Source organism: Ischnura elegans, chromosome 2 (genome assembly GCF_921293095.1).
Source record: "Ischnura elegans chromosome 2, ioIscEleg1.1, whole genome shotgun sequence".
In the NCBI taxonomy this organism is placed as follows: domain Eukaryota; kingdom Metazoa; phylum Arthropoda; class Insecta; order Odonata; family Coenagrionidae; genus Ischnura; species Ischnura elegans.
In genome coordinates this window covers 27,950,091-28,094,269 of record NC_060247.1, presented here as the reverse complement: position 1 = coordinate 28,094,269, position 144,179 = coordinate 27,950,091, and the positions used below count along the sequence as shown (strand labels likewise).

The 144,179-nt window shown below is 38.3% G+C and overlaps 4 protein-coding genes across 4 annotated transcripts; 3 read left to right on the top strand and 1 right to left on the bottom strand.

Annotated features, from left to right (window-relative positions):
* Positions 1–25,913: 25,913 nt before the first annotated feature.
* LOC124153497 (programmed cell death protein 2) lies at positions 25,914–46,800 on the bottom strand. Its single transcript, XM_046526699.1, has 4 exons — positions 46,166–46,800; positions 45,872–46,042; positions 41,907–42,121; positions 25,914–26,163 (listed from the first exon to the last, which is right to left on the bottom strand). Exons 1-4 carry the CDS (start codon positions 46,707–46,709, stop codon positions 26,002–26,004), a joined length of 1,092 nt encoding a protein of 363 aa, XP_046382655.1. The 5' UTR covers positions 46,710–46,800; the 3' UTR covers positions 25,914–26,001.
* A 584-nt stretch (positions 46,801–47,384) lies between these two features.
* Positions 47,385–56,645, top strand: LOC124153496. Its single transcript, XM_046526698.1, has 5 exons — positions 47,385–47,491; positions 47,699–48,100; positions 54,971–55,128; positions 55,223–55,970; positions 56,064–56,645. Exons 2-5 carry the CDS (start codon positions 47,704–47,706, stop codon positions 56,159–56,161), a joined length of 1,401 nt encoding a protein of 466 aa, XP_046382654.1. The 5' UTR covers positions 47,385–47,491; positions 47,699–47,703; the 3' UTR covers positions 56,162–56,645.
* Positions 56,646–63,566: 6,921 nt separating this feature from the next.
* Positions 63,567–68,584, top strand: LOC124153495 (glycine N-methyltransferase). Its single transcript, XM_046526697.1, has 7 exons — positions 63,567–63,673; positions 63,798–64,009; positions 64,143–64,270; positions 66,237–66,369; positions 66,447–66,567; positions 67,241–67,371; positions 68,125–68,584. Exons 1-7 carry the CDS (start codon positions 63,671–63,673, stop codon positions 68,285–68,287), a joined length of 891 nt encoding a protein of 296 aa, XP_046382653.1. The 5' UTR covers positions 63,567–63,670; the 3' UTR covers positions 68,288–68,584.
* Positions 68,585–80,740: 12,156 nt separating this feature from the next.
* Positions 80,741–84,042, top strand: LOC124153494. The gene has a single exon (XM_046526696.1). It carries the CDS (start codon positions 81,580–81,582, stop codon positions 83,086–83,088), a length of 1,509 nt encoding a protein of 502 aa, XP_046382652.1. The 5' UTR covers positions 80,741–81,579; the 3' UTR covers positions 83,089–84,042.
* The last annotated feature ends 60,137 nt before the right edge of the window (positions 84,043–144,179 follow it).

Below are 144,179 nucleotides of genomic sequence, written 5' to 3'. Positions count from 1 at the left end.
GTAAAAACCGGTGAAAACATTAACGAAAGAAAAAAATAGAAAAATTCATACTTTGAAATGCTGAAAGTAATAAAGGAACCTCGAGAGAAAATTTATATAATTTTTTTGTGCGTAACTAGTCTACAACTGAAATTTTATGAATGATTACTAATATAGACTGCAAAGGCTGAAGTGACTCTGAAAGATAAAGGCAAAATATGAGACATCTGGCACAAAATTTTCAAGGTTTTGACACGGTTCATCCAATAATTTTGGGCCTAAATGCAATATAAAAAGGGGTAAAAATATTCGGAAGACGCACCCGTGGGGTTAGTCACTTACAAGGCAGTGGCGAATCCAGAGAGAGACTGGAGGAGCTATAGCACCCCTTGGGGTATACAATTTACACTATATAAAATGGTGATTTTGCTTGGACCCCCACTACTGTTGGGAGGTTACCCCATACACCCTCCACCAAGCCCCACCATGTCCCTATCCAGGATCCGCCACAGCTATTAGGTATATTCATTCACAAACTACCCCGCAAGGCGGCTCAATAGGTTTGAACACCACTCATTAATAAAGAAAAAAAGTGCGCGTGGTAGTGATTTCACTGTCTAAGATCGACCATGCATTTATAAAATTCCTCAATCGTTCATTCGGAAAACGACATTCCCACACCAATCTGTTCAACAAAATATATCTGAGAGAGGTAAGTAAAGCTTTCGGTAAATTGACCGAAAGGTCACCGGCTCATAAAGCGGAGAAGCCTTTAATTTTTCACTAACATAATCCATCCGGTACCATTTTATGGCTCCCTGAATTTCATAAAACGCCGTTTCCGCCCAGGAAAATAAATCTGGGTTTCATATCCTTTCTGAGTGGAAAATCACACATCAGTGAGAATGAGCACTAGTCACTACTCTCACTAATCAAAACCAACCTTCAAGTGTATAACCTAATTTAGTGACCTGCACCCCAGCATGCTGTAACGTTCATTCATGAGAAAGTCTGCACAGGATGCATTGGTATGCTTTGAGAGGAAATGAAGAGGCCTACTATGCTCCGTATCAACGTGGTATCTGTACTTGCAAACCGTGACTTCCAGTGATATTTTGCAATAGGCAAGGGGAAATAGTGCAATTAGTGCACGGAAGTCACTTAGATTTCTAAGACAGCCTAAGGAACTGGGATCTCCCTTTCTCCACATGAGTGTCTAAAACTTTCGAGATATACTCCGCGAAAGTCCATCTTTAGTGAACGTGGAGCATATCCCTCATTTTGTGCAATTCGCGAAAGAAGAAGAAGAAACTTCTCAATACCTGTTTCTTCTACGTATTTATTTTGCCAACCTTACCTGTAAAGAAATATTTTTTTTTCCATTTTTGCGCTTAAAAAACATAGGAGTTTCAGGTGTACTTTTTTTCAATACTTATATTCGTATTAGACAGAGCGCGATAACGGGTGACAGAAGAGTTCACTCGTGTGACGTAGGGCGTTTACGATGGCCGGCTTACGATTCGTGAGGACACACGAGTTTGACCCGGTCCAGAATCACGGCTTCCCTTACTAGTCGTGAGTCACGGCGAAGAAAAAAAAAAAGATGGTTACATTCAATAATTTCACAACTATCAAACACGCAGTGTTATGAATCCATTCGGAACAAAGGAGCTGACATAATTGCGATTTTCAGGTCCGTTCTTGTCCAACTACGAAACACAAAACACAAAACCATGGGCTCCCCATCACCATAACTAAAAGCATAGCCAATCCATTCAAACCACAACACACAAACACACCCAAAAAACTTTCAGGGGTCGTGCACTCAAACAGTGATAACCTTGAGTGGAAAGGGATATGACACAGTTCCAGTGACCTATGCGTAGAGTATAGAGAAATTTATTCAGTCCAAAATGAGGTAACGAGTCGAAGGGCTGGAATGGTATGTTGAACAAACAGTCCGTCGGCTTCAGCTTCTACGTAGGCAAGAAACCGAAATAATCCCAATGAAATTTTATGGAAACGAAAAGTTCTTCGTGGAAAGTAATTTCTTCGAAAGAAGTTGCCACGAAATTTCTGAACACATTGAAAGGAATAATAAAGTTCCTTATGGCAATGCCAAGACGGATAAAGGAGCACTCAATGTGAGCGCAAATTATCCAATAGCCGAGGCCACTACAGATACACCCAACTTCAACATTATTTTGGACAATAGAAAAGAACACTATCTTATTCTTCGTGAGTGTAAAATTTAACCCATTAGTGCCATTGATGTCCGTCTTCACCGCTGCACTAATATTTTAGCTGCTTCCGTGAATGTATCGCATAAAGAAGAATTTATGTGAGATATGGCATTGAAAGAATTTTCAATCACCCTCACGGGGTAAGTAAATAATTTTTTATTGAAGTATTTTGCTCAATATGTTGATAATTTCTATCACGTTTTTTTTCTAAAGGTTGACCATTTTATTTACTATTTTTTCAATTTTTTCTGTGCCATTTCGCATTTGTTATCATCACTTAAATCTTATACAGAACTCGAAATAATTTTTCTATTGTAATTAAAAGTACAAGATAACCAGCGGAATGAATTCAGAAAAATAGCGACCTTCCCTGACCAAAAAATATCGGAGGGGTAAGGGTTGGGACAATTTTATTTATGATTTTTCCTTCCCTTCTATTCCTATGCAGAGAAGTCGAAAATGACTCGCTTACATTTACTCTTTTGGAAAAACACTAAATACCAAATAAGCAATACTGTTGCTGCCTGGTAAAAGATTCCAAATCATGGAGAGATTTTGGATTGAAGGATTTTAAAGGGACAAGCTTCGGAAATGGCATAATTTTATCACGTACAATTATCATAAGGTAGACAGCTATTACTTAGACGGAAAATAATTAATCTGATCATATTTTCAAGACTTTTTTCACCCCAAACTCACATAAATTACGATAATTTCCGAAATAAACATTTAAGTCCAACATATAATAAGTTACATAAAATAAAATTTGAAATAACTCAGTCACCTATCTACTACCAATTACAACGATTACATATAATAAGAAAATGACATCTGAGGAGGGTGCCAATCACTCGGTTAATAAAAAAAAGTGATGGTTTCAATAACGCATCTCATTCGAGCCGCAATATTACATTATCATATCATTACTTATGCATTATATTGAAATTTGTTTGTGCCAACTTGTAAATGGCCAAATTTCTCCTCCAAAATCGTGCATAATACAGTAGCTGTGGTGATTTTCTACGAGAGTGAACTAGTCAAGGTATTTTATGTGGATGATCTACCCGCAATATATATCATCATCGTATTCTAATACCAAGGTTTCTCTCAATTGACATCGTGTCACGCTCAGTCGGATAGTATTTACGACCCATGATATAATACTATACGACATAATATTATGAACTATTTTCAATATTTCTCATAGGATTTCTCTAATAGCACAAGATGGACTCAGAATACTAGCAAAATCTATTGAAATTGGTAGCGAATTTACCACTATTTCATATGGATCCTGTTAACTATTGGAGAATGAAAAATGAACTGTACACATGCCTCAAATGATTCGCTTCGAGATAGTACGTTATTTCAAGATAGTTAAACCATTAATTTTCAAATGTTCTAAACTCGACCCTCCGAAGTTCTGTGTGGAAATGACAAGAAATTAAACAAATATTTCCGGCATTAAAAAAATGATGGAATAGAAGAAAACACAATAATAGATTGGAGCATCTACCTCTACATAAATAATAATTATTAAAGATGAATTGATATCGAAATCACATATGCAGGGATACCCAAGGTTACAAACCTTTCGAAATCATATTCTTTTACGACACGGTTAAATGCCGATGGAAATTTTAAGACATGCTCTGCTCCCAATTTTCTGGGCCCCCGTATTTTCTCTCAGTGAACAAGTTCACTTCATCAACTCCCTTCGGCTATCGGTCAAGGCACAGGAAAGTTGACTGCAATAGTATAAGAGAGCAATGAACTATCCATAACTGCTTAAGTTTAGTACGCATGCAACCAGAGCAAAGGGAAAAGAAATATTGGACGCTCGCAATGACGAGGAAAAGGCATAATGATACTCGATACACGAAAATATGTGCTCATTAAAAACAATGAAGCGATATGTTTTTAATTTCCCGCGAGGTTTACCAATAAAATCTTCTATGTAAGGGTTGAGACGAGATTTCTGGTGGGTAGGAAAGCACCATAACCTTTATTCATTAAAAAAAAAAACAAAATAAAAGCTAATATAATCTTAGTAAAACTGAGGGAGCCATTGGAAACGAAGTAAATGAAATCGCATTGATTATTTTCGATGACGTATGCAAACAAATACAATCGCAGGATATACTAATGTAAGTAGAAACTGGAATGGAAACGGAAAAGTTTTTTCTCTACATTTAATCAGCATTCTGCAATACAATGACCATTTTTATTCGTCCTTGAATAAAAACTTAGCAAATTTTGAGGGATTCAAAACAATAGCTGGCAAAGAAATTTACATCAAATTTATCAATTATAGGCGTAATGGTTCGTAATAAATTCAATCTGATATTAATCCATATGGCTAAGCATAATATCATAGGAAAACACGGATCTTACTAACCAACATCTTTGCCAGAAATAAATCCGCTATTTTTTCACCGAGAGCGAGCGATAATATTTTTAAAAACCATACCCATCCTAAAATTACCACACCTATGGGTAGCCTCCATCAGTACATCATTTAACCACGTTTCAGCAAGCTTTTTGGGCCTACCTATCAAATTTTCAACTTGACTTGGGTTTATAGGGCGCTAAAAATAGTATCTGCAGAGATAATTTTAACAGCCTTTACATATCTTAATGGTGAGAATGACCGCCCCTTCAGGTAGCCTCCATGAGTGACCCACACTAACAAGGTTCAGAAACCATTTCGTGCCTACGAACCACAAGTTCAAATTCATACGGCTAGGTAGGACGCTAAGTCAAATTTTATCTATTTAATATCAACCAAAATATTTTTATCAATAAATGATTATTTCTGGGAACATTTTGGAAAAATCTTTCTGGTGGGTAGAACTTCAGCGAAGAATACGGACTTGAGCATATTCCCTGTCTGAAATGTTACAGTAATACGTAAATGGGCCCATAATTTCCAATACTGCAGCATTACTCGACAGGGTTTTTGGATATACAGTATGTATATTTCATGTACATTTTGGGACCATAAGTTCTGTTACCTCTTTTCTATGGTTAAAAATCACATAATATATCTATATAATTTATCTATGGGAAAATTTGACGTAATGGTATTGGTAGAGTTGCAGAAGTGTATATAATGTTGCTGGTTTCAACTCTTTGGTGAATGGACCAGACCTGTTTTAGAATTCACCGCTTCGAATCAGTAAAAGTTGCGGTAGCCGTAAACGATGGAGGTTACCCACCCCTTCACCGAACCAAATGACAATAGAGGACAGACTTCCATTTCAAAGACAGAGAGTGGACGGGAGTTGGGTTACGGAGTACAACGAGTGAGAAGTTCACGTGGAGCGGGGAGGGGCACGTATTCTTCGCGGTAAGTCCACGCTCTCTCGCGGGGAAACGAGGGTGAGCCAGCTCGACGCCCACACGTTCGCATGAGTCATCGCCAAACACACTCCCCCCAATCTGCGACCCAGTTTGCGAAAGCGAGAGCGCGAAAGCCAGCCGACGATTAGCGGATACGGAGAACGACAGCGATTGACCTCCCCCTCCTCGCCGCGAAATAGGGTTTCTAATGCTTAAAGCCACACCGTTTTCTGCTACTGTATGACACCTCAGGGTAGATACATACGAGAGAATTCGGAGGCCAACATTGAAACCTCGACTTCGGTATTACTACGGGCAATTAAAAAGTTAGCCAATGAAATATATACTTATGAATATATTTTTTTAAATCCTGATACCTCTCCTTCTTCAATTTTGGCACTACGATTAAAGTAAATAAAATTAAAACAAACGCTATCGTTTACTAAGGATGAAATTCGGTAAGAAAAAAATTGCCTGACTTCGTCAGTATTCGAACCAAGATCTTCCGATTACCCATCAGGTGTACTTCCAATCACATCACCAATATACCTTCTTCAAGGAGAATCTCAGACCAAGAAGACGTGTTGGCAATCGTGAGATCCGGGTTCGCATACCGGCTAAGGCGAATGATATTTTTTTATGACCAATTTCATCCTAGGTATTAGTTTGCTACAGTGCACATGACTGTTACTTGTTATGCACCGTGGATTAATGATTGGTGGACAGTATATACAGTGGAACGCTATCGTCGTAGTCAACCAATCAGACATATCACGCGATTACGGATATTGCTATTTCAATCTTGGCCGCATACGAAGTGGCCGAAAACGTCTTTGTTTATTGATTAACTGTTGAATGGGTGAGGCCTAAAAAAGGCTGGATGGACGAAAATGAAAAGAGTAAGGAATAATCTAACGCGTTGAAAGGATGAGGAAACTTTTACAGGAGATAAAGATGAGACAGAGGGTTTGGGTGGTGCTAGAAAAAGCATGGGGGATGCTGATAACTCTGACAAATGGACGATGACTGGCGAACGGAGAAGAGGAATAAGAAAACAGGGTTCATGGGTAGGCTGAGGAGCTATTGACATTTAAACCTGTAATAACTTGAAGAACATCCACATGATTATATTTTCGACGAAAAATATTTCCTTTTATGTTAAGTTGCCCGGAGTTGTTTCCAGGCAACTCAATTGATTCAAGGAATCTAAGACGATTTTCCAACAAGCTACGACTTCAGTAGAGAAAAGTAATTGTATATCAACAGCAAAAATGTAGGAATTTCTTAGAACATATATCAACTAAAATTGAAATTGGATGTTTCTATCACAAATGAAACGAACTCACCTGTAAGTTGAGATTTCTGGTACATTTTATCACCTTGTATTAAATTAATAGTTTGCAACATAATTTGTATAGGTACTTCACAATTTACTATAAACTAATTTAAAAATCGGATGGGCAAACAAATATTAACCAAAATAAATCCGAGATCGTTTTTCCGTTCTACAATTGGTAAAATTTAAATATTATTCAGAAATTTTCATAATATTTGAAGTAATTGATTAGGAGAATGATTCATATGCGCTTTTCGGATTCACAATGCCACTGCATCTCTAGTCGGTATTAATCATTTGCGCGTCATTATTATGCAAGGATATTGGTGATTCTTAAATCTTTCAATTGAATTCATAATAACTCAATGGCTAAATTTTAGGGGAACAGCTATTTAAATGTGGGCATAGAATCCGTTCTCATCCAGATTAGTCGGCGAGATCTACACGCGTTTGCTACACGGCAGTGGATCGCGATTAGCATACAAATAGGTTGAGGGAACCATCATTTGTCTTCAGCCGGCCGACAATCTCCCATTTACCAGAGAGCTATACCATCTGTCATGATAACAAATGAATCTACTGGAAACATGGCAATCGTAGTGTTGTCGCGAACCGAGTTGCATGGCAGCTTATCCCGAAATTGCATCCTCAGCCGCCAGCCATCCTATCCCAGCCATTCACCACTTTCAGGTAACACTGTGCCCAATATAACCCAAAAATCATTATTTGCACGTATTCCTTTGATTTTTGTCCTTCCTCTTCCTTTTTACACCTATTTTCTCAAAAGCTCTACACTCAACAATATTTGGTATGGTATTTGAAGGAGGCGACCGACAGCTGAGGTCAGTTGCATCGTGTAGGAGGGGTAGGGAAGGAAGAGTAGAGAGAAACTCGGGATCTGCATTAGCCTGCTCTTACCGAAATGCGCTACGAGAACCACCGCTCTATGTCCGATCACACTGACGGTATGCTGAATTTGAAGTGCCCTCCACAGAGCATTTTAAAAGAATCGAACAGTCTGAAAAGTCTCCTCTTTCTGGCATTGGAACCGGACAAACGGGGTGGTTACATGGGCGTGCCCGCAGCTGCCCCCCGAGAAGAAAATATCACAAAAGTCTTTAAGCAAAATCAGTACTGAATTGGAACAAAAGTATTCAATAAATTTCCTTTAAACCCACGAAAAATGATATGTATTAGTATATGATATGAAACTAAAATAAAACTATATTTTCAAGGAAATAATCTCATAAACTAATAAAGCGCTGTAATAATTTTCTTAAATAAAGCTGATATAATTTTCTTAAAGCGCTGCCCCCCCCCTAGTTATGACCCTAGGTACGCCCTTGGGTGGTTAGCAAACAATCTGGTCCCTACACCATCCTGGTCCCCTTTGCAATGTTAATTTGTAAATCGGTATCATAAAGGCATCATTTACACCTTTACCCACAGGCAGATTACCTTCTCACCTTACTTTACTCATATAGAATGAAACAATGAAAATATTTTCCTCGCCCTTTCACTCAAGCAGCCGGCACTGCAATTCCGTTTATTATCTCATGTGCAGCTCCTCTGAGTTTGATTAATACGCAAAGGCACCAATATTAACATATACTGTCCACTTAGTTGTAAAACACCGTTCTCCAAACATAAAAATTAAATATATTCAGTCGAAAAATTGGTGCGGCAACAACAGGATTTTTTACTGAGTCATAGAGAGTATAAGCATTTGTTGATTCTGCCCAAATCTTCATTTTCAGGTTGAAATTTCGCTCTACAAGCCACTTTAATGAAAGGAAAAATGGCACGAAATTCATGGATTTCTTATTTAAACACCTTTAAAAAATTTTGATACACTCATTTGGAGAGTTCCCGAGATTGACAGGGAAAATTAAATTTCAGATTTGTGAAAATTATTGAGTTAAAACGACTACTTTGCTATCACTCTCCGTTTAGTGAATGTGATTATTCATTGAGAGTTTTCTCCCTTTTTCGAGGCAGAGGAGTACCTTGATTTATTGAACTCTGGTTTAATTTCCTTCATACTTAAAACTTCACTCATATTGAATATCAACGATAGATATGTAGAAAAAAATAAAAAAGAGGAGCATACAAAGTGATGGTGGATAAAAATATTTAATAAACGTTTAACATGGCCAAGCTGTGAAAGGAAAGTGAAAACTTAAACGAGAAACCTGTTAATTTAAGCCACAATTTACACTCACGTCAGTTTTTCCCTCTATGAAAATTAATTAGACCAAAGGGTAAGTACCAACAATAATTTTTACTCATAGTAATTGGTGTCACCCAACAATGATGGTCTGAATTGTTCTTTGATTATTTAACGAAATGCTTGTCCCTATTCCAGAATTCGGTAATTCCAAATGATTGATGAAAAAACGTCTGACCCATCCATTACATCCATACAATATACACACTCGTATTGCCACCAGACTCTGAGGAGGTGAAATCCCGACTTTGAGGATTGACACATGATCCTGTCACAACAGGACGTTCCAATTATAACGGCCTTACACGCATCAATGCATGACACATCACCGGAAAAATCGACCAAGATTATATTTGAAAAATGCCACTGCCCACCTCGGTTTTCAACCGCCGCGACGGTCACAATTTCAGCTTCAATTCAGCAAAAATGAATTTCATTTCAGATGACAAATCCAGCAACGAACTTCAGCATGACGATGCGTCAAAAATCTACGAAGTCTCATCGATCACAAAGAATACAGAGCATCTACGTTGGAAACTATTCATGGCAGGATGGAACCCAGGTCGGGGTGTATACGATACCTATGCATGAACATAGTTAACGAGTAAGCAAACATTAGGCTTTAGATAAACAAAGAACAGTTGGACTTAACTTCTGCGATTTATAATGCACGCAAGCACTGAAGTAAAACTTTCCTATTCTTTCCAATTTTCCACAAATAATGAAAACTGAGAATTCCCACAAATTTTCTAAAATAAAACATTATTTATTCATATTGTAAGATCAAATACAAATTCAAGCAGCCTCGTCCAGTGGCGCAGCGAGGGGGGGGGGGGGTTTGGGGGATAAAACCCCTCCCAGAGCTCAGAGAAATTTTTGAATTTTAGTCTATTTTACTTAATTGGATTGGTATTACAAATAGAATAGTGTAAGGATAAGTAAAATATCCCTCAGAAAGCCGTAAAATTCAGCATTTTTACCCATTTATCTTAAAATTCCGCAAATTTATTAATGTCGCACCTACCGCTTATCCTGGTGGATATTCCATACGCCCACACACCCCGGTATTAGTTGCACCCAAACCCCCCAGCCTTAATTCCTAGCTGCGCCCCTGACCTCGTCAAGGAAAGACAGGTGAAACAAATCTCTTCCATTATTTATGCATAAATGAGAACTACCGGAGGTAGGAAGAGTGCAACGCTGTGGGCAAAGCGAAGGATGGATAGGTTTCGGATTCAAATATTTTGTCGCCAAATTATAAAAAACATATCAGTAATTATCTAGAAATTTTCGGGTATTTACCTAGAATCTACTCTAAGTCGAATTCCAATCCACTTTGGGTTATACTAGGCGTACTTCACGACCAAATCAAGAAGTGGTGTTGCTGATGCATCTGAAGTCGTACGACGGAGCTTTTCCAGCCTTACTAGAAAAACATGGCGGTTAAGGGCCAAACGAAAGGCCATATTAATTTTTATTAAAATATCATTTCAACAACTTAAGCTACCCTTTCAGATTACAAATAATTTTAAAACATAATGCACTTACGTTGAAAAGCCTCATATAGAAACTTATCGCTTTATTATTAACTTGTATGTTCAGCTGATATATTCGTGAGCTTACAAAAAATTCTGCTGGATACACGAAGTTTTAGTTGAATTTCTTGCATTTTTTTATGTTCACGCCCAGCGGATAATTTGAAGAAGTATTTCATAATGAAAGTGCGGATAGTCTCTTTTCGTAGGTACATCTGTTTTAAAGAGAATATACTTACTGCATAAAAACTTATTGCAATTAAGATAGAGGCAAATGCTGTCAAGGGTCAGCTGTAGGTACACTCGTGAAATTCAAGATGATAGCCTAAGATATTACGTCACAAAAAATACAAACGTTCGAGAGGTATTGATTCGCAATCTAAAGCTAATGACTTGAAAAGTTCAGGTAGTATGAAGTCGACCCTTTTCGATATTTACCAGTATTATATGGCTTTATATTATATAATTTCCTGGTGGAACGTATTTACGACGTTTTCTCGAGCTTAACAACCATTAATTGGGATCATTAATGCCTTTAATTTTTCAGTGGCTAAATATGCCACCGCCTTCAGGAAAAAAACGAATTATTTTATTAACTCATGAGTATGAAAATGTCGTTTTATGTCCAGAAGACGGCAGCGGCCACTGAAACGCTGAAATTAATAAGCCCAATACTTAGTATTAAGCCCGAAAGAACTTCATAAACTTACCAGTATTTCGGCTACAACTATTTTAGCCAAATATTTTTCCAGAGGTAGATTTTCCATACTTGACTAATTCCGCATACTCTAGCAATTTCAGGGTGACAGCTCGTTTTTAACTAGAAATGCGTAATGACAAAAGGAGAAATAAAATATACGTCCAGCAGGAGTTATGAGTCTTCTAATACATGGAAATTACTTTCGCGGCCATCAAATAAGCTTTTTATTTTCACAGGCGTTTTTCTTTTTATTCCTTTATACCAGCTATGCAAAGTTCATTTTGAAAATGGAGCTGAGCGTGGAGGCATGTCGTAGTCGGTACAATATTGGACTCATCCGAAAAAGGTGGACGGTTTAGAATTAGCTGCTCACGTATAGTACCTACTCTCATACGACAAATGTATAATATTTAAAATCGAGGACGGGGTGTATAAGAGCCCAGCATTCCTAAAGACACGGTGAAATTTGTGTTTGACATGCTCATCGCACCTTCAAAAACAGGAACGGGGAGGAAAGAGGACTCTCAAATGGGTCTTTGTCAGCGGTCGCAGAGCATTGAGATCAAAAATAAAATATCCCTTTCCAACTCTCTCTTCACACTTTCCCTCCAGATAATTGTCCCCCTTAAACTCTCGGCGGTGTATAAACCACAGCTTCGTCCCACCCGGCCCCATTTTCCTCTGTCCTCCTTTAAACCCTTTAGACCCGCGCCCATTTTACTGCTACGCGTCGTCGTTCCCTTACCTGTCCCGTCTCCCCGGAAACGAAGAGGATCCACTTCGCCAAGCAACGACAACAAAGCTCTCGCTTTCTTTCTTCTCGACCGTGTTCTCTCGCGAGGACAAGGACTTTCGATTTTCATTCGCCCTTCCCAGCGTTCTCGTGGGTGTTCCTCTCCGCATAATAACCCACGGGATATTCCACGAATTAGACGACTACAACGCCGCCTTTATAGCATTTTTTTTGCAATATCCGGTAAACCTTGCCAACCCGCGTCGAAATTTCAGGTTGGTTTAACTTTCAAATAAATTTACGCCATCTGTCAGAATTAATACCTCAAAATATAGAAATTTTGACAAGAGCAATAAAATTATCTAAATTCTGTACTTTCGCCCTCGCCTTCGTGGAAATACATTGTTGACTGAGAAAAATCAAGTTCGTGCCGGTTTTTCACTAAAATGTTTTATAAATGTACGACCAGTGTCACCAAATGCCCAATGAGGGATGAAACCAGTCGTCTTTAAAATACAATGTTTTTGACGAAAACCGTGAACAAAATTTATTTCTTTCAATCCACAAGACTTATATTTATTTTCCACTCATTACAGTGAATTCGTTTTTAAGAAACGTCAGTAGCGATAAAAATGACATTTAAACGTCAAAACGAAAGTTTTGTACTCTTTTCAACAGATGAATTGACTTACTATGGTTTCCCCGTCAAGTTATTACAGTGTTCGGTAACTAAACCGACCCACTTGTTCTGCAATGAATTCTTCTCCATTCCAGCTATGAAAGACTCGATTAAATCCTTATCTCCAGAAAATAACGTAGATTGCTAAGCAAAAAAAAGCCGAGTTAAGTCCAAAAGATGGAGAAAATACTTGGTTATGCCATCGCTGGTGTTAAAACCATAGGGAACACGTCAATAACTGGAGACGTTATCATCGAGGTACTCGGAAGAAAAAAAACCATTGCAATATGTGTTGCGGGTTGCTCGCCGCATACTTTGAAGGCTTTAGAGACACCGTATTCAGTCAAATAATCTATTAAAACGGAAAAAACCAAGCTTTCATATCGAAGTTTTAACTTCAGGAGCATAAATTTAATTCCATTATTCCGAATAAATCATGTCTCCGTACCAATTACTTGGCCACTGTGAGTAAAAAAAAATAAATGAAATTTGTATTGGTTTTTCGAAAGTTTCGAAAATTTAAGGCAACATTCTTGGCAGAAGATATATTTATATAAAATATATTTGAAAAAATAATAATTTTAGCATCCTCACTGACAATTTTTCTAAATATTGAAATTCGCTTCGACAAAACTGGCGAAACGAGGTATCCAAGGGGTCAACTATAGTAACGGGTGGTCGGGTTCATAACAGAGGGGAACTGTCCATCAGACTAGAGTGATGAGAATTATTACCGTACATTCGAGTATTTAAATATCCCGAGGGAAAAAATGTGATGAGAGACACGCAAGCAATTATAAATAAGAATAAATACAGATGTTAATTGCTAGAATATACATCAACTATCATCACGATAAATCATTCTAGGGAGGGCATTCATTGTGAACTGCATAAGTAGGGATTTTCAGAGAGGAAATTGGTTACATAAATTATTATTCGTATTGTTTATTATATATATTTTATATTAATAATTAGAAAAGTTATTCCTCCAATTAAGAATTTATTTAAAACTAATGAACCATTATTTTTAAAGAAAAATCAAAGTCTAATGGCATTGCATCTGTGATAAAAGCATCACTTTTACCTTAATAAAATGTAATTACCTTAATGTAAAAGTAATCGGTATTGCAAATTTCAGCAATTGAAGTATCCAGCACCAAACTATAAATATTGAATGTGATTGGGATAAGGATCAAATTTGAAATCTTCGGAAAAACCTCTCTTGCAACGTAATTGAATGATAAATGTGATCCTTTTTGTAGTGTTGGACACAGACAGATGCACCCGTGAGAGGGGCATGGCTTGTTAACTCGCGTGATACACCCACTCGAACACATCCGCTCATTTGACGCATGAGACGGCTTCACAATAGCTACAGTCGCGCTCCGCGTTGCAACACTGCCGAACCGTAGTTATTAGTCCCTTCATTGGGGTTGACATACATCCCTCTCCTTTAGACCATCCTTCCTGTTGTCCATTGAATTGGACAGAAATTTGCGTGTCCAAATACTCAATGGACTAGCCAAGGAGAGAAGGGAAAATGGCAGTGTGGGAATGCGTGGCGTCAAAAATTATATGGGTTAGGGAGGGACGAGAAGCTGTACGAATAAGTTCCCCGAAACAGAAAGGGATCGCGATAACGCGGAGAGAAATTGCGAAATATTTTCCTCGGAAACGAAAGCGCGGTTTGTTGACACGCACATGGTAGGAGGGCTTTTCAGAGAACTTACCGGTTCAGCCCTCGATTTGTTTCGTAAACCCTAACATGAGCGGTGAGAGTAAAGGTAAACAATTGGATGCGATGTATAGGAGCAACGAACTCGTCTCTCCTATTTGTTCATAAGGGAGGAGGCTAGGAATGTGAGTGAAACGATTGTTAGATAGGTTCTTGTTTACGGCCAAATTCCCAGGAAACAACCCATTATTAATTACCAAAGGGTAATAAACATGGGGAAAAACAGATTATGCATAGATAGAATATAAATTCTCATATAGCTTCGCTTACAGGCGCAGGCGGATAAAAATATTTGGCAACTAAAACACCAAATCACGGAAGGAAATTTTCATGCGCGCAGTAGTTTTACACTTCTAGTCCACCAGTAGTTTTCTATGATTTTTCAACAACCAGGCATGTAGTCAGAGAGGGATGCATATATTTTTCAGCACATAACGACATTTCTGTAGGGTTACCAACAATATTTCATTTGACCACGAGATACACTTGAAAATGTATAATTGCATGCCCCCATTAACATTTAGTTACTTTGTTTCAAAATTCAATATTTTGCAAATATTTTGACGCTCGCTTAAACAACTTACATGTTAAAATTTGTTGAGACGAGAAGCACAAGGTGCGGAATGGTGCGACAAAAATGAGGTTAAAATTTGTTATTCATTGAATAAAAATACCACCTCATTCTGCTGTGCTCAAAAGTGATAACTGATTAAAAACTGATAAATTTATAATTGAGCATAACTTAATGGGATTCAATACTATTCAGTTTTTTTAACAGATTAGAAATCACTTCGACCGCGGGGGGTTACGCTTCAGAAGGAAGGTGGGTAAGTACGGAATGTGCGAGTGGAATTTTTAACCGTCAACTTCTGAGGCGGTTGGGACTTTGGGAATAAATTAGGATACGAGGATCTCGATGTGATGAGCGCGGCATAAACCCATAGAAACGGAAGGAGGGACAGGAATCCTCACGTTGTCATTAGAAGGTGACGCGTGCTACAGCCAGCGAGACCTGGATGCTTACATTTCGAGATAAATGTAACCATCTATATACATTAAGAGGATGTCTGTTTGTCTGTCCGCTATGCGTTTCCATACGGCTTCACGGATTGCGACCAATGTAAGTACATAGGTGCATATAATGCTCTCAAAATCCGTACTGATATTTTTGGTTGTGTCCGACGCGTCCTTTGCGGCATTATCTCATCATCGGTTGTTACGTCATGTCATACAACTTCTGTGGTTGGAAATCCTGCCGGGTAGGCACACCTCTTGACCCGCTCAAAGGGAAAACATATCTCAAAGGATTCTAAACTAAACTATTAATTTACTCGGTGCAAACCTTTTTGCAGTGGTATGCGTTCACACGAAGTTTTTGGTCTACTAACGTACGGACACACATAACAATGAATGTAGAGGAGTTGGGATAACGATCAATGGGCATAAGTTGATTCCGTGCGCGGTATACGGAAATTGTTTGCTGTTCCATATGTATACCATCATCATACCTGCTTTGTGCCTTTACCAAAAATTCTGCTTCGTGGCCATGAATTCCAAGTTTCTCTGGCTGCTGTCCTTCCCGAGCAACGCCGGGTGGCGAGCTAGTTTCCGATAAAATAATAAAATTGGATCCCTTTTTTACATAGTTACAATTCGGTTTATGAGAGACTTAATTTGATTAATGGCAATGGTCACAGAGTTTTAATACGAATGATTCGGCAGCCGAGAGAGAATTTAGGTTGCGCCAAGTCATTTGATTGACTGGCTGGGACCCAACTAGAGTCAGCCGTCACCAATGGCAAGTGTTTTATCTCTTTACATTAGATTTGATCTGCCTTCCTGCTCTAAGAAGCTAAAATGATCAGAAAGGAACTAAATAATAAATGACGAAAATCAGGCTCTACTTTATCTTCCATCATCAAAGAACTGATCTCTATCTGATTAAGTTGGAGAGGACAAGCAGGAGTAGCAAAAATGCAGGATATTATAGACACCAAAACTAAAAAGTTATGCTCAGTATAGGATAACAGATTAATTCAGCAACTTCTATCCGCTTTGTTTGAGTACCCCGTCCAACTCACAACGGTATGTAAAGTTATTCCAGCATTAAAATGAGAACCAGTAATAACTGCATAAAATTATAGATTAAGAGGTAAATAACTTCTGGACATTTTTTCTGCATTATTCCTTGTTATTTTTATCTTCCTCCTTTTACTTCTCTCCAACGATATTTCAAGATAATAATCGATGTTCAACTGATTTTCAAATTTTTCACAGTGAATATAAAAACCTTATGAAATTTTCAACCTCGTGTAATTCACACTTAAGCTCGTAAAAGTTGGCCCTCGGTGGAATGCACTAAAAGCCAATGAAATGGAAAGAGAATACTCCACTCCTGCGTGAATCTAAGAAATTGTGCATTCGGCCATTTTGTGAAGGACGCCTTATTATTGCACTCGATTCACATAGGGTGGAATAGGTGTTTGAAATTTTGAATAGATAATATGATGCAGATTGGATAGCTAAATAGATGATTACATCACTCAACTGGGATCCTTTACAACACTCAGTGAACACTTCTATTGTACTACTCTTTAATTTGAATTTTCAAAATATCGCATTTAAATTTAATAGGTCAAGGGCCATTTCAGTGCAGCCGATCTGCCTTCAGCGAATCTTGGCTGCTGTACAGGGCAGGGGCGCAGCTAGGAATTAAGGCTGGGGGAGGGTTTAGATGCAACTAATACCGGGGTGTGTGGGGTATGGAATACCCACCAGGATAAGCGGTAGGTGCGAGATTAATAAATTGCGGAATTTTAAGATAAATGGTTCAAAATGGTGAGTTTTACGGCTTTCTGAGGGATAATTTATTGATCCTTAAACTATTCTATTTAGTAATATCAATCCAAATAAGTAAAATGGAATGTAATAAAAAATTTCTCTGAGCTCTGGGGGGGGGGTTTATCCCCCAAAACCCCCCCCTTTCACTGCGCCACTGGTACAGGGTCAGCCCATTGTATTGAGTCCACTGATGGAACGCTATAAAGGCGTTCTTTAAGTATGGCACACCTGTGAGACCCGAAGACTAGGTATCACGAACCACTTCCAGAAAAGCACTATTACATATTCGTATTCACCGACATGAATGCTACAGTGAAAGATCAGCGCACGGTAGCTGGATAGCACGTTGATTGCGTACCGTTGATGACTGGCGTTATCCCGTAGAAATGAGGTTATTCCCACTCCTCGCCTGCCGCATGATCTCTAGCAGATGATTTGAGGGTTGAGAACAGACCGCAAAGATGTGAGTTTCAGTGAGGTCAGTCATTACTCATTACGCGCCGATTGTCTGAAAACACAAGTTCGACTCTTCGCGGTCGGCGTGCGATTGCCAAATGCTATTCGCTTTTATTTCAGTGGGAGATGAAGTTGCAATCCGCGATGGAAGTGATTATTGACCTTTTTCCTTGGCCGATTTTCGCAATCCGAGACCAGGAATTACTGAATTGTGAGCGGTAATACCACGGTAAGGCACATGACTGAAGCCAAGATGCAAGTAATGAACGTATGATTTCCTTTTTACGACATGAAATTTTCGGATATCTGAAACGATAATTCTACGTAAAGAAAGAATTCTACTTCGCGAAACGAAAGAATTCTAAAGAATACATCAAAATTCAGAGCATTTCAAAATGAATATCAAGACAATACCATTTACATTTGTTATACAGTATCCCACCTCTTACCTAATAATTATCAATGAGTACCACATGAAAGAGCAGATAAAGGTATTGCTGACCACTTTAACGCATTCGAATAGTGTTTTTTTCATTTTTCGTGAAAAAAGCACGTGGAGTAAAAATGACAACTATGACCCTGGGATTCGAACCAGGCTCTAGGTTTAAATATTCCAGGGCCATGTCTTGCGCGAGGATTGGGTTTAATTTACGATGGTGTGAGAGGTTTTTCCTACCTATCCCAGCTTGAACGCTTCATAGAGGGCACTTCATTTCCGCACGTCATAAGTATGGGACGCTAAGCCGAGGTCGCTTTGGCGGCTTTCGTTAAGAGCAGGCCAATGCCGATACCGTGTTTCTCCCTACCCCTCCTTCCGCACGTACCAAATAATACGAACTGTCTTTCGCGTCCTCTGAACACCTGCCTCATCTATAAAGCCCTACCATTCATTTACAAATACCCTGCATCAGTAGCCTAACTAGGAATATGCTTTGGAGGGGATACGGAGATTTGGGGGCGATTTAGGGGCCCTCCAAAACGCTCTTGTCTATCATGAAGGGTAGGTTTAGGCGTAAGGTGAGGTGTAATGCAAAAAATTCAGATGTACTGAACCTGAGATTTTTTGCAATTATAAAATTCTACGTCTTCATTGGTTGTTTTATTTACAACACACTTAGTGTAAAAGGATCATATGAAAAAATAAAGGTGTCCAAAGAATAAAGAGGACCTGATACTCAGGTATAATCCGGGTAAATTTTTGAAAAATGGCATGCCTGGAAGTACATTTTACATCATTTTGGCACAAGGGTTTCACTGGGAATTCCACGGGAAATCATAGCAACAGGGAAAACATTAATGTTTTCGATACAGAGAAAACATTAGTACTTTTTTTTTCTCTTTGAGGCTTTGGGGGGATATATTCCTCTCATCCCCCCATAGTTACGTCACTGCCCTGTATTATGATACAAATTGTAGAGGTGGAAGGAATTGAGGTGATCGGACCCTATTTCTCAGTACCTACGCGGAATGTGAAAATAATTGAAAGTTTAGTTTTTGAAATATTTGCGACTCATAATAGCGCTGATTGAAATGTGATGAAGTTTAAGCTAATTATACGGTCTAGAAAAGGGCCATATCCTTGAGTATTGCGTACTTTTTTCCGATAACTCACTCACACGTTGCGTAGAATTTTTTCCATTAGGGCACCGAGCCCAAATAACTATTTTTTCTTTTTCTTTGAGAGCTAAGGGCAGGGGTGTTCTGGGGTGATTGGGGGCCCATGATGGGGTACTCATGAAAATTTTTGGGAAATCTCGTGCCCGGAAATGGATTTTGACGCTATTATGGTTCTGGAAAACTAGATAAAATTTATTTCAAAATAGCAATTTCGTAATAAAAATATCAGGAAAAGTGAAATTGTCACAGCTAATTTAATTTAGAATTGATTGTGGTTCCTTTATCCATTTAGAGAAATTTTCCTTGAAAATACACTAAAACTAAAAAAAACTCAAAAATAACCGTTTCGGATAACCATTTCTAAAGAGCATCACGTCCTCTTTATTCTTTGGACACCTTTACTTTATTCATATAATCCTTTTACACTGAGTATGTTGTACATAAACTAATGAAAACGTAGAATTCTACAATTGCAAAAATTCTCAGGATAAAGTTATCAGTTTTTTTATTACACCTTACATATACACTTCATGATAGACACGAGCGTTATGGGGGGCCTCTAAGCTCAGGGCCCTCGGCGATCGCCGACCAGCCGACCTGGCCAGACCGCCCCTGGCAATGGGGCATAAGTAACTCTACACCTAATGGCCAGAGGATAATTGTACATATCTTAAACTTAACTTCTTAGAAATTTCTTTACTTATCTACATCAAATAAGCTTACAAAATCCCAGTGGTTTCTCCACATATCGATAAAATAAAAATTGATGATCTTTCGACTTTTACCAGAGAAGTAAATGTCTTATCAAAGCAATGAAAGAAGTTGCCGGGCAAAAAATGAAGCAACCTATTCTTGTCCCCCGTAAGTACGAGAAATGTCTCATTTTCCTTCATATTCTGGAATTATTTTTTTGAGAACGGCTGTTATTTTATTTGGGAGTACTTAGGTATTATTTCAGCTTTTATATGATGCCGCCAACCTTCCCCCAGGTAGGCAGAGAGCAACTTATTGGTATTCACAACGGCAGCCGTTATTAAACGAATGGCAAGAAAATGATCGCCATGAAAGAAACGAAGTCTCCATCCTTGATATTTTTCTCTTTCCGGGTTGGGATGTAATGGGAAAACTCTCGTTAGAAATTGACACTATAATGAATCCCGCGAAAGAAAATACGCCTCGACTCCAAGGTGCTGTGAGAGCATTCTTTCCGACCAACCGTGAGAAAACCGTTTGTCTGCTGTTTTGAATCCTTGACGTTGTTCATATCCGGATATCCCCTCTGTTCCCTAAGGTTGTTAGCCTACGGACTTCTTTCCGTTTTCTCGTGAAATCGACGCACTGAGGAAAAAGGTAGTTATTATATCGCTCGCTAATATTCAATCACGGAAAACTTCCACGTATTCGCGCAAGCTTTGTCGGCCTTTTTTAAAACATTTTTTCTTCTTCTGCTATACTATAATAATAATAATACTAATTTTCACAATATTGAATGATTAAAGGGCAGGGGGAGACTACTGCCTCTCCGACATTCCAGAAAATAATAATGAAGTTATTCCACACACAACACCATGCAGTTCAGAATGTCCTCGGGAATATAGATTCAGGAGAAACACCTCTACCTATACCAAGGATGAAATTCGCCATGAGAAAACTGTTTGACTTTGCTGGGATTCGAACCCGGATCTTCCAATTGCCGAATCTCCCGATTTGGGAGAAGATGGCTTGGTGGTGTAAGTGGTAGCATACCAGGTCGGTAATCGGGGTATCTGGGTTCGAATCCGGATAAACCAAATGATTTTTTCATGGTGTATTTCATCCTTGGTGAATGCAACTTTGCAACTGTGCGCGTGACTGCTTACAAAGTCACTTGTTCTTGGGAGAAAATTGAACAAGGAGGTGGTAATAAAAGAGGAAGAATGTCATTTTGGGATAAGAGAGAGACTAAAGGCCTGGTTACACGATACATTAACACGTACGGGTTAATGTCTAATTGTATGAACGCGAGAATGAACGCCAAAATGCACCGTGTAACCACCCAACGTGTGCGAATGCATGAACGGAAAATAGAACCTGTTCTAATTTGGTTCATGCATTCGTACATGTTCCGTTCCGGTCCACCAAAATCATTCACGCAAACGTACATTAACTTGTACGTGTTAATGTACCGTGTAACCAGGCCTTAAGAAGCTTAAATGTCACATAAGCAGCAATAAGATGAGTTCTGAGCCACCCACCCGTTTGTCATTACTACCTGCTCTCGAAAACTGTATATATGAAAGAGGATGTCTGCTTTTTGCCCGCTATGCGTTTCTATACGGCTGCACGGATTGCGACCGAAGTTAGTACATAGGATATGGGCGTATCCATCGAGGGGCAGGGTTGGTGAGGGGGGGAGGCTGCCTCTCCCAGAAGCAAAAATCGCAAAAGTCTTCGCAATCGCAAAATCAGTACCGAATTGAAATGAAAGTATTCAAAAAAATTTCTTTAAACCCACGAAAAATGATATGTATTAGTATAAGATATGTAACTAAAATGCAACTATTTTTTCAAATGTCACAACTTGGCTTGCCAACACCCTTAGACCATGGCTTGCCCTCCCCCCCACCCCTAGTTATGATCCTGGATACGCCCTTGTACATAGGTGCATCCCATACTTTATAATCGAGTAGTGTTACTTTCGGCTGCGTCCGACGCGTCCTTTGCTTCGTTTTCTTAATACCGTTTGTTACGTCACGTCATACAACTCCTGCGGTTGGACATCCTGCCGGGTAGGCACACCCCTTGACACGCTCAAAGTTAAATCATAAAAATCCGGCAATGTGACAAAGAATTCCAAGTTTCCCACTTCTCTGGGTACTATCCTTCACGAGCAACGCCGCATGGCCTTCTAGTAAGCAAATACAGGTTAAAGACCAACCCAACCCAACAATAATACAAGAAGTAGCCAAATCACACGGAAATTTCATTGTCTCTTTGAGGGATTGTTCCAGTGATGGCTTTTCAGGGCCCATGACAATGATAGCTTTCAGCAGGCAATTTATTAGCAGCATGGTTATTTTACGTGATTATTTTTCCAGTTGTAGAGGCAGAGGAAACTGGTCTGTTCATCAACATTTTCTGTGTTAATCTAGGATACCTGAGTAGCAAAAATGGTGCAAACTATCGATTAACTACTCATTTTACCAATGAAAATTGAGCTGTGGACATACTAAATCAAGAACTAGGACATAAACTGAAAAAAAGTATAACCAACACACCCCTAATAAAAACAAAATAACTATGATTAGGTAAATCTCTATCCAACAGTGAAGATGCAAGAATAAGAAAGGAGGAGATGATTGACAGCTGGAGTAATTTGTGCCTCAGGGAAGGAAAGGGACCCAGTGGAGAGAAACCCAGAATTGGTGTTAGCCTGCTCTTAAGAAAAGGCACCATGGGACCAGCTTAGCACCCAATCTAAGAGATGGAGCCCTCCACAAATCACTCGATATCCACCCGGATATCTAGCTATTTTTATAACACACGGTGGTTCATTTAGTATTAACTCACTACAAAAAAACAAAATATGTACTACTCGCGGAAGTACTTTTAAAAAACAAAGTTGTATTGGCTAAACTCACACCAAAGCTGCACAGACCAAGATCCTTTGATGGGGAACAACGACCTCGGCACCGACTGGATAACTATACTGAATCCTTAGCAAATGTCTAAGAACTATTTATGGAAGATACCTAGGCAATACAGAAAGTATCTATGCATTCAATTCCTTGTTTTTATTCACCCTTCTATGTCGCCATTGCTACCAATTTTTCAAAATGTCAGATGGATAAAATATTCAATAAATACACCTCCATGGCATTTCATCGCATTCAATTTCCAAAATAAAGCTACAAGCAAAGGACTGCAATGGGACCAATAATGTCAAACATTTTTTACCAAAATCATCAAAAAGGACAAAAGCAATACAAGTACCCAGTAAGAAAGCAGAAAGATACCAAATATTTTTCATTAAAATTTCAATATCAAATAAAAATCTCAAAAAAATCATGAAAATCTGAAATAATGACTACTCGGCAATTTCACATGAAATGACCACTGTAATAAAATAATACGTACGGTGCATCTAACTTTATTCATTTCTCCTGAATAAAATAAATACTTCACATGCTCCGCAATATTAGGAATAATAATGATGGATTTTTCAACATGAATCTTTCACAAAGGAGTAGCCTCCACAAGAGACCTAGATATGGCATAGAAATCTCTGGCACCCAAGATAATAACCCTAATAATTTTTTGATATGTAACCTATAACCTCACATGATATACCCTTGCCTAACTAGCCAATAATTTTTCAGAATGTTTTTTACCCATAAAACTGATCAAAAAGTAGCTAGTACTTATGAATGATAATGGCAGTCAAATATTTGAGCATACTAACAATTGAGGGGGCATATAGCCCATACTCATCTCAAAATCACAATTTGTGCATTTAACATGTACAGAATGCAAGATCACAAGATGCAATCATTGGAAAACGGGATCAGATGAGGCCTCATAGACACTTTTGGACAACTGATACATATAAGGTGATCCATCATATATTGAATTGATCAACTGTAAGTAAAAATATTGGTTTTCTAAAGTGCATATAAAGAATTATAATGGCCTTTGAATACCAATCGCATGTAAGCTTTGACAAAAACACAATTATTTGGTCTACCAGCAAAAAAGTGAAATAAATGGAGGAAATGGCCTCCATCCATGAAAGCTATAAAAGCTCATCATAGCCTGCATATAAACTGTAAGAGGAGAAAAATTCACTAAGACCAAGAAAATGGGTATCCTAGAGATACCACAAATTTAATCACCAGAATTGCCTATGATCTATCACACAGGACCAGTAACCCAGACTAGCTTTGAATGCAGAGATATAAACAGAATGCCCTTGAAATCCAACGCCTGTAGGGTATGCATAGTTTTATGACTAATGGATGAGGTAATTTGTGACACTGAAGAAATAGAAGGTTATTTGGTAATTCACATAGACTAACAAGGTGGTGAAACTGGATGTAGCATAACCAAGCAGAAATTAGGGTTTGAATTATTATCAAGCCTAACGTTTTTTTTGCAATGGTTTTCATTACTATTTGGTGTTTATATGTAAGCATTCACTGTACAGGTTAACAACTGTCTTCCCAACAATCCGACTATTCATAAGCAGTTATAAGTATAGTCTTTAATATAATTAGAATGCTGAATGATTAGTTCCCTCCACACATCAGTCATTTAGGGGTTGCGATTTCTGTGAAATCTCTCCTTCACCTCAAGCAGGAGACCACTGGCACTTGGGATTTAAGGGGACAACTACCCACTGCACTGTGATCACTGCCATGAGTCCATTCCCCATCCAGGTGAATTTTTGGCAGAAACAATAAAGGTAAAATTCAATACTATTAAGTCAGCAAAATAAAAGGAATGTTGATTGAAGGATAATAATTCCAGGGGGCAGACATTTCTCAAACAAATCCTCTCTCTTCCAGAAAATTTCAGAATTTTCCTGACTTTAATGTGTAATAGTATACACCCAACCAAGTAGGCACTTTTAAGGAGGTTAAAAAAGTTAATATGTACATGTAGTGACTAATTTCGCATAAATATCCATACAATTTCTTTTCCTTGGAAATAAGGATGATAAAAATACATGCAATGGCTCATTTTGAAGGCATTGATAGGCTAGGAGGGATACTAAAAAGATTTGAAAAATGCATAACTTTGCAGCACTCATTCAAGTTCCCTACTCTGAAGATATGAAGTCTTATTTTAAAACTCTTCCCTGAAATTTTAGTATACAGCAATCCCATTCCTTGAAAACCCTGCATGTAATACAAAGAGACTGGATTTTCGTTATTTTATCAAATGAAGACAATTTGCCAAATTTGGACAAAATCAGTTACATGAAGGGTGATCACCAGGCCAAATTTTGACGGAAATACATATTTTTTTCAATTCAGTCCATAACTATCTACAAAATGAAATTCCATAACTTTTCCTGAATTTCCAGGATTTTTAGTTCAGTTACCACCCTATTATTGGCTTTGGGTGCTTACATGTAAAGTTATCAGGACTTTGATGTAAAGATACATAGGAAAGAGTGCCGGTGATAGGAGGAAGGGAAATGAGGAAAGGAAAAAAAGCATGGATAAATGGAAAATAGGAAGAGAACTAAAATAGAACGTTAGCTATCAGAGAACAGCGAACACATACACTACATCAAAAAAGAGACATCCAAAGCTACTGAATTTCCAAGGAATAAGATCACATGTATTGTATTCTGGATGGCTCTGGTGAAATCTTGCGTAAACCAACTTTTGCCCAAACCCCACAGAATTTAGGACCACCCTTAAAATTCTACAACATTTGACACACATTGTGTGACTACAACATATCACAGAGGGCATGTAATTGCACGATTGTAAAAAATAACACATTTCAAAATAAGAATATTTAATAGAAATTATACAAGCACATCAATTAGAAACAAAATACGCAATAGAATTACCTCAACATTAACTGAATCAAGTGCTTTCATAGGAAAAATCCTGTTTCCAGATACACTCTTTCTTGTAGGCAGGACCTGAATCACAGCTCTCCGAACATGTAAATACGACCAGAGTTCCCCAATCTATACTCTTCCCAATGTCATCCATTTGCAGATAATTTAACATTTGTGGCAAAATCTGAAAATTTATAACAAGAAACAGTCAAAACAAACAGATTAATAGTTAATGTAAACAAATAATATAACTAAGAAAGAGAAAATATATTTTTAGCACAATGTGCTAAGTAAGAACCACATAAATAATAGAAAAATTACTGTAATATTACTGTAAAATTACTGTACTGAAATACAACTGTATACTATTCTCCTCGCCAGATGATGTAAGCATATTCTACCACAGCATATGCTTTTTATGAATACATAATCACAATAATACCTGGACACAATTTTCCACACACACACAAAGTTCCACAGCCCCTACCATTTTCTCACTTGTACAGCAAAATAAATATTAAAACATATCGATTAGCCCATAAATTCTTAACATAAATCATTAGTTCAACCATAATAATGGATTAACTTCCAAAATTAAATCCTCCTAAAAATCAGATCCTCACGATAATAGTACAAAAATAAGGCCATTCCCAACGAGGAAAACCTAAAAAGTCTTAACATTCATAATGGATAAAAAAAATAAACTGGAAAGCTACCTGCCTAAATATAAGGAGTATAAATAACAAAATAAATCAAAAAAACGAGTTGCCAGCTGTAGGAGAGCGCTGTCGACTGCTCAGGGCATGGACTCTTGGGGGAAACCCAAGAGGTGGGGGCGTGAAGCCCTCGACGGGAGAAGGGCTTTTGGGCCCGTTGTAAAAGAGAGAGAATAAATAGTTGTGTTTTGAACCTCGAAGTGAGCGAACGTTATTTTGAATATCCTTCTCCATCGAACCGGCGCTACACCAGCGAAAGTCTGGAAATCAACTGTTAATGTGATTACTTTCCCACATTATAACTACTGTTGCATGGAAGTAACTAATACTAATGTGGAAACAAACACAAAGCTTCAAATGGCTAACAATACCATTGTGAGATTTTACTCACAGAAATGGTATTTTTTTGGAAAAAAATTAAGAATGAGAAATACTCTATAACAGGTGATTTTTTTCAAATAGGTATATGAAAAAACGCAGGAATACACTAAACGAAGTAAAATAAAAATTATCTCTCATGCTTTTGGTCGCATTTAAATTAGTTCCTTTGTTTATACAATAGAGCTCCTCTAACTAAGGTGCCTTGCTCTATACGAATTTTGGACAAATTCGATAAAATTAACTTTCGACTGCAACGATATCTGAGTAACCAACTCACATACATTTTCCTAATAAAAGAATGTGTTCAGGAAATGATCTTGATACCATCTGGAGAGAATCTAAGACTCTACACCATAAATAAATTATTGCTTGATATAATAACTAATCAACATGTTATTGCCATATTATATCTAATTCATTTAAGCGTGACACTTCTGGCTGAATGAAAATGAAGCTCATGAAAAAACAGCAGAATACCTTCACTTTGTAATCTCTACGAGGCTTTTCACTACGGAATATTGCCATCTCCTGGTGATTTCAGAATCCAAGGTAATACCAGCTATTTTGCTAGATGTTTATCACGCTTCAATTCTTGCAAAATGGCTCTCAAGTTAATAAACTTTCCTGATTGCGTTATTTAATGAGGCTCCTTGCAATAATTCACAGCTCTTCTAATTTTTTCTCACCAAAAGCAAATTGTGAAGGGAAAAATCGATAAAATAAGAACATTAAATACTTAACTTCTAATAATCATGCCACAAAATAAGAATAATCAAAAGTGACAACTCGGAAATTTGATGAGGAATTTCGATGCCATTGCTAACAGCAGTTGCGTACAGTATAATTACACTTTCCTCATATGAAGATGTGTTGGTGTAGTGGCTAAAGCACATTACATATTTATAGGTCATAGGCCATGCATTTCAGTCAGCCCATGCAATTTTTATTAACTTGGCTTCAATTTTTTTTTTTTTGCATAGCACAGAAAAGTTTCAAAAATATTATTTCCAATTTTAGAGTTAAATTCTTCTTATTGTGTAGATATAAAATTATGGACAGGAATTTCTACAGAACGTTCAAGAGTTCATGTACCACTCAACAGAAACTGTAATAAATTCTGTAGCAATTTAAAAGTGCCAAAAATACATACGTATGTATTTCAAAGAGAGATTTTTTTTTATATTATCCACGACTGGGATAGGTTGCTTAGTTTACTAAGGGTTAGGAGCCAATAGTCCTAAAATCATCAAAATCGTGGACTAAATAATCCAGGGCACAAATGGGTAAATGGAAATGGATTACTCACACTCATTCATTGATACAAAACCTACGCTCATTCATTAAAAACTCCTACACTTAGAAGAAGAGAGCAGATAACTACAGAAAATACAGTGCAGCCTTGATAAAACGAGACCCCATGGTGCTCAAAAGACTCTTGCTATAGCGAATTGCTGCTTCACCGGAGGTGGAGTAAATAAGAGCCAAAAGAACCCATTGTCAACACATATATAGGAACAGGATTGGTGCTGCGACAGACATTTCTACCCGATAAACATAAGCATAAATCCAGAAAGGCAAAGTTTTTGCTGCAACATTAAATTTCCTTACCTTAATAACAAACTAGCCATTCAATTTATGAGCGCCGTGCTATATAAAAATCATACAAAGCATTGCCTCGTCAACATTATCCCAATGCATAACCAATGAAGCCATTTTTCTATGTACACTGTGCATTTATGTGATCAACCTATCTCACAACTCACGGACGTGTGGGTATACTGTCGACTGCCTTCTACCACCCGAGGAACAAAAGACGATCAAAAATTCGTGAACGTTAATGCCACAAAATTTTCACCGAAATGAAGTACTTATATACTGAACTTTTTTTTACTGCATGAATTTGAGACTGAGTACTCCCTGGGAACTTCATTTCTAACATATCGCCAGCAATTACAGAGATTAGGGACTCTTGGTGAAGGTTTCCGAGTGATGGAAACTCTTGCGATGGCAACTGCTAACACCAAAAGGACCTCATAAAAACGGATTTTTTTACATGATAATCACAGAGTCAATTGGCAGTGCTCCGCTGTCTCTCGTAATCGAAGTGGTCTCTCAATAGCCTGTACTCCCTTTAACCCTGTTCCAGTGTATACGACTGTACATTAGGGCAGATCGCAAAAATCGATTTTTTTCAAATCCATCTGGCCCAATGAAATAACGTTGTGGGACCAATCAAAAACAAGGCCTGAAAAATTTGAGACTTCTACGTGAACCCCTGACCCTTGCTCAAATAAAATTCAGGGGGGGAGGGTCAATATTCGAAAAAAATAATGTTTTATGATCATTTCCTATAGATTTCGCTGAGTTACTGCCCATTCAGAACAAAAATTTCGTGCATTTTGACGTATCTGCCACCGTTTAGCCACAAAATGCCTAATTTGAGTCCGCGCCCACGAAGAAAATATTCCAACGCCCACGCAGCGTCGCAGATACTAGAGCAGCAAGCCGATCCCTTCCCCTCCCCACTCGCTTCTCCCCCTCCCACACCTCGAATGCAGCAAAATTCATCCCGCGTGTGCTGCTAGGAGGGCGTTCATCTTTGATAATATAAATCAGAAGGCGGTAGAAGGTAAAAAATGACACGTAGTGAGACGACTTGTCCCTTATTTGGCGCCTCGTCAGCGTTAAACAAATCGATGTTACCAACTTTTAGAGCCGTGATGAAATATTTTTAGATCCGCGAACGCAGGAAAGGAGCCTACAGTTTATGAAGACGCCTCTCGAGTAACTTTAAAGGTGTGCGAACTATGGTGACGCACGTATCTTCCATTATGAATGTGACTAAATGGCCTTAGCAGTACCACAGGAAGTACTAAAACTTACGGAAAATTAAACTAGGCCAAAAGTAGGGATTTATTAAAGTATAAAACTCAAACAATTTTAAAGGAACATTTTAAATTATGCGATATTTTTGCGTGTAAGTGCAAGGAGGAGCATAAGGTTCCCCCTAATGAAGAAATATTTTGAGAGACAAGCTGACGAAAAGAAAGATGATGGCTGCTGGATTGAATCCTAAAGAAACTCGACAAATGAGGAAAAAAGGGAATCATCGGAGAGCGTTGAGTCAACATCGTCAATTCTTGTATGGGAAAACAGTGTCAAAAATTTTCTTCATCAATTCATCCGTAGAAAATTAAACTGGCGAGAAATTAGCCAATTTGTTTCCCTACTTTCCTCATAAAATAAACATTAAGGACTATAAACTCAAATTGGAACTTCTTCAGGGAAAATGCATCTGCCAACTGTGATAGAGGTAAATGCAAGAACCAAGCAACAACAATGATCGTTCCCCCAACTTTAGCTCACGCAAAAGTCATAACTTCGTAAGATACATCAAAGCTAGTGCACCAGAATTACTTAAGTAAACAGAAAAAGATGCTAATTACTGTGAATAAGAAAAGAGAGGTGTCATCAAAGGGCTCCATTTTATTGGATTGAAAGACTATACTCTTGTCTGATGAAAAAGGGCAAAGGGACTTATCAATACAAGTTTAGAGGGGAATGTGTGGTGTTAGTTGAAGAAGCACGGTCCCACTTTTGGAGGTTTGCCTCCCCTGTCGGAAGATTAGCAAAAGTTATAAAATATATGATTATCGATTGCTTTCCGGGTGAAAAGTAGATACACAAAATTAAAAAGGATTTTATTATGATGGTACCAAGTGAAAACCACCCAAAAAGGAGGCATCATCCCTTTGCTATAAGCATAATTCCAATATCCCTTGCAGTGTGGGTAAACTCTTCTCGGGATTCCCACTGGGTTAATTTTTACATAATGGCCAACGTTTCAAGCTCCGACTCGGGGCTCATCCTAAGGGATAAATTTTGTTGAACCCCGAAATGAGTTTACCCACATCATTCGCCGGGAAAGCATCAAATCGTATTTCATCCCTTGCAGTGGTCTATTTGCTAATTGCACTATGTTGACTTGGATTTGTGACGTAAACATTGGGAGGGTAATCTAGGGACCCAATTTGCGTTGCTACAAGGATGCGTTCGGCGACCAATCCGAGATTTCTTTAATTGCTGGATTTGAATATCGACGTAAAGGACTACCCGCTGATGATATACTGGAGAGAGACTCAGGTTCCTTTGGCTATATCTGAGCGTAGCGCTGTGGAAATTAAAAATCTATTGATGAACGTTCAAATTTGAATTTAAATATTCCTTTTATTATACACATACATGCGGACGAGAGATTCGCGAAAGAATTTACCAAAACTTTGTTGACAGCAGCGAAAGGCGAGGAATGACACTGACATAAGAAATACAGACTGGAAAGTAGATACAGTGGAACCTCGTTAAAGCGAGTACGGGCTATAGCGACACTCCCGCTATTACGAGATATAGCCGATGCACCGTCAATTGACCCTATAATGAGCGTGTTAAAAAATTCGTTTTTACGAGACCCTTTCGGTGTTGGCTCTCGCCATAGCGAGGGTTTCACCGCCGGAAGACTTTCATCAATACTCCTTAACCTCTGTAATTGCTAGCGATCTGTTAGAAATGAAGTTAATGGAGTGCTCAGTATCAAATTTATGTGGTAAACTGTCGTTCGATAAATATAATGATTGGCGAAACAATGCTTTGCATGATTTTTATTCAGTGCGGCGCTTATAAATTGTTTGAATAGTTAGTCGTTATTTGAGTAAGGGAATTTAGTGATGCAAAAAAACATCGCCTTTTGTCTGGATTTATGCTTACGTTTATCGAATAGATGTTTATCTGTCGCCGCACCACTCCTGTTCCTGTATATCTGTTCGCAACAGGTATATTGGCTATTATTTGCTCCACCTCCGGTAAAGCGACAATTCGTTATAGCGAGTGTTTATTAGTGCACCGTGGGGTGTCGTTATATCGAGGTTTCACTGTAATTGAGTAATTCTCTCGTGATTGTTCCTCACCAGACGATGCTGAAACATCAAATATCAGTAAGACTAACGAAGGAAGATGCACTTGGTGTGAATTATGGTGCATCTTTTCGAGGGGGGAGCGGGGAGGTGATGCCAGCGGCCTTCACCCAAAATCCATTTAGTCACAGCTGTCAGACAACACCGGAATAGAAGTGCATACCTTAAGTTCCCACACCTTTATAGCCACTCGAGAGGCATCTTCATAGACCGTAGGCTCCTTTCCTGCGTTCTCGGATCTAAAAATATTTCATCACGTCTCTAACAGTTGGTAACATCGATTTGTTTCATGCTGACGAGGCGCCAAATAAGGGACAAGTCGTCTCACTACGCATAGTTTTTTGCCTTCTACTGTCTTCTGATTTATATTATCAAAGATGAACGTAGCCCTCCTAGCAGCACACACGGGATGATTTTTGCTGCATTCGAGGTGTGGGAGGGGGAGAAGCAAGCGGGGAGGGGACGGGATCGGCTGGCTGCTCTTGTATCCGCGACGCTGCGTGGGCGTTGGAATATTTTCTTCACGGGCGCGGACTCACAATCAATTATTCGTGGTAATTTCAAATCAGTAATGCGGATGTAAGACAGTTATATTAATTGGCATACTAATTTTTAAAATCCCCTAATCCGATATTGATTTTTGTCACTATAAGTTTAAAAGACTTACTTACAAACCAAAATGTATCAAATAAAAAATTAGTTGCTCATTACATTTACCTATCAATGCCAACATTTTATTACACAATAATAGCTGAAATCTGATTCACTGATTGGGTGATTGACCATAATTAGCAGCCCAAACTACCGGGCCTATCGAGCTGAGATTTTTTGTGGAAAAACTAAAAAAATATTCATCGGGAGAAAAAATCTGAAAATGCCAAAAAGTGCGATACTTTTCGAGATATATCGATCTACTTTAACATGGGCTCTTATGGAAAAAAAATAAATTCGCGATATGACCAACTTTAAATCGCCGCACGCGGACGAGATCCAAATGGGAAACATTAGTTTTTTGGCCGATTTTTTTGGCATGGGTTAGAAGCTTCTAAGTCGAGCCGATTTCGAGATATCGATTTACACGCGTTCTTATGTGATTTCGATTTGAGAGCTGGCGAACAAAACTTAAGCTATGTAGCTCGCGAAGATGTTGGCACAAGCCTACCTATTCGGTAGACTTTGGGTTTTCTTTTTTAATTAGGTATTGTAATAGTTAATGAATTATTTCATTTTGAAATTTTCCCAAATTATTTTTTTGGCTTCCCGACGATCGCCGCCATTCCTCCCCGCCAAACGGCTTGAGGTCGGACTCGGTAAGAAAGACACGCATCGCCTTATAGGAGGGAGTATGGCAGTAGACGGGAGAAATACGATAAGTATGGGACGATACCCAATCAACCATCGCGGTCCATTCTTCGAAATGCATTGCTCTTTTGTTTTCAAATTATTATCTTAGGCCTCATGCACCATGGATGGGTATATGAGTGTGATATAAGGGCCGCCATTGCCTGTTCGGCGAACCTTTACTGCCATTGAAAAACGTGAATTTGCACTACTTGGTTGGTATTACAGGTAGACCAATGAAATTTGCAGGAATGGTACATCTTGGTATTCTTCACGGAGCAATGTTAAACATACTACTGCTGGTGGGCTCACCTTCGATATATATCGAATCTACGTTTTATTGTATTTTATCGAATGCTAATAAGTACTTGGAATATTCATAAATGGGGACAGAGGTGCCGGGCTAACATTGAGAAAGACCAAGAAATGGAATACCAACCAATGAAATTGCGTATTTCAGAGTTCCGGGGTCAGCATAATCGAAAGTTCGATACGATTATTATACCAAATACCTAAAGTAGCATAACTTCTTAAATATTTTTGATAGACCGATAAAATTTGGTTATTTGGTACATCATAGTATTCCTCATAATTCACTGTAAAAATATAATTTGTATGTAGTCTCATATTCGATATATATCGATTCTGCGTTTTATTAAAATGTATCGAATTGCTATATCACATAGTATGTAGCATCGAAGGGGTAAGTTGAGGTGGTATTAAATAGTTGATGATCGTAAAAAGAATTCTGAATCATTAGAGTTGCGCATTTCACCATACAGGTGTCAGTGTAATCGAAAGTTCGATTCGATTATTATACCAAATAAGTAAATTGGCATAACTTGATAAGTATTTTCGTTACACCAACGAAATTTGGTAAATGAGTACATCTTGGTATTTCTCATGAAGTACACTGGGAATACGTACTGTATGTAGTCTCACATTCGATATATATCGAATCTGCGTTTTCCAAAAATATATCGAATTGCTATAATACTTAGGATTTAACATCCACGGGCATAGTTGAGAAGGTAATAGATAGTGTACGACCATAGAATGAAATTCTAATCAATAGCTATGAGCATTTTACTGTACAGACGTCAGAATAATCGAATGTTCGATTCGATTATTATAACAAATACGAATGTTGACATAACTTGATAAGTATTTGAGGTAGATGAATGAAATTTGGTAAATGAGTACATATTGGTATTCCTCATAATGCACAGGGGAAATATGTTTTGTATGTAGTCTCACATTCGATATATATCGAATCTGCCTTTCCTTAAAATATATCGAATTGCTATAACACATAGAATTTAGCATCCACGGACATAGTTGAGAAGGTAGTAGATAGTGTACGACCATAGACTGAAATTCTAATCAATAGTTATGGGCATTTTACTGTGCAGATGTCAGTATAATCGAAAGTTCGATTCGATTATTTTACTAAATACGTAAATTGCCATAACTTAATAAGTATTACTGTTAGACCAATGAAATTTGGTGAATTGATGCATCTTGGTATTACACATAATGTGTTGTGTAAATATGTTTACTATGTAGTCTCATATTCGATATATATCGAATCTGCGTTTTCTTAAAATATATCGAATTGCTATAATACATTGTATTTAACATCCACGGGCAAAGTTGAGGGGGAATATTATAGTGTTAGACCACAGAAGGAAATTTGAATCAGTAGCATTGCGCATTTTACTGTACAAGTGTCAGTATAATCGAAAGTTCGATTCGATTATTACAATAAATACGAATATTGACATAACATGATAAGTATTTCAGGTAGATGAATGATATTTGGTAAATGGGTGCATATTGGTATTCCTCATAATGCACAGGGGAAATATGTTTACTATGTAGTCTCACATTCGATATACATATATCGAATCTGCTTTTACCTAAAATATATCGAATTGCTATACCACATAGAATTTAGCATCCACGGGCATAGTTGTGAAGGAAATAGATAGTGGATGACCATAGAATGAAATTATAACCAAAAGCTATGAGCAATTTACTGTACAGATGTCAGCATATAATCGAAAGTTCGATTAAATCATTGGAAGTTATACCAATATTGACATAACATGATAAGTATTTGAGGTAGATGAACGACATTTGGTAAATGGGTACATATTGGTATTCCTCATTATGCACAGTATGTTTTGTATGTAGCGTCAAATTCGATATATATCGAATATGCGTTTCCTTAAAATATAACGAATTGCCATACCACATAGAATTTAGTATCCACGGGCATAGTTGAGAAATTAATTGATAGTCGATGAATAGAATGAAAAGAAATGTATAACCTAATAAAAATATGAATAGATTTTCGTATTTTTCAAAATAGATGTTACTTTTTTTTAAGTTCGATTCGATTACTGTAGAAAATATTCAAAATGACATATCTTCATAACTATTTCAGTTAGAGCAATGAAATTTGAAGTGTGTGTGCATATTAGTATTCCTCTTACTTCCCAATAAAAATTAATGAAGAGAATGGACTACCTTTAGATTTATATCGAATATGCGTTTTCATAAAATATGTCGAAAATCTTTAACATTACGTGGTGAAAATTTCGAACTTTTTACCAACTTATGGACCCAGGACTAGGCTACAATTGACACCACCATATCTTCTACCACTTACACACCCGCTTGAAGAATTCAAGCACCCATCCACTCGTTCTTGTAATTAGGTGAATTACCATTTATTGCGACATCTTCATTTTCTGGCCGAATTTCCAATATTCTTTATTCAATGAAGAGGAGCGATAGCTTTTTTTAACAATCCCATGAATTACAGTGTGTGGTTGAATTTTGCCATTGTTTTAGAAAAAATATTTCCAGAAAGTCACCTAATGCTTACATAAAATTTACCTCATATACCTCAGACATTTCCTTTTCACTTTCTTACGAAGGATTTACTTCCATGATTGTTCCTTAATTGAAATGTGCATTAAAGATGGACTTCTGAAGCAGACTACGTAGCAAAATAAAAGTAAATGAATTTAATTGTGGACATTAAATACTTCGTGGAAAACAATTCGGACACAAAAACGGAGTTGATAGGTAAATGACTGCTCGGTACAGCATGTGTGCTTCAGAGAAGAGGGGAATCATGCAGGAATTGATAAAGAAAGCTAGCATCAAAGATTGAATTTGAGCAAAAAAAAAATATTTGCTAGAATTAGAAGAAATAAATTCAAGAATCAATTGATTGATTTTGCCTGAACGAGAAATTCACAAGGAAAAATACATAGGTGTGTCATGATATTTATCAACTTATAGCTAGGAAAATATTAATAATAATTCAATTAAAATGGAAGAAAATTCTAGAAAAAAGCCATTCCCTCCTATTTACTCAAAAATAGAGTCGAATTCCATTAAGTTCCTTTGCACCCATTCCAATTTTCGTAATCTTTCCAGTTTCCTAAATAACTTTTCAATAAGTGAAAATCATAATACTTTTATGATTCTCATTTTATGTGAGTTTATAGAATTGAAAAGCATTTAACACTGAGTTCAGACACATCTAATTTCATAAAGATCTAATTTTTAATGAATGCTCTTAATAAAAATATGCGTTCGCATGGACCATCTTTGTGCTTAAAAATCAAGTTTTAAAGAAATTATAAGGTTCAAAATACTCTATTTACACATATCATTTTACTATGAAAGAAATTGTTTACTGAGCAAATTAATCAATTACTTCAGATAACTACATGAAAGAAATTATTGAAGCTTATAAAGGCCATCAAATATTCTGTTACCTAAATCAATTTGGCTTCGTATTTCTTTTCAATTGCAGTATGTTACCTAAGTTGTTCCAATGTAATCCTCAGGAAACTATTATTGGGCGAAGAATATTGAGCAAAGCATTGCAATACTGAACTGAAAACAGACAACTGATTTCTCGGAGGCGGCTCAAAAAAGTGCTGTCATTCTGCTGTGAGGTACTCCAAAGGAGTTTTCCATTGAAGGGGAGAGGCTTAGGCCGTGACACATAGCACATGCAGCTAATGGTTAGGGGCCTTGAAGCTGGGCTGGACGACGCGTAAATAGTAGTCAAAATTCACTCCACAGTCAACTGCCCAAATGGTAATGCAATATAGTCATTGAATTTTTACAAATAAATAAGCGCCTAAGAATTCTATAGCCATGAAACATCCTATGCACCTTGTGATAGGTATGGCGAAGTGTTAAGATCAGAAAAATGTTTTCAGTGTGTGTGCAACATCAAGTCATCTGTCACTGGGACTTGAACCGTGAGATCTTTGATTCATAGCACGATACTTTACTACACCACGATACTCCACTACACCACCAGAACAATAATGCTATACGGCAGTCTCAATGCCCAATATGTCGACTGTGTCCACTGATGTCCCAACGAGAGTAAACTCCATTCTAGGTGTGTCGTGGGCGAAGCACACTTCGGAGAATATGGGGAAGAATGCATCGCTGGATCTTTTACACGTTTTCATAATGCGACGGATATGATTATTTACCCAGTATAAGGGGCATACAGTTTTAAAATTCCCGGTTGTATGAGAGCATTACGAGGGCAAAATTTTGGAAGGCAAATGGTTCCTGAAGTGGCCGCTTTCAGATACCAATGAGCTTTGCATTAATTTTTTTCGCCACTGTACATAAAAGATAAGAAAAATATCACACGTACATAGGAGAATCAAAGAACCTGGACAAAGGCCAATTTAGATTTAGGAAAAGCAAGGTCTCAAAGGGTGGATGCTTGTCCTCAGCTCAGAACTTGACGGATAAAAGGGAAAAAAATTTGAACTCTTGCTGATTTCAGAATACTACTGGCCACCAATAACATTTGACCCTAGCCCCCTAAATCTATAGGGTGGTTTCCTATTATTTTTTCTTTGCATAAATCAAAAGATTATTAATCCTGCAGTACATATTTTATGCTCTTAGATTTTTAAATGGCGATATCTATTTTTTGCAATAAAATTCAAAGTGTAATTTTCAAGGGCGCAAAATTGGGACGGCTAACAAGGAGACATCGCCAAAGTGATGCTCAGGATCTGGATGTTATTTTCTGAAACTATATAGGCAAGGTAGAAAAAGTGTAGGTCCTTCCTCATAGGCCTGAGTTCGAGAGATATTCGCTTGTAAAGATTTTGTCTAGAATGACATCGCTTGAGTAACCGACACCTGTTAACAACAGCCGTGGCGGTGCGGTCTAGGGTGCTAGTCCTCTAACCTGTTGTGGGTGTCCCACGTTCGAGTCCCAGTTCGAGTTCGGCCATATTATTTTCTCTTCTAATTTTTGAAATCACCGTTACATTTTATCCCCATTCGTTTTATTTAGTTACTTTGCGATTTTTTTTATTTTCTTATCAATTTACAGACTTTAAATGAAACTCCGAATTGTGACTTACCACGTGAATTAAAGGACGTATTTCATGACTTACAAGCAAATTTCCGGGGAATTTGATCATCCTCGCCCTAGCCATTGCTCCCACAGCGTATATTCGTAATTTCAAGTCTTTCTTCTCAACAAATAAACACCATTGCCTATCCTTACATTCAGTTACTGACCCTAGCCAGTTTCCCCTCCTACCCTTCCAATACAATGACCCTGCTTTCCAGCAGCCCACTCAAGAGGGGTTTTCCAGGTCTTCTTTGTATAGCTTTTGCACCCCTTTTCACACAATGGGGCCTCAGAGCCTCATTCAGGCATAATCCAGGGTCAGCTACAGAGGGAGGGTTGTTGGGATGGAAGTCTTTGAAGGAGGATAGAAGGCAGGCCATAAGGGAGGCATGCTGAGTGGAAGGATATTCTGTTCGAAGGATCAAGATTGGTTGGGAAGACAGTGGGTGGGCTGTAGAGAAAATCTGATGGAGGGAAAGCCTAGTGGAAATGAGATTTTGAATAAAAAACCTTGAAGACGGAAAATACCGGTGCTTCAGAAATGGAAATAAGACATTGAAAATGGAGGCACACGCGTCAAAAACTGGGGAACGATTCATGAATAGATGTACAATCGGTCAACTGATGCGAGGCAGAGGTGTGCATCAGTGCATATGATTAGCACTTTACATGGAAATTCATGTGTAAGTAATTATATGCATCCTCTAATTCGCGTGGTAAGGCACAATTCGGAGCTTGATTTAAAATCCATAAATTGATATTGAATTTAAAAAATTGCTAAGTAAGTAAATAAAACGGATGGGGATATAAAGTAACAATGGAAACGAAACCCTAGGGTGGGCTCGCGAGGATACACCCAGAAGGGGAAGGACGGGAAGGAACAAGGAAGGAGGCGCCGCCGCGATGAGAGCCCGATGACGCCTCCGGGGAGGGGATAGGGAAGGAAGGGAAGGGACGAGGAATCCCGCACCGTCACAAAGGCGGGCGGACCCTACTAACAGCGAAACCAAGCGAAACGCAATTACATAATATGCTACCAATCCCAGTGGATTTTCCTATGAGGAAGAAAAATCCATCAATCGAATCGGTAGATGGATAAAAAGTAACACTGATTTCAAAAATTAGAAGAGAGAAAAATATTGCCGACACAAGGACTCGAACCCAGGATACTCATTACAGGTTAGAGGACTAGCGCCCTAGCCCACGCCGCTACGGCCGTAGATACGATTACTAAAGGGATGTCATGCTGTGCAAAATCTTTACAAGCGAATATATCTCGAACCCGGGCCAATGTGGAAGAAAGCTGTGACACTTTTTCTACCTTACCTATATAGTTTCAGAAAATAACATCAGCATACAGATTCCGAAAATCACTTTGGCGATGTCTCCTTATAAGTAGGAATGCTGGGAAAAGCCCGTGTAACGCCATTCTGGTTCCCACTGCCACGTGTGAGGTGACCATGGGGCGAGGCATTGAGTGCCGGTTTGCTGCAGGCTGATAGCAGGTAGCTAGGTACCTGGCTAGCAGGTAGTGCTTGGCTTAAATAAGGATTATTATTACCCTATCATACGAAGGAAACTTTCCGACCTCAGACAATTTCAATAGGTGATTATTAAGAAATGTTTCCCCGAGCACTGTACCTCATGCATTGGTAATCTCAGACGATGTAAAACTCCTAACTACTCCTATAGAAAATAGGTCCCTGTGATGTCACGTAGAATGGCATCGCATGTACGCCAATCTGGCCTTTTTCAAATGAGGTCAAAATTGACCATTAACATTCTTCTAAATTGGGATTTCTAAAACCAAATAATTTGTATATTTTGAATACACTAATGGAGCATAACTAATAGGGTGGTTTCTGTGGTAAATCAAGTATCTGAGTTATTAATCTGGATACAACTCATTATTTATTGATTCCATCTGTATATGTATATGGATATTTACTATTGCACACACATCAGCCTCCTTGGCATAACAATTAGGTAATTAGCAACACAAACAAAACAGTTGCCAAGAGGCTAGTTACTAGAGATACCTAGCAACATAAATAAAATAGATATACAACAAAAAAGGCTATTCGGGCTTCCAGCCGGGTGGTCTCCCTCCATTCTGCCACAATGAATTGCAGAATGGAGGGAGACCACCCGGCTGGAAGCCCGAATAGCCTTTTTTGAACATATTCGCCGGGAAAGCATCAGATTTTACTTCATAGATATACAACAGTTTCCTACTATTTTTTTGTTACCAAAATCGAAAGATTAGACTCCTGGAGTAAGCATTTCACACTTTTCGATTTTTTAAAAGACGATATCTATTTTTCGCGATTAATTGAAAAGTGAAAATTTTCAAGAACTCGAAAACGTGACGGCAAAGTATGAATGATGGAAAAAAGTCCGTGTGACGTATTTCTGGTTCCCGCTGTCACCATGTGTGGTGACCTTGGATATTGTGTGTCGCTGCGATGGTGGCTGCTAGCAGGTAGCAGATTACCCTGCTAGCGGGTAGCGCTTGGCTTAATTAAGGATTATTAATGCCTTACTAAAGGAAGGAAACTTTCCGACCATAAGCAGTTTTAATAGGTGATTATTAAAAAATGTTTCCCTGTGCTCTGTGCCTCATGCATGCATTGGTAATCTCAGACAATGTATGACTAACTCCTATCTACTCTTATAGAAACTAGGTCCCTGTGACATCACGTGGAGCGGCATCGCATGGGTGCTAACCTGGCCTTTTTAATTGAAGTTAAAATTGATCACTGCCATTCATCTAAACTGGGATTTGTAAAACCAAATAATTTGTATGTTATGAATACACTAATGGTGGGTACTGAATCGCAATCAATACCTTTCGTTTCCTTTGGTGAAGGAAACTACCCTATTGCAATCAATGAATTTCATTTTCCTTGATGAAGGAAACGACCCTATTGAAATAGATGAATGAAAAAGCCAAAACCCTAAAATGAGAAGATAATCCCCGACAGTGTTTCTCAGTTCCTTCCCCAGTGATAAATATAACATATTTCCTTTTAAGGACAGCTTAATCACAGCAGTTGAAAAATTAAACATAATGGTATAAAAATAATAAAAGATGTACCTGAAATTCAAATTGCCTCTTCTCATTACAGTATGGGCAATTTGGAATGTCTGCATCCTTAGGAATGTGATTGGCAGACACCCATAATGGTTTTCCACCCCTTTCATACCTCAGAACCTGATCTGGATTAGAATGAATTTTCTTCCGGAATTTTTCATATGTCTTGTCTTCTTTCAATGCCATAGCAGTCAAATCAGCATCTACAGCTGTTTCACCTAAAATTAAAATTTTTTAAATCCATTATTATTGCATGAAAAAAGTCATTGTGAAGGATAGCAAGTCATCAACCCACTTTTTCCACAACCTAAGTTAATTGAAGGTCGCTAAGAGGCTTTCTGCCGGATATTTATCACAGTGGTCACCATAATTACATGAACAGTTTATGACTACATTCTCAACAGGATAAGAACTGTTTCTTGGGGGTAAAATTAAGTGAAATAGATTTTTTTCTGATCAACGTACCCATTCCATCCATCTTGGAGTTACTTGGACTCATACCTACAAAAGAATTATCATGAAACTAGAAATAATTGACTTCTTTCACCCTTATACGTAGTACCAAGGCTGCCACGGGCTGATCTATCAGCTGTTTTTTTTTTAAAACTCTTGAGCTTTTTATTTTTTGTGCTTCATGTACCTTTTGTAACTGTTTTTAGTATCTGTCATACTTTAACATACCCATAAGTACTGAGAGTACACGAGAAAAAAAACTTAGGCATTCTATTCCTCATGTTTTTGAATCATATTTGAGTCATGAGTGCTAGACATTTTGATTCTGTTGTCTTGTCTGACATTCCATGTTTCGATGCAGCTGTAAAAATTTTACTAAGATACTGCACTAAAAATTATGACAAACACATTTCAGGCCAGAAAAATGGGTGTTGAACTGGAAAAATGTTAGGTGAAATGAATTCAAAATAAAAAATTTTGAAATTCCTCCAGGGAGCAAAAATTCATAAATGATTTATGCACAATCCCAGCGTCTATTAATTCATGCACAATTCCCGCATGCTGGACACCTACCGGATCCTGAAACCTACAAAGTTGCCAAGAAAGCCATTCCTCAATACACCAGGCAAAATAGGCTGGCACTAAAATGATTAAAACAGCTGAGCCTAATCCTAATCCATTCATAAGATAGGTGTAAAGTTTTCAATTGGAGAAAACCAGCTGAGAAAGTGTGTAAATTCAACAAATAATACATAAAAATGTTTCCAATGAACACAGGTGGTCCCAATTATGATCACTGAAATATATTTGGAAAACACATTAAAAACACCCATGCTCAGGTGGGACTTGAACCAGTGACCTTTGGTTTGGCATGCAAGGACTTAACCCTGCCACTATTGACACCAGCTAATACTTAGCTCTATAAAATATTACAAAAAGATTACATGCAATTTCATTAAAAAATAGAACAAGGCTCAATAAAACCATATTTTGGATAACATTCTGCCATCTTAGCTGTCTCAGGTTATCAGAGATATTTTAATAGGAAACCTACCCATCATCATCATCATCATCACTGGTCAACAATCCTAGGATTGGTTTGACGCAGCTCTCCACTCAGTTCTCCTATCAGCTAATCTTTTCACTCCTACGTATTTCTTCTCTTTCACATCTCTCTTTACTTGTTCCATATATTTTGTTCGAGCTCTTCCTTTTCCATTCTTGCCTTCCACCTGTCCTTCGACGATTGTCTTCATCAGGCCATCATGTCTCAAGATGTGGCCTATAAGGTTGTTCCGTCTTCTTATTAAGGTTTTCATGAGGCTTCTCTTCTCTCCTACCCTTCTTAGGACTTCCTCGTTACTAACTCGGTCGATCCATTTGATTTTCATCATTCTTCTGTAGCACCACATCTCAAAGGCCTCTATCCTTGCTTTCTCCGCTGCGGCCATTGTCCATGCCTCACTTCCATATAGGAGCATACTCCAGATGTAGGTTCTTATAAATTGTTTCTTTACATCCATATTTAAGTTTCCTGCTGTAAGCAGGTCTCTCTTTTGGTGGAATGCTCTCTTCGCCTGGGCTATTCTGCTGATAATTTCTTTCTTGCTTCTCCCGTCACTAGTTATCTTGCTTCCCAAATAACAGAATTCATCCACCTCTATCAGTTTTTGCCTCCCTATTTTAACGTTGGTCTTGACTTCTTCTCTTCTGCTGCATACTAAGATCTTGGTTTTCTTCGTGCTTATTTTCAGTTGATATCTACTCATTACCCTACCCATATTAACCAGAATATTTTTCAAATCCTTCTCTGTTTCTGTTATAACGGCTATGTCATCGGCAAATCTTAGCATGCTTATTTTTTCTCCATGGATATTCACTCCCAATGCCTTTTCTTTGATTTCCTTAATGGCTTTTTCAATGTAAACGTTGAAAATTACGGGTGACAATGTACAGCCTTGTCGCACTCCTTTCTTAATTCTTGCTTCTTCACAGCTGGGCCCTGATTTTATCACGGCTACTTGGTTTTTGTATAAACTGTGGATGATTCTTCTGTCATTATAAAGAACCCCAATTTCCTTTAGGATTCCAAGCATTGTGCTCCAATCCACCTTATCAAATGCTTTCTCTAAGTCCACAAACGCAACGAATAAACCTACCCAGCAGACCATTAAAATAACTTCGTGCAAACCATGTGTGTAAAACAAAAACACAACACCAGAATAGGTGCAAACCATTGATTTATATGTATTTGGCATTTTTGGAAAAAATTTAACCTTAAGACTGAGATCATTTTCATATGTTTTGCTTGCTGACTGCAGGGAAAATGTTATTAAATTTTGCCGGCCTCAGTGGAGGCAGGTTAAAGTCCTCACCTGCCAATCAAGAGGTAGTGGGTTCGAGTCTCACCTAGGTGGTAATAAAATAAGTAAAGAAATGTTTGACAATTGCTTGACTACCAGCAGCAGTTGATTAAAATTTTTATTGCTACCTAGATATATCTTGCACATGGGCACTTTACCTCACCCTAGGGATATCACTAAGAGGCTCTCCTGGGCCAGTCCTCACGGCAGGGGGTCCCTCCAGGGATTTCCTATCTTACTGCACAATTCTTATTTTTTTCCTTCCCTCTCCATGCCTTGATTTCTTTCGCGGGTGTGCTAGTGTGCCTAGGACAAGTGCCCAAATATTGGACCATCCTTTGGTAAGAAAGACAAGAGGGTCACCCCAGATTATAAAGGTTCACTCCCTGCCAGACATGTGGCCAGGCTAGAGGGGAAAATTATTTCTTGCTTTTCTCTCCCACAGGCTGGTAGCTCAACTCACGAACGCCCTCAACCCAAGAGTTAAAATACAGAGAAAACAATGGGAGGTCAGACATGAGAATAAAAAATTAATTGTTCACTCATGGAATATTCCCAGTTCTGAATACCCAAGAATAAAACCTAGTGTAAAATTACATGGTACATCACGATTGTAAAACTGTACATATTACAATTGTATTTCAGTAACACATCCACGAATAAAAACCTCAACTGCAAACATCTGCGACACACAGGCACCATTTTATTAGCCATTTAGTAATAAGTGCACCTCGGGTACTCCTAGGTTATGGACATGTTACGTCCAGTACCATGTCTCTTTAAAATACTGCTTGTCACAGATAGGAGTGGAGCAGAATTTTTAAGGTTAGCTTGTAAGGGTGAGAGGTGGACATAGGAAGTTTCAGGTTAACAAGTATTTAACTAAATTACTAGTAATGAATATAAGGTGGATTTTTTTTAACAAAATTTGATAATATCAAAGTTGCTGTCGAAATTAAAGCTAATTCTTACTGGTAGAAAATAAGTCAACTTTAAAATTGCTACAGGCTATGCCTTTCCTAAAGAGCGGCGATACGGCGATTTTTTTGCATATAATTCACAACATTGCTATCACAAAATAAGGTCACTCATCAGGGGCATTGAGGACCATCATACATTTGGACATTCAACTAAAAATACTCTGATACATACCTTGAAGCGTACCTCCCCTGCCTTGAAGAATAAGATCTTCATATTCTTTTATTGCTTCACGTTCATCTTTATGGATATCATCTTCATCCGATTCCTCTGTCTCAATTGACACTTCGAATTCTTTCAAAAGTACGTCGTTCGAGCGGCTCTTCACTTTCTCCATGGACAAGACTGAAAAATGTGAACGCCTTGGAGTAATAAGTACCAAGAGAAAATCATTGACATGGCTTAACTTATGATATGCAGATGAAGTATACAGAAATATTTAATGGAAGTATGAGAATAAAATCACACCTGTTGAACATTCTGCTTTGTGACCAGCCTTCCAATCAATAGCTTGATGATCTTTGCTGCAGTAAAATAATATTTTACATCTGCTGCACTTACTCGACGATTTGTTACCACAAATGTGGCATAACGTGTTAAACTTTTCCGCTTTCACGTCTGGCCTCCAATTTTCTTCTTCTACAGGAGGGTCAAACGGATAATAATCATTTGCACGAGGCAACTGACAGCGAAATACTTTGAAATTCTTGCTGTCATTGTCATCACAGCATTCTGGGTTGCGGCAAAAGAACACAAATAAACTTCTGTGAAAACACGACTGCTTATTGTCAATTGGAGCGTAAATCTGGCATAAATGAATTGTTGGTTTTCCACACTTCTCGCAGCAAAGGTCTTTCCCACAGGGTAAATCAGAGAATGCTAGCCATGCGGGCTTCCCCCCAATTTTACTTGGGAAAAATCTACTTTCTAATTTCCATGCCTGACATTCATTTGCGAACCCAATTTGAAGCAAAGCATCCGATGAATCAACAGAATCGTTGGAATTTGTCATGACTAATCAGTTAAATAACTCAAATAATAACTTAAAACTTTGATACTTCGCCATAGAGCGCAACTACTACTTATTTACGCCTCTCATTTGTTATCATAGTTTCTTTCAATTCCGTTGACTGCTGTGGCGCTTTTTCATTTTTTGCGAATTTCGGTAGTCATTTGTAAAACCAAGGAGGGTTACTTTCAGGAGACTCGAAAACGCGACTTTTTGTCGTCATTTTGTGCGCGTTTTATTTGTTTGCCGTTTGGCCGCAGAGTAGTGCTAATAAGCAACAATTTCCATTTAAGTATGGATATTATGCAGTAATCGAAAGTGCTGTGAGCGTGGAGCTGGTGGAACTAGTACAGATCATGGTAATAATATATTAGTATCATGGTACGGACTAATTTCCAATATGAATTTCGTATGGAGTTTTATGGATGTATAATTAGTGAATCTTCATACTGTTTCTACTTCAGATGGACTCTGTTTCAACTACCTTCGAGATATGCACCGAATTGACTTATATATATATTTGTAAACTTATATGAATTGCGCGTTTTATATAATTCATTGGTTAATTACCTATTCCTGCCGTATATACGCACATTTCTGTGTGAAATGGGATATCGACTTTTTACCAGCGCCGCGAGTGGCGACTTACATAATGTGATTATAACGCGCGCGCGTGACGGCGAACTATCAGCTACAGGGAATTCAGGACCCTCTACTCACTGGTATTCATGGTATCGAATAGTGTGATGTGAGATCTCAATAACATTAAAAATTTCGTTCGTATTGTAAGTATAAGGAATACTTGGCATGAATACCCTCGTACAATGGCGCGTAGAATTTTCTTGGCGTATGGCATTCACTGTCAATACCAAAATCATTATGCTGTAGTTATAAATTTCCGTTTTTATTATGGAGCGTATATCCATGATCGTCGTTTAATTCGGTAGGTTATGTTTTGCTCGTGTTCCTAGCAGATTGTTTTCCTATTGCAGAAAAAATGAGGCCAGACAAAAAGAAAAAAAATCGAGGGAAACTTGCTGAAAAATCAGAAGACGCACAGACTCAAAGCAAAAATGCTGTCTCCTCCAAAGTCCCTGAGAAGGAAGAAGCAGTCTCGAAAACCAGTGCAGGAGATACATCCGAAAAAAGCCAAGTTGAGAACGTGGATAAAGGCAAATCAACTGCCAAAACCCCTGCTGCTAACGAGGCATCGACGGAAAATTTACCCCCTCCCAATCTACGCCGTGAGACAGACGCGCTGAAAGAACCAAAAAAGCCATCTAAGCGACAAATATTTAGTGATTGGAAAGAGTATGACCAGCCGATACACCCGGAAGAGATTGAAGAGGAGCAGCTCCGCGATTTTACTTCTCTAATTCAGCAAAATATTACCGGTAAGCTCTATAAGTGTTCCATTTACAATGTAAAACCGTGTAGCAAAGATCCAAACACGTCTCGATTTAGTTTTACGTGGCCCAGATTTATAATCACCGAGTGATGTAACAGATGATTCGTATTGAGGTTGATTATTGTATTTACTGCGTATTATTATCTGAAGAATATGGTCAGTGAGGTATGCATATTATTTCTCTTTATAGAAATTTAATACTCGTGAAGAGCCATATTATGATATGTTTTCCTGTGCCCTTTGGTTCCTTAAACACAAACCTGTTAACTTATATTTCTTGAACACATATTTAGTTCAGCTGAAAGCTGCTCTCGTGAGTTTACGTAGTGAAAATATTACCCTTATGCAACAGACACATTAGAAATCTACAAATTTTCGGTTATTTTCTCTTATAGTGATTCACCTCGAAGGTTATTTTAATCGTTAAGGGGGGAGCTCAGTCCAGAGTCAGCCACAGGCTTGTGAATTTTGCATGTACTCGGTGTAATCCAGTCCCTCAACCAACCCACAATGTGCAAATTTTTGATGTGGTTGCTGAAGGGTATAGTTTGAATTTGAATCCAGGATTCATTGGCTTCAATCAGTAGCCCGAGTCTCGACTCACTGTTCTGCTATGATCCCCATTCCAAGTCTTGTAAGATCCTATAGCTATCGTTTGCGTGTGGCAACAGTTTTTCAAAAGGTTATGCCAAGCAAAGGCTATATGCACTTAAACTTCTTAAGAATTGTTTCTTCTCCCGTCCAGTGAATTTGAATCCCATGTTTTGCATTACACTGCTTAACATACCAATCTCCTACTCATTTATCTCAGGAAATAGGTAACCATTCACTATTCAGTGGCATACCCACGAATTATACAAAAGAGGATCCTCAAGTCGGTGTAAATGTGTAGTCGCCCACCGTGCATTTAAATGGGCTTACGAAAGTCGTCACGTCGCTGACAGAGAAAGTGATCGGAGTTTCATGAGCAATTAAAGGTATAATTAGAGGTGTTAACCAAAATTTATAAACATGATAATGTGGTCTTTAAGATTCATAGTTTTTCAATGCTATGAAATAAAAATTGCAAAAATGTACTATATGTACTTCAAAATATTGGGAAAAAATTGGATTGCATTGCACTCAAAACCGTGCCACAGACATTTTTGAAAACAGATTAATATGCGACCGAAGTGGCAACAGAAATCAGCCTTCTACGGGATGGAATTGGACCGCCTCCATGCTGTCCCTTTGGCATACCTTTAGAGAGTCAATGGAAAGTGCATGTTATGTGCAAAAATTCTGCTCTTATGTTAGAGAAAAAAAATCATTTTCTTTAGCAGGATTAAAAACCAAGATATCTTAAATTGGTGAGGTGTTCCACCACTTTAAGCACCATTTTCTTCTTCAAATCTTCTGAGAATCATATTCATAGTTATTTTGCAATTAGCAGTCTATTGAGGTTTTCATTGAGATTCAAAAAACCTCTTCAATCACTAATTAGGAACTTTCTGAAACTTTTTGAAATCAGTGTACCTATATCATCAGGGAGGTCAACCATAAATTATTGATGGGTGGAATAGAAAATTATGGAAGAGAACTTGAGGAGGTGGGTACCAAAGAGAAACTTTGAGGACAGAAATTTGGAAGGAAAAGGGTATCATTACTTTGAGGATCAGAGGTAGGCATTTTCTTTTCACCATGGTGACTTGGATTAATGTTTCTCTCTGATGAGCGTTAAAAATAAATTTTAAGTTTGGTGAAATAATAAGTTGGCGCATTGATGAAGTTTACTCAGGCTCCACATGAGGTTAATATGTTACCAGATGCCAATGTTTTTGTGGCTGAGTCCTAAGTTTACCTACCCAAGTGTGTGCTTATATCGTGGAAATGTAAATTGTCTTCAGCAATAGTTTTGGGAAAAAGTTTGTCTCAAAAAGAGGACTACTAGTACTCCTTAGCAAATAATGCTTTGCAAGTACAATGCTCTTGATGGCATGTGGCAGAGTTTGAGGAATATTTCATGTAGTTGCTTGCTACTTGTCAATCAAGAAAAGGAAAGAACTTTTACATATCTGAGAATAGATGGAACTGATGCTCCCCCACCCCCTAAGAAAAAGGAAGTGTTACATTGCCATGATAGTTATGGTCCAGTGATTGAGTTTTCTGAGTTGGTCCAGTGGAGGACCTGGTTGTCCTACCTGCTACTGCAACGGTGCAACATACTCTTTGTTCGTTCTGGGCTGGGGCAGTCTGGGCAGGTAGCATGGTTGGGGATTGCCGAAGGCCCTGAGCTCAGGGGGGCCTCACAACGCTCGCACCTGTCGTGAAGCATAAATGAAAAGCTGTAATAAAAAAGATTCAGATTACATAACCCAAATTTTTTTGCAGTTATAATAATTCTTCATTTTCATTAGTTGCCATTTTTACAACATTCTTAGAGTATTAAGATATTATAAAAAATAAATAAAATAAAGGTGTCAGAAGAATTAAGATAACCCAAATGCTATTTTGAAAGGGTTTTTGAAAAGGTTCTTAGATTTCAGTGCAGTTTTAGGAAAAAATTTCACTAAATAGATAATAGAAACATAATACATACATTAAAAAATTTTATAAGCTGTGCGAAATTCTCACTTTTTTCAATATTTTTCTTACAAAATTACTGTTTATGTTAGCTTTTATCTAGTTTTTAAGAGCCCGAATAGTGCCAAAAATCCATTTCTGAGCATGAAATTTTCTAAAATTTTCTGGATCAGACCCTCAAATACTTTGGTCGGGAGGGCCCCAATAACCCCAGACCACCCCTGGTGCTAGGCTACCATAACCAAGGAGGGTAAAATATGCTAGTTTAATAATAGTTTATTTTTATATTGGTATATTGAGTACTCCTCTTATAGAACCTCTTTTTCCTGCTGATGGTGAAGTTTGGGTGTCAGGCATTACCTGGTATCCCTTTCCACCTCAGTTATCCCCTCTGTCCTCTTCCTCTATTAATGCTTCAGTGAATGCTGTGTCCTGTTAGAGGGAGTGGAAAGAGTTCTGATAGTCTTTTCACCTGCACTGATGCACAGTGATGCTTGTCCTACTCATGAAGCATTTTGTTTAAAAGCTCTTGCAGGGGTTATGCTACAGCAGTACAGCGGTGAAAAATTTTAGGCAAAATGTGATAGGTACGTAATGTGAATCTTCCCAACAGATAGAACGACCATGGGGGATAGCTCATTGCCTTAGGGTAGTAATTATGTTGCAGATTTCACTCCCTCAGCCCTCCATCTACCCTAGGCCCATGCCTCTGATGTTTTTCTCCTTCCCAATACCATACAGGCTATAAATCGTTAGCTTTTAAGGAGAATATCAAGTTACACTAGAACTACAGAAATGTGTTTCATCAGTCCCCATCTCAGCAAGTGACCTTTTTCAGCCCATCTGCCTCAATGCTCCCCATTTATGGACTCCTACTGTTAGGTGAGTCACTTTTGGGTACAAAGGTATCTAACAACAACATTTGGCAATTGGATGACATGCACAAGTTTCAAAAATGAATGAGACCAGACATGACATTTTTGACTCTATTTTAGTTATTTGAGCTCTTATTGATGGTCTCAAAGATTTCTTGTTACATCAAGGCTAGACCCAGTGGCGCAGCGAGGAGGGGGTTTTTGGTGGATAAAACCCCCCCCCCCAGAGCTCAGAAATTTTTTAAAGTTTAATCCATCTTACTTATTTGGATCAGTATTACTTATAGAATAGTGTTAGGATTAATCAAATATCCTCAGAAAGATGTAAAACTCGCCATTTTGAGCCATTATTCATAAAAATTTTCTGGGCGGGCCCCCGCAACTCCTGTTTACCCTGGTGGGTATGCAATACCCCACACCCCTAAGTATTAGTTGCACCTAAAAATCTCCCTAGCCTTAATTCTTAGCTATGCCCCTGGCTAGATCAATATTCTACACTGTCTAAAAAGCCATATTTTCAAGTAAACTAGCGTACACTCTAACTAGACGAGATGGACTGGAGAAGCAAACTGTATAAATCACATATGTATGTATCTTGCTAAGGTTTGGCTTGAAAGCAGTGACATCACAAAATTGCAGGAGCAGACATGCTTGCCCTCTGAGTCTGTCATTGCATTGTCACTTGAAAGATGGAGGTAGCGTCCTCCTTCCCCTCCACCTCTCCTCGACACGCGTCTGCAAAAGCAAATATGTTTCATTTATATTTAATGAATGCTATCATTGCTTCAAGAAGGTGAGTCACTCACAAAAGTGGTATGATTTTTAAATTAAATCATCTTAACTCCCTTTTTTACCTGCCTCCAATTCATGGTGGTAGTGTAAACATCAGCAATAAGCAGGAAGAATTTTTTGGTGAGGTGCACAACCGCTTGAAGGTTGGACTGACAGTAGCGAAAAAGGAGCATTTGTAGGTGTTCGTGAAGAAAAAATGATGAATGCAATTACAAATAGCAAGTGATGAATAACTGCTGATTGGATGTTCTATTGATTCATTGCAATTTTTTGATTGAATGGAATTTTTCTTGTCATCATTTGTTGATGTTGTACAAAATATCTTCAGTAACCTTTGAAGGTTTGGTAAGAGGTACTTGGTGCTTTCAGTGGTTATCCATTCTTTTACAGAGTTAATTTGTGCTACAATTCAGCATAGTATCTTCTTAAATCTGTATTTGAGACTTTCAAGGGTCTCATGGAATTAGTATCATCTCGTCTTGTTGAGTGGTCTTTAGTCTCTCGTCTGGTTAAGTGATCTAATTAGTTGTCTTGTCTTATTAAAAAGTGGTCTCGTCTCGAGTCTCGCAGGAAAACTCTAGTTATTACTGAAGAGTTCATCTTGACAGTATCTTGCTAGTTCTCATTGTCAGCCATTGCTTTAGAGTAGATTTTTTCAAAAAGACAGTTGGCATTACCAAAGCAACTGAACTCTTGAACGTTACTTTCTCAGTCTTCAAAGTTAAACGGGAGAATGCTGATATAGAATTCAGTCAACTATATGATTAAGCCAAAAACTTTTATTTGTATTGATTGATATTTAGTACAGGAGTCATGGTGGTCTGATGAAAAAAATTGTAGGAGGACAGGTGGAAGGGAAGAAGGGCAAGGGACGGCCCCGAATGAGTTACAAAGGACAGGTTATAAAGGATGTAAAAGAGAAGAAATACGTTGCTATGAAAAGGTGAGCGGATAGCAGAGAGGAATGGAGAGCTGCATCAAACCAATTTTAGGATTGTTGACTAATGATGATGATGATGAATGAGGACAATGTTCTCAGAGGATGATCCTCTGGGATAACGATAAATAATCCTTGGAGTTATTGCTTTTCCCTTCTTCCAGTTGCTGATGGCTGTGAGGACAAGGTTCCTGCGAAATGCAGATAATATTCTTCCTGAATTAACTGTTAGTCCCAGTGGATTACCATTGGAAGAAATTCTTTTCCATAATTATAATTATTAATCAATTTAGGCACTCACTGATGTTGTAGATAATAACATGATCGCAACTCAGTTTATCTGGAGATGAGGATGCTACTATGAGCAAAACTCTTTGACATCCTGGCTGTATTTTTACGTTAAATTATTAACAGCCTGTGATATTAGGTTAGAAATCCACAGTTAAAGCTTAGAGCATCCATGGAAAATATATGTACGTCCCTAACTAAGAACCATTACTAAATTTTGGTTGCGGTAGAATGACTTAATTCCGTGTTCATCATCATCACCAGCCATCATTCCTAAGATTGGTTTGACACAGCTTTTCACTCATTTCCATCAGATAATTTTTTAACATCTCTAAATAATTATGATTAGTTTCTGGTTTAGTTCAATGTCGACTCATTTTTGGCAGATTACAATTTCAGGCACGTTCCAGCTCCCGTCTTCAGGTTCAAATGATCTGCAGAGCTGCAATTCTTTGCATAGATTTTACAGAATTCTTTTTCTCTCCAGCTCTAAGGGCTTGTGTATTAATGCTCCCGCCACTGGGTTATTTAGGCCACTTTCAAGGCATTATGTAGGTGTACACCTTGCTACTTTTTTCACTAGACCCTTACATATGACTGCTTTGCCAATGGTATGATTTAAAGCTGGGAATAAAATTTTATAATTTGGACTGGAAATCAGAGAAGTTGAAGAAGGAGGGTTGGATCCTGTACAAGCACTGGTCAAATGGATTGGGAAGTTTTAATCAAATGAAAAAAATGTATTTTTTGCTTCATTTAATTGGAGATGTGAGTATGGAGGAGAATGAGGAAGCTAAAATTGACGAATAGGAAGAGGAACCAATTAGGTAAGAGCTAGCCATGGTGGGTGAGGGAGGTAACTTATAGGTGAAATATGGAGGAGACTGAGGGTTTAAATGGAGCGAATAGTGAGTGGGAATGGAATGTCGAAACCATGGTGGAGGGAAGAATTTTAAGTAATCAAGGGAGGGGAAGGAAGAAAATTGGTTGATTATAGTTAGATTGAAAGGATAACTGTGAATAATAAATACATAGTGAAGACTGGCTTGGGTAATTTGCATTAGGGAGATACTGAGGAAAAGTAAAGTCATGGACTGTGCAGTATGCAGTAAGGAAGATAAAGTTAAAAATTAGTAAATATGCGAATACTCGCATATTTACTAATTTTTACTAATGATAAAGCAGTGCTTCAGGATATGTAAAACGTTTTTACTTGTCTAACCTATGATTTGTTGTAAACACACAGTGAAATTTTGTGGGGTGACTGAGTGCTGTTAAGTGGTTTCTACCCAAAAGCCATCAAGGTGTCCATGTCCTTCATAAGAATTAATTTACTCAAGAATTCAAACTGTTATGTTATCTTTCAAGAAAGTAAAATACTAAACTGTAATATTTCTTGCAGAAGACAATTATTTCAAATTTAAGCATGAGAGGCAGTGGGAAAATGATAGTTGTAACATAAATAAGGATCTCTTCAATCTGAACCTTCAAGAACTATCAGCAGGATTGCAGTGTATTCCATTTTACAAAAGATTAAATATATCAGCTGATTTATTTTCTGTAAGTTCACCTCGAAATGCACATTTTTAATTGCTATTGATCTTGGTGATTTAGTTTGAATTTTGCATCTTATTCAAATATTATTTATTTGCAGGCCAATGAAGTGAAAAGAATGGATAATTATGCCAAGGAGCAAGAAAAAGTTTATGAAACTATTTTGAATGAACAAGATTCAGTTCCAGTGTACCATGTATTAGAAAAATTAATTAAAGAGCCTGATATTCAGCCTGTTGCGAAGCCAAGTAAAGGGGCGGAAAAAGATGAGATATCTGAGATAAGCATGATCAGCACGGAAAATTTGCTGTTAGGAAATGAACTTGTTAAGTGTATTGCAGATGAAAAACAGGATATATCTCATGAAACATCTTTGATGCAGGAGAAAGAAAGTAAATCGGAAAGTATTAATTTAGATTTCTTTAATTGTGACAACAAACCCAAGGTACATGATGAAATTATGAAAAATGTTAATGAAGATAATAAACAGTTAATTAAGAAAGAGGATGATAGAAAGCCTGAAACTGCAATTAGTGGTGTTAGCCCTCCTGAAGATGAGGTAAAACATGAAATCAAAGAAACTGAATCTATGGTGAAGCTTTCTGAGCCAAGTCCCATAGAGGCAGATTCTACAGAATCTAGTGCTATGGACATGGCCGCTGTGTTTGAAAGTGCTCCATTGGGTCAACGTAAGAAGCCTCAGAGATCAAGAGAAGCAAAGGCTAAGAATAAGCCCAAAGTTGAGAGTACACAGGAGGATGAGCAAGTGTTAGATTCCTTGCTATCACTGAAGGAACCTGCTATTGTTGCTGATGACTCAAAGAGTAAGGAAATGGAAGAAGTGGAAAGTAAGTGTTGAGCTATTTTGAGAGCTCTTTTATTGGTATGTACTTGATATACTGAACGCATTCTTTAATTTTGCATTCAATTTTCCTTTTCAGAAGAAGCTGATGACTTAACGAATGACCTGAAGTCAATTGTTATTCATGACAAGAAAGAAAACTTAGAAGCATGGCTGGACTCCATGCTTGATGATTAAGTGGCTTTTTTGTACAAAGCTAGGGCTTTGTTAAATAATGAAATGGTGATTGTAATGAAGCAAACAATTTTAACCAATGATATTTATTTTCCTATTGAATTATTAACTACTCCGAAGATATTGAGTGGCATTAGTTTTGCTTTGTGATGCATTAAAATTTAATTATGGGAATATCAGTTGGAGAAATTTCATTGATATTTTTTGTGTAAGATATAATTCACTGACTGTTTTTAGTAACACTTTTTGTTATCAGAATTCCGGGAATTTAATTAATCTTACTCTTTTGTGTTTCAAAATTTCTATCTTTTCAACATATTGAAATGTTTGCCTGTGTTATCAATTACTATGTATTACCTTTCCTAGGGCTGTTTTAAGCCTTAATTTTGGCTTGTGATAATGAGTGCACACATCTGATGCATGGTACTCAAGATGGACTATTCCTTTGCAAATGCTGAAGTATGTCAATAAATAAACTTGTTCATTATGTGAGCTTCTTTATTTTTTCCTCTTTTCTTGAGTCATAGGATTAAAAAGCATTAGCGTAGTAATTTTTGAAGCACTTATTGTAATTTTCCCTCTGTAAGAAAGAAGAAGATATTCATTTAGATTTCTTTATTATTAAAGGTCTTTAATGGCCTAGTTCTGGGAAAATTAAATGTAGCTTAACCAGAGAAAAAAATAAACCCCTCTAAAGATTTTGCTAAAATTGTTGAAGATTTTGCTTTTGATAAAACCCATTGCTAACTCATCATGATTAAGAAGGACCTCCAGGGCTATTTACAATTGATCTAGAATTTTGTTTCCTTTATTATGCTCCGGATTATCCATGTTGCGGATTATCCGTGTTGCGGATTATCCGTGTTGCGGATTATCCGTGTTGCAGATTATCTGTGCATGATTTCACACAGTGACAGTAAAGTTTCCGACATCGCGCGTTTTGCAACATCCCTGCAAAATGCCTGCATCCCTGCGTGAATCTCTTTTCAGAATCCGTGATCTCAAAACCACGCAGTGGCGCAGCCAGGGGGGTTTTGGGGAATAACCCCCCCAGAGCTCGGAGAAATTGTGAAGTTCAATCCATTTTACGTAATTGGATTAATAAGACGTACCGTATTTCTCCGAATATAGTCCCCCCCCCCCTAATTTTGAGGCTTGAGTTTCAGGAAAAAATTTAAAAAATGGGTTTGAATCTAGTCCCCCCTTTACTTTTACCATGGGCATTTTTGTAAAAAAAGGGGGGACTATATTCAGACAAATACGGTATATAATAGTGTAAGGATTAATAAAATATCCCGCAGAAAGCTGTAAAGCTCACCATTTTGAACCATTTGTCATAAAAAAGTCTGGAGGAGGGCCCCCCACCCCTGCTTACCCTGGCGGCTATTTCATACCCCCCAAAACTCCCAGTATTACCTAGTTAATGGGCCTAAAACCCCCGCTAGCCTTAATTCCTAGCTGTGCCCCTTCAGCCTCGGTTTTCGGAAACCAGGTACATATGTATATGAAGCAGTAGGAATGCGAGTACAATCATATTATCGCCGCTAAAAAAATCATGGTTTGGAAAAGAAAGCTATCTAAAATAATGTACAATGTGCATAAATAATAATACATTATTTGAGTTATGTAAACTGTGAAAATTACATGAAATTAATGTGAAAATTTAGATTAACTGTGTTTTCTGATTATTCGTGCCGCCTCTCTCCATCATTAGCCTGGTTAATCGGGAATTTACTGTATATTAATCTCAGGCACCAACACATTCTCACTGATACCTGCTCTTTCTTGAACCTTAGATTCCCTGACATTTGATAGTCATGTCATCTGATTTAAGCCATTGATATAATTCCACAGATTTTTTTCTGTAATTTCTTCAATGACCCTGAAAACCTCAGATCTGTGTTGGTAAAAAAATTCCCCTTGGAATCATCCACCTTCCATCATTCTACTCATTCTTTCAAAATTTGAATGTAGGATGAATGAAGTGTCCATGTATTTTCAAATTTGTAGATGCAATGTAATTCACTGTTTATTTAAAATGTGATAGCACCATTCAATGAGGCATTAGATTTCAATCACTACCAAGAGGCAATTGACATATGCCTTGGCAAAGAGATAATCTCATGCAGTAAATCCTTTCTTTATGGTATTAATCCATTGTGAATGACTGTATTCTATCACGTGTTAAGTCAGCATAATTTCCAGACTTGGACTTGGTTTAAAGAGCATCAGTGACTGTAAACACTGCTATTTCAAAAATTTGTTTTGTTAACAAATAAGGCATAAAATCACATGGAAACAAAATTAGCAAAATATGCAATTTTAAAAAGTATATGTAAAGTCAGCTTAGATTGTAAGCTAGTCTACTGTAAATCAAACCCATTGTAAAGCTGTAACGCAGTAGATAACAACACTGACACCTGCAAACTGGGTCACCTCCTCTCTGCTACTCCCTTCAAGGCATCGACCTGTGATCTCATGTGAGCAATGCCTTTCCTCAATGAGATGTTCTTCCTGAAGGAGCTGTGTTAGCCAAAGCTGCAATGAGGGTTTCCACTCTCCTACTCAGCTGTATTCTTCTCATTGCTTAGATAGGGTCTAGGGTTCAGCTGCGGAAGTCATCTCTCAAGGAATCAGATGTCTAGCCTCTGGATGTCAGGCGTTTGCTCCTTGAGACTAATGAGTGCACTCGGTACTGGTGAATGTTGCTGGCCTTGTCCCCCCTTAAAAACTGTATGTAAACCCTGGTCCAGGTCAGTGAAAGGGAGTCACCGTAAGTAACTGAGAGTAACTATGGGTACACATTGCAGTGCAGTGGAGTTGCGATAATGTCTAGGTTCAAGGGTCGTCATAGGTCTTGTAGGGTTCCCTGACTGGTGCCAATCTGGATAGCGGTCACGGTTGTGGTCTTTGGCCAGGAAGCAGCACATTGGGCTTTGCCCTCGCAACTGTTGTATTTCTGAGTGTACAGGGATTAGTTGGAATCCGCTTGATCCTCGCAATCAGACTACAGTACCTGAATTGGCTGTGAGCGTGAAAGGTATGTTGCATGTGTACTTCGATGTGCAGTCATACTGTCTCTAGGACCTTGGCCCTGCTTCACCCATCTGTAACTTAGTGCATTGAGTTAAAATAAACGTTTGGAAAAAGAGACGGTTGTTTTCCTGCAGTACTGTAGATCCAAGTGCTCCGCCTATCTCGCAGCCACAAGCGAGAGAGGACTTCCATAGGAAAAACCGTTGTAACAGAGTAAAAAAACTAGAACTCTAATGCTGTCACCAACTCATGAAAGTTGGGCCACTACTTATGCATTTTTTCATTGTTAAAACTTTGAGAGAATGGCTGAATGAGGTAAATATATCATTCTAATTGAAACTTATCTTTCCCTTCAATCAAATGTATTCTTTTAATGAATTACAACTTTTGGTCTTAGAGGGCCAATTCTGATAGTAGAAGCATTAAAAAAAATTCTTCACTGGCAAGAGAGGCTCTGGGAAGAGGAGTGTGCTGGAATAGAAATTTTGAAGGAGAATTAGGAAGATGGTGTACTGTTTGCTAATGCAAATTTGTTTTTATGGCGTGAAAGAGGAAAAGATATGCCATAAATTAAGGGTAGGAATAATAGGATATAAAAAGATAGGGTAGTTTTAAGTAAATGAAAGATTGTAGCACTTTTCCACAAGAATTTTTAATGCGTACATCGCGTTTCGGCTCACTGAGCCATCATCTGGTACAAGTCTAGTCTACCAGATGATGGCTCAGTGAGCCGAAACGGGATGTACGCATTAAAAATTCTTGTGGAAAAGTGCTACGATCTTTTATTTACCTAAATATGTCTAACTTCCACCAATTGAAGCCTGAATCTGTTGAACTTAGATAGGATAGTGGCTAAATCAGATGGAAGGAGTAATGCAAGGATCTTTAAAACAGCTGGTAAAGGTCAGACAGACTTAACAGGAAGAAGTGGTGCAGATGAGGATAACCTTGGATCTAGAATTCTTGATATAAAATTGAGAAAGCTGCTAGGAGTAGACAACTCACCCTGTAAACTTATTTAGAAATTAGAAACGGTTGGTGGGAGATGTTTGGAACTTGTCCAAGGCATATATGAAGAGGGGGTTTCAGTTTTCTTTATCAGGATTGATCATTTGTGATTGGCATTGAAATTGGAATTTGTTGCACTTGAAATTTTTCACTCAGATAAAAAAATTCTGAATCTTAGTGAGTTGTCCGGATGAAAATTTTCAAATGCAAATTCAGACTGTGTTGAAACCACTCAACTGATCATAATGAAAACTTACCTGAATAATTTTGATCAGTGTCAAGCACACTTCCCAAATCCAAAAGAGAAGAGAGCTGTAAATTACAGAGGCCCTTGGACAAATAGGATGGTGCTGCACATAGCACAAATGGGGCAGAGGATTGTAAAATATGTGACGGTGAGAGCTCATGACATTATGAGTGAAAATTAGAGTCCATATATTCTTCAAGGAAAAGTAAGCCTAAAATGCAATAACAGTATGAGGACCCAAGTAGAAAATATTATGGTCTGTAATAAGGTGATGTGTCCTTCCATTTTGGATTTTCAAAGTGTAAGGTAAATTGGGTCAGGTTAGTGAGCAATTAAAAGAAAATGGGCTTAGGTGATGGAACAGATGCATCATTCATAACTAATGCTTGGATCAGAGCTCAGAAGATAACATATCCATTAATGGATTGGGTGGGCAGTCGTTGACTGGGGCTTAAGATAAGGCTGTCCATGTCCAATGGCATTCTTACCCTTCAGTGTGCATGCCAATTTTACTGTAAGGGAGGGTAAGAAAGAATTAAATTTCAATTTTTAAATGGGTGGATGATCAGATTTTTTTAGTCAGCTTGGGGGAAGGCTTGTTAGCAAAGGTTGATACCCAATGTAAGAGTGCAAGCAGTGTGACATGAAGATTAGTCACGAGGAAACCCAAATATTTTGTTTTGGCAGAGCTTTAATTGCAAATATTGCGAGGGTTACTTTAATTGCGGTTGGCTATAAATTTTAGCTGTTGAAACAATTAACCCTTTCGCTACTGCTCACTCTCTGGAAACCTACCCGTGACTAAAACCTAAACCTGCGGCCTAACCTAACCTGCGGCAAAAGTGCTGAGCACACAGCAGGGAGGAAGAAAAGGTATGTTCACAGCAGCCTTCTGTGCAAACTTACTGGGTATATTGATAGTGCAGAAGGGTTAAACTAATTAGACAGCTCATTAGAGGAAATGGACAGTAGTGAGGATACATGGAAGCAACTAGGAACAATCAGGAGGGTGAAGGATGTTATCCTCAGCATGTCTAATTTCGTAAAAGTGATAAATAGTCTCTTCAAAATATTTTCCCTTCCCCTCTATCTTCACATCTACTGTCAAGTAGAGAATAGTTTAACAAAGGAGGGATTAATACATATGATATAGAGTCATTGAGGAAAGAGTAAGGGTAGGAAGACAAGACTTGCAATGAATCTCGTATGTACATGGATCTTGTGCCTCGTGATGCAGAAATTTAGATACTGAAGGGGGAGGATTAGACTGAGCTGGAGGAACTCGACATTTGGATAGTGATGAGTACGTAGACGGTTATATGAATGGAAAAGAAAAGGAACAGAGAATTGCCTAGCATGGTGGGTGAGGAGAAGTATCTTAAGAGGTGATAACAAGGAATCAGACGGTCTAGATGGAGGGCTGCTGAAGATTATGATGGAGGGAGGAAAATCGTTAAGCTGGGAATAGAGAGGGAAAGAGCAGTTTCATGAATAGAATCGAGAGTAATAGGCCTCGTGCCAAATTAAAGAAGGATATTTGATAGGGGAACAGGGAAGAGACGAGCCTTAGTAATCAAAGCAAAACAAATCTCAAAAGATAATGTAATCTATTGATAATTTAAAAATATTCCATATACTTCATAAGGATGGGTGTAAAATAATCACTTATAATTACAATGATATACGTCAACCAGGGGCGCAGCTAGGAATTAAGGCTAGGGGGGGTTTCAGGTGCAACTAATACTTGGGGGTATTGCATACCCGCCAGGGTAAGCGGAAGGTGCGGAGGCCCTCCGCCGGAAAAAACTAAGATAAATGGTTCAAAATGGTTAGTTTTACGGGCTTCTGAGGGATATTTTATTAATCCTCACACTATTATATAAGAAATATTAATCCAATTAAGTAAAATAGATTTAACTTAAAAATTTCCGTGAGCTCTGGGGGGGTTTTATCCCCCAAAACCCCCCCCTCGCTGCACCACTGACATCAACTACTCTTCAATCAGTTAACCATCTATGACGCTTTTTCATTCACTCCAAATCTTATATTAGCCTCTATTTATTTCCCCTTATCATTTCTCCCTCTCTGAGTTGTTTGCGGAGACTCAGAAGTGTTTAAGTAATTATAGTTTCTCGGTGCTCAAGTGTTACACATGAACCTATGTTGAGTCTGATGTAAGCACAGTGGTAGATGGGAGTTTGCATATGCACCATCCAGCCATTTGGGAAACTATAGCAGCAGACAGACACCAAAATATCAAAAATGCTTCAAAGGACTATAGTACTCCATGGACACTCAAGAAAAATGTTGCTTTGCTCTGCCTTTTCAGAAGCATTTAATGCAGTGGTGTAGCAAAGAATTTTGTTCGGGGAAGGAGGGGGGGGGGTCCAAAACCAGAGGGGACATTTTTAAAAAATAGGGTACTAATAAGAGGGTTTTTAATTAATTTTAACACTTTTACTAATCGAAAAAACTTCATTTGTTTAAGAAATATTTTGTAAATTAATGGTTTATCAATATTTTGTTTTCTTTGACGAAGGAAAGAAATTGTGTTTTTATATTTCCAGGGGAAGGGGGTGTCCGGACCCTCCAGATCTCCCCCTGGCTACGCCACTTTATAATTCTATGTAGTAGTATATGAGAAGAAAAATTGAGCAAAAGAGGGATATAGTTATTGTGCATGATGAACTGCACTCAATAAAATCCTATTTGAAATGATATTACATTTCAAACGTACTCACCATTTTTTCATCATAATTACAGTCATCATTTGCTATTAAAATTTGCAAAAGCGCATTATTTATAACCGTGAAGCTTGTTTTATAATTATTTTATATCATTCCACAGAATATATTCATGTGGCTGTGCGGCTTTGACTGATTCGAAATTCCCACTCGCTGATTCGCCTCCAGTGATTGGACGCGACGCTTGTTTGCAATAACTCATCTTGAATGGACAATTTTGAGAAAAACTTATCCTGAATTGCTACTGTAAACTGAGATTATTATTGTAAAAAAGTCGTCTTTTAACTTTTAATCTCGGAAAATAACTTCACAAACAATACTGACGGACATTCGTTATCGCTCGAAAATTTCCTTCCGATGCCGTGACGCAAGGACAAAAGGGGTGTCGAGGAACGTCATCCTCGTAGTATTATAAAGAGCGCACGCGAAAGTGGGTGCTCTTGCGCTTATCTTGGAGACCGAGGACAACGCAACCAAATGGTATGCGCTACGCGTATTTATTCCTGACTCAGAAATTCGAGCTAGAACAATTGTGCCTCGGCGATCGCGCATTTAAAAGGCCAATCATGCTTTGTATTAACGTAAAAACTGTCGCAACTTGCAGGGTGATATGGTGGACAGCGTATTCCGGACTCGTTCCCTTGGGGCGCCGGCCGAAGGTGTGAGGGACCAGTATGCTGATGGGAAAGCCGCCAAGGTGTGGACCGTGTACGTCGGAGACAAGAAGTCCCGTACGAAACATTACAGGGATTTTCTCGTCGGCCTGTTGCGGGAGAAGGGCTGCAAATCAGTCTTGGATGTGGCTTGCGGAACTGGGTAAGTTTCATTTAGTTTTTACGAGTTAATTTAGACATAGGGACGTGCATTAACGCGTAATTGCTTGGCAAACGATGTTCAGCACATGATTTAAAATTTTATTCATATTTTTTTTCTCATTTACAAATGGCAGGGTAGATTCAATGCTGCTCGTAGAAGAAGGATTTCAGGTGACCTCCGTGGATGCCTCGGATAAGATGCTGAAGTACGCTTTAAAATCTCGATGGGATAGGAGAAAAGAAGACGCTTTTGATAAATGGGGTAAGTTAATTTCATGAACTTTCTCGGGATCGAATTTAGTCTGCGCAGTGAAGTTCAGTGGCACCCCGACTCCATGGGGCCTGAGGGGGCCCGAGTCCCCTCGAAAATTCGTTAAGGGCGTGTGAAAAAATGTGTCAGGCTTGTCGATTTTCCCCAGAGTGCTCAGATATCGAGATTTGAGTTATCAGGGTTCTAATGTTGATCATATGACTCTTCTAAAATGCTTAAAAAACTTAAAACTCACCACTTATAAAATTTCCCGGGGCAAGATCCCCGGTTTGGGCCCCCCAATATTTTTTGTAAGTCGGCATCCCTGGTGAAGTTGCAGGGTGCTCTGATTTACTTGCTGCTGGGACATTGAGCCACTGAACAGGGGTTATGTGGTTCAAATCCTTGGACCGAGAGATGCCTTTGTGCGTTCTAATATGGAGTTATCTCAGTAGTTAATGAAAAGGAACTCTCCCTGATTCTCCCTCTTGGACTGAGTGAAATTTACTGACATTCCTGGAGCAGAACATGTACGAATTCATTAACTAAATTAGAACAGTTTCTATTTTCCGTTCATGCTTTCGTGCAAGTTGAGTGGTTACACGGTAAATTTTCATGTTCATTCTCGCATTCATACATTTAGACATCAACTCGTACGGGTTAATGTACTGTGTAAACAGGCCTTTAGTGTAAGTGCATTTGGTGAAAATTAATACATGCTAATAGAGAGTGAGCCTACAAACTTCTGATCCCATTGTTATCATTTCATATTTAAAAAAACATTGAGCTCAAATAAACTTTGACAGTCATTGTCAATCTGCCTCTAACAGAAGATCAAGACCACAGGAATAAATATGCAATCTAAGCTGGCTACAGCTCTATAGACTACAGACTGATGGATGATTTTTCACTTTGTCTGACAAATAGCCAATCAATTGACTTAAGCTGGCTCAAAAATTTCAATGTGAGACAGACTAGATGTAACTCCTTGCAAACAAAATATTGCTCCGTCGTCAACCAAGTACATCAATTTCCAGTTCACGTAAGAGCTGAGTGGAGTAGTAGTGTGCCTAATGTACTAATTTATTTGCACTGCATTGTACTAGTGAACACATGAATACCTTGATTAGAATACTATGGCATTCCAAATGGTAGCATACATTTGCAGATTATAAGAGAGATATTCTTCCACATGCCATTTTATTTCCTCACATGGTTACTGAGATATTCATCATGGTTTTTTATTCAGGAATACTCAACCAGGTACTTTTCAACTACTTGGTGTTGTGCTGCGTTGTTGTTCTCTCAATTCTCTGCCACACATTTAATATGAAAATTACTCAATGGGGTATTCATGCTCTCATTTTAGTGCTTTTGTATACTCACGGGTTCTAAAACATGAACGAGTGTTTACGCCTAGAATATTATCATGGAGGAGGTTTTTTTTTGAGAAAGATGTTGGAAGAAGTAATTGTGGGTTTTATCATGGTTCTTCATTCTTTTGGTCACTACGAGTTGATGAAATGAGCTTGCTAGCTGCAATTATACTTTGACATGTCTTTATAGGATGCATTCCCTGTGATATCCAATATTGAATATGAAACCTTTCTCAACATTATTTATCTATAGATTCGGACTGAAAAAGATTTTTGTTTTATGTTCATGATTTTAACCCCAACATTAGGATTATATATGTACCTATCTATTTCCTCAATCAGGAATATTTATTTTAATGGGATAAGCAAGCATTGTGTAGCTAATTATGGTGCCCTTGAAATCAACTCTTTGTATTCCGTGTGGACCATTTACTTCAAATTTTTATTGGAGAGATTTTTATTTTCACATCATATCATGGCATCTTAAAACATCACCATTCAGGAGTGTAAACTGTGCATACTGATTCAGTGTGCATGCTTTGATGTAAGCACGTGCTATCCACTCTGATAGTGGTTGAGATAATCTTTATTCATTACTTCAGTGATCCAGGAGGCAAACTGGCTGACTCTCACTGATGATATCAAGATACCTGGCCAAGGATTTGATGCTGTTATGTGCTTGGGAAATTCTTTTGCCCATTTGCATGATTCAACTGGTGACATGAGAGACATCAAGTTAGTTGAAGATTTTAGGTTTATTTGGTGCTAATGCTTGGTTCAAAAGTTGAGAAAATTATTATTTCAACTTTCAGGAGAGCCTTGAAAAATTTTGAGCGATGCGTAAAGCCTGGAGGACTACTTCTTATTGATCATCGTAACTATGATTACATCATCAGGACAGGACAAACTCCAACGAAGTGCATCTACTACAATGTAAGACCAATTTCTTACTTACTCTATATTGCATATCAACAAGGATGGATGCATAATTTCCATCATACTAATATATATCATACATCCCATATTTTTTTGAAACTCACCATGATTTAACTCAAAACACTTATTAATTGTTTCTTTCACTCTCTATCCTTTAATATAATTTGTGGTTAATGTGCACCAATGGTAAGGAAAAAATGAGCTTTTTCTTGATGATGTGCTTCGGAAGTAAGGCATAAGATAATAAGTTTTGGCAGTGCCTTGATTTAAATTCATTTTATTTTGATTCCTTTAATCAATATAGATAATCGCACTAAATAAGGGAGTAATATTTAAAAATGTCAACCCATTTGGTTATAGTTGAGTTCGAATTAGACAGAAGAAATATTTTTTCTTAATTATCTGATCTGCAGTAGGGAAACTAGTCTATATTAGAAAAAATATACATATAAGGTTACTTTGGAAGGGAGGTGGACTTAGTTGAGGGTTCACTTATGGCTATACTTTCTCAATATTTCAACTAAATATGCTTAATTCCATTATTTTTACACCTGTTCTATCATTTATTTTTATCATGATCATCATCTTATTCCATGTGTAAAAAAAAATTTGGTATACTTGCAAATGAAAATGGGATATACGCTGAACCTTTTGCATATTTCTTTTATAGAGCAAGCATACCAAAGATATCCACACATCTGTTCTCTATGTCAATGGAAAGCCTCACATGGTCACAATGGACTATGTTATGGATATATCTGAAATTGCAAAGAGTAAAAATCCTCAGGATGACCTAGTAAGGTAGGTACTCTCAGTTTCAGACTGAGCTCTACTCATTTCAATAGCATGAACTTCCAAGAAATAATTCGAGTGACCTGAAGATAAATAGGTATTTTCAATCATCCTAGCCTACTTTTTATGAAAATGGTTGCTCATAAAATTTAGATGAAAATATATAATGAAAGCACTCCATTCCAGCTTTATAATGTGAAATCACATGAAATATTTACTCCACTTTTTAGCATGTTAGGGGAATTAATGCCAACAATGACATTCTTGTGGCCACTATGACATGGGAAGATCCATTTATTTTCGCATTGACTTATTACAGTGATATACTTGAAACCTTGCTTTCAATAGTGCATTGTGGTGGATGAAATGGGGGTGGACGGTGGTCACTCCTCCATTAATTTCTGGATAAATTGTGAAGATAGTAACTTTTAAGTCGCTTCTCTGATCTTAGTTTATATTTTACTGGCTTGACCAAAAATTTTAAAAGTAAGATGAAGATCCAAAAGCCTCCTTTCTATGCTTATCAGATCTCAGATGCATTTTTGCGGCACATGCCACCGAGGCATCGCCGTGAGTGATGAAACCCCCAAAAACAACAACTTAATCCGCCGCTGCTGTGGTGACCTATAATGGGATCAGAATGTTACCTCCAAATACAAAGATCAATTTAGTTAGTATCAATTAGGTTTTGTATGGTCAGGTTTAGTTTTCCCTCCTACATTATGCTGTCCAGAATGTAAATATATTTCCATTTACTTTCAGCTTCCGATTGTCATACTACCCTCATGAACTGGAGACTTTTAGGCAGATGCTGGAAGAAGCGTTTGAAAAGAAGTGCAAGCAGAGAATTTATGGAGACTTCAAGCCCTTGGATGAAATCAAAGATCCTGGTTTCTTTGTACATGTTGTTGAAAAATTGAAGTAATTTTTCAGGCATTAATTCAGGACGTTCCATCACTGCTCAAAAATTTATTTCTTTCTGAACAATGAAAGATCCTTGACTTGCTATGTTTTGCATAAAAAGTATTGTTCTAAGTGAGTTTTGTTTTTCTGAAAAATATGGCTATATTGATTCCTCAAGTCATCACCAATTAATATAATCGGCATCACTTGGCTTTATGAGCTTGATTTTTGCAAATTACTTCTGAAAATTGTTCTTGCTCATTGTTGAAAAAATTGTTTCATAGTTGTATTTTTATAATAAAAATAAATTAGAAAAACATATTGTTTTTTTAATGATCCTTCCAACAAAATCAATTGCTCACCGTTTGTATGCTTAAAAATGAAAAATAATTTGTCTCACAAATTTTTTTTTTCAAATTGAAGGATACTTCTATTCCATTAGTTTTAGAAGCCTATATGCTTAGTCTTTCCACCAGTTAAAAATTAAATTATTGAAATATGTCTTAAAAATTGAAGTCTTTGAAAAAATGATCTTCCATTTATTAAATATAGCTATTGGAATTCTCAAACTGTTTCTGAGCATATAACATTGAAATTAGTGGTCCGTTCAAAGATGGAAGACCTGGGAATGTGGCATGAACTTCTCTTTGGTCTCCATCAGAGAATAATAATCCATTGTTGAGATTAAGTCTTTCAGAAAATTTCAGCAACGTAAAGGTGGTGATAGGCAGTGGCGTAACTATAAGGTATATGCATTGGGGGGGATGGGATGGTCGGGGGTGGCAAGCCCCTCAGGCAAAATCTGGACAAATTTTTGAAAAATGACATGCTAGGAAATACATTTTACATCATTTAAGCACAAAAAAATTCAACTTTAAGCAGATGCAGTTATTTTATGTCAAAACTAGTCAACAGTTTTAAATATTTTTTTATTTCTCTGACGCTTTGGGGGGGTGGGATCTATCCCCCCTATCCCCCCATAGTGACGCCACTGCTGATAGGCACCAATGTTTTGATGGTATGGTCTGCCATAGTACTCTGGATGAATCATCTCAAGGATGTTGGTGCATATTCCTTTGAAATATTGGTGTCAATAAACACCTTCAAAAGATGAAATGCATATGAGGATATCAGCACGAGCATGCAATAATTACACCTTCATTCTAAAGTCATATTTTTCCCTTGGATTTGACCCCCATAATAATCCTCATTGATACCTCCCTGAGGTCAGAGATCATTATGAGACTCAAAACATTGGATGAGAGTGGATTTTATTGCTCAGAATAAGACCAAAGAAACCTTTTTATGTTGATTTCCTACACTGAAATAGTGAATATTTGTGAGGAAGATGGGAAAAATTTCCGTGGGAATAAAAATGCTTACATTACTCAGCGAGGACATTTTTTACCCTCCAACACTTGCAGTAATTAAGCATATTAAATAAATAAATGCCACAGGAAAAATCAAGTCATGAATCTGTCGCTTTCTTCCCACACTACAGAGGGAAAGAACCTTAAAAGTTTTTAATAATTATTTAAAGTTTTATGACTATGACTATAGATGGGAAAAATTTTTAAAATCATTTTCTTATTTTTTTGCCACAGCAGTTTGTTGAAAGGCCTGCTTCCTCTCTTAATTAATTTAATTTGGCAGTCATTTATAAATTCTAAACCACGGAGAGCATTGTTTTCCAGTGATAGGTTATAAAAAGGTCATTTATTCTTCCCGCCAAATTATTTTTTATTTGAAAATAAGACAACATAATGTCATTTTTTTGTCAAAAAGGCAGAATTTTTCAATTTAAATTCAGTGTTATTGAAAAATTCTGTCCATCTAATTTGTCAGTAATTACTAATGAATTTTTCAAATGAAATAATGTAAAGGTGTATGTGCAACCGTGACCTTTAATCAGTGGCGGATACAGATGGGGGGCGTGCGCCCCCCCCTTGCGGGTCCGCCTATATTGCCGAACATTGCAAAACCACAATTGTAACTTTTTTATATCATAAGATGGCATTGTCTTTTACATGTTTATAATCACTTTCAAATAAAATTTTTATATACTTTGCCTGTGACTTGATCATCTCTTAATATTATAAAAGTAAAGACAACTCAAGATATGTTGCGCCCCCCCTTGAGTTTTTTCTGTATCCGCCACTGCCTTTAATCCAGTTTGAACGAGCTAAGGTGGATAAGAACTTCTTACTAAGAAGACAATAGTCATGCACTTTAACTCAAACTTTTATCCTTAAAACGTTGTAAATAATCCTTGGGAAAAATTCCTAGATTCGAAGGGTAGATGCACTGTAATTTGTTCAGGGTTAATGAAAAGATCGCTTATTAAAAAAGCTGATGAGGAGAGGACGAAAAAAATGAAATAATCGGAAGAAAGGTTGAGCAATATTTTCCCCGATGCTATGTTTAAGCCAATTTTCCCAGAGTATTCAAAGCGCCAATAAATAATTTATGCCTCCACCGCTACGCATTTTATCTCTTCGCGGATTTCGTAAGCTCTTTACGCAAAGAAAAATATCGACAAGCCTATTCCAATCCTACTCGATGACTTTAGTTCATATTCTCATGGTGAGTCTATCAGCGTGGACCCAATGTTTAGAAATTCTGACAACGTCATCGAAGTAATGACGCCGAGAGCTATGTCTTCGGGGAGATAGTGAATCCTTATCTCACGGTCCTCTGCGACCCCGGCACTATCGAGATTCCCGGGGCCATAGGTCCTGACTCGGCAGAAGTCGTCTGATCGTCTGTTCACCCAAGTGCACGCACGACAGTGCGAACAAACACACCCACAAAGACCTCTCTTCATTCATCCTCCTCGAAAGCAGCACTCACTCCCAAAACACAAACCGAGTCCACTCAAACAGACATTATTAGGCAACGCGCGCGCGGTCGCATTTCACGCGCAGCATACACAGGATGTATCTTATGGACTCGGATCGGAAAATACTTTTTGTGTAAATATTGCGTGTTTGAAACATTTTGGTAACGCTGTGAAGTACAGAGTGCCTAAGAGAAAAAATGAAGATCTGTAAATAACTACCAAGAAAATCGTGGGTGAAACGAAAAATGAGGCTTGTAAGCGCCGAGAGGCTGAGTTTCATTGATTATATTAACGAATTTCTGAGTTAAAATTATCTGAACAGAATAAAGAAAACGAGCTACTCAGCGATATTTTGACCGCGAAAACGCCAAAAGATAGTGGGAGGAGACAGGCTTGAAAAGTCACACAAAACATTGAAAGACCAATGAATGAATGACCGATGTGAAATGATACTCTTGAGAGAAATTTCCAAAATTATGACACGAAATTTATGCATCAGTAAGAACAGAAAATATACGATTAAGAGGTATGAAACGAAATATTTTTTCCCCCGGTGGACCGAAAAATAAACATGAAGAGTTTTGAAGAAAATGAAGAAACTGTAAAAAACGGGAAGAGGAAGGACTATTAGTCTCGAATTCATGAGGGTAGGTACTTATAATTATTAAATAAAAAATATGTTTCAGAACAGCAAAGAAGTCTCCTCATAAAATTTGTAAACGCGGAATGGAGGTATAAATACATTTGTCGAATCTCAAAAGCCGTTTGAGAGCAGCCTCCGCAAATTTTTGCTGAAAATTATATTAAAATTTAAGGAAATTAATTGGGCTAAGGGGTCGTTATAATGATGGGAGGACAATCTTAGACGTACTATCTCCAAGTGAACTACCCCGTTTTACATTTTCCCCTCCTAAACCCCACGAAATTTTTTTCTGGCTACTGCCTAGCGAGAGAGCGCATTAATTTTCCTCCTCTTAGACATTGCGGTTCTCACTCAGGATATCGAATGAGTTTGACGATAAAAGCTCGTTGATGAAGAATTGTGACTCATTAATGATGAAGACTAAAAAATAACTGCAGCAAATGCTACTTTCTCCACCTTGATCAAGATTGCATACGTTATCTGTCATTAATTAACCTTAAATTTAGTTCGCGGTGCATCTTTACGGACTTGAAGTCCTATTTTCTGTTTATACCTGAGGGAAGCGTGAATCTTGAAGGGATCATCTTCATTCAGAAAATATCCACCGTATGTTCATGCGATAGCTTTGAATTTCCGAAATTCAGAAATGACTTTTGAATGATGTCTTGTAAATTGCAAGTCACCGTGACCATCAACCGACCTTGGGTCATATTTCTTTTGACAGCTCGTGAGTCATTTGGAGGTTAGTACCGCTGAGTAATTACTACGATGGTCTTTCCCCTAACACTATCCTCTAACATTAATTCATTATCAACGATCACCAATATAAAGTTTAGCCAGCGGTATATCTCGATGGTTATAATGCAGGCACTCAACAGACAGTATGTGTGGCACGGGCTGATTCCACACCAGACATGTATGAATGAATTTCCCTATGCATAGATGTGGTGGTATAATTTGTTTGTATGCGTGACGTTTTCTGGACCGTGTGGTGTGCATGTGGAAATCCTATCGCAAGCTGGTGATTGATCACCCCGTGCCAAACACCCAAGAGATGGCTCGCGGTGTATTATGTAGATGTAGATATAGTTGCAGCACTCATCCTGGACTTAATCAGAAACGCGGTCGCTTGCCCGACACATCTACATCTACATAATACCCTGCTAGCCACCTCTAGGGTGTTTGTTAGAGTGTGATCAGTCACCAGAATGCAATTGGATTCCCACATGTACACCACACGGTCTAAAAAACGTTACGCATACTAACAAATTATACTACCACATTCATGCAAAGGCGAAAATTGCGAACTACTCATTAAGGTTATCTGCCAATAAAACTAGAATACACTAAACATGCCGTTAGAAATAAAAAGAAAATTCAGAAATATGCATTAAGATATATAAGTTAGTAGGCTACACTACAAGTCATCTAATTTACTTGTAAGTTCCAACGCTGCCGTTATAATCTCTTATTGATCGTTGAAAAAAAGATATTCTGAATCTATCTGTTCTATGTTGGCGTTCGTAAGATATGGTTAACTTCTTCAGAAAATACACTGCTATTGAATTTATCTGACACATGCCATACTCAAGACAACGACACGCGGTTAGACCAGGAACAAGGAGAGGGCTAAAAACACGTAAATGACGTAACGCACGAGGGCCAGGAACCAAGTACCTTAACTTTTACGCCTAGTCATCCTTGGGAGGGGTGTGGAAAGGAAGGTACAAAAAGTAGGATGCGCCGCCGCGATTAGGAGTCCTCCGACGCCTCCAGGGTAAGGATAGGGTCGGAAGGAGTGGGAAGGGAAGGGAAATTCCGCGCCCGTGAAAAAATAAAATTATGTGGCGCCCAACGGACGCCTCGCGAAAAATTTACATCTATGTATGTAAAGCTCTGCGCGCCGCCTCTGGGGTGTTTGGCATGAAGTGACCAATCACCAGCATGCATCACGCTGGAGGATTCTCTCATGCTCACCCGACGGTCATAAAAATATTACGCATAATAATAAAGATAAGCGCACATTGTGTCGTACTGTAATTTATGCAAAGGCAAAACTTGCCAGCGGTTAGTAAATCCATGCAAGGTTACAATGGAAAGATAAAAATATGCAACGAATCGTCCTAGGTAATGCTGCCATTAATTTTATTAATTGAGACACCATTGCTATCTTCCATAGTACGAGGAAGTAATGAGAGTACGACGATATACGAAGGATATTTTTCGCGTCGTCTGAGGAAAAAAATCTTCTCCTTATTTAAGCAGTAACTTTGGCGCCAATATTTTTCCCTACGCTCCTGTAAAGTCTCTAACTCGCCTAAAATATTGGAAACTGCTTTTTTATCGTAACAACTAACCACGAATCTGAAGATGTACTCTATTGATTTCAGATACTAGCCCGACTTCAGGTGAGTCTCACGCACTAACAGAATACTCCAAGCGAGGCCTTACTACATTCAGGCAGCTTATTTCAATTTTTTTCCTTCCATAGTTCTAACCGTGCATGGATTTGCTATACGAATTACAAACCAATGGCAAGTTTTGTCTTTGCATGAATATGAATTTATATTTTGCTAATAGATATGCATAATATTTCTAAGGCCGTGCGGTGTGCATGTGGAGGTTCTCTTGAATGCTGCATTTTGGTGATTGGTCTCCCCCTACCAAATACCCTAGAAATGGCTCGCAGGGTACAATGCAGTTGTGGTTGTATATCTCTTTCACCTTTCTATGGCATTTACTAAGGATTTTTTTTCAAATGCTAGTTTACGTGTGGCTTTCCCGGATACGTCGCAGTTTGTATAGGTATATGTATGTGAATACCCCACGAGTAATCTCGAGTGATGGAGACCCCAAAGTATTTTACGAATTAGTCGAGGTTTTAGTGCGATAACTTCCCTGAATAAAAAGTTCTCCCAGAACATGTAAATGAGTCCGGACTCCAATGATGTCACCAACCCATGAAAAGTGGGCGGCAATAATTGCGTTTTCTTATTTTAAAATTCATCTACATCTACATAATGCCCTCCGAGCCACCTCTAGGGTGTTTGGCAGGGGGCGATCAATCACTAGCGTGCAATAGGATTCCCACATGCACACCACACGGTCCAAAAAACGTTACAGTGTTCCAAGGCGTCTCAAATACGAGGGACGTTTTTTTTCAAGCTCCGATGGGCCATGAACAGGAAACGAAATCATTGATTAAAAATTATTTCATTTATAAGTATTGAGCATACTTGTGGTGTCCTTTCGACATAAATGTCTCGGCGATTGAGGAATTGGTCGTGCCCGTGGAGTATCTTTACTATACCTTCTTCATAGGATTTTGCCGCCAATGACTTCCAATGACTTCCAATTGCTTTTGACCTGAAGCTCATCGCCCGTTTGAAAACGTTTCCCTCAAAACCAGATCTTCATTTCAGCGTAAAGATGGAAGTCACACGGCACTTGGCCGGCATTGTACGGTGGGTGATCGAAATTATCCCATTGAAATTGCTCAAGGACTAGTTGGGCTACATCAGCGCTGAGGTCTTTGCCATGGATCAGGGCACTTCCAGAAGTCAGTATGTCTCTTCTTTTGTTTTGAATGGTAGTGGACGTAATGTTTCACACTCTAGTCACAGTGCATTTAAAAATTCTCTCTTATCGGCATAAAGGCCAAGACATGTCAATGCTGAAGCCATTCGGCGAGTTCTCTGTCTGCCTCTCCGCGGTGCACACTTGGCGGGAGAATCAATTGAGGCAGTGTTGTTAATGAGATTGCTACTAACTTTAAGCGAACAACTTGCGTGCAGAAATGACTTGAGCGCGTGGTGTGGAGGGTGCGCAGTTGCCCTATCCGCGCAGTACCCGCCTGTCGCTTTTATGGTATTTTGCTGTGCAATCGGTGGTTGAAAAATAAACGGCCATGTTAGAGCACACTACTATTTGACTGATGCGATTGCCATCTTCCTGCTTGCATTATTTGAAGTGATGTAAAAAGTTCAAGTTTTGTAAATGTATTAAAGGTAATAGTACTGACGCAAGGGCGTACCCAGGATCAAAACTAAAGGGGGGGGCAGCCATGGTTTTTCAAGTTGTAGGTAAGATTTAAGCATGGAAAAGGTGAATAAAATCAACATTTTAAGGAAACTGTAACAGCTCATTATTAGTTTTTAAAATTATGTGCTTGAAAAATATTATTTTCCTTAAAGACAGCGATTTTTACTTATGGGGGCGATTTTTGCTTCTGCAGCTGACCCCTCCTGTCCCTCGCTGGGTACCTACGCTCATGTACTGACGTATCCTTCATGGCCGTTAAAATTTTTTATAAACTTGCAGTTCTTTTGGAAAAGTCCCTCCCTCAACTCGGTTGCACCCAAGGCTGCTGAAATTCAGTCCATAGATGTGACGAGGGAATAAGTCTCAGATGCTCAAAGCGGAAAGTACGCGTATCCAGGGAAACCTATGCCACTCCCGATTGGGGTTTCCTCGGTAGTCTACAAGCGTGATTTGTTCCTTCTCCCATTCATCTCCCGGCATACATCTACATCTACATAATACCCAGCGAGCCACCTCTAGGGTGTTTGGCAGGGAGTGATCAATCACCAGCATGCAGCATGCAATTGGACTGCCACATGCACACCGCATAGTCCAAAAAATGTCACGCATACTAACAAAGTTTCTGAAGGGTCTGGTTCACTTGCTAAGACAATGGCGTTTATTTTCATATTGTTTACATCTACATATAAATTTTACCCTACTAGCCACCTACAGAGGTGCTTGGCAGGGAGTGAACCGTCACCAATGGAAATTTTATTTCCATTGAATTTTATACTATCGAGGAAAGAGTTAGGACTTAAAAATATGTCCATTAGTATTTTATGCGAACTATTTATATTTTCTATTAGTAATATTGAAGATGAGGTTTTATTGCTGGCCTCAGCCTCTGGTTACTTTGCAGACACTATGAGTGCTCAGAGTAGATTTACTCTGAGCTTCAACTCTGCGAAATGTTAACTGTTATACTATAAGTGTGGAATGGGCTGTTCGCCACACAAAAATCTGATGCGGTAGTTCGAAAAAGATACCCTTATTTTTCCATATCTCAATTCACCTGATGCTTTTCGAGCTATATACGGCGAAAAAATGACGGCCTAAACAGTTTCGCTTGCAAGTTGACGTCCTCCTTCCGAGTGGTTCACTGCCTGTCCAACCAAGTACGTATCCACCTTCTAGTCTCTTCATTAAATGTCTCTTTTCTCCCAAAAAACTCTTTCTCGATGAGGTAGATTACCTAGGCTGTGAATCACCGCACCAAATAGAATAATAATCACTTCATAAAATCCAATGATCGAATAGCAACGTGAAGTATTTTCTTCGTAGTGAACCTGTGCCATTTCAAGGCTAAAACTCTAAATTAGATATCAATTTTATCCGCAGGCTTGTTTATTTTACTTGAGCTTTGTATTTGGGAAACCGAGACTAATAAAAGGAAGTGGGAAGGGAAAGGGAGAATGACAGAGAACGTATCGTTGGGGACGAATTTAGCTGCCATGATCGGGGATTATCTGTTAAGAGATTCTCTCGCCAATACTGATGAGCCAGGGAGAAAAAAATGATGACAATGTGTAGAACGATCCATTGACTCTAGGCCTCACTTGGAGTATGCTGCTAGCTCATGGGACCCTTATGAAGTAGGGATAATAGCAGAAATCATTAGAGTACAGCAGTAGAGGGCTACCAGCCTTATGATGAGTTCTTATGAGAAAAAGTGTAGCGATTCCAATGTCGATGGCTAAGTTCTAACAACACGTATCTCAAAAATAGCAACTTTTCAGGAGAGCAAAAGAAACGATTTATATATTTAATTTCACGCTGAAATTAAAAACCGAAAATTCACGAAACCGAAGAAAGAGCAAACAAAGAGTTGTTTTTTGCTTGAATTTTATTTTTTAATGTCATTATACTCTGTTTAAGACACGAATTTCAAATCGACCAAATTTTGAGACACGTGCTTGTTTGGTTTTTGGTGTACAATTGGTTTTTATCTCTCACGTTATTTTAATTTCATATTAATTGGTGATAGAATCTCCTTCCAAGTTTATTGGACGGTAAGGGATTCCGTAGTGACTAAAATGCGTCCATTACATTTGTTTCCATTGCATATAATGTGCTGAAAAGGGGCAAGGTAACTCCTAAACAATGCATGTAATTACAGGCCTGATTATCATTTCTTTGTTTACCAACTATTTGACCCAACACCCACTGCCCCATCACCGTTCAACGTTCAATGTCAGTGACTTAAACGCTCAAAAACAGTATTAAATATCGATTTCATCTAGAAACTTACTTCTCTCGCTCATCTTGCCTAACAAACCCTAATTTATCCTCTACTTTATCCACCTTATCTCTAACATTCCTCAATATCAGATCTCAAATATGCGCATGGAAACAATTTTAATTCTCTTCTCTTATCATTATACTTTCCATGACATTTATGCGCACCGCTGTTCTTCCTCATCTAGTCTTTACTCTACGCCTCTAAATGAGGAGCCTGTCCTCAACTATGATCTACTGAAAGATATACTATTAATTTATCAATTCTCCTCTAATCGATATCTTTGCTGCCGCCTTTACCATCGTGCTCATTCAACGTGTTGGCCAACATTTGATGACTGCACTTAAATGAGTGATATAAGTTTTCTTTTCATAAGCCTCGATCTCATGTGTGACTGACTTAAGAAAATATCCTGTTTTCAAAGTTCACTTCGCGTAGATGATGTCAATAGTTCACTCATGCACTCGTCATATACTCTTGTATTACATGCAATATTAGATAACTGTCGCCAAGGAGTTGAAAAAATACAGAAAATATTGCAGCCATTAGATCAATAGTAATTAAGTTTCACAATGAGCGTAGAACTAGAGCTACATCCTGTTGACTAATTCTATGTTTTATAAACTAAGAATGAAACATGATAAATTCACCTCGTGGCTACATCAGTCATTCAACCACAGTTCATCAAACGTTGGTCCATAAGGGTCTCAGATTTAGATGAAAACTTCTGCATGGGCTTATATCAACCTTAAACAAAATACTCGTAGGCCGTTCGCGAAAAATCATTGTTTGCGCGTTTAATGCGCAATTTAATTTTTTAATTTTAATTACAATTTTTAGTTATAAAAACCTGCTTTGTATCATATCATTCTTTCTACTTCATCACCGAATTGTCGTATAACCATGTTTACAGGTTGTTTTAAAGCCAAGACTGCGTAAAACTATGAAATCGTAATGCTCATAAAATGTTTTTTCGAAAAATATTTTCCTCACAAAACAGCCCCGGGAAATTTTGCTGAAGGTGGATGTTTAACCGTACAGAAGTCATCTTCAAAATTTGAAACCCAACTGAACAAAAGCTTGTTGAAATGAGGTTGAATACCAAGGAACAGAACGTAGAGAAGATAAATCTGGAAAATAACTAAACGTATTGGAGTACGTGCTTATTAAATGGCAAAAATAGACCATCATGATAAAAAGGCTACTATAACTCTCATTAATCGACGGTTGTTATTATTAATTCAAAATGTGATTAATAGTTATGATGATGATACTTGCATATTACTAAACTAAGCAATTGAAACGGAAAGATTTCGGATTATAGTTAGAAAATATGTTATGGAATAACTCAATAGTTTTACAAAATATATTGAGTTAATAATACAAAAAATAGACTATTTCAACCCCAAAAAATATTTTATCAAAAGAGCGCGCGTGTCCCAGCTCAAGTCATGATTTGAAGAGCGCGCCTTGCGTCCAAGCGGTTCCCGCTCTAGTTTAACTCTTGGCCGGTAGGTAGCAGAAGGATCGCTCCCGCGAAGAAGCCTGTTTGACTGTGAAGGCGCATAGATGGAGCAGTCGGTAGCAGGACTAGCTCCACGAAGCGGCTATCGAGAGATGGGTTGAATCAAGTTGAACACTGGCAATAATCTTTTGCTGGACTAATCACAGTAACGATCGAGAAAGGAAGTTAAGAAGGAATTCTTAAAGGGTCAAGCGTTAAAAATATAAAATTTTATACCGTATAATACACTGATAGCTAAAAATGGAATAAAATGGTTCGGCGGAACATAAATGCGTGTTTTATGAATGGGATGTCTTTAAAATTGTAGAGAAAGTGGTGGGATATTTCTGAGGCGAAGAGGGTTATAAACTCCCTTAGCAAGAGTTTGTTAGAGCCAACCAGGCAGCAAAATTATTGCACATAGCTTCTAACACATAATTTTTTCATTACAAATGGCTGTTACCCAATCGCAAATAAAATGAAAAGTAAGTGAAAATTGCACTTGAAAACTGAACGCAAGCAATAATACAGCAGCCCAAGAGCTTCCAAACGTATATGATAATATTACTATCCATTACATCGAAGTTTCAGGTTTTATCACAAAATCCACCCTTGAGGTAAATTTTAAAGCATATTTTCTGAATGGTTCACACATAAAATGCTCTCACACATTCAAATGTGTGAGAGCATTTTATGAGGCATTTTATTAAGCGCAACGATATATTTTTTCCAACTGCAAGATAGTTTTCGCGGATTTCTCAGCAACGCGAGAGTGTCTCGCACATATTTTACGAAATCATCACGAACATGTATAAACAGGCATTTTTAAGGCTGAACCTATTAATTGTCAGAAACCATCACTTTCGTGATGGCGCTAAAAGAAACGCATTCCCAAAGCTTTCAAAACACTGTTAACACATGGGATTCTCGAGGGCGGCGGAGTTGAGAGTGTAAAAAGCCCGCTTTTTTCGTCCAAGGGAGAGAGGCGGGCTGAAAGCTGAGAAAGGCAAGAGATCCCAAATGGACTTGAGGGAAGGTCGTCCCTACTACACAGCCTCAGTCATCTACCAGCTTCGTCCATCGGCCGCAGAGGGGTCCATGGCGCTGCGAGCTCGGAGAGGCGGGAGACTTCAACGGCTGCTGGCTTTGAGGAGGCGGAGGAGTCGAGAGCGTAGGTGAGGCAGAGTATCTGCCGAGGCGGACCAGTCTTGAGCCGACGGGCGTTCCGAAAGGATCTCACTCCAACCAGGAGAGGAAAACCCCGCCATAACCTCGCGCCCCACACTCTTGGAGAGCCCTCCGCTACGCCCAACCCAACGGTCGCGGCCCTCGAGTCCCCGAGAGGCGAAAAACCTCTCGCGCTCTAAGATAGTTGGAACAGTGTTTGCGAGCCCATTGCAACCCCGTGACCTATACTCGAGCCAAGTTTTTAAAATCTAAATTTCAACCTATCCCCAATTGAAATGTGATATTTGACTTTAATTTCATCAGGAGACTTCAACGGAGGTGTGAACTCTTTTCGTCCAATCATTACTATTTATCCACCTTGCTCGCAGTCATTCGAAAAGGACATATCTATCCGGGATAAGTTCGGCGTTGTTGAAAACAGTGCTCATTAAAAAAAGGATAAACAGTGATTTTATTTCGATCCGGGGAGAATTTTGTTGGCGAAGACTACTGAGCGGCGAGTGAGGAAAGTGTCGTGTGCTCCCGTTACCAGATGCACTTTTGATTCGTGAGGAATCTAACGCGTGAGTGGACCTATCCGTTTGCCCTTCCATTCCCTTTTCTCCGAATCAGTCGCTCTGTATCCTAGGTGAGTGAACGCTAAGAAGTTTATTCAGCTAAATAGGTGCTTCATTTCTAAATATTTTTTAACAAAATAATACAATTTTTTTGGAGTTTCACTAAACATCGTGTGTTAAAAAGATATCTGGTCTGGGAAAAGAGGGGTGAAAAATCGAATCAATGCGAATCCAGAGAATACACCGAGCTGAGGCCCACGAGGAATGAACTCAATGCTCCAGAAGGTGAGCGCAGTCGTCGGTGTAGGGGGCGTGGGTGATGTGTTTAGCAAAGCGGCCGTCTCTGTGGCAGTGCCCAAGATGACCGCGGTGGCCGGGACCAACCGCATCTACGCGGGCGTGGGCAATGGAGTCTCCCATCAATTCGGCTCGCTGCAGCACTTGCACGGTGGCGAGGCCGCAATGGTGCAGTTCCTCCTCGGCGGCGACCACGACGGCGCCACGGGAGACTCCCTCGTCGGCGTCGACACCAACAACAACGGAAACGAGGTGACCGTGGTGCTGAGTACGGTGCAGGACACGGTTATGCGGGAACCCGTGGCCGCGACCACCCGGGAACTGGCCACCGGTCCCTCCGAACCTGCCAAGGAGGAAGACCCTAAGCCGTTCCCGGTCCCCAGCGATGCACCCGCGGCAGAACCTCAGCCCCCCGTGGAGGAGGGTCGCCGAACCCGCGGGGCAAGTGAGAAATACTCCCTTCGGCCCCGCTCCATACAAAACCGAATGGAGACGGAGCTGCGTCGCCGGGGAGGGCGGACCGCAACCTCAAGCGTCGAGAAATCCGCCCGCTCTGGCGGTTCGGCCGCCGCGGCCGCGTCGGAGGCCCGCGAGGGTGCGACGGTGACGGCGGCAGGGTCCGGCGGTCGGTCAGGCTCGGGCGGCGGTCGTCGGGAGCCCAAACCCAAGCAGAAGCCGCCGCCCCTCAGCAAGTATCGGCGGAAGACGGCCAACGCCCGGGAGCGGAGCCGGATGCGGGAGATCAACCAGGCGTTCGAGACCCTGCGGAAGGCGGTGCCTACGTTCCCTGCACCGCTCTCCTGTTCCTCCTCGTCGTCGTCTTCCTCGTGCTCCAGTTCCTCCGGATCGCCGTCGTACGGCGGGACCAACAAGGCGAGCGAGAAGCTCACCAAAATCACCACCCTCCGGCTGGCGATGAACTATATCGAGGCGTTGGCGCAGATCCTGAGGGAAAAGCCACGGGAGGAGGATGCAAGCCTCCTCTCGCCCTCCTCCACAACCTCCTCCACATCCTCGCTCTCCTCTGCCTCTTCCTCGCCGTACCTCCATCAAAACCTCCACCATCACCACCACCCGTACCGGCAAGACGCGCAGCCACACCCGGGTATCCACCAACAGGCGCCGCTGCCGTCCCTTATACAGCTGCCCTCCCTGCTCCCGCCCATGCCCCCGCTCCCTCTCGGCACCCACCTCGGCGGATTCACCTCGCACCAGCTCGCCGGATCGGCCTTCGGCGACGCCTCGTCCGGGTGCGGCAGCGACGAGCTGGGAGACTACGCGACGACCTGCAGCGACCTTCTCTCGGACGACGGCTCCACGTTCGGCGGCGGAGGGTGCCGGGGCGGAGGCGTGGGGGACCCCTTGAACGTGGACCCCTTCGAGGACATCATCGGGGACGGGCTGGACATCCTCTTGGAGTCAGACGGCGAGTCGCTCCAATTCCATTCGGACCTCAGTGAGCAGTCGACGCCTTGATGGCTCCGGGTGAGGTCGAGAGGTCGTCCCTTCCCACAGCAATCGTTTCGCTTACCACCGCACTGTCTTGCCTAACGGTCCGCGCACGACTTCCGGGGGTCATCCGATGGACGTGTGGCGCCCCGGCGCTGACCGCCTCTTCTGGGCTCCTCGTTAACGACGACAGTGGCTGCATGATGGAAGTTCAAACGCGTGAGTCGCTAAGTTGCTCCTGCTCCTCGGTCGATTCGCGGTGACTTATAAGTGTGAGGCACTTTTTCAAATGACCCGAATAAGTTTAAGTGCGGTAAAAACTGCTGCAGCCTTCCTCGCTAGTGAATGTTTCCTTGTTTAAAATTCCCGCACTGAAGTAATTGCATTGCTTAGAGACAATGACTCCGTCCAGTTTCAAATAGCTTCGAGTGCATTTACTCCCGCGTATAAATATATATTTTATATTAATTGTATTTTAATTTGTTACATATTTTATTTTAAATGAGTTTTTGGGCCTAGTTAAAACAAGGTTCAGTGCTGTGGCAGTGTGCGAAAAAGCCGCAGGTTAATTTCGCGAAAACATATCAGAAGCTTATTATAATTATTATATTATTATGTACAATGCGCATGGAAGATATCTCAAGTACTGAGAATAAATTGTTGGACAATATGTGTGACTGTTCAAAACAGCTCTGAACATAAGAAGACAATAGTTATTTCATTGCAGTTAAACAGAGCAAAAATAACTACTCAGCATCCGCAGATACCTCGGTGAGTTGTGAAATGTGGTCTATTTTATTTCTCCAATTCCTGTTTGTTAAGAGTTTTTTATTGCAAGATGAATACTTAAACATGAGCACCACTATCTCTCATATTCGAAGAGAAAAATATTGGTAAGAAAAACTATTGAAAAAGAAAAAACTGCTTGGAATGCATAAGTCAAAAAGAAAATGTCTCAATAAAATATTTTTCCCCATGAAATGCGTTCTTTATTTTCATGCTTTTCCCAAAGAGATGATTCCCGTTATTCCATAAATTTTGTCTTACACTGCGAAAAGTGCTTCATTTCAAGGTGTATTATAACGTGTGCCTATTAGAAAAGGCCAAATTTTGACTAATAAGTGTCATAAATTTTCATTTTGATGGAAATAGATCGTTCAAAATGCGAACTTAGAATGTAGGTCAATAGGTGGGCAAATAACGGGCATAACGGTACATTTTCAGTATATCACCCATAACGTTGTGATAAACTTTCGATTTTTGCTCGAGTCCTTATTAACATTCTGCTCCCAAGTGATTTTTGTGAATTGAACATATTTTCAGTTTGATGGGACAAAACTTTTTAAAATACAATTACATTTTACGCACGAATGTTACAGTCATTCTGAGCACCCGAGAACTCTGCGGTAAAATGTTAACTTGCGAAATACTCTTCTTCATAATACGGCGTATTCTAATTTAGCTATCAGTCTTTTGCTATTTTTACGGGAATATTTATAGTCGGAATATTTTCTTATCCATCATTTCACGTCACAACGAAATAGCGCGATATGCAGGTATACGCTGGGGTGGAAATTTGTTGAATCACCGTCTTCAGGTTTTTTTAATGCCTCGCAGCAGATTCATTTTGCTGGCTCATGTATAGCTTTCTATTGCAATTTGTTAATTTATTATATTCTTTCCCCACTTAACCTCTTACCCCAAATGTGATGATACAACTCATGCCATTAACATCACCCGCATTACACTCGGGTATGGTGTTACGAAAATATTTTAATGTTTTTAATTACTCTTGTCTCAAAAAGATTATGGATATCTTTTAATTTTTGAATGATTAGTTTTAAGATTTTGTTAATTTCTCACAAATACAGTCTTTCATTATAATGAAGGCTCAATAGTTAAATTCATTAATTCCTAACTCTTAAAACACAAGCTAACAGACGAATGTGCGTATTTGTTCCGTGTTTTATTAATTAAATTTACTATATTATTACTTTTGGTGTTACAGTTTCAATTCATTAGGTATTGAAGTTTTTATGTCACGGGGTCATCATAACTCACCATATGCAGGATTAATTTGAAAATAAGATTATTTATTCCGAGAATTCGGAATGAAATTATTACTGGGAAAGGGAAATTATTACGTAAGGGAAATAAGTGTAATCGGACTTCACGCATTACTTCAATCACGTCATTACTCGCCTATGTCTGAAAGTCCATCTAGGACTATTTTCATTTCTACTACAATAATTAACCTTAGATAGCTGTAACGTTACTGGGATGAAATTCAGCGGCTTCATTAGTTAATATTAAGTATCAACAAAAATTTCCAGAGATTAGGATAAAATTCGTTGGCGAACTGTTCCTCCATATTGTTCCAGGCCACGAGCGAGTTGTCATTGCAAAATATCCGACAGTCCCGGTCCGCCAGTGATTTCGCAATTAAAACTCGATTCTGACCCGCGACCAGAGCCCGTGATGCTCGCTGGCGTCCACCTCATGAGGGATTTTGATTTGACTGGTGACGGCGACGAAAGAATTACCACTCAAAAGGCTAATCAAGAGCGTGCCTCACATCCGAGATTATTTTTTACGCACAAGCATGTCCCGATACGCCAAACCAGCCCTTTAAAATGCGATCAAACGATATCAGGCTTTTAAAAGCAATTTCTCCTGGCATTTTTCGCGAAATACTGTTCTCCAACTATGCTCTAAGTCAGAAAACAGATGGAATGGATTGGGACTTGAAGGCATTGCTACACAAATTACATAAATTTTGCACAAACTTTATTTTCTTAACCTTTGGTTTGACGCATTCATGCCTTGGCTGCACTTTCCAAATACAGATGGCCAACGTATTTCAGTCATGCATTTAGTAAATATTAAATCATAGATGGTACATCCACTCATTTTGCCAAAAATATTATTTGGATTTGCATGAAATTTAATGTTACGACTACTATATTAATTAGTTACACCACTAAAGACAACTAGTTACGACTACTATAGAAAATATAGCAATTAGTTTACATTAATGCAAAGTGAATTTTTCAAAACCTACTGGATGCGATTTATCAAATGGAGCATAACTGTAATAAAATATGAGAACCTCATTTGCCTTAACCTTTGCACAGGTAATGAATGATTTCATGCAGTTAAATGAGTGCTATGCGTTAGATTCTTGTAGTTGGTGTCGTAGTAGGAGCCTTTGGTCAGTTTAAGCCCGCGTTACATGTCACTAAAATTGCGCATTTTTGGTAAAAATTTTACCTTTTCATTGCCTATGACATGCAATGAGCGAAGGAGGCATTGTGTATTAACGATTGAAACCTAATACCCGAAAACTTAACAAAGTTTGAACGAATCCCTCCAAATATCGAGCGAGAGCAATAACAAAACAGTTCACACGAACCATGGAGACTTTTAAAACAACCACTCAAAATTTCACTGAATATAACTTTGACATCCCCCAAAGTTTAATTTGATTGCTTTACCAATAGGAAAATCCTTACGATTATCATTCTTTTGATGAGTTCACTTATCAAAACCTTTGATGGAGTTTAAATAATCATCATTGAATAGTGTGTGGTGTTTATCAGAATAGTCCCCCACTCGCTAAACATATATGTGTCGATAAAAGTACCGATGTAGTGGTCACCTAGTAATTTCAGGTTGAGATACTATATCATTATCTTGCAAGCTCTTTGACAACGAAACCTAGTCCGGTCTTAAATGCTTCACCGGCGTAATATAGCAAAGCTTTCTTCATTACGGTCCCGCTGGCTGACTAATAATGCAAAAATAATCCGAGTTGGGGGTGGCCGATAAAAATCAACTCGCCACCGCGAGCCGCGACAGGTAGATATGGAAGAGGGAAAAAGATAGATGGCGTAACGAGAGAGCAAGGCATATTTTTCAATTGCCACCGACGGTAAGAAATTCTCGCTCCTAGGACTACAGTTTTATTGCTTGTCCGGTCTCGGTCGGTGAACGGTGAAACAGTTTTATTCGGCCATCATGTCGGGTCTCTCTCCGCACACACGCACTGCAATGGAGAGGGAAATTCAAGGAAGGAAGGGGAGGGGCAGGAGGAAGGGAGGGGGGAGAGGGGAGGTAGTGGAGGGGGGGAGTGTGTGTGTGGAAGAAGCAAGAAAAAAACGAGACTAGGCAGGCTGGAAAGGAGTAAGGGGGGCGGTGAGGCAAAAGTCTCCGCTGGGAGGCTATATGTCGAATGCCTACTTTCTACAGTTTATTCCGACGCCATCGCGACCCCTCCCCCATTCTGTACCTCGGGAGACCACCACCACAAGATATGCCTTCGAAACCTCGGAGTACTTACGCATGAGCGCTCAAGATGGCTGCACAGTGACCAAAAGCCGAGGCCAACATTGCAACTCTCGATTTCAGCATTACGGTCGAAATTGGTCCAGTTGGTTCAGTTAATGTAGGTATGGTTATCGGAAAGGGCGGCCGACAGTTGAGATTTACGCCATGAGGATAGGTTAGGGTGGAGTGAAACCTGGCATTGGCATATGCCTGCTCTTAAGAAAAGGCGCTAAGGGAGTTTGGCTCAACGTCCATCACAAGGACGCAGTGCTGTATTTGAAATGCCCTCCACAAAGCATTCGTGTAAGGATTGCGCAGTCTCTGAAAAATTTCCGCCACTACAAGGTTTCTAACTCGGGCCCTCGAGGTGGATAGCAAATACTATAGTCGCCACACCAATCCGATCCCGTCTCATTTAGTGCACTAATTTAAGAATTCAATTATAAGTGCTTGAGGATAACTGCTAAGTGATAGACTTATGCTTTAGATTCATAGCATAAGTCAAATGACTGATTTTTGGTGATAACAGTGGTGATAAATTTAAACGTATTCTAAAACATAGAAGTCTTACAGCTATTGCTTTGAGGAGAGGGGAATGGCCGTATGCGCACGACAATTTCTTCATAGAGTAAGCCCCAGTATCTCCCAGTATACTTCAATAGAAATTTGATTTATGCTGCCACCTTGGGCCAAATATTTAAAGTAGAGTCTTTGCTCTCGCGAGCAATAGCTCTGAAAAGTTACGCTTTCGCTAATTTCTCCTTTTAAATTCGGATCGCGCTGCCATCAGCGTCGCGAACGGTGACTTTCGTAAATCCATTTAAATTAGCGGTGAGCGACAATACTTCTCTTGCCCGCTGGAAAATCCTCTGCTGAAATATTCGTGCGCACGACTGGGGCTTCATTGTCGGTTCAAAATACTCCCTGAACGTTTGCCATACAGATGAAAGGAAGAGAGCAAAGGAGCTACTTATGGAGGCCCCATTAGGTCCCACAAAAGCTTGTTTTATGATGCTATCTGGCTCAAATTTTAATTGGATTTCCGAAATTGCCCGCAGCACGATGGTCAGTTCAGAACGATACAGTATTGGCAATAGAGTACTTAAATCGCAAGAAGTAGCATTGAAGCTTATGAATTTGACATAATATCTTATCATCACAAATATAAACTTATGCTAATAGTTAAAAACAAGTCACATACGGGTGTATGCCGCGTATTGTACTGGAGATTGCCCCGACGTTACGCCACCGACAGCAGTCGGTCGCGAAACGTCGGGGCAATCTCCAGTACGACACGCGGCATACACCCGTATGTGACTTGTTTTTAATCATCATGAGCCGCGAAGGCTTCAATCAAGAAATTATGCTAATAGTCTTCATTATAGCGTTAGGCAGCGATTCTTCTAGGTTTTCTTCCGCGTTTATCCATTTTACTGGATAATATTTCGCCAACGTTTCAGCTTCCATAATAGTCATAATCTACCGTCACAATCTCCGCGGAAGCCTACTTGGAAAATTCATTATAGCGTATTTATCCGTGAAATTCGAATCGCTTTGCAAACCATATAAATGTGCGGGGGTTGATAACACACGTTGAGGCCGACGGTAGAATCCTCTGCTGCGATTTTCGTGGAGGAGAGATAGGGCAGATAGGGAAAGGAGGAGGGAAAAAGGAAGAGGTGAGTACTCCACACGTTTCAAGGTGGCGTGGCGAACGGGGGCCTTATGCGCTCGCCGTAGTGCGCTCCCGGAGCGGTGCGCGGGAGGTGCGCTTAACAGGTCTTGACGAGCGGAGAGGTGGTAGAGGACATGCATAAGCCGCGAGGGGCCGACGACATGGCTATATACCATTGAGGCCCGCCCAGGAAAACCACAACCATAGTGGAAAACTTCCAGTGCTGGCTGCTTCCCTTCATCTCCCCAAATAATTCGCACAACTGATTGTAAGGGCATAAAAATGGTCTCTTTTTTTCGAAAATGAGATTTCTGCGTATCCACGAAGGCACTTCTGCCCTTCGATGGATAATCGCATCGGAATTTTTGAATTACGGTCGAAAATAACAATGTGTAATGGTAGAGAGGGAGAAGGAAAGGGGAGAAGGTAAGAAGGGCATTCAGGGAAGTCGAAAATCTCATTTTCGCAAAAAGCGTTCATTACCTCGTTCTTGTATTCAATTAAAAGGCTTCAATTGCTTGATATTTATTTTCATACTTATTTATTAGATTAGTAAAAACTAGGGAGCCTTGTAGCCATCAGTAGAACACTCTCCTAGGGAAGTAAATTACCACGGTTGCGCCCATTCCTACTCCTATAATAAAGGTGAAAGAACTACACTTTTTGTATTTCAATTCAATGAGGTTTTAGTCAACCGCATTGGGTTACATCATGTTAGCGAAATATTTTGGTACACTGACCTAGTTCCCAAATTTCTAACGTAATACCGGGAAATTTCTTTGAAAATAAAATTATTATTAGATGCTTTGTTATTACTTCATTTTCATACCTCGAATGAATGTCGAATCAATCGCCTCAGTCATCCTCTTTATTATGAGCCTTTTTTTCATTATAAGTCAGTTGCAGACATCTATGCCTTAAATTCACTATGCTGAAATTCATCCCGAATTTAGTACTGTTGAAGTACACGTTTTTTCGTAAGTAAGGAAATCTTCAGTTATTAGCCAATTTTGGAATTGCGACAAAATATGTGCTTAACTCGAGGAATAATGGTTCCCCGCCCATTTATTTGCTAGTTTTTCAAATGATATTCAAACAGAAGAAAAAACATGGTCAATAAACGGATTATTTAGACTCCACCGACCGATGAGAAAAATAAAAAATTACGTCCCCAGGACCTATGCTTCCGGCAGATATAAAAGAGATAGGAATATTGCCGGGAGAAAATCGATCAAAAACTTACTAAGACTGCAGACGCATACCCGTCGCCACAAATTCAAATCAATCAAAGAATAACCGCTAATTCAGAAGATCATTTAAGAAATTGTGCACTGCTGCCATCGAGAATTGTGGGACGGCATAAAATGGCGATGTCACAAATAAAAATTTTTAACAGGTAGTATAACGAGTATAAATGTGCCACAGACTTTTGTAAGATTATTATTCCAACCAAGACCTTCAGAAAGGGAACTAACTGGTAGTTTTTGAATACCTGGAAGGAAAAATAAGAAGGTATAGGGAGGGAAACCACTTCAATTGACGAGAAAATAAAGCAAACTTGAAGACCCTTCATTATGTACGCACTACCAGCCCTTGTAATTGCATTGATCGAAGGTTATATATCAGCTGATTAGAAGTGCCAGAAAAGAATGACAACAGAGGTTTTTGGAACTAAATTACCGTCCAAAAGACAATTGCATATCTCATCATTTGAAAGAATCATCACTATAAGTTCGCTTTCTCAAGATTAAATTGAAAGGCTTGGTGAAAAAAATAAAGTAAATAGCTTACAGTAAAAACGATTCCGTTTCGATCATCGGTTAATTTTCTCTCTTCATTTTCTTCCTACAAGTACTGAAGTTTCTCCAGGACGTGTTTACGTCTCCCGAGCAGGTACACACGCGTCTAGCCCCTTGCCCATTCTCGTGCTAGAGCAGGTACCTTACTTACGATCGAATGCGTGCCATGGACGTGACGTCAAGTAGTAATAAGTCGCACTCCCTCGGTCCGAAACTTTCGCTTTCCGCCGCCGATCTCTTTGACCGTTTTCTCGTGAGCGAGCTCCGTAAAATTCTGCCTCGTTAGAAAAATAGTCTTTTAATGGGGATGGAATAGATTGCTAATGAGAAATTCCTTGAGCTCCGCTGCCAGGGATGTATTTCATAGAATCATGATTGTTTAAATTGCCATAAAAGCTCATTAACGTGATATGACTGTCTACTTTTAATTTTTCAGCCTCCATTCACCAGATAACAGAAAACCAGGGCGGAAAGTGTTCAGTTTTTCGCATGGTAACTGCAACTTGTGTATTGAAAAATCATTTTTTTGTAATCGATGACAGAGTTATCACCACCAGCAGTGTAGTGTATTTATAAAAATATGATCAATTTTTCAGGAAAGAAATATTTGGCTGAATGTAACATTGCAATATTTGTACTGACAATGTAACGAAGGGAATAATTCTTAGGTAAAATAGGTAGGTTTCTCGTAAAAGGCCTCTCTCAATTCCTTGATCGAAGTCGAGGAACAAGGTATTAAACGGCTAAACCGTGTTAAGGGGTGAAAGAAAATGAAATAAATGGAATAAATTGCCAACAAAGGATTTCCATAAATGAATCAGGCGTTAAAGTCTTCGTACTCCATTTGAATTCGAGCGTTCAAATCTCTAAGCTGGAAAATCCTTGATCGTAAACAGGAAAAAACCACACAGTTTTTTGTTTAAAAAGATGCATTGTTTGATTTGGTAAAAGCTCCGATTAATAGTAAGTGCGTTCGTTAATAAATTGTTAATTTCAATTTATCATTCACCACCCTGTTAAACCCATGAATTTATGTGCAATTGGATACTTTATAGCATAGACATTTCTCTATTGATAACGTTTACATCCAAAGATTTTCACATAGGTTCCTTTGAACACACTCAAGCGTTTACTACAAATTTGTGATTGCGAGATAAATTTTAACTGACGACGTCGTTCAATTTGACACATGCAAAAGCTATTCATGCTGCTTCACATATTTAACCAGGAGGAAAAAGGGGTGAAAAGAATGGAAAAATAGCAAAAGAAGGAGGAGATAATATGAAAGCTGAATATAATTTCTGAAAGTAATATGCCGGCAATGCAGACTTTTTCCACCAGAATTGGGGCAGATGAATGCAAACTGAAATGGTGTGTGAGCTTTTAAATTACTGGCTATTTGATCTGAGGTTTCCACGGCGTTTCTCCATATGAGTCTTGGCTTCCGGGCGTTCCTCCGCGTTTAGATGTCCATAAGTGACGACAGTTTCTCCAGCCATCCTGGATGGAGAAACTGTCGTCACTTATGGACACTTATGGTCACTGGCTTATCTCTGATTCACTTAAGTTTTAGACCTATTGCGAGTTAACCAACCTAGTAGTAATGGAGAAATACTATGATAAATGAAATATACCTTTACTGACTTGATTAATAAAAAGTATCTACTAAAATAATAACCTTCCACCTAAGTAAGTTATTGTTTTGATAATTCAACACAGACGAGAGAATAAATGATGAAAGTTTGGGACGCTGTTATTGCAATAAGAGGTTTTTGCATCTTTTATTCCATTCACAGTATTATTCTTACTCCCTCATCACAAATTTAATGTCAGGGCACAGAGCAAAGATTAGTCCAAAAATAGGCTAAAAGACATAAAATTTCAAGTAAAGAACTATAATTTGAGGTGAAAGATGTTAATTAGTGAAATTATGCCAGTTATAATAAATCGAATGCCGCGAAAATAGTCTGAGTAAATAAATAGCTGAAATAAGCTAGATTAAAACGTACAAAGCCACCTATAATCTCTCAAGTAAATTTACACAAATTACAAAATAATAAGCATTTAATTTCCACCTTTGTTTTACTTTTTCTCATGTTAATCTGTGAATAGTATTCACGGTAGACACGGTATACTGAAAAGAAAAAAAATAATGCCTGATGCTTGCTAGTGATCAACAAAATTAGAGAGATAGGAGCACAAACCTTAGTGCTATGCTGAGATATAGAGTGAAGCCAACCAATAGCACGGGAATTCCAGTAGTAAAGGGGCAAAAAATGTTATCGTAAGTCGTGGAATTTGTTTTAATTAATTGACATAAAATGTATTCGAAGGAGGTCGAATTGAGTAATTAAATTCTGAAATAGTGCGAGAAAAGTTAAAGAACACGGTCGTGATAAGATTTATCTTCCATCGGGACACCTCAGATGATAGCTAAAACGTGGGGTATTCCTCTGTTACCGCAGGGCAATCAAGTGCGTTCGACTCCACTCTTCTAACGTATTTTCTCAGGGACTTGAACTCATGCGAGATGGTTTCCGCGACTATCTTGATCCATAGCAATTACTCCGTCGGGTGGGTAATCCTCAACTCGGAACAATAGCGATGTGGCCGAGAGGAGGTTCGAAGGCGTCACAATTAAAACCGAACTGAAGGGTTTAACTCATGGGCAGAGCGAAACAATTTTCCTTGTCCACGAACAAGCATTGTACTATTTAGACGATACTGAGAGGCGATAGCCGATATGTGAACGATAATGCGTGGTTTCACTTCTTTCCAGCATAATCATGGGTAGAAGTGCATTACGGCCGCTGGGAATGGCTTCGTAGCATTACGTAATGAAAAATGTATATTTGAGAATACAAACGACCGGCAAAAACGAGAACAATTTTGTAAAAATTTAGGTCAACTCGAAACCATTAAGAAAAAAATATGATGAAGGATAAACTAGTTTACGACTGAAATTAGTCATTATTACAAAAAAATACTGAATTCACTTTGACCTGCCTAACTCTAAGCGAATCATTGACTGCGAATGGACCAAAAACTTATACAGTACGGACTTTTATAGGCTATCTATCTACTTTTATCACGATAAGGTTCCTTATAGTCACAGCTTGTGCACAATGATTGCAGTTATTGTGCGCATTACTAAAAAAATTAAATACCGATAAGTAATTTCACACAAAAAGTGGTTGAATTCCACTAGAGATTTGACAGTATAGCTATTGAAAACTTAATAATAAAAATATATTCAAGTGGGACCTCGCACATACGTAATAATTTAAGAAAAATTGTTTTTAAGTGATAATTACCCTCTTACGTCCACTTCATTGATCACAAGGGGAGAAAAAATTCCGGATGCACAACGAAATGAAGCGTATCAAACCAAGGTCACTTTGTCAATAAAAAATAAAAACTCTTCAGTAACGAAAACGTGAACACGTGACAAATTGATGTTTCTCGCACTCAGTGTCATGATACTGTTCGCAGCACACAAGACTCGCCGCTACCGTGAACGAACCATCCATCCTTTCGGCGAAAATTCGTTCGGAGGCGTTTGAAACAGAATCTTCCACCCCGTCCACATCTTCACGAGGGCGATTAGATAACTTTTTAAATGGTTTCCCCCCGAGGGATACCTCGGAGTGCCCTTCGCATCCATTTATCCAGCCTTTTAGATTGGATGCTCATCCCCTCCGCTCTTAAGCCTTCGCTGGGATTTCTGCTGTCAACTGTTGGGAAGACGTCGCTACACCCACCACCACCACTGACCAGTCCTCTTAAAGATTGTTGCCTTCTCCCCCGCGGGGACAAGTGTCGTGAAAAGAACTCTTTCCCCCGCAACGGACCAAGTCCCATCCCCGCAGTTCGCCGTCCCCTTCGGGTGTGTGGGAACTGATCTCCCGCTCGCGATAAGGAAGCGGGACCATGCGAGTTGGCGAGAAGAAACTAAAGTGAGAGAGAGATAAGATAAGAGAGAAAGAGAGAGAGAGAGAGAGATGGGAGAGAGACAAGAGACGAACGGAAAGCAACACACGGAAGTCCACGCTCGATCTGAAGTAAAGAGGATAGGAATAAAAAGATCTTGATTGGAACACGAACGATTGGCATTAGAAGTCCGAAACGTTCAGGACCCTTCTCATAAGCGTGACTCAAAGCGTCTGATTATCTGCTTTCCTGTTAATCCGTTCTGATTGGTTGCTGCTCCAATTAATAATATGACTTTCGATACAGGGAATTTTAGAAACAGCAAATAGGGGATGAATGAATTAATAAAATATTTATCGACCTGTTGATTCTATAAATATCGGTCATAATATGCAAGAATTTAGAAGCAATCTTTTATACAAATACCTAAATTATAGAACAAAAAGCATTAAAAACAAATTAAATTAAAAAAAAGGAGCGAGGGGAAGAAAAACTGCTCAGATCAAAGGGGACGAAAAATGGGTTTGTAGGGTGCCAGCAGATTTTTACACGCGTTTTGATTTTCATACCAAATTGTGGGGTGATTACGAATCTTCATTCTATTCAAAAACTGAGAGTGACAGAGTAGGTAGTAGCTATGTGACAACTGAGAGTAATTGCTGCGTATATTTTAAATTTAATCACGAAGAAAACTCAGCAGATTATATACACATGACTTCTTATATTGGTAATGAAGTGAGGTCATAACTTCAAAAACCGTCCGCCTTCACTGGTTTATTCTTATGTGTGGACTATAAAATAATGATAAACATTCAATTTTATGCTTACCGATTTTCAAATCATGAACCGCTGATTTTTTTTAAATTTTAAAGCAAAACTCTTGAATTAAAACATATTAAAGTGAATTATAATAAAAAGTCATTAAATGATGGCGATATGAATAATGTGCTAGAGAAACTCTAGCTCACATTTTAGGTAAATATGAAGAAGTAATGGTCTTAATAGTAAGCAAAATAGTTGGAATCGATGAGACCCTATAATACATCACGTGCCATCTGTATTCATATAGAGGGTCTTTCATGAGGTCTTTTCAATATGAAAAAATGACATATAGGCCTGGTATGGCATACTAATGAGTCAAGACCGATTTACCATATCCTCCCCTTTACTTCTGACATCTATGTATTCCTACATCGGCGTTTAGAAGGAATAATATCCATGTAAATCCAATGCAAAATGTAACTCAATCAGATCAGTGGTCGTGTCTTTTCAACTGGTGAGGGATAAAAAACGTTCTTTATTGCGAATTAAATACCAATTTCTTTCGATAGTTTTGCTGGCGCGCATCCATTATATTCAATTCCACTAGAGACCACTGAAGGGTACTCTTTTCTTGACTCAACCCTTGAATCATTGCAAATGGTGGCTCGGCGGGTAGGTTAGAGTGTAGCACACACCAAACTAATCCTTAGCGTTAGAAATCGAAAAAATCAGTGTAAACGGGCCAAACCTTTCCCAAGGGGTCCTTTTGCTCGTCAACGAAGACATTCGGGGTGTCCGAAGGGTTCTTCCGAGGTTTTCACCCGGTCCCCTTAGATTAGCTGCCAAGTGTTACACCCGCTAGGTAACCGTACTCCCCACTTTGTACTTACATGTACACAAAATTGGATTTTTGCGGCAGGCAGAGATGCAGCAAAAATGTTCTTCGATTCGGTAGTACACGGGTTACCTATAATAGAATTTTTTTTTCAATTATCAAGCATCGGGAAACCATATATTTCATTAAATCAGCTATATATTTCGTCGGCATACTGTAGATGGTAATATTTATTGTTGGTTATTGGTGGCCTTTATGAAATGTGACCGTACTGACATGTAGTGTGCCAGAGGAGAGCTACCCCTGAAATAGTGATTTCCTAAGCAAATGAATTGCGAGTAAGTGAAAAAAATCGGGGGTGGGCTGAGGCCTCCAAAGACCCCCACCCCTTGGTGACAGGCAAGTTCTTTCTGATAAAATTCTCGTTCGCACCAAAGTGTCGTCCTTAAACTACTCTCTTGAGATCGACACGAACGTATTCCGCCCATTGAAGGAGGAGAACCTCCGTCAAAACTCACTTGAAGACAGTCATCTCGTTCGCCCGCGTGAGAAGTGGGAGGAAATAAAAGCGCCGGCGAAGGGGAGGGGGAGGTGGTGGACGGACAGAAACTTTTATTCCGTTTCATTTTTTTCTAAAGAGCGAAAATGCGGCCTGATTTAGTGGAAAGAAAGGGAAAGCCAGAAGATAGGGGCAGACCCAAAGGCGTGGTCTCATTTGCTTAATGGCTGAGGTTTTATATACGTGCTTGGGAGAACATTTGATACGTGGAAGAGGAAGAGGGTGGGGGGAATAGGGGGGAGGCGGGGGAGGGACGCGAGGAAAGTGGCAAAAGTGGAGTGGGAGGGGGGGGGGGGAAAGAGACAGGTGGAATTGTGGTGGAAGGGGGACGAGGGAAGGAAGATATTGGAAGTGGGTGGGGGAAAATACTGGGGAAGGTGGTATAGGGCGGTCGGGGCTGGCTTAGTTGTAATAGATAGCTGGGGAACGCAGGCCGAAGCCTTGGCTTGCGGTCGAACTCGGCGGCGAGGAAAAAAATCATGTTATACGACCGCTAATTGAACAATGAGGAAACGCTTTAAGGGGACATCAGGCGGAATTAAACTCCTCGCGGAGAAAACGATCGATCCTTTTCTTTTGCAGAACAAAACCTCTCTGCTTTCGATACGCAATTATCTACGCTTCCTTCCCATTTCGAAAAACGAGAGAGAAGTTGCGAGAACCGGAGAACGCCCTCCTCGGACTTGTTCAAATTAATATACCTACGGGGAGAAGACGCGAAAAATATTTCAGTCTGAATCCCGCGTTCAGCTTCATCGGCTCGGCGGCAAAGTCAAGGGGGCAAGCCGGCTTCCAGCTAATGAAACGGCCCCATTGGACGGGACATTTCAAATGGATACCCGTTAATGAGATCATCTGATAAATCACTTTGTTCGGACAGTGATACGGGCGGTCTAATCGTAAAACGAAGTTTCAATTTCTTCTAACCCGCAACCCTGCTCTGCCCTGATTTTTCCGAATACAATGCACACCTTTGCTGTGGACGTCATGGCATTTTCGTGCGGCCATTGTGGGAAGCAGAGACTCACAATGGTCGTGGTAAGGGCCATGACGAGTCGTTTCTGCTCTTTTGAATTGGACACCTTTGATACAAGTGGCGTAATCCTCAGCTTTTCCCGCCCTAACGAAGCTCCAGCTAATGATGAGGTCGAAATATTCGCGCGGTTAGAATTGGAGTGATCAACCGGGAAACCTTGCCTCTAGGAATGCGCTGAAAAAATGTGGATAAAGTTTTGTTAATTTTGCGTATATTTTGAAATTGAAAGTGAATAGTCGCATTTAATATTTATAGTCTTAAATAGGAAACCATATTTATCGGGCTGCTCAGATATCCACAGGACAGGTAATTTATTGGCAATTTGTAACTCTTTTTGAGGCAACTTTTGAGCTAACATAAATAACACAAAAGTGTAGAAAATTACAAAAGTGACTAAGCCACTCTAATCAACTATGAGGTTGTTTTGATTTAGGGAAGAAGACCCCACCCTGGAATGAGTCACAGCGGTGTGAATTTCAAAATTCAGGTCAGGGGTGCCACCTTCTTTCTCTAAGAAACTTCGAAATTGGAGCATTTTAGGGAGTTCCCAGAGGCTTACCTAAATATGGATTCTGAAGCCGAGTGCATTATCCACTAGGCCACGACGCTCACTTTAGTTCTTGCTGAATAGTTTTACAACAGCGTAAAATTTCCGTTAGTTATATTGAGCTATAATGCGAATAAAAATGTTTCTCATGGAAAACATTGTGAAGACTCCCATCGCTTAGGAAACAGTAACTTTTCTAATAGATATCCAGAAATGCAGAAATTATAATTAACTGATTGTATAGGATGGATGGAAAAATAATTGCATAAACCCACTATTGAGAACCCTCGTCTTATCTCATGAGTTACAATTTATTTAAACATTTTTTTGAACTAAAAATGCTTCAAAACCATGCATGTTATTCTTATAAACTTGAACTACGCTTGAATAATTATTCTTTTCATTGTGTATTCGATTATATTCCCTTATTTTTAAGAGGTTTGGCTTCGAAAAATGGCACTAAAATGGAAGCACTCAATTGTTTTCTCTCTCCCTATTTCTGATCGCGTTTATTAAAGTTTTCGCAACCGAAAACTTGGGAGAAAAATATAAAAACGAAAGTATTCGTACCAGCGAATTACTCTCAAAGGTAGGTGGATATCTGCACAAGGAACGGCATCTGGGGAGTGATTCCGGTTGAATGCTGGCCTCAAAACAGGTAAGTATTACAGATATGGCTTGTGTAATGATACACCGTCTTGCAACAAACACGAAATATCCCAGTTTTTTGCACATTGAAGGCTGAAGGTACTACTTCATATAATGTGAAATAATCACCCAAGCAACTTTAAAAAAGTCACCAGCGATAACATCAAAACGTATTCCATTAAATTTCCACCTGCATGATATAATCACAGAAATTTATTATAAAAAAAAAAAGAAATTAGGTTGAACCCACAGAATCTAGGCACACGTGGAGTGTAAATTATAAATAAAGAATTAAGAGCCTAATAATTATAACCTTTGAAGTATGACCTTTTATGTTAAACATATTAGAAACTAAAAATAATTTATTCAGTACAAAATGGAATGCTATATTTATGTTTGGCTCTCATTTTGCAACTATTAAGAACGAATATATCATAACAAATCGCAAAATAAAGCCTTTGGAGAGTCAACAAGCCTTGTCCTTTTCGTCCTATCAAAAAAAAAAAAAAAAAAAAAACGGACAACCTGTTGAAGTACTCATAAAGGGACGATTTCGCTTAAATACTTTTGATAGATGCACATAATTTGCCTTAACAGAGGGAATAGGATAAATTACCTCGCGATTCTCCTCTTGCATCTGCCACAGAATTCGTAATGACTCTTTGAATTTATCCTGATAATTAATGGAAATGGCCTACAATCATAAAATGACGGAAAAATTGAGCGAGATATGTTTGTATCAACTTACTTAAGATATTCCTCAAAACCTCTAGTGCTCAAACTTATTATGAATAATATTAAATATTAGATAAAATATTCTTAATAATTAATGAGGTTTCATGCAATAAAATCAACGTTCCACAAATTATTTATTACAAAAATGGAGACAACATTCGAAGGTAATGAGGTCCATTAATAATTATATAGTCATTCAAGCTTATTTAACGGCAATTTTATATAGTATGTGGAGTGAAATATGTGTGGGATAAAAATAGAAATAGACTTCGCATTTATTTAAGAACATTTTCACAGGGAATGCTTGCCTCAATACGAAATAAATGATTAGGCTTGGCGAAATATATCAACCTGAATAAATAAACGAGAAATATACGTTTCACTTTGTCTTTCTACAAGTCTTTGGCAGCAAGTACTGGGATTACTTCCTAACAATTCGAGGGTCTTGGCACGCGCTCTCTCCCGGAATAGTTCACAGTTCTTCCGCAACTCTCTGCGGCAGCGCCTCGGTCGGCCGGCGGGCACTGCAAGGCTTGAGCAGAAGGGAGAGCGGGGCAAAAAACAAGGAGGAAATGTAATGCGGAGCAGATAACTTGATGGCGCTTTTTGCATCGTGAATACGAATTTCCCGGAGACCCAATAATTGGTGCTACCGGAACTGACCAAAGGATCGGAACTCCTTTAGTCCATCCACTGTTCAGCTCATTAAGGAAGGAATGCTTCGCGAGTTTTGCAGGAGAGATTCGTTTTATTTCCTCGAACGGAAAAGAAACAGGATCGATGATAATCGATTAGAAATATTTTACGAACACCCACCAACCGGTAATTGCTTATGATTCGAATCCCGGACCGAAGAAAAAAAAACTCACGTTGAAGTCTGCTTCGCCTCGTACGTAACAATTACCCTCCGAGTTTTTTTTTTCAAGTTGCCTCTAACCCGGATATTTCCGTATTTCAGGAAGTCTCCCCGATATTGTCAAAATACACGAGTGAGAGTATTCTGTGCCATTAAGCCTAAGACGTCGGGATAAGTAGAATTAAAACCCATTACTGGATCATGGGCGTCCCATATGTTGTAGAATATGGTAGAAAGGCAAATAAGATCTGATAAAATATTTTAAAAGCCATAATAAGATGTTAATAATCAGAAATAGAATATACGGGTTTCACAAGCATAATGAAATGACAGCAAAATTGTAACACGTTGCTAATAAAATATTTCAACTTTCAAATAAAATTTAAAAAATTAAATGTTCACTTCAAGGTTATCACCAAGTGTAAATTGGACAAATTATGATAAATAAAATTTCAAAACTAATTAGCGTCAAAATAAATTTGACTTGGGTCGTGGTTTCCTCCGCACTACCATGGCACAACACCTAGAATTGGATTTATTGAAAATTAACTGGAAGCTTGTTCTCAAGATATGTACTAATTCAAAATTTTATGAATAGAGATCATTATAAAACCAAAGAAATACATTTCTGTAGGCTTATGACAGTCAGGCCAGTACGGCTGACCAGTTAATAAAGGCTAGCCGATGGCACGGAATACTCTCTACTTTGACAAATATCGTGGAGACTTCCTGAATCACGGAAATATCCGGGTTAGAGGCAACTTGCAAAAAGAAATCTCGGAAGGTAATTGTTACGCACGAGGCGAAGCAGATGTTAAGGTGAATTTTTTTTCTTCGGTCCGGAATACGAATCATAAGCAATTACCGGTTGGTGGGTGTTCATAACTTGCGTTTAATCGCTTATCATTGATCCTGTATCTTTTCCATACGGAGAAATAAAGCTAGGAAATGACGAACAATGAAGAAGTGCAATACAAAAAAAAGGCAAAATCTTATGGTACGTTCTCATTAACTCTAAAATATGGGAATGGGATGTCCTGTGTATGTGCGGTGTAAAAATACGCTGGTGGTAAAATGAATGCATAAGGCCAAGAATTGAAGCAAGTTGACCTTTGAGGAAATTTGGATAGAATGTATTTTAAATATGAGAGTATTTAGGATGTCCCGGTATGGCCATAACCACTTCAGCGAAGAATTCAAGGAATTGGAAATTTCATCATGACACACATTTCCGTGAACTCGTAAATTTCCTCACTCTCTTGAAAATAATGGCTGGAATTTTCCTCGACACCACGCAAAACATTTTTCGATGCGCACAGAGAAAGATAAGGTCCAGTTGTAAAGGTGACAGTTTAAACGGGGATACAGTACTGATTTTCTTCCTGGAATGCGCTATTCCTGACTATTTCAACAGCAAAAGTGTTCTAAACATTAATACGGCAAGAGTTATCACCGTCACATCTTGAAAATCCACCTAAAATTAAGAGCCTAAATTGAAATGAACAGGAAAAATCTTTCTGAAAGCAGCTAAATACTTAAAAATATATATGTTATCAATAAAAAAGAAACGGATACACTCACGCATTTGACCACAAATTCCATAATTCAGGATAAATTAGATGAAAACTAACTCAGGAATTTTTCCAAGCACTGATAAGCTTCTTTTCGTTTATGTTTAATTCATAACTACTATAACGAGTGAGGGATAAAAAGATTATAAATATTATAGATAAAATCACGAAATAATATATATTCACTAAGATTTTCTGTAGAAATAGGTTATTATAGTATTGCTTTAATTAATTAAATTGTAATTTCGTTGCACGAGACAATTAAATGCGATCAAGTTTTTTTCACATCGGTCAATATTTTTATCAGGAAAGAATCTGTAAAAAATAAAGGACTCAAAAATAATGTCTTCCTCAAGGTAACTTAATTTTCTATATAAGTCACAGAACAATAAGAAGCACACCCCATAACTTAGTCTGTTAAAAGATATCGCAGGGAATTGTTGGTGGAAGAGAAAATTTATATCCACAATCAGCCGAGAAGATGCGAGACGGTAAATACTCTCCCACTATTGAGCCCGAATCCTTGAGGTTGCAATTTATCGGTGCCTTTTTACAACCCTTTTAGGCATAAATTGGTAAAAAAACCTCGCTGTGCCCGCAGGGCTAAGCCCTCATTTAAGCTAAATTTAGTGCAAATAAAATAATGCCATTATAAAATACGAGGGGATTCATGAAATGAGAAAAATAATTATCTTATTGCTAAGTGTCGTTAATTCACTTTCAATGGTGATATTAATGGTGGACCACTCCAAAAACATGCACACTCATTTTGACTGCTTATTAGGGTGAGAATTAACGTTTCTGCTTGTTATTATGCCAGAAAAGTATTTTAATTGCAACTCGAATTTATTTCAAGCGCTTGTGGAATATATTTCGTATTATGAGAAAAGATATGTAAAATAAGATAGTTGCATTAAGCGAAAAATTATAAATTCGAAGTTTAATTGTCTTATTCCAGTTGCAACATCGGTCAAAATGATAAATGAGACGAGACACTTTATAAATCAGCAAAAGTATCAAAAGACGAATTAAAAGCTTCTACTCCTTAATTTAGTGTCTAGATAATAAGATATTCTATTGCTCATACAAGTTATAATACTTCGGAAACGCCACTACATCATTAAGGAGCAAATACTACTCCATGCGCGTCACTACAGATGAACCCTAAAAATAACTCGAAGAAGGATACATGTGTGCATGATTAGTGTGGCAGTATCCTAATAGTGGTCGTAATGGAAGTTTAATTTGAATTTGTTGACTAATCGACAAAATAATTTTCACGACGAATACTTTTAAGACCGTGGCAATGTTCTAAACCTTGAAGATACTTAGTGGAAACTTAATTATTTTGTATTATTTTCTATTAGGATTATAATAAATATTAGGATAAATTGACTAAACCAAAGCTAGCACGTTAAAATAAAATAAAATCATGAAAATATTAAATTTGAAACTTATGCTTAGTGATTTTGCAACCAAGTCACCCGCGTTTATTTAAATAATGGTTACTCTTAAGCAACACAGAATTTGCACAGAAAATCCTAAGATTTGAGTGAAAGACTGGCGAAAGAAAGTCCAAGAAAGTAAATTATTCACCATTTCAATATCCCAAACACAGCCAAAATTGATCACTTTCCCTTTGCCCTCATACTAAAGTTATTTTTTAAATAGGTTCATGAGGTTCAAGTCTTCGTATTGGTGATATGAAATAGCGATTCAATATCAGTCGCAACTTCAGAGAACGTAAGTTGGAAAAGATCAAACTACCTGCATAAATTCCTTTGCGAAAACAGTATAAAAACTAATTTTAATTTATTACGTTTATCAAAAAATGTTTTTTCCTCATAATCTGTCTCATTTTGCTTTGTAAAATGGCCTAAATACGTATTTTAAGTTATATAGCCATTGTATAAGTCTACAATAGCATAGGTAATTCTCCGGTGCAGTGACATACTCGTACATACGATGACGAATATTAGGTTGGAATGTACTCAAATATCACAAATAAACGTGATAAATATGGCGACCATAACCTAGTTGATCCATCCCGTGCAAAACCTTAAAAACACCAAGAAGAAAATGGCAATATAAACGAAAACTTCAAGAATCTTTAAAGGAAATTTCAGAGAACTGAAAAGAAGGGATCATGAATATAAATACAGTCACTGCACCAGTTTAAAGAACAAAAACTATAAAATACGCGATTCTTTGATGAATCTTGTGAGTAGAGTACAATGGAAATGTGAGCCAACAAAATAAATATTGAAAAGATCAGCTAAATCATACAACCTTAGGAGCGTGTATACATAAATGCATTCGCGATAGAGTGGGCGAGAGCAGAACACAAGTCTGAGGTAGGAGAGTGGGAGATAATCGAAATATCACGAGAACTTCCATTAGAATGATGAGGAGAATGGATGATGGTCAGGAGATGGATAGGAGGGGGACAATAAGGTATTATAAAAGGTACACGGGAGACACAAAAAGCCCACGTAGTGTCGACGCGTTCTTGAGTCCACTTAGAGGAAGAAAAAAAAAGAGGATCGAATTTAAAACTGGAAGACGTGAGCACACGAGGAGAGGGGAGATTTATTTATAAGCTGCCCATCGAGACGAGGGGAGGGGACTGAGGAGTGACTCTTCTCCTCCCAGAGATCCGAAAGATGAGAAGGAAGAGAAGAGGATGATGATGATGAATAGAATCCCATCGCGGTCGTAAACTTAAAGAATCTTCCATCGCGTCGGCGAAGGGTTAAGAGAACCGCGGGAACCGTATTACGCTGGCCGCAATCGAAGTCCGACCGAGATTCCTGCCTCTCTATCTCTGCAATTACTGCCGGCATGACGTCTCATTAAAATGAGATAAGGTTTTAACGGCGCCTCCAATAATACCTCGAAATGGAGCGGGGAGTGGAGCTTGAATGGTTTTTCGTGCTGAGCAAATATGATCTGGGGAAGAAGGTATGTTCTTGGTATAGTGCCGAGGTTATTCTATCTCTTCCGGAAGGAATAAAGTTCAAGGGATTGGTACGAGTATTTTATTTACATCAACTCGCAGTATTAGTTTTCTCACAGAGAAATTGGTTCCAATTAAGATCAATTAGAATAAACCAATATAATTACTTAATTTCCTCACACATTGTTAATCAAGTTTTTGATTACCCACCACGCATTTCAATCCTCGATTTATTTCCCGATAATTTGAGATAAAATTTCTCGATAAAAATAACAAATGAAGCTTAATGGCAGCGGCTCTCAAGCGCAACGCATAAAATTTATAGTTTGATCTTGTGAATAGAATTTTATATTCAAATAATACCCGCTTCATGTCAAAACCCCTAAATGCTAGATGGAGTATGTAATGCAAATTTAGTCATATTTCATCCGCAATATGCACAAATTAATTTCAATATCTCAATTGGTGCCACCGGATTTGACGTATTTCATGAATTTTCTTGGTCAAGACACATGACCACATTATGCATAGAGAAAGAGCAGATATAGTCTGCTTTAATGATCATAACAAAAAGGCTTCTTCACACTTTTGTATATGAATGCGAAAGATAAGATGAGATTACAGGAAAGTGGACAGGAAAGAGTAATATATTTGAAGAAAGGTGCTGCAGATTTGGGGAGAAGGCCAAAATGGAATTATTATATTTTATTAGATCTCGAGCATGTAACTTTCAAAGCGATTGATAATGGAGGAAGAATGACGAGAAACGAAGGGTTGAAATACGCTTAATCATAAGAAAAGCACCAATGTGATAAAATTTTAGCATTAAAATTACTGATAAGGTTTTTGGAAACCTGCACAAGTATCGCCAGCGAGAGGAATAATATTTCAAAGGTAAGACCCTTAAGAGCTAGGATTCTCAACAAAGTCTTTGGAATGTGGTCAATACTCCACGGAAAAATGTAATACGTAATGTAATTTACGTTCAAGCCCAAAAGATTTCACCAACTCGATCGATGTTTTGATGGATGTTACAAAACATTTTAATGTCTCCCATCAGAAAATAACTGCTCATGAATAGAATAACCGCATTATAAAGAGGATTCGATGGTCAGTGACCGGATCACATTATATTTTAATATTCAAAATAAAAAAGTCGTCTTCACACTTTTGCATATGCATACCGAGGATTAAATCAGTTTGCTGAAGCAATGAGTCGTAGATAGCGGGAAAATGGAGAGACTTGAAGGAGGGTATTAAGCTTAAGGAGTTGAAGAAGATTTTTTTATAACAAGCCATAAATAAGCTGAAACATATTCTAATTATTATGAAGATTAGGAGAGATAATAACATTTGAAATTCTTCTAATTCCATTTGGTTATTGAGATGGCAATTGTCACACTAATTGGTTCTAGAAAAAAACTGTAGAAATCCAGATACTGAAATAATAAATCATCACAAGATGTGTAAATTGGAGAAAATGTTAGCATTCCACCGAAAGAAAAGCGCTCCTGACTTAAAAATATGCTCACAATACTCCGATAAAAGGAGTGAGATTTCATAGTAAACCTGCAAGAATTCAAACCCAAGTCTACAGGATGGGTTTCCTATAATTATATGCGAAATGCACCGCAACAGATATTAGTGCAATCACCTCGAAACACGTTAAATCCATTGGTCCATTTGCTCACTTGGCAAATAATACGTAACCACTGCGAGAATTCAAGTCATACTAATTCCTCTCATCAAAATAAACCGCTCTTGAATAAAATGACGCCATCACGGAGGGGAATCGATGACCAATGACCAGATCACACAATATTTTTAATATTCAGGACAACAAAAAACAAAATAGACCCTCACACCTTTGCATATGCATGCGGAGGATGGGATCAGTCCGCTGGAGGGAAGGGTGGTAGATAACGGGGAAGTGAAGAGGAAGGAGGGTTAGAGAGGGAAATGAGAAAGGTGAAAAAAATAAACGAAATAGAGGACTGGGCACTTAACGGAGTGGGTGGAGGTGGGGGAGGTTGGCGGGAGAGATGCAGTCCAGGGATGAGAGGCGTCGCTCGTCGGCGTAAAATGAGGAGCGTTTGAGGGATGGGCGGGTGACGCGGGTCTTTGGGTTTTTCGCCCGGGAGGGGAGGGATGAACGGCCGGGCGAAGGAATCTTTTCGCCCCGGGGCCCTCTTCCGCCTTGATTGCTTCGCTTCTCCCCTCAACTCCAACCCATCCTCCCTTCCTTCCCGTCCCCTACGACTAGAGGATAAGCACTTCGCTAAACCGCTTCATAATAATAGCACATAATCGTAATTAAAGGAAGTTTGGTTGCTTTTTGCGAAAATGTATTTTTATTACTATAAACCCTTATATCATGGTTTTTAATGCATGTGCATAAGAACTTTAGGTACCTTAAAAGTAGACCCGATGCTTAGAAAGGCACCTAATTTCCAAATATGTGTAGAATGCCAAAATTCGCTTAATTTTTTAGAGAATAAAATATTATACTAATCTTAATAATAATATTTAAGTATACCGGGACTAGCCACGGTGATCACTGGTAATTTTATCACACTTAATAATAATAATTATAATTATGATATGCTGTATTATATGCGCATGAATAAATTTAGCTATATAACTACACAACATTTTTAACATGTTAAGATAGAGCAAAGGTTCCCTTGAGAAATTTCTGAATGGATTGTCATAGTCAACATTGGTATATTTAGTGAGCACTGATCATTAGTGATCTAGTGATGGTATGATGCTCATGCCAAAAATGTAGGTACTCTAATTTATTATGTTTACTCAGGCAATGTGTAAATATCCGAGTGAAGGCTATTTGTAATGGTCCTAATCGCTATATATACACTTAGCCCACATCAATAGACAGTATCCTGCTGAAACATCTTCTAACCCACTCAATCTATGAAGGTTTAATCCTAAGAAGGCTGCAAAGGATAACTTCAAATACCAACTTCGCCCTTTATCGTTCCTCCTCTGATTTCTTCCGACTTCTCACCGTAAGCCAACCTTCTGGCGCAGAAGCTATGTATTCCTTTTTTTATCGCCCAACCTTTCAGGCAAACCGGTCGCTAGGCAGTCCTTTGGTGATAGGGTCGGGGGCTTGTGAGAATTTATTTTGAAAAAGAAGATTAACGCACGACGGTGTTATCGTTGGACCGGAAGAAAACTGACATCTTCGCGTCGTTTACCGACCTCTCCTTCCACAAGAATTAAGAATAACCGGGCGCCTTCTCAGAAAATGCTTTTAAACATGCTATTTTTAGAACGTGCAAATTTTTATGGATGGTCCAGATGAGTAAAAGATAAGACACCGGAAAACACAAAGACCAAGGAACGATTTTCTGAGGGAAAGAAAGGATGATAACAATTTTAAGGTAAAGCGTGACGGACTTTATTTGAAGTAGTGCTGCTGATTAAAAGATTGTATCATGATTTTGTCAGGCAAGTATCGTATAGAAAGAGTACTCATTTCCATTGTGTAGTTTTAAATAAAAAAATGCACGCCAAATTTAGGTCGAGGTTGTCAAAGAAAAATTTCAGATTCATTAAAGAATGAGATTCAGCAAGAAAATGCGGCAGTAATTGACTCTATTCATTAAAAATTGATTATAATGTTAAAATATTTAGTGCATTAGAATATTTCAAATTAACAACAGAAAGCAACCTGTTATCTTAATTATGACGCATTTAATAGAGTATTTTATGGTTCAACTTAAGGTTGATGCAAGTGAAAAAATTCGTGAGAACAAAATTATAGTACCGTCTCGTATCTGATTCTCTTTTTAGACTTCCTTGGAATACATATGGAACACTAGCCTTTTCAATTGGAGACTTATGGAATACACTTAATTATTTTTGACTTTTTATAGAACGAAAAAACAAGCTTTTATAAAATGTTTAATGCGATACCCACGACCTGACAGATGGCGGTTGTACTCATCGAGTACCAAAAACTTGGAAAAATTGATTCCCTCATTCACTGGAGAAGTACCTTTACTTTCGATCTTTCTCGAACTTCTGACAGCACTTTAGTAGGATGCGAATTCTTTAGATTAAGACATAACTTAGATTGTAACCAAGGACCCTTTAGTCAGTTCACCATTGAGTGCAATGCTACTTTTCATAATACCCGGAAAAATACTATTTGCCAAAGTTTTTCTCTTCCGAATTTTTTTTGAGGAGGACATGGTGGAATGGGAATATTTCTTATGAAGGGAGCAAAAATAAAAAAAGGGTGTTTTGCCTTACACCCTAACAACTGACAACGAGACAAGTATTCACATTAACAAAGAAGATTCTCGATTCTCGTCAGAACCAATGTGGCTGAAGTTTTGCAAATTGACCGCATTGATCAATAGTCACGTAGCCACAGATACTAATTTCTTTGTCTTACACTATTTTATGGTAAATTTTTGCAATGAACTTTTGCAAAGCTGCTTGATTTTATTTAAAACCAGCGGTGATGATTTGAAATCGTATTAAACAGGTTCGCAAGAGTGAAATGCTTACGGCAGTCATGATTTGGATTCTTTCTGAATAATAATGCTGACATGATCAAACATAGTGCGTGAAACCCAAGCGAATCGTAATTGCGGACGTCGCAAATACTTAAATGAGGGCATGAAAGCGTAAAATTGGAAATATGAGAGACGTGAGAGATGTTTTGAAATTTCCTCCTCAATAAAGTCATTACCTGCCTATATTTGAATATAAAATGACTGAAAGAAAGGAAATATCTCCATCAGCAATTTAGTGTAACCGTGCCCTCTTAGAAAACACTTCACACTGCCTTTAAAACTCCACTTTTACTATTTAAATGCACCCACGATTTTTGCGTTATAATTAACGCAAGTGATAATGCAATAAATGACCACTGCACTCAGTTCTCTCAAGTAACCTGATACACCTAAGTTATTCCAAAAGTCGGTCTTAAATGGCTTTCAATTTATTTAACTACTTTTGAAAATATTTTCTATGAGAATAATATGCAATGGGAGAAGTCCATTCCAATTAAGAGGCGTTCAAATGTGGGATCATTGAATTTCAAGTGAAAGGGAAAGACCTATAAATAAGATGAAGAAGAAACTCATGCCGATATGTACAGTACTAAGGTAATATTCGATATCAGAAGAAGTTTTGGGTGAAAACGACAATTGGGAGAGGAACTCAACTCTATGTTTGCAGTTCTTCATGCTAAATTTGACCCCTAGCATCGCTTGTAAATTGTACTGGGATCACAAAGAACTAACACAAAACAGATTCATTATTTCCTTTAAGGTGAGGACTACAAAATCTCCAAGCTTCGGCTATCTTGGATTGGCGCGAATTAATCAGGCTTGAAGATTAGCTGATATTTCTTAAGTTTAAATATGAATAGCTTAAAATCATATAGGTTGATTCAAATTTACGCTTTAGATCATTGAGAAATACATTTCCGACGTTTTCATTGTTTTGGTCAACTCGCATATTACGTGAATTATGCATGTGTCTAGTGCAATTATGAAAAACGCCGGTAAGTTGTAGTTAAGTACCTAATTGGACAACTGTCATGCATTTTAAAACTGTGCCGAAACGAGTTTGGCTTCTCTTAGGTGAATACAACGGAAAATATTTATTGATAAACTTAAAAAAATATTGATTTTCTAGATAGTTTGAAACAGAAGGTCTTGGTAAATTCGTTTGAAAATAAATATGAAAATTAATTCAACAATGAAAAGGCTTCATGCGCCACGCCCGCCTGAACCCTGGGCGACATTGAACCTTCCTCGCTACGTTACCGTTGAAATCTTGTTTACCAACTATCTTTCATCACTATATTTTTTTCCATTCCCCTTTAAATGCCTTCATGCCTCACGGAATGTCCGCTCTCAATCAATCTTCGGAAACCACTCATTTCAGTTTATCATTACCCCTTGCCGATCTCTCCTTCGCAAACTATCTCTTTCCAGTTACGGGCGATGTGCTTGACCCTGATCGGAAATATTCCAATCGGTTGTCATGACGAACGGTGGGTTTCGATTAGTTAGCAACGCGATCATCCGAATTCGTTGTTTGAAAGTTTTCGTGCCGATGATGACATGAGCCCTCTTGGAGAGTCATCAGAGTGAAAATTCAAGCAAAAAAATGAATGGCGATGCAAACATTGGGAGTCAGCCGTTCGTAATGAAAACCGATCGGAATGAGGGGCGCAGCCAGGAATTGAGGCTGGAGGGGGTTATATGCAACTAATACTGGGATGTGTGGGGGTATGGAATACCCACCAGGATAAGCAATAGGTGCGAGATTAATAAATTGCGGAATTTTAAGATAAATGGTTCGAAATGGTTAGTTTTACGGCTTTCTGAGGGATATTTTATTAATCATTACACTATTCCATTGGTTATATCAATCCAATTAAGTAAAATGGATTAAACTTAAAATTTTCTCTGAGCTCTGGGGATTTATCCCCCAAAACCCCACCATCGCTGCGCCACTGATGGTGGTAGTTACATTGAAAAGGAATCAAGTTAAAAGTGAACAAAAAAGGATATGTCTTTTAATAGATTGATATCTCCAGTGGTGGCTAATAGTTTTATTTAAATATTTCAATATTTTTATAATTTTTTAATCCTTACACTATTTTATTAGTAATATCAGTCCGATTAAGTAAAATGGATTAAAATTTAAAATTTTTCTGGGTTCTGGGGGGGGGGGGGGTTTATCCCCCAAACCTCCCCCCCCCCTCGCTGTGCCACTGATCGGAATAACTTCGATCGGTGTCGAGAACAAGCACCTGGGACGCAACCCTTCAGCTCGGCCCGTCTACTTTCGCGACGCATTACTTCTCTGGGCCACCTCGCACTTTTCATGTTGGGGGTGGCCAAAAGCTTCACCAAATATATGCATACCTGAGACCCTCAGGTCGATAGCCAAGCGCTATGTAATCGCCGAAGTCACTAAAGCGCTCATTAAGCAATCACTCTTCTTGCATCACGGTTATAAAATAATATCAGAGAGAAAATACTTGGGTAAAATTACCTTATTAGATATACTATACTCGACTGTCCCACAGGTCGAGTGTCATTTTCGATCTCAAATTTTAGTAACTTTGCATCGAGCAGTATTCATGAAAATTGGCATACTTATGGGGAAAGGTCCTAAATTTTGTTGAGTGTAAGCAAAATATAACAAATTTTACCTTTTGACCTCACAATGTGGATCCCAACCAAAAATTTGAATTTACCTAATGGGGTTTCAATGTTTAAAAAATCGAGATAGAAAAAAGGTCTGAATTTCACCGACCAATATGTCAATTCTTAGGTTTTCGGACACGAGAAAACCGAAAATAACACTTTTATTAACGAGAGTTTAACCGTCGACCCAGTAAGGGCACATTCAAGTTCATTAGGGTGGCAAAATGAATGTCATGCCAACTATGTATAGGTATGTATGAAGAATGTATAGGATTTTAATGTTTACTTGGTACATTTACAATCGAATAAGCACAAATTACAGACACAATTTTACAGGAAAAGTACTCACGAAGAAAATCGGGAGCGACGACAAGTACTGTTACTTCACAAACCTGATTAACACAACTTGCAATTACGATTGATCAGGAAAAATACTTAGGAAGAAAATGGGGAGCGGCGACACGCACTTTACATCACAAATCAAAATACACACAAATTGCGAACACATCAAATAAGTGCTTCGGGCGGAACATGGGGAGCGACGATGCCACTATTTTTATTAAAATACTCCATTATTGTTTGTTTTGCGTCCTCAACAAGATTTGTTGCCCATTATCACGTGATTATCATTGTTTCATCTCGTCATCAACAAAAATTGTTGCAATGTAAATGTTGACGTACAGATCTACTATGCATACTAAGGGGTCTTCAATATTATAGCTTTTAGGTAACATTTCCTTACTATGCATACATATTCGTAAATGTTGATGTAAAGGTCTACTATGCATACTATGGGATCCGTTGAAGGAACAATCCATCAATTTTGTAATTTCCTGCTCTCTGCGTAACTATGAATAACTTGTGCTAGCGACGCAATCTATTGCTGCTATACATCAGGTTATTGATTCTTCTGATCTCTGAGTGAGCCGATGTATTCTAGAGATTGTGCTGTTGCGGTTTGAATACATATTGATTCTTGATCTATCTCTTTTACTGCATCCTATATTGCTGCTGATATACCTCAACAGGATCCTCAAGACTATAGCTTACGTTTTTGATAAGTAATAAACAGGTAACTAAGGAAAAAGAAAAATGTACTCCAGGTCAAGCGGGAGTGATGCGTTCCAGAAACGCTCCCGGTCGTAGGAGTTATAAAGCCACGATGCCTCCCCATCCGCCCACCGTGCTTCCCATTTGGGTTCCTCGGCCCACCATCCCCGCCCCTCCCGCCGAAAGGCCCGCGCTCTCCGGTCATCATCCCGAGGGACCAACCCCCCAACCCCCGACTGTCCCATTGACTGATGCAGCTCCATTCCGATTCGCATGAAATATCGAGACTAGTCTCGTGGCGGAGAGGGACTCATCGATCAGGAGATCCTCCACGGAATAATTTGCTCAGGCGGGAGCAACCAATTCCACAGCTTCCAAATGACATCCAAATCCGAGCGAAGCGTTAGGTCATTTCCACGCCCAATGCCCACTTCTTCCTCGCTCCCCTTCGTTAACAGTTCTTCGTGCCTACGATGCCGCCAATGGGATTGAAGTAAGTATTCTGGCTTCGGGGGGTTACCATCAAGTGGTGGTGTCTACGAGTTCAAGACTGTATATTTACCCTGTGTCCTCAGCAGGGGTTGGAGTTGAGAAGGACAATTTGTACGTATTCCTCCCTCTTGACCGACTTTTTCTGCTAATGAAATACTTATTTAAACCTACGGTATCTTCTTCACATTACAGGGCGTGTGTATTAGACCGTTTTCAACGTTTCCCTTCATCGCACAGATTAAAAAAAAATATGTATGAATAGTAATGTAAACTGAGGTAAAATTTTCAAATTGGAGAAAGGTAAAAATGTTGAGCAGGATCTACTTTATTTGCCCGTTGATAAATGATTCCGCCAATCAAAGTTGACAATATCCTGTAGGCGGTAGAAGTAGTCTCGGGTACGGGTTTTGAGCTACTACAAGGGGAAGGTTTGGTCAAGGCATCGGTAATAGGTCAATTGTGCGCTCAACGGAAAAAAAATCATCAGGCATCAATTAGCAGCATTTAATTCTCTCACTCAAACCCAAAACCTTATGTTTAAAGAGGCTAATGTATTATTCTGGCTCTCTAATGCGTTGGGAAAACTTGCAATAGGCATATGACGTCCATGTCTCAATTAGCTCATTCCTTAAAATTTTATGCCTCTATTCACTCCAACAAGAAAATCAAAATATACTGTCGGCATTAGGATGGGCTGTTAGAATAGGATTGGATCATGAAAAGAGTAATAATAATAGTAGAGGTAAGGCCATCACTATTCTAACAACAATATTTCAAGTTGATCAATCATAAGCTAGAAGAATTCATTCAAGGCGTCATTCAATCGATTGTTTTGATATATTTCTCAGGCGTTAAATTACCACTCCCCATTTTCAACCAGAGAATTTGTTCTCCAACTAACAGTGAAGACTGCTGCAGTACTATTGCAAATAGCATCGTTGGTCCGCGATGAAGTGTATAAAGAAGAAATTTAAGAAGGTCCAAAGCTTCACCGATTCAAAGCTATTATCTCATTAAAATTAGTGAAACGACGGCGTCACAAACGACTGTTTTTGGGGAGAAATTAGTACTTACGTAGTTGTGGAGAGAAAAGCTATTGGCAAACCAAAATGGCAGATTTTTCACCAGGTAAAGTACGGTTGACCAATCCCTGGCCTACATTGAACATATTTCCAGCCGGAAGATTCCTGGTATGGTATGATATTTGTCGACCGAAGATAAAGTCTTTGCGCCATGAGGGAGGGGAAAGGGAAGGAGGATGGTGAAAAACCCTGCGTCGGCATTAGCCTACTCTGGATGAAAGACGCCGAGGGTCCACATCTTAGCGTCCCATCGGACGGACGAATTGCTGTACTTGAGGCGCCCTACACAAAGCACTCAAGCAGGCATTGGACAGTCGTTTAAAATTTTCCACCACCGCCGGGTTTCAACCCGGAAAGCCAAAACTATAACCACTCCACCAAACTTATCGAACATATTCATGACACTTATTCAAAATATACTTATTTAATTATTTGTACTCATTAGGTTTCAAAATTTCACTCCAATAAAGTTTATTGTGGGTCTAAATATGGTAAGAAATATGTAGTAGCCTACTGGGTAAAGCGCTTGGCTGTTAACGAGGGATCCCGGGTTCACATCTCGCGTGAAGCCTCCGAATACTTCAAAAAAAAAAATCGTCTTTGTGTGCTGTTTCCTACGGAAAGGAATTCACCCTCTATATCCTGAATGTGTAATCTTCACACATCTGTGTCCAAGTCTGAGGTGAGAAACATAATCTCCCAACCGAACCAACTTTCGGGTTGAATCACTGATAGCCCGGTCAAAATAGACATTGACCCTTGCATAAATTCACAAAAAGCTGAAAACTTACCGGAATATCAAGAATACCACTCTTATGAAACCCTGAAAAGTCCCCATCGATCCCGTGTGTGCAAAAAAATTTATTCAAGGTCAAAGTTCACTAAAATGAGTTTTTTGCATTTAATATCCAAACGGTTGGTGTTACGATAAAAATTGCTCTGATCAAAATTGTAGATCACGAAATTATCTACAAAATTGTCACTGTACTTTTTTTCTCTAAGAGTTACCATTTCTTAGAAAAAGTCATTCGAAAGTTAGCTGGAGCTGTATTCTGCGTAATGTGCATGACTATACGATACTATGACTCGTATTGTTGCGCTCTCCGAACATTATTGGACAATTCAAGCTAACTTTCGAATGGTTTTTTTCTCGGAAATGGTAAATCTTGGAGAAAAAAGTACGAGAAGTATTTTTTAGATAATATTTTTGGTCTACAATTTTGGCTTGAGCACTTTTTATCGTAAAACTAACCTTTTGGCCAAAAAATGCAAAAAAAACAATTTTTATGACCTTTGACCTTGAATAAAATTTTTCGCACCCACCGGATCGATGAGGACTTTTCAGGATTTCATTAGAGTCGTATTCCTAAAGTTCCTGTAAATTTTCAGCTTGTTGGGAATTTATGTGAGTGTACCCCTATTTTTTGGGCTAATTTGACCGGGCTATGAGTGAAACATACAATTTCATTTGTGACTTACGGAGTTATGGTGCATTTCCAAAGTGTCCTTCTAAACCATTGTAGTTGCCCACCCCTGACGTAAAAGAACCCTCACTAGCACCCGTGTATTTCAACCTCCTTGGGCGCCGCACATAACTTCCCTCTCTCCCCCCAACTCTCCCCGCCTTACATCTCTTCACAATTCTCCTTTTGGCCTAATGGCTTTATGCGCCCGATATCATTCGTTACTGTCCGGGCAGAGACTCGCGTTAACCTGATTCTCTTTATACGCCGACCGGTGTCGGGGGTTGGAGCAGGTTGGTTGATTGGCTCGTGGAATAAAAGGCTTGCTTCGCTTGAGGTCAAGCGTTCGAGTCTCGACGCTGCGTTCCCCCGCCTCTTTCAATTATTTTTTTTGTTATTCCTCAATGCTCTGCTGAGAGCGTGCGGCGCGCTATTGTTAATGATTGAGTAGCACACGCAGAGGGGGTTAAGGATCGTCAGCGCCGAAGTTGCAGTCAACAATGCTTCCTTCTTGACAGCGGAATGCTGCTAAGGTAAGCGTTTGGCCGCAGTTATGCAGACTCTGTCAGTCTTTTGGCATTCAAACTCATTCCGTCCCGCCAAGGATGGAATTCCATCGCGGTCGCTGAGGAAGTAAAATTTTGACTAAGAAGTTCAAGATAAATCTCTTGATTGACTTTAAAATCATCTAATTTGTATGAATTAATTCATATTTTTCCGATAAAATAAAAGCTTTCAGCGTGACTTACACATGAGACTGAAATTAAGTCCCACCGCGGCTGATATTCCATCGCAGATACTGAGGAAGTAAAGTTTTGACTCGGAGCACTGGAATAAATGCCTTGAGTGGATTTGAAAGCCATCAGAATACGGCGAATTAATTAATCCATCTTTTTTTCATATAAAATAAAAATTTACAAGGGAGCCATGTGTAGGCCTAAAATTTTCAGGAATATAAAATTTAAATATAACAAAAAAATTTGGTCAAATTTTTGCCAGTATTTCACGCCTATTTGCACAAGCGGAAGAGAATTATAGCTACCAACGTTGCTAATTTTTAGGGCTCGGTATATTCTCCGTGGCTGTAATTGGTACAAAAAATAGCAAATTAATACCTTGATATCGGCACTCTGAGATAAAACTATAGTGGATAAGAGGAAAAAAAATGTACTAACTAATTAGAATATATTGCTACCGTTACGTACTGCTTTCTTCTGTCAAAGGGACGGAGGAAAAAAAGATTATGATCACTAACAGTATTAAGATTTAAATTTAAAACTTGATGATTAATTTTTCGCAGAACATGCCTAAGCCCAGCCCAATAAAATTTATAAAATCGAATATTGGTCGTATAAATTCAGGATATTATTTGAAAACTCATCAATTCGTGCTGAGGCAATGCGACGAAGATTTTTCACTCGGAGACTGATTCACCTTCTGCCTTCATCGCTGTCTGTAGCCAATTCATTTCATTCCAGTGGAGAGAGCAATTTCACTGACTGGAAAGGTACTCACGGTCGATATGACTTTAGATTTCTACCAACGCATGAAAAAATGAAATAGAGTGACTGGCAGCTGAATAACCAACCACAGGTGTCATCACTGTACTCCTCTGTGATGAAACTTTAATTTTCTGCTGATAGATGCCAGTCATTTTAAGCTCAATATAAACGGGTTTCTTTTTGAAAATAATTGGTTTTTATCACCACATGACAATTTCTGTGATGCAATTCCCTTATGTAACACGTGGAAATTGCTAATCTAGATATCAAGAAATTCATAATAATAAAAAGCAGGTATTAACAGTTGAAAAAAAACATTTTTACCAACTCCCAAGTATGGAAATTATCGCCATAATACACTATTCAAGCTAATAACCATAATTGATACTGAAGACTTGGAAAAATGAGTATAAGATTCTTTATGATCGATGAATAAATTTCGAAATTACCGTAAGATATGCTTACGGGTAAAATTGAGGGAAAATCTACTATTCCTTCACATGTAAAAAATAGATGCTAACTCACTGAATTTGGCATATCTACACACTGCAGTAAATATCTAAGATCAAAACCAACCCATAAAAAAAGTAATACACAGTTATTAATACCCAAGCATTACACGTAATTAGGGAAAGGTAGACATGTAATTAAATTTTCCAATTCACTAAAAAAGAAAATAATGGGATCGGGAAGAAAATTGGTATTAAAAAATTGAAAAAATTGGTTCCTACGGATTTTCAGGCTCTCAGTAATTCTTTGCTTTAGAGAAGAATTGAAAGGCTGAGAAGGGCGCTGAAACGAAAATGTAATGATGGAACTAAGAGACTCGAAGTGTCAGGGGCGCAGCTAGGAATTAAGGCTAGGGGAGGTTATAGGCATAACTAATACTGGGGAGTTAGGGGGTATGGAATACCCGCCAGGGGAAGGTGGAGGTGCGGGGCCCTCCCCCAGAAAATTTTAAAAATAAATGGTTCAAAATGGTGAGTTTTACGGCCTTCTGAGGATATCTTCTTCTATCTCTATATATATAAAAGAAAGTCGAAAATCGTGTTAGTTAGAACACTTATAACTCGAGAACGGCTGCACCGATTTCAATGAGATTTGGTTCTTTGGATTCGTCTCAGGCGGGGTTAACATATAGGCCATTAAAAAAAGGATAATTTCTCAAAAAATATCATCTCTTTCCTATGGACATGCTTTTAGGAGTTATAGTAACACAACAATTGATAAGTCGGTCAAAACTACAAATTAAATAATTTGTTTTGTTTTTACCACTTTAATAACTGAATTTAGTAACAATATAACATTTTAATTACTAAATATATTCAAAATATTAATTATATTGAAATTACATTTTTAAAATTTAATTCGAGCTGATTGTAAGCCCAGCCGTGGCCCAACTCGAGTTGACACTTCACTACCGTGTTTGTAAACAAATCTCCAAGCAATTGTTGACAAACGGTAATGTCCGTGTTCCTGTCGAGGAATCGAGTAGTTTTAACTCATTTCCTTGGAATGATTGCAAATTAGTTTCAGTGAGCTCATCAACAAAGAGTTCCAGAATATGATTGATCACCAAAAGAATCAAAGATGGTTGATTTAGCGAGCAAGAACGAAGATGTGGATGACTAAAACGAGGTAAATTCAAATCCTTCGTACTCTGCATGGATTCGAATATTTTAAATGTGTAACAAACGAAGACGAAATCACCAACTATCTATCTGAATATTTTAAGTCCTTGGACGTACCTGGCTTACCAAGGCACGATTTACAGAACAATGTAGTTTCTGTGCTCATGATCTTTCGAAGCCTAAACCAACCATAACTATCCTACGGAACGTGTTTGATCATTAAAAAAATTGGTGATGAATGTGATTCACGCAACTTTACTCAAAGGAAAATTCAAAGGTTAGGAAGTCCTCATTCCGTAGATTCCATGATCTCAACTCATATGCCCTTTTGAGCTTAAACGTATTCAATTTACAATTCGTGTTGCATTCGTGATAACGATTAAAAAATCGCATGGTCATTCTTTCAGTTTTTGTGTTGTTTGTGCTCATGTGCTAATGAAAACCCATGATTTTCTCATGGTAAATTTAACGTGCTATGTTCACGAGTCGATAAACCATCCTCTGTACTTCTTCCTTCGCTTCAAGTGCGTAGCTAGGATAGGGGGTTTTGGGCGCAGCTAATACCACGGGTCTGTAGGGTATAGAAAACTCGCTAAGGTAAGCGGGAAGTGTGGGGGCACTTCCCCCAGACATTTTTTAAGGTAAATGGTTCAAAATAGTGGGTTTTGTGGCTGTGTGAATAGTTAAATATGTTTTGTTTGTAAGTCATCCGTCCCCCAAATATTAATAACAAAATCTTTCATAAAAAAATTCTCTAAGCTCTTGGGGGGGGGGGGGGTTTATCCCCCAAAACCTCCCCTCGCTGCGTCACTGCTTTGCTTCGCTATATTTATTTAGCTTCATCCGCTTCATCTTGCGCCTGATAACAAAACAAAAACTGTTGTTTCTCAGAAGGTGCTTGACGCAAGACATTAAACCCGAATGTATAGGGCTCACCGTGGTGCGTTTACGCATGCAGTACGTTTACGCAGTGCATTTTTTCCCAACAGAGATACTATAACTGGCGCGCCTTAAGTCATTTAATGCGAATGCTGCTTCATAGGGGCTTTTCTTGCACGATTTTGAGCATCAGTCAAGCGTCGGTCTGGGGTCGTGTCAACCTGCCCCCTGAATGGGCCAAGTGTATGCAACAGACTTGGACCTAAAAACATTTTTTTACAGCTAATAACGCAAATAGCCAACAACTGAATGCGTATAATTTTTATTTCATGAACTGCTTTATTAAACCACAATGCCCAAAATTTCTTAAGCTAAAACGTAAAAAAATTTGTTGAAAAAAATCCGCGTAAACGTGCTCCGATTCACCCTATGTAGATTCAATAAAGAAAATGTCTTTCTGACAAGCAATTTTGGTACTCATTTACGTAGTTTTATTGAATTTGTATCCTTATTTTATTATAATAAATTAAACATGATTAAAAACGATACAGCCGCTCTTGATTTATAAATGGTGTAAGTAAACTGTAAGTTCATTGATTGTTAGGCGGTACGAAGTTCGCCGGGATTAGCTAGTATTTTTATAATACTTACATTATTCTATAAGTAATATTAATCTAATTAAGTGGATTGGATTAAACTTAAAAATTTCTCTGAGCTCTGGGGGGGATTTTATTCTCCCAAAACCCCCCCTCGCTGCGCCACTGCGAAGTGTTACTATATTTAGAACTGTTTACATTTCGAAATGTTTACATTTAGAACAAGGCCTTATGCTGTTTATCAAAAAAAATTATAAAATTTCATAATAATTTTCTTATCTACATAATACACAATAATGATGAATGCACGCACCCATTGTCACAACCAATATCATTACCTAAAGTCCTTAGCCCAGATATTAGGATTTCTATGCCGTCATTAAACATAGATCAATGGTCTGTGAAATGTAATCTCTGGTACTATGAAATTTTGAAAATTTCCCATTTTATTCTCAGATTAAATTGGTTATTTATTTTTTAAAGTAAATTTATATGTACCTATTCGAAAATATTGATGAGATACTCGTTTGGATAATACCAAAAATCGATAATTCGAAGCATATTTCCTCCTAATAGTACGAAGAAACCTTATACTGTGATGAAATCAAATCAAGGCTTATTGTAGTGAGGAGCTCCGCGTCCTCCTTTACATAAATGCGTGGAATGAGCGAAACAAAGCGGACTCCTCAAGCGAGGACGTCAAGCGTTGCCGCCACGAGCCACGACGGTTAACACGTGTTAGTCGCACTTCAGCGGGCCAGACCGCGGAAACCCACGCGCCCGTCTGCGCAATCGCAAAACAACGAACCTGGCCTTATCTCGGGGGGATCTCCCTCTCTTGTTCGGAGGAATGTTTGGGGGTGGGGAGAGGGGTGCGGAGGGGCCGGAAAATCTGCAGAGGATGACGGACGGGGTGGAGTGACGTTATCTCGGTGTCCGGCCCAGAGAGACGTCCATGAGCAAACATCCCTTCGGTGAGGCTCACTTGGAATGGACGGGAGTCCAGGAGGAGATTCTGAGGCGGGGATGGCATCCAAAACGGAATGGAAATGTTTTGTTTAGGACTGGAGGGAAACTTAAAGTGTTAGTCAGTAGCATCGCTCCTATCCACCGATCAAAATTGAATTTTTCATGTTGTAAAACTTGTAAAAAACCTAAGTTATCTTTTTGAAAATTTCAAAGCATAAAGAGATTTTGACCAGCAATTAACGATATCTCAAATATTAAAATTTTGCTGGTGAAAAAATGTTTAGATATCATTTTCAAAATGGAAATACAAGTAAATATTGACGACGGCAGGGTTAATGCACCTAGAAATTTTCAAGATGATAGCATAATTTTCGATCAACCGAGTTGATAATGAGTGAGTGTTAAGACGAGTAGTAGGAAATAGAAGTCTTCTACATACCCTTAGAGGAAGACGAGACAACTTAGTCGGCCACATTACTAGACATGATGGCCTGATGAAAACCATCGTAGAAGAATAGGTTGAAGGGTAAGGGACGGCTCCAAATGAGTTACTTTAAGGTAGGTTATTAAGGATGTAAAAAAGAAGAAATACTTCACTATGAAAAGGATAGCACATAGGAGAGCTGCGTTGAACCAATCTTACAATGACTTATGATGATGATAGGCATAAACTTTAAAAGAGCAAAACGTCGCAAAGGAGGCCGAGCGGCTGTTATGGAACCTTTTAAGGATAATCCGAGAGGCAGAAAGAATACAAAAATTCTAACTGTTAAATATTAGCTATGCATACAATATTATAATATATTTTATATTTATTATAAAACTAGGATGAATGACATTTCTATTTGTATATTCACGCAACGCAGCGGATATATTCCAGGGGGAAGTAGTGAGGCTGTCGGTAGATACCCAAAAGATTGGGTGGCCACTGCGAGCTTATATCTGACTCAAAATGATCCTTGAACGCTGAACGACCTGGAACTCCCAAACGCACCTAAACTGGAAGTAATGAGTAGGGGGAGGAAATCGGAAGGTTTCAATGGGCAGAATCATTTATATCTATTGAAAAGTTAATAACTCATCTTAACACATTTAAACAATTAAGTAAAATTGCACGATTAATAAATAAATTGAAAAGAAAATTCTCGGTCATCGCATGCAGTCTTCATAAAGAGTGCAGATAGTCTCACCAGGTGATTCTATGGAAGTAAGTTAAATCGTCGGTTATCGTCACCGTGCTGCAAGTACTCTAGGAGGTAAAAATAGCAGTAAGATGGAATATATCGGATAAAAGAGATGACTTGGTTACTGATTGCGAATTTTAGTTAAACATACGTGATATACATTTATACATTGTACCATCAAGTTACAATTAATTCAAAGGAAAATTTACAGATTGGAGCTTAATGCGGTCTTACAGCTTATATTCCAGGTTAGATCACTTTCAGAATATTAATCCAATACCAGCATTAACTCCATTAAATGTTAACCAGACTTATTATTTTGAGATTTGCTGTGTAAAGTGGGGAAAATGTACTTATGGCACAATTATCAATAAACGGTTTATGGGCGATATCGAAATATTAATATATCGTAATGTAGGGAAACATTTTCCTCTTCACTTCTCCCAGGGTTTAAATCCGAAGGAGGAGACTCTTCGGTCAGCATTCTAGCGATCAATCCCTCAAGGCTACTACGCTCCCCAAGCTATAACATTAATGAGCATAAAATTAATGATAAATCGCCTTTCCTGAACATAGTTGTCCCAATAATAAGACGCATGTAGTCATCAAAAATTCATGGGAACACTTTGTGATATAATGAAGAAATGCTTTCGCGAAAATTTATAAAAATACTCAACTTACACTCCCCAATTCGGCGGCCGCTTTTAATTATTTACATGCAGTTTACCAAATAAGTCAATATTTAGTAAAGTACCTATAAACAAAGTATATACGCCCAGTAGGCAGAAAGTGACTGGACCTCGTGTAATTTGCCATCGTTCAATCTCTTGTTAATGCCCCTCTCATCTTACTGTGACACGTTTTTCCTGATCGAATAAAAGAGCAAAAACTCTGATGAAGTCATCAACTTAGTGAAAAGTGGGCGGTTCCGATTTTTCTTACTTTTTCTTATTTTAAATTCAAAAATTAAAGAAAAAAAGTGTTGGCGATTGTTGAGCGTTTGTGCAGTGGAAGTATCGAAACTCTTCAATATTTCGGGTTCGAGTGAGCAATTCCAACATGAGTAACTGTACAATCAAATGGCGAATTTTTTTTGACACCAATAAAGTATAACTAAAAGAGCTTTTTATCAAATTTAATCAGTCATTCGGTGGAACCTCCGTAGGCATGATATTATGCTGAGCAGATAGGAGTGGGGAAGGAAGCAAGGACAAGAAGAGAGAAACCGCCCCAGAGTACTGGAGAAGACTCGGCAAAGAAGGGAGACTAGGGAAGTAACGTGGGGAATCCGGATGCGCTCGTGTTATGCATCCATTAATATTCAACCACCAGTAGTACCAGGAGTTATAAATAAGAATACACTTGCATACATGCATACGAAGACATTCGCGGCACATTACTCATGCCGTTTTATTCTAGCAGGAGGGACACTGTCAGAAACGCGTAATTTTTAGTGTCGTAGAATGGTGAAACTTGCTCTGCGTTTAGTGATTCCTTCAAACACGCTTGCTTACCCACTATAACAATCATACAACAACCATCAAACCGGCAAGAATTTGCACCCCTATTTCGAATCTGTCATAACCAGGCATTACTATTTTGCTTTTCACATTTATTCAAGTAGCTTAAATGAATGGCTTCCTACCCCAAGGAATGGTATTGAGAAACGTATTTCTTTAGATTCACCTTTTCACGTGCCCCGAATGTATAGGCCGAAAGCATTTTATTAATAATGTTGGATGATACTCAAGATATGAGAAACGGTGACTTTCGGTTGGATCAATTTAACTAACCTGCAGGCGCGTTTCACCTAAGCCGTCCTTAATTCATTAAATCGTGAATAATTTAAAAATCAATTAAATTGTGCCTTGCCAGAAAAGTTAATATTACGTTTTCCTGTGGGCTTCTGCACCAATAATGCGTTACAAACTGTAAGCAATATGTGCGGCCCTCCCAATATGCACTCTCAATATCTGGAGTGTGAAAATAATATACAACTATGTCTTATGTGGAGGGTGGATTGCCGACGTCTATAATATGGGGATGGCGTAGTGGTGAAAATCCAGGTGCCACTAAAAAGCAGCTCTTTTTAATGAAAACGGCATTTCCGTGAACACTTTTCCCAGAACATATAGACTAATTTGTAAATTACTGGAATTAATAGTCAGAGTAGCATTTTTGTCAGATTGCTGAAAAAATGATAAAATGCGCCATGTCATTGTAAGCGCTGACTAGAAGTATTGATCTGGAAAATCACATACTTACAAGAAAAATAAATTTCGTAATTGTAACTTTCAAAAATATCAATTCTAAATTATAAGGGATTGTTCCAATAATCGTTCCAATAATGTGCTGGGGTTCGGAATATAAATTTTAGAATACCTCAGAAATAATAGTTTTGAAACAAAATACTCATATTATAAGGCCGTTTATCCACCTAATCTACTCCGTGGAATATACTTCATTATTGTGGTGGAATCGAAGTAAAAATGCACTAAATGAAATAGGGACTGTTCCTTTCATTCAATGCAAGCGATATTTATTATCTAAAAACAAATATTGGTAGTTTATACAATTACTTTACATTGCTTCAAAAAAGTAACTGTTGATGGCAGAGTGTTCCCAAATGTTTGTAATTAAAATTACTATTCGAAAATAGTATCATTTACTAATAAAAATTATTCTTTCGCCTCAAAGTGACCTAGTAATACCTTGAAAAATAGTTTTGGAAAGGTGGAGTGATTCAATCCACGACCCTGTATCATAAATCGCCTTTTTGGTATAACCGATGAAAATAAACTGAAAGTTTTCACATTAAAAAAATAGAAATAGTCACCGTTAATCGAATCGTCGCACTCAGTAGTATTTTGAATGATAAAGTGGCATCAAAGTATCAATGAATTTTAAGATTTTCCGCGCGCTACAGTTATTAGTGGACTCAAATAAGGTCACCAAATTTGAACCACTCATGGGCTTGAAGATTTAAACGACAAAGTGATTTTGAGGGGTAGAACGGTAAAATTTTCAATTATTTTACCAATTACATACACAATTGTACAAGAACCTCTCAAGTAGAATAATGTGATGTAAGTTCGATAAAAATCCAAATGTATAAAATTACATAGACCTGTATTTGTATAATAAATTTTAGTGTCGCTATAAATTTATTGCCACTAAAGTGAAGTAAAATAACTATTTTTTCTTTTAATTCACTGTTAAATTTTAGATCTGCCAAGAACTCGACTTGCTGTTTAGCCTCTGAAAAGCAACTTTGCCCCATGAATCATTGAACTGTCGGGGTTGACCATTTATGGACCGGGGTTGAGTATTAAATACAGAAGCTTTAACATATCCCCTATCAAGCCCTCACCAAACAACATCAAATGTAAGCAGTTACTTCTACGTTAGCGTAAGCTGTTGCATGTCTTGGAAAGAAATGCCTTGAATGTGATAGAACTGAAAAAATGAAAACCAAAATAACTCAATAAAAAATAGCTGCCCTCTGAATGCATAGTGACTGGATATTACCATGTGTCGGAACCTCCTTTATCATAAAACGCTACAGAAAACGAGCCAAAAACATAAAATGATAAACGTATTCTCTCAGACTCATACATGAATTGACGCAAGCAAATCCATGTCGCGGCATCGCGTCGCAGTCTATACCATGTGTAAATGGTTAGAACATATTTATAGACCTTCAGATAGCTCTTTTTTACGTTGCAGATTCATGTCTCTTGTTCTCCTGAATCCGTTTATGGATTTAAATCGAGCACTGAAGTTAATTTTATGACCTTAGTACATGCCTACAATGCCTTTACATCGAGAGAAATAAAATGATAGTATGTCGGATCTTGTTGAAACATTTACTATCGACCATTAACAAAGTGCATTGGTCTATTAACTTCCTCGGTTCTTTTTTTCATGGCTTACTTGGTCTTCACGTAAGTCTGTGGATCAACTGGCTATTTTACTACTATTTATTTCTATCTCCATACACTGTTTAATCGTATTAGTCAATGTAAATCCTAAAGAAGGAGAATACATCACCCCATTTAAAGATTATTACATGAAAAAATTTTGGACTGAGAACTTGCTGAGTTGTAGAGCTTGAATAAAACTCGAGTCTTCGCAGGAGAAAAAATGGAGACATCTGTGTGTCCCGTAATTCAGTTGATAATAATTACTGAATAACTGATGTGACAACAAATCATTCATTGGAAAATGAATAAAAAAATTATGTTTCGGAAAGATATCAACAGAAATTTGGTCAGCATGAAATAAGAAATCACTAAATAATTTTGATCTTACTGGCACTCCCTATTGTGTGAAATAAATTCATGTCTGCTTTGAACCAAAATAATTACGTCTCCAGAGCTACAGTAGTTGCAGAAGTTGGAAATTAAAAATGGTTTGGAGATTACAAGTAAAACAAGTTTATTTGTAAATAGAGTTTCGTTAGGATAGAACTAAACTTTTGCAGATAATATATGTTAAAATCCCAGCAGTGATAAGTGCAATTTTTATTATAGCATACCACTGTACGCTCAAAAAATGTTTGAGGTCCCTGTATGAGACGGTGTTCATTACTTGATAAATACATCTGCACGCTGTGCATAATTGGCGCGTACGTTGAACAAGACCTTTAATATTAGCGCAGAATTAATAATAAAGACCATTTTTTCCTCCTCCTTAAGCGAGGGAAATTATATAGAGAAGTGATAAATGAATATAACAAATACAGGGGACAATATAATATAATATAATATAATATAATATAATATAATATAATATAATATAATATAATATAATATAATATAATATAATATAATATAATATAATATAATATAATATAATATAATATAATATAATATAATATAATATAATATAATATAATATAATATAATATAATATAATATAATATAATATAATATAATATAATATAATATAATATAATATAATATAATATAATATAATATAATATAATATAATATAATAATGAATGGAGGGGAGAATTGTATCACTTATTTTTAATCACTGAGTTCCAGCGTAAGATGAATATGCGCATCCAACGGACTTAGAGGTTGCGCGTAAAGAGATTCTACACGAATGATAGGGCTCGGACTTAAATGATGCGAACGAATGAAATTGAAGTGACAACTCTGCCACTTCTTTTCAACTGGTCCGCCCCTACGAAGGAAAAAAAACAATTTACATATTCCTTCCTTTATTGAACTCCAATGGGAATTCCTAGAAGTCCGAGAAATATCTCATTAATGGAATTAATCTCTGTCTCACCACATAATGGCAAATGGCGTAGGAGATAATCAAATAAATCATTCGAAAAAAGTTAATTTTCGACCTCTTAAAATAAAAAAGCAGCGGAGGTAACGGAAATCGAGAAACACATTTATGTTTGCCCGCTTTCGTCCCTTCGCTTTCTTTTTTTTTCCCTCGCCAAACCGATTCACCCTGGGGGTTCGAGAGAAAAGCATTTTTATTTCCACGCACCAAGACATCTGCTCAATATCGGGTTAACGTATAGGCATGTCACAGGAATTGTGTAGCGCGAGGAGGGAAAGATGATTGTATGCACAGCCCCTGCTGGGGGAATAAAGTGGGGAATATGACTCGAGGAAAATATCACAAGGGGGCAGCACAATCAGTGCAGAAGAAGGGCATTGTTTGCTCGGGGATGTCATGAGAATGGGAGTAGTGGGCGCCCTGCCGAGTGTTGGAGCCCGTAACAAGATGGGATGAAGATTGAGGATTGAAGGAATGAAATACGAATGAGAGGGTGGGCGAAATGCTGAGTGGAGAAGCCTGGAGGTGCGAGAAGTAATGACGGCTGTTCCCAAGAAGAGATGGAAGATCAAGAGAAAGGGACAGCGGACGATGAAGGAACGCTTTAATAGGTTTTAAATATTTAATTAGCACCTAAGTCAACGAGTGCATGGCTAGATTTTTAAGGTATCATTGTGAACGATTATTTTGACTGTCTAATCAGTGAATGAGAGAGCAGTAGGGCGTCGAAGATTCAGGAGTCAAAATCCAAAGTATTCATCTGTTATCGATTATTGCAAATCAAATTCCCCACTAAATAAATATTTTTTATCGTTAGCATAGGGTAAGATAAGTCTGTAGCCAAAATACGAAATTATTTGTGAAGAATGCCAAATTAAAGGGAATTATTTTATTACGTCCTTCTTGTAACCGAATAAGTGATGCAGTGACAATTGTAGGGATATAGTTGGCAAAATTCGATTGATAATTTTGAAAAAAATTTATCATTCCATCCTAGTTATCAATTGGAGCTATTGGTACATTAACTTTACAGCAAAATATCTTTTGTGACGGTTATTAATCATCCTAGAAATAATTTTAAAAATAATTAAGTCGTCTACATTCTCCCAACGCTATAGATGGCTCAAAAATCGATTATTTTTTCTCCTAAACAGAAGCATACAGAATCAATCCACGTCTAAAATACACCGGTCAGTTCCAACCTTTACATCGCCAAAGCTAACCACCAAGAAATCAAAAAGCTACGATATTTTCTGAGAATTAGTAAAACTACTCTACATGCCCAATTTTTGAACATTTCTCGGGCTTCCTGATTTCCCAAAGAAGATTTCTGCTGGCTATTTTCATTTTGCTCAAAGGAAATAATTCATACATACATGCAAGTAGAGTCCATTAAAAAGGGTATTTACAGCGAAAGTACTGCTCGAGAACGTAAATGAGAATTTTTGCTTATTTGAAAACAATCGTCATTTTGTTCGTATTAATCAAATAGGTTCTTTACGTAATCGAAAGGTGTTGGCAAGTGAAGTGTTCTTTCACAAAATCGTCAACGTGTACACTTCCGAGAAAATTAAGGCTAAACAAAGGTCCAAAATATGAAAAAATTAACAACTTTAAATTAGGTTTGACATGATTAATTTGTTAACTCAACGAAGTATTTTTTGAGACTAAGTTGTAGTTTAAGAAGAATTTCTTCAGCCAGATGGAGCGATTTGTGGGGAAAATCCTAGAAAACACAATTCCAAATTGCTTAAGCTGCATAGAGAATAGATTAAATCATCGGATGATACGAATCTAAGGATCGGATCGGATGATACTCAAAGATACGAATCGATCTAAAACACATGGTGAGATGGTCCAAAGCAAGTATAGTATTCGTGGATAATCAGCTTATTAAGGAAAGTATTCACGAAGTTGATTCTTATGTTAGAGGCCTGTATGCATGCACTAATTTCTTAGATATTTATTTTACTCCGGTATTTCCCAACGTGAATAATCAAAACAATAGCATCGACAAGAAGGAACTGGCTAATAATTCGGAAGGGCACATTCATGCTTTATATGTTATCTGCTACCTCTCCCCTCAAAACTTGATGTGGCTTATCCGAAAAAAATGAATTTACCAGCCCCTTTCGATATAAATTGGTAACATTCAGCAATCAACAACGACCATCAATATTTAGATTAGTTTTACGCAGCTCTCCACTGGATTCTCCTATCATCTAACTTCCTCACATCTACATTTCAACAAAAAGCTACATTGTGAAATTCACTGCACCAAAAAAAATCTTACTTTGCCTTTCATAATGAAACAGTGATCGAGTTGTCAATTGGAAGTAGTTGCAGTTAGCAATAATGAGAGAATTCAGGCAATAGCCTCGTGAGAAATGATATAAATATTATGTCTACAATTTCCAAATTCTCGTAGCATCCATTTTCAAACTCAGAGAAATTTTTTTCAGTTAAGCCTAACATTAATATGACCCGAAAAACAAAAATAAGATAAGTGCAATATTCTCTGAGATAGATTTAGCCCTATTTTTAACCTGCCTCGAAAAAAAACCCACCGTTTTTATAACAGAAAAAAATATGAAGCAGTAAAGCCGTTATATTTTGGCGAAGGAAAAGGACCTGCACGTATTTAATGTGAGAGAAGGAAGGAGGAGGGCCGAAGGAAACGAGGGGTCGTACCTAACAGAAAGCGATCACAGGCAAGAGGGAAAGGAAAAAGAGAGCGTTCTCGAAAAGAATAGGCTTTCAATTAGGAAGGGAGCATAAGCCATTTGAAACGGATATTTTATCGCACCTAAATGACCAAATAAAAATGAAAAAAATAAATAAATAAATTTCAAAGCTCCCATCCCATTAGCACGGACCGACTTTCGTGCCGAGTCTTTGTGTGAGACTCATCGCTCATTATGCCCTCCAATTTCTTTATTTTCGTTCCCGAAAGAGGTGAAGTTACCAGTTCGAGGCCCGCCCTGGGCAAGCACGCTCGCTATGCCAGGTGTGTGCTATACATCATGGTTGGTAATCACCACCTCATCGTCTTGATTAGGCCCCGCTGTCATAAAAATAGACGTTAATATCTCCGGAGAGAAAAATGACCGGTGATAAATATGGGACGAAAAATATGGGATCCGAGGAAAGAGACCAGGCAATAAACCTATAAGTGCACGAAAAATATTTAGACCCGACTTTACACAATCGTATTAGCTTAAATCTCCAGGTAAATCATCGCATTAAGGTAATATGGTGATTATGAGGAGTAAGCGTTTTACGAAAGAGATAATGACGCCAGTAACTAAATCGTAAATAACGGGGACGGCTATAAACGACATTTTGATGCCACCCAAGAGTTGGGAATATAATGGACAATCGTGATTATGGCAAAAAATACATATTTTTAATACCCGTTTTAGGTAATGACGAGCTGGTGATTTGTTCTTGGACCGTAAATTCATAAACCTAGCCAATGAGGAATAAAAGATAAAACTAATGTCAATCAAATTTATCCATCAGATCTGCGATTCAATTCATAAGAAATTTTTATCAATAAATTATACTTTTCAGTATTTCTAGGCTTCACAACTCTCATTCATTAGGTAACGTGAATATAAATGGCTTAATCATCGGTTTGATATCCATATTACACAACCATCCATTTTCGTCCTTTGTAATTTTTGGATGTTAGCATTGATGTACTAACTCAGAGAGGGAACGCTGGGGTTCGACTTCTGGTCAGAACATGTAATTTTTTCATTGAAAATAACTTCATTGTATGTTCATATCATTGCAATTGTTTGCGTCTCAACAAACCAACTCACCCAGTGCTTCAACCCAAAGATTGATTTGAGTAGGCAATGGCAGAGCTCGCCCTGAAACAGGTACATGAACGATAACTTTATATATTTTGGGTAAAAATGTTTTTTCCTTTCACTCGGTCATTTCGAACTTTGAATAATTTAACTTGATCAGTCCAAAGGAATCACATCGCACTTGAACCCCTGACCCCTCGGAAAATAACCGTACGCTCAATCCACTAGTCTTTCACGATGCCCAATCAATGAGTGAAAAAGTCACACTTGAATACAGTATTACATACGAATTCGAATATTTCGAACGAAAAGGAGCTTGCGCAATGGTATTAACCATTGAAGCTACCTAAAGGCTCCTTCAATTTTTTTTATACCGAAGTTGTAGAGTTGAGACATTGGAACAATAAATTTATTATTATTATTATTAATTACATGCGAATTTAAAATTTCCTCAATTCATCCAATGAAATTAAAACCTTTTGTCAAATTCTATTCATCAAAATTATAATTTATATCTATTAAGGTAGACCGAAGATGCATCGTTGTATATGCGTTGATACCGAGAGGAAAATAACGCGAAATCAGTGAACGAAGAGAACGCTTTTCTTTATAGATCTGGAAGCAATGGAGAATGATGTCCGCATTTAACGAGGCTGTTGAAGAAGGAGAACGAGACTATTATCCTCTGTGGGAGGGATCGAGGAGTAGGAATATGGCGTTATTAGTCCCCACGCCGGCCTCAGGGCGAAATAATTTGCTTTTTGGACCCAGAGGCTCCGAAATGGGGAAATCTCCTGGGATGACTAGCAATTTCGCGGATAATAAATACATATAATGCAGGGCCGGATCGGGAAGAGAAAGGGGGAGGCATTGGGAACGGGGCACGGGAACGTTATCAGTTGGGCCAAAGAATGAATGCCCCGAATGGAATGAATGGGATGACGAGCTTATTTCTGACACATTGGGGAGGAAAATGAGGGGTGAGACAAAGACCTGCAGTACATTATGGGATGAACTTGCAATAACGTTTCTGGTTCGATTCTTTTATTTTTCTCGGGCCCGAAAAATATCTCCACTCCGGGCTAAAAGCTGGAGTTAACATTTTTTCGGTAAAATTACGCCCTTTGCCATTACCGAAGATCGGAGCAATGCAAGAATGGCTTGAGGTGCCAAATTTGAGGGTATATTATCAAGACCTGGGGATAAAAAAATATATTCCGTACTAATACGGAAAAAGCGAACACTTTACGAACTTTATGAACACTATGGACTGATTAAAAATGTATAAATATGAAAGAGTTAAGTGATGGAAGTGCTAAATGATGCCTTGAAAAAATTGAAACCGGAAAGTCATCAAGTGATTGTACATTCATCGGTATTTCTGAAAATTATCCCTAACTAGGGAAATACAATGCATAGTTATGCAAAATAATCTTATGGACACTCGCGCACCATCGTTACCTAGGAAATGTTTACCTTTTTAAAATTACTATTAGGTTCTGTCGGCACTACTTACGATAACTACAATTAGGAATGAGTTAGAAAAACGTATGCATTGCCAACCTAGGTGTCGTAAAGTCATATAACTAAATAAAAATATTATAATATATCATTTTTACAATGCTATAGAGTTGCTTAATTTAAAAAGATCACTCAATTAACAATGTATAGGATAACGAGGAATTTTTTCATTTCTTTTGACGGGTTGAATTAAAATTTAGCCTAATTTAGGATGACATCTAATTTCATAATTATTGCACTACATTCGTATAGAATAGAATTTGGTAAATGGATCTGAGGCGTCATATTTTTCCACCCCATCTATGAATTATAGCTTCAAAAGTTAAATTGAATCCAATAACGCAACGTAACTGCGTTTTACTACATAACGTAACTACAGTTTTGAAAATGAGACTGAGAAATATAACAATTTGGACATTCATTAGTCTTCCTATCCTAACCACCATCATTGAGAAAAATTAAATACTTGCACATTTAACAAAGGTAACTCCGTGAGCAAGCAATTATCTTCTTTGAACAGAAATATTTCTTATATCAGCGTTCACTTCCCAATTGAACTTGATTGGATAAGAAATAGCGCTTAAACAGTAGGATTTCCAATTGAAAAATACGTCTATTGATGGCTGCTTAGTTGGTAAACTAAAAATATTAATTTTTGATGAACTCTCTCAGATACGACTGGATAAGCAGAAAGTGCTGAAATGTTAACTATTTACTGTGCGCGCTGATCGGTGGACCATTTAATCTAATTGGCCATCTAATTAATAGAGTAAAAACATATCCATATAGATAAAAGTGCATAAAATAATGAATATGCAATTTATAAGTTTAAAATTATCAAAATAAATACGTTTTAACGAATGCAGCATAATTAAAGAAGCAAAAAGAAATTTTATGTAAAGCCTCATATTATTAAGTTGACGTGAATAATATCATCAGTAAATCTAAGCTTAAATAAACTATAAACATACAAACTTTACTAGATCAGGTCGCAAACACTAAACACTTAATCAACAATGCATTTGGAGTCGATCAGGGCTATCAATATTCCGTATAATATATTGCATACGGTATTACAATGCTTAATATACGTGTGGATCTAATGATGTTCATACGCCACGTTATTTTTATGCTGCTACAGCTGTTTGTAATCGATTTTATATTGAAATTTGGGCTATAATCAAGTGGAATCATATCAATTTAACTGGCATTATATTTAAGCTCCGACATTTTACAGCCACCTTATCTAATTTTAAAGGCGTGGGATAGGTCGGCTCTGATGGTCGACGAACCTGCATACGCTTATTTCTGTTTGTAATCACCCGCTCTTGCTACCGTTTGCGCGTGACTACTCCGCAGATATATTCCCATTGCACTCACTCCTCTTCTTTGAACCTCCGTCGATGGCTATCGCAAAGGGAAACAAGAGTTTCGTGCCAAAAGACGACATCGATTCGTAGGATTCGCTCCGTCCTATCAGTATATGGTAATAAACTCCTATCCGATACACCAAAAGCAATTAGTAGATCCATTTCCTCAACGTTTATTGCGGGAAAACCAGTTCCCAGGGTTTCGGAGTATTCTAATTAGCTGCTCATAATCTATCTGGGACTTCGTTATGCACGCGCTTCCCGAGGTTTAGGATTTTAGTCCAGACGGTAATACAATATTTTACTTAATTTACACCAATGGGAACGCGATGGAAATGGTAAAGTTGGGAGGAAAAGTGAGAATTATGCTTCAGAGCCAACAGCAATCGCCTAAAATACACCATATTTAGGGATGCTCATGTAAGGGAAAGTAGCGAGTTACATTACAAAGCCATACTTCATGCTATCAATGATTGAGAATAGTTTACTCTGCTGAGGCATGTACTCACCAGTGCGGCACGTAAAAGGAAGGGGAGGAAGATACGCTGAGATGATAAACTGAGAAAATAAGTACTTCATCAACAATACTAGATAAAAACATGTTTTTAACGACGCCGTTAAAATTTGTACTTTGATTTTGGCTCCACAGGTTTGTAAATGAAACAATACTATCACTATATTGAAAATGAAACTTTCTTTTTAGCCACTGGTTGCATATTTCCGAATTCCGGTCTTAAATTATCCTCAGTAGCCACTTTCTCTCTTCGTGCTTTTAAATGTTTTACACCTCAACGAATTCTCATCCATGAGTGAGATACATTTTTTATTTTTTTTGAATCGGATAGGGATCAATATAATGCTTTTATCTTTGATTGATGTTGCTATTCATCCAGTACGTCACGCATAAAGTTATATCAAAAGCCATGCCATTATATTTGGAAGATAGGCGCCATACGGGCGCCAGGTAGTCTATGTCGATTGCGAATATCAAGCCATTTAACGTTATTACGACATAAATTAGGTGTAATGTAACGAAGTAGAAGCAATCAAATTACTTTTAAAGATTACATATTTGATAATTTTACTTGTTATCTACACCAAAGCACGTGTGAGTAATCACCACATTTAAGTAATCACAAGTGAAAATTTGAATTGCATGCGTGCAGAACGAGCAAGTTCAAGCTACATTAATCTCATCCACAGGTGCAAATTTTGGGTATAACATAGTTATAAATAGCAAAGATGCCCACGTAAAATGCTACAATTATTATTTTATGCGATTTCATCAAAGAATAATTAAAATTCTGCTTTGTATGTTAGTACTCCCGGTAAGAGAGAATGTTCACAGCGATCGTATTATACGAAGAAGCAAAATTAAATATAATTGTAAACGTTATTTTAATCCTAATGATAACTTTTTCAGTGAGCAATTAGTAATTGCTATTAATTTAAAATTTCATAGTATAATTTCAAAAGAGCCCAACTACATTTTTTCAATACTTTTCCATCTCTGGAAAGAATCCACTATTCCTCGGTGCCTAGTCAGTTTTATACTTATTTATATTGGTAAATTTTGCTGATAATATGTCATTCGAGGCTACCAATATAGAACAATTTTTTTAATTCTGACACCATAGTGATATGTTTATCATCAAAAATTTTCCCTTTAACTTTCTCAGAGCAATAAATCACCCCTTGATGACCAGAGGGGGAGGGAAATATGGTTGTAGTATAATACTTAATAACATTGATCGAGAATGATGTTCAAAGTTAAACAAAATTCATTTTTTAAACCCGATTCAAAAGAAATCCATTCTATTTTGTTACGCAACTTAAAGTTCATGCGTTCCACAGATAACTACTTGTTGCCCCATCTATTAAAAAAATTAGGTCATATTGGAGATAATGATAATGGTATTCGTATTAATACGATTCAATGAACGGTTATGAGGATCATAAAACACGTTTCGAAATGGAGTGACACGGACTAATGTTTCCAGGAGGAAAATTGATATCTATGATATAAACGAACGCTTTTCGGTTCACCGTCATTAGCATTATTGCAGCCTACAAAACCGAAAAATTAAAGGTTCGGTCTCTTTTCTGAAAGTATAAATCGCGGGCATCATCATTACGTCAAACGTTTTTCCGACGGACAACTTTTTACGATGTGACTGACAACGTTCACTCTGCGAGGACGTAGTTTAGGATGAAACCAGTGGGACAAAAAATAAAAAGGAATTACTAAACACCGGGGCTGGAGAATTCAGCTCAAAAGGCCTTAATCTTAAAGTTATTTCGAATTGCTGGTTGCTTGTATCTCTAGCCAGAAAGCCCTCAAATTGAATTCCGCATCCCTGAAAGGAACAAGAAATCGCCCGAGGTGAACATTCCCTCTCCCAAACGCGTTCACGAAATTCTTTTTTTTTTTCGTGTTTCGAGCTCCACCGAAAATGGCGGAGGCCTTAATAATACGCGGGAGAAAGAGAGAGAGAGAGAGAGATGGAGAGAAAGGGGGACTGACTGTTGTAGTGGCCTTTCTCCTGCGGCACGGCACCCTTCCCATAATTCCCTACTCCCTCGGAACCCAACGATTGGGAAGGGGCATAGCATTGAATCTTCGAATAGGTTTTGACTCAGGAATTTTTTTGGTGACCGACCTACTTCTTTTCGTTCTCCCTCACCAACACACGCATATATATTTGCGAATTCCATAAATTACCGGTCATCAGACTTCGTTAGACGATAGTGTTGCCGAAAAATTCCGATTATCCGATTTGACCGGATTTAAAATATAAACTAGCGCTCAACGGTACTACCTCAGTGAAATAGTAGGAGTTGGAGAAATTTAAACCTGGCTTTTTCCGTATGGCTATTTATTATGACTGACCATGATTTCGTCACCTTGGTATTATAACGCTGTTGTGTTAAGAAGGCCACCTTGATAGTTTTACACTGTAATGAAACTATGCTCGGTCAAATTAAATCACGTGGATCACATGAAATAAAACGGATAAAGTCAAGTCTTTATTTCTTCAACTCCTGCGATAAAGGATTTCCTCCAAGTTATGCCCACTACTATTAATAACGCATTGAAAAATGTGGAACATTTTTGCTTTCCGCATCTGCGATCTCACCCATTCAGTGATTTTTACCTTCGAAGGTTGGTTTAGGTCGGTGAGGGTAAAGCTCAGCCATTCACACATTCAGGAAAGGAGGGCTAGGTCTTCTCCAAGGGCCGTCTCGCACTTCGAGATTTTATACTGGCCTGTCCAGAGGCCTCACCCGGAATTCGTTCTTGAAATCCTTCCGTCAACAGCCAAGCGCTCTTCCTACTGATCCACCATGGTCCCCTTGCGGATCTTTGGTTTTCGAAATGCCTCGCGGCAGTTCCACTTTTTATCAAGTAGCGGCGCGAGTGCGCGTATACTTCAACCGTGTAATTTAATTTTTGCAGTAAGTAGTGTTGTTAAAAAATTACGAAGACTCCTATCGACCAGAATCACAACGAAATTTGGCGTTCACCAAAGTCTGCTATATTACATTAAAAGATGAAATCAGGGAGAGTCATCAGGGAAAATGTGGACGGAAGACCGGTTTTACAAAAAATATAAGATTTGAATAAATCTTAAAAAAAAAGACTGCGTAATTTCCACATTTTCCTATGGCGCAACGCGAGTTCACGCATATTTTCATTCTGTTGCTGAAACTTTTGACAGTACTACTGAGCCGAGGTTGTACTCACAGGTGAGCGGCGAGTAATTAGTAACGTTGAATTTCCAATAAATAGAATCGTAAGTGGGCTATCCTTTGCGGGAATTTGGACCTTGAGATTCGAAGGGTAAAAATAATCCGGTAGCTCCGGGATTCCGGGGATTCACGATAGTCCTCTCAGGCCATTGGTCTACAATTCCAATAGATAGATTTTACATGGCCAATATCACCCGTGGATTTCCTAAAACTAACGAAGGCCACTTTTTATCGATGGTAAACGGTTATCATCATCTATCCTGTCCATAATCATCTTTTAAGACTACGAGGTCATCGATTTTTGTTTGCAAACGGAGGCCTCCTAATTTTGATGCTAAGAATATTCGCCAGACAGCCAGATAACCTCAACAGCCATTTTAAATCCATCACCAAAATAGCGTTATCAACGTCTCGCAAAGACGATGCATTCACAATTATTTCACGGTTAATATTTGGTTCCCAGAGCTGCCCGCTCCTGTCACTCGAAAAATTCGTTAAAAGAGTTCTTTTGGCTAAAAATATTAGGTGTGACAAGTAACAGGAAGGGTGTAGTCAGAGAGAATGATTTTAAAAGATTTTCTCGTTCACAATGGATACTTTCTTTATACATACTGAAGAGAGAGTAGGTGGGATCCATGTTGGGGAAGTTGGATTTGTGGTCAGGGTAAGGAGCGATACTTAAGAGAGAGTGAGTGGGGTAAAGCTGGTGACGAAGGAGCTACACGTAGGAATCTTGACTTCGCTTCCCTGCCTTTGAAGTGACCAATAATAAGAGACGGGTAGCAGGTTTGGAAACGGAGAGGGGAGAGAGTTGGAAGAGAGATATGACGTTTGATACAGTAAGCATCGAGGAGGGGACAATTTCACAGTGGCCAGGATTCGCCCGAATCCAGGCTTCAGGATTAGATCCTAGAAGGCAGAATTTTACCACCCAGAAAATATAAAAAAATGCAGCTTAAATTATTTTACGCCAAGCTTGGTATCAATTAATGAGGAAACTGCTCAGCTCAGCCTAGAACTGGAAATGGAGTAGTTTGAGATTAAATTTAGAAAGTATCCAAGAGCCTAAAATTAGGTAAGGGATATTTTTCCGAGATTTTTCCGTGCAGTAATCAATTTAGGACGAATAAAGTAAAAAAAAAACCTGTAGGGGCGTAAAAAGGCTTTTTTCGGGTGCGCCCACGTAAACATATAAATATCTCTATATCTCAAATCAAGAGGGGTTTCGGCCGAATATCCGTCAGAAAGCAAAAAGACAGGAAATACATGCACATAATGCATTAAACGTAGTAACAGCTCATTATTACAGCGTTAGTATAAAAGAAGTGCACATCCTTGCATAAGATATACTACTAAAGTTCCAGTGAGAGAATAACGATAGTGACCACTTTTCTATTTTTTTCCAGAATTTGTGGGAGAGGCAGTGATCATTCTCCCCTCTTTAACCGCCACTGACGCAGATGAGGTCGTGAGAGCTTCAAGCGCTCTGGATGTATGGAGGAGGGCCACAGTTCCTTGCTCCGGTCACCTCGCACTCCAAGGATTTTTGTAACGAGCTATCACAAGCTGAACCAGCATTTGGAGCCGAGACTTTTCGATTACTAGCGAAAAGGTATATCTTACACTATTGCACCACGTTACCATAACCATATATAGAAAATAAATAGTGTAAAAGTAAAAAAGTTCAATACTTATTAACATCCTTAATAGAAATTCATGTAACTGTGATGGTGAAAGTAAGTAATAGTTGAATAATAACAGTCGTAGGGCACTTGAATAGGTCCACTTTAGCCAAATCTTGTAATTGTTATACTCTCTGAATACATTCTTATTACTAATTTTATATTATAATTTTAAGCACTTAAATGAGATATAAATTAATTTACCCAAATTAGTAAATCCAAATATAACATATGTTATCACCAAGAAGGCACTCTTTTACGTGTGATCAAAATATGCCGAATGCCTTGGAAATGTTGTTTTAGAAGCGTGGATTTTCATCAACAATTGACAATAGGAATTGAAGTTATTTAATGCATTTAGCGCCCTGATACTCTTCATCCTATTGATAAGCTTTGCCCCGATTAGACGTTTTTTTAGCTGACGTCATCCCGAAGCAAAGGACTTTTTTTTAGAAAAGTAACGGATACGAAAGTTACGGTTAATTATAAATTTACACTGGTTTCGGTAATTTCAATGCATAAAAATTATCTCTAAGGAGAAGGGGTCAATTTATAAACCTCCGCTCTGCAAAATTACACCGGTACATAAAAAATGAAAGGCGTATAATAAAAATTTATTTTGAAAATTGAAATTCGGTTCCTATGCAAGATATAAGCACAAAGAAAAAAGTTGGTGAACATTGTGCGCAATCAGGAATCAAGTTTTTTTAAATACCCATAATTGATACTTGAATCATTTATAACAGTGAAAAGGATAGGTTGATAAAAATTCGGATTCTATCTCCCGAGTCCCCCTTTTAATAAGCGAGTCAAATTTAATTGTAGGAACGATTTCTTAAGCTTCAATTATATGGATGGAACATGGACTTCGGCCACACCCCATGGGGAGGCTTTAACATACGGAATTTAAAATACAGGGTTCATTACAATTAAAAACATCAATGTTCGCTGTAATGTAACACAGAAATGCATGTTCTTCTTTGTCCATAGCTTTTATATTTTTGACGGATGTGGATATACTTTCTCATAGCTGTAGAGTAACAAAATTAGCCACGGTTTAAAAAAAAATGGTTCTAGATATGTATGAGGACCTTTGGACCTTGTTTGTTCCAATGAATCTTAAAATTTAATGGATGGTATTTTGCGAGACATTAAATATAATGGGTGACAGTGGAAAAATTGGTTAGATTCAAAGATAATAAAGGGAAATATCACTTGCTTTTTAAAAAAAACACCATGAATATTTAAAGTTTATATCGTTGACATGAGTTCGGTTGAGTGAATAGTTTCTCATGAGAAAAAAGATTCATGCTGAATCCTGCGATTTGCTTTCGCTAAAGCTCAGTTTAACAATGGAAAACATTGAGACTGAGCAATGATAAATTATCTTCACCCAATGCTGTCGTATCATGCTTGAAGTGGTGGATTACCTATAGTCTCACTGATGGCGTGGAAAATAGGATAAAAAATCACTAGGTAATACTGAAAAAATAGAATTAAAGTGCAGTAGTTATATATAAACGTTTCACCTAATATCTTTTTTATTCATGAATTTTTCTCTTTTTATGAGGCAACATAAACACCTTGATGTTAATAAATCAAATTCATACCTTTCTAATTTACTTGTGACAAAAAAATACCAGAAAAATAATTTTTACAATTTTTTAAAAAGATATTTAGTTCATTTTCAGCTCAACACTAAATGCTTTGAATCGTGAAAAGGAATACATAAAAGATATCATTTGAGATCTTTGAAATATAAAGTATAAAATTATATAACACAAGTAAATTCATAATGATAAGCCACATAAGGACACTCTTATGCTTAGAAGTACCGTTCTCTTGACGGAAAAAAATACTATCCCTCAAATGAAAAAACCTTATCGTCCAAAATGAAATTTTTATAAAGAGTTTATTTTAAAACATTTGAAATGCAGTTTTTAAAAGATTAACATTTCCTATTCTTAACATTTTTAGGAGGGTAAAGAATAAATTTAATATGTAGCTATGCTAACATCCAAATGATGAAATTAAAATTTATGCGGCAAATATATGCCTTTTAATATCACACTGATTTGGACACTCTACGGGACTTCGGTGTTTCCAGCGATAACGAGGCATCAAAGTTAAATAAAAAAAATGTTGAAGGCGGCGAGGAGCTTCATAACTTCACAAATCAGCTCACGCGGGCGTTTTTATGTTGCGGAGGTAGACTCGCAGCATAACGGTAACTGAAAGTCTGGTGGAGTAGAGTCCATCGATTACCACAAAATAAATACGACGTTCTAACCGGAGTTACGAGACAGGCGGTAACCCGAGTCAGGATATCTACAATGAGGCACCGTTTTCTAGTTTTTAGGTGACAAGATTTCAAATCAAACCTCACTTCCAGGACTCGTTTTCGGTGAAGATCCTTGCCCAACTTCTAAGGGCACCCGAACAGTCGTTCGTCACTCAACCTCGTTTTTGCCCGCCCGCATTAAAATTCAGTGAACACGTCGTTTCGGAAGGCAAAGAAAAACCCGGTTAACTCACCAAGATCGCTGAAATATATATTTTCTGATTTTATCCATTAGATAATTATCCTCGCAAACCATGAGAATTTGGGGAATATTATAAAAAAAATACTCGTATTATGACATATCATATTGCGGCATATAATGACCACACCACATTTACCAGAATGAGTTGATAATTTCCATTCAAAATACATTCGAGGAAAAGAAAAAGGGCATTTATGTTAGCACCTCATAGAATCATATAATCTAGGGATTTAGCAATATCTGTACCTAATCAAATATATTTTCGTTTTACTCCTAATTTTGCCCTACCTTTATTTCAATAATCTCTGCATGTAGTGTCATTCGTCTGCAATATGGTATTTGATGACCTAATTTTTTAATTTAAAAGTAATTAAACACAAAGAATTCATGCAGTTCATAACGTTAAAATGAAGTACCTTGGATGGGCTATAATTTCTCGACAGTTTCTAAATAAAAATATTTTTACCAAGAAAACAAATTTAGAGCGAAAAATACTGAATTAGAGCGATTGATCGCAGGCCTAAAATTCAAAGTTGGGTACATTAATACGACAAATTATTTCTGATTTCCAACGGGGTCAGAGTTTACGTTGCTGACAACGATTCAGTGGCTAACGCCGTCTTTTGGTGTCAGAGATTCCAAAGTTGCCAAATTCTTACCTGGATGGGCACCCGCGATGATTTCCTAAAAATCACTCGTTAGGAATGTTACATTCATTACTTGATACTCCCATTTCTACGTTTTATCTCTAGCAGAATAAGCAACAGAATGAAACTAATTTAAAAACCATTCATGCAACTAAGATGCGACAGTTCATTACTCATTTACATAGTTTCGTACGACTT

Coding starts and splice junctions, on each gene's coding strand:
- LOC124153497 (XM_046526699.1), bottom strand. CDS start 46,709: ATGACAAATTCCAACGATTCTGTTGATTCATCGGATGCTTTGCTTCAA. Junction 46,043..46,165: donor CAAAGCAGAATGTTCAACAG/GTGTGATTTTAT, acceptor CACATTTTTCAG/TCTTGTCCATGGAGAAAGTG. Junction 42,122..45,871: donor CAGGGGAGGTACGCTTCAAG/GTATGTATCAGA, acceptor TTTTAATTTTAG/GTGAAACAGCTGTAGATGCT.
- LOC124153495 (XM_046526697.1), top strand. Junction 64,271..66,236: donor AGACGCTTTTGATAAATGGG/GTAAGTTAATTT, acceptor TCATTACTTCAG/TGATCCAGGAGGCAAACTGG. Junction 66,568..67,240: donor CGAAGTGCATCTACTACAAT/GTAAGACCAATT, acceptor TTTCTTTTATAG/AGCAAGCATACCAAAGATAT.
- LOC124153496 (XM_046526698.1), top strand. CDS start 47,704: ATGAGGCCAGACAAAAAGAAAAAAAATCGAGGGAAACTTGCTGAAAAA. Junction 55,129..55,222: donor TATCAGCTGATTTATTTTCT/GTAAGTTCACCT, acceptor ATTTATTTGCAG/GCCAATGAAGTGAAAAGAAT. Junction 55,971..56,063: donor GGAAATGGAAGAAGTGGAAA/GTAAGTGTTGAG, acceptor TTTCCTTTTCAG/AAGAAGCTGATGACTTAACG.
- LOC124153494 (XM_046526696.1), top strand. CDS start 81,580: ATGAACTCAATGCTCCAGAAGGTGAGCGCAGTCGTCGGTGTAGGGGGC.